This window comes from Diabrotica undecimpunctata, chromosome 1 (assembly GCF_040954645.1).
Source record: "Diabrotica undecimpunctata isolate CICGRU chromosome 1, icDiaUnde3, whole genome shotgun sequence".
NCBI lineage: Eukaryota > Metazoa > Arthropoda > Insecta > Coleoptera > Chrysomelidae > Diabrotica > Diabrotica undecimpunctata.
This window is the reverse complement of record NC_092803.1, coordinates 142,905,818-143,049,996: the sequence shown is the minus strand read 5'-3', so window position 1 is coordinate 143,049,996 and position 144,179 is coordinate 142,905,818. Positions and strand designations below refer to the sequence as shown.

The following is a 144,179-nucleotide window of genomic DNA, read 5'->3' as shown; positions in this document are numbered from 1 at the left end:
TGTGTGAGGCGCTTCAACTCTATTTTCAATTTGGCTGTGTGAGATATAAGATTTTTAAAATTAATTTCTTTTTAAATGTATGTTTTCGAAATGATCAAGAGTTACCCATAACTTTAAATTGTAAATATAGGGACCATATAGCAATTCGGGAGTTTAAAACTCATCGACTTGTCTAATCATTTGCTATGCTTTGCTTTTTGATCTGTAAAATTTGTGTAGTGCCAAAGTACCAAAAAAATTAAACCGCAACTACCTCGGCACCCTAATAAATGAAAAATGGACCAACAACCAGGAGATAATGGCTTTTTTTAAGAACGTGAAACTTTTTCTTGACATCATCTGTGAAGCTTTTCCGCGCTGCTGCCGATAAGATAAAGATTGTCATGATGATCACCAACGTTTGTCAAGTTTTAAATACCATTGTATAATCCGCCACGAATCGATGTGACAAGAAACTTAATCTATCCTCAGCCATTAAGCCTGTATCATGTTGTAGCCGAAAAATTCACACTGAAGCTACCCATCGACGACGATTCCGAGAAATTTTTCAGGAAAAACGAATATGGGAGGCGAATTGCTACTATTGCAGTGTTAGATGGCTGTTCCAAAGGACTTTACTTGTGCACATAATAAGACATTTGATCATACCAAATTTAAGATTGAAGGGAAAAAAATAATTTTTCCAACCTAATCAAAAAAACACTCTTTTTTTATTCAAATTTTACTGAAAAAAAAACTTACTTATTTCAAATTTATAAAAGGATAAGGCATCAAATTAAATAATATTTCAAATACGAAAAGTTTAAAAAAATAATTTCTAGTCTTCAAAGCTCATTTAGTACGGGACTTCAGAATTTCTAGGAGGAAACAAATATTCAACTTTGTACAAATCCTTTTTCCATTTTACTTGAACATTTTGAAAATTGTAAGCCGGAATTACAAATTGAAATGATCAGTAATGATCAGAAAAATAGAGTAACAAAACTATCAGATCCTTCATTTCATACAAAAAACCTACAAATCCTACAGAAACTTTTTATTTCAAACGCTTATCCAACACCATTAGTTAATAAGATTTTGTTTAATACTATCCATGACGAAGATATTTCACCTTCCTTCGCGACTAACAATGCTGATCCTGATGTCTTAAGTGGGAACCCAGTCTCGGATACTCCTATAAACAAATATTTTTCATTACCATATTTCAGAGATATCACTCCGGGGTTAACAAGGATTCTGAAAAGTGTTGAAAATAGCTTTGGCAATAATAATAACAACATTAAACTTAATGTGGCTTGTAGATCAGCCCTAACAATTAATAATCTTTATTCTAAGATAAAAGATAAGACTCCCATAGATAGGCTTAGTAATATTGTCTACAACATTCCATGTCTCTCTTGCAACAATTCCTACATCGGTCAAACATCTCAATTATTGAAATCACGTATTACACTACACAAAAGTGATTCCCGACTTCACCCTGACCGTTGTGCATTAGCCAAACATGTCCATTCCACTGGTCATCTCATGGACTATACTAACACCACAATTCTCCACCGTGAGAACAATAAATCTAAAAGAGAGTTCATTGAAATGTCTTATATTTTCCTTAACGATTTCTCCATTAATGTTAAGAGTGACATCAAGAATCTAAGCGATATATACCACCTGTTACTTAAATCAGATACCAAGAACAATACTATATCACAGATAACTAACTTGACTGATATATCCATTAACAACTAACATACCTTTATAATTAATTTTCATTAACAAAAAATATATAACATTCCCTTGCTTTTTTTAGATACGTCTCAATAAGATTCAATAATACATGAACAATATAATATAATTAAATAAAGAAAATCAAAATAATATTTCCCTTTACTGGGATTTAAATTCATTCGTTTTTTACCAATGAACCTTAACGACATAAAGATTCATACGAACTAATGAAGTTGTCAGCGCTTGCGTTCTGGCTTAAACAGAACCTCACTTTTAACTATCTAAAAATCAAAAATTTAGTTATTGCCGACAATTCAAAGAATTACCTCCTTTTAAATGTAGTTGCATTGGGTTTTTCGATTAACCTTGGGTAAGCCTTTACGTGTCAAGTTCAAAGCTACCATACATTTCAATCCTTATAAAAAAACTTTTTTGCACATAGTAACAAAAAACACCACTATGTTACTAGCAAAGTTTTTTAATATTCTAACTCTACAATTCTAAGTTACGGTAAGATCAATAATGTTTTAATAGATAATATTATATGGTAGCTAATTATAATTTATTCTCTTTCAGCCCTGAAGAAGCCAAATTAATTCTCTTTGGCGAAAACGTTCGGCGAAACAATTGATACACATTAGAGTATTTCTTGCAGATTTCCCCAATATTTAAGAGTTTACTATTTAACTAATCTGCAAAGATTAAATTTCTTTTCTTTTCTATATATATATATATATATATATATATATATATATATATATATATATATATATATATATATATAGGGTAAATGATACAGTCGTTGGCCATGCTATAGTGATTGGCCATGTTAACATAAATTTATAAATATTAAGAATCTCTGCTGTTACTAAAATAAATCAAATCTACAGAATAATTTTGACAACGTCGCTTAATGTTCACCTAAAGTTTCATCTGGCTATAGTCACAATAAAGTGCTTAAAGGTTGTGATTACTTCTTGCTGTCGCCAGTTTAGTTGTTCACAGGTAAAATCTTACGAATTTCTTAAGGATTGTACACTTGATTTTGATCCATTATAAAGTTAATCGTTGTAGATATAGATATAATTTAGCATGATATATTAAACTAAGGTTCTAACTGATCAAATTTTAGGCCCCAAACATTTTTAGATAACAAAAAACGCGCGAATTTATTATGCCAATAACTATATCAATAATTTAGGTATATAAACAGTTATTGGCCGGCCGGCCAATTACTGTGATTAATTTCTAAAATAAACTTTCAGATATAATTTGTTTTCCATAAAAATGGGCACTCTAAATTACATTATTCTTTTTGTCACCTTTAAATATTCTAAGAGTAAACAGTCGTTGGCCGTAGGCTAATTACTATATTTCAATGTGGCCAATCACTATCGCAATCCTTTTTTTTTCAGTTATAACATGCCAAAGGTCTGTGAAGGTGTTTCTTACCGAAAAAAATATAAAGAAGAAGATATAATTAAGGCTTTAGAGTCTATTGAAAATGGTATGAGTCAAAGAGAAGCTTCCAAGTTATATCAGATTCCTCGAGCAACACTTCAGTTCCGGTCAAGTGTCAGATTTAATAATAAAGTTTCTCTTGGACCTCACCCAGTATTAACTTCAGAAGAAGAAGCATTTCTAGAAAGATGGATTTTGACCTTATACAAGAAAGGATTTCCTCGTAGAATGGAAGACATTCAAGCTTCTGTGAAATATTTCCTTAACGCAGCTCCTAGAGAAAATCCGTTTAAAGATAACCATCCAGGAAGAGGATGGTATCACTCTTTCCTAAAACGTCACCCAAATATAACTCTAAGAACCGCAGAAGAAATAACAGCAGCTAGCTCAGTTGTAGCCGAAGCAGACATAAGAAACTGGTTTACTAATGTAGAAGACTATTTAAAGGAAAAACAATTATTTGAGATTCTTGAATATCCCAGCAGAATCTACAATGAAGACGAAACCTGTTTTTGGCTTTGCCCAAAGAACAAAAAACTTGTTGTTTGAACCTGTTTTGACTTTCACCAAGAGGAGCGAAAAACGTTTATGAAATACAACATCATTCAAAAAACAATATCACAGTGATGTTTACATTTTCAGCTTGTGGTGTTGTGACCCTACCTATGATTATCTATGCATACAAAAGACTGCCAGCTGAAATTGTTAAATCTGTACCTGACACCTGAGGAATTGGATACGGTGATAACGGTTGGATGAAAAATAAGCTGTTCTACGAATATATAGGAAACATTCTGTATCCTTACGTAAGCAAAAATTACATCAAATTTCCAATAGCCTTGTTCGTCGATGGTCACAGCACACATTTAACCTATGAAATAAGCGAATTATGCACAAAGCTACAGATAATTCTAATTGCTCTGTACCCTAACTCGACTCGAATCGTGCAACCTGCAGATGTGTCCATTTTTAAGCCCTTAAAAGAAGGATGGAAAAGTGGTGTATTAAAGTTTCGGAGAGAGCACCCTACTGAAGTTGTAACAAAGGACAATTTTGCTGCAGTTTAAATAAAGTGGTTGATAATATAAAACCAGAAAATATTAGAAATGGTTTTCGTGCCTGTGGGCTTTTCCCTTGGAATGTATCCGCAATTGATTATTCCAAATGCACTGGCAAGACAAAAGAACAAGATAGAGACACGAAAGTCAGTAAAATTACATTCGAAACATTTAAAAAAATTGTTGGAGTGGAAAAAATGGAAAGGCTTAAAAACTTTGTTGAAAGTGATGCATATAATTCCGATTTTTTGACGATGTATTATATTTATAAAGAATTTTTGGAGACGAGTCCACCCGTGAATACTGATCAACTGGAAGATATGGATAAAGGCTAAGATACAGAGCAGCAAGGTGGAACGGACTAATTTCATGGGACGATCCAATCTGAAATCTGTGAGCCAGAATTAACTCTTGAAATAAGAAATTTACCGGATGAAAAAAATGAAGGTTTTATTAAGCATACTTTGGAAATTATCGTAAATGAGCAAATGTTTGACATTGAAAATATTCCTATTCTAATAGAAGAAAATACTAGCTTCGACAATCAAATGCCTAACACTTCATCGCTCACTTCTAAACAAGTCTTATTAAATAAGTCGTCTTCATCAATCAGCGATTATGTTATTTGGCCGAAAACTCCTGAAAGGAAAGGAAAAAGAGAGACGGAGAAACTACCATTTGTTCTGACTTCCTCCGTTATGAAAAAGGCAATTAAAGAAAAAATGGCTATAAAAAAAGAACTGGAGAAGAAAAAGGAGAAACGTAAGACTGAAAGGTTGAACAAAAAAGAACTAAAAGGAAAACAAATTAATAAAAAAAAGCAGGAACAAAAAGAAAGCCTAAACATAATTATACAGAAAGATCACCAAACAACACTAACGTTAAACTTCTTTTTAAAAATAATACAGATCCAGAAGCCGTAACAAGCACAGCAGGTGATATAGAAAACAATGATCCCAATATGAAATATTCTCCAAATGTAAGTGTTAATAGCTGTGCAACCAAGGAAGTATCTAAAGTAGCACACGCAGACGATGGTGATGCTTTACTCAACGTAATGAAAACCTTGCCAAAAATGGACTTCCAAGATAGCCTTGAAAACATCCAAAGTTGTCTTACTGTTGTGCCAGAAAAATAAAAAAGAAAACTGTTTAGTGACAACAGTCAAGATGGAATCATTAACACGAATATGGTTATTATTACACCATCAGCTCCTAATCCATTTAAGAACAAAACTATATACACTGGGCTGTGCTATACGTGTGTTAATAATATAACACGTAGTCAATATGGAGTAAAATTTTCAAATTGTTCTAAAACATACCATATAAAATGTATTTCCAAAAATAAGATATTATCCTCCGAAATGAAGAACTTTTTGTGTAACGTTTGTTTTGACAAGACGTACATTGTGAACATTGTAATTGGTTTGTAATTTCTGGCATTTATTAAAAATTTTTGAAACCAAATTCGTCTTTGATCACTAAAATTATATATAATTTTTAATGGTTTTTTAGTTTTTTAAACCAAATTAAAATAACGCAGGTAGGATAGATAAATAAGAAAAATATGTACCTAGGATAACTTAGCCCCTTACTGGTGGCCAATTACTATCTACTTACTATGCCAATCATTATCAAAATTAGGCCAATCACTATAAAATCTGCTTTTCCAAGAATAAAACTTTTTTTATAAATATTAAACATTTTTAAACAATAAATGACATACAGAGTCATAAAGAGGATACTTTAGTCTAATATTTAGTGTATTATTTAAATATATGGTTTTTAATACAAATTAATGCCTTACACATTTTTATCAAACTCCAATGCTTAAGTGGCCAATCACTGTAACCTTTACCCTATATATCGAAAATAGTTCCTATCTTTCTGGGTTTTAAAATGTTAGACAAAACAGAATTTAAGGGTCTGTTTATAATTGTTGAGTGCTGCTTTCAAGGACATTTTTTAGTGTCTCACTCTTCAATTTGTTTTTTCTTTCTTCCTCCTATAGAATTTTTAAAAATAGTGCATTTCTTAATAAGGATTGACAAATGATTGGCTATGCTTTTTAATACGCATTAAATACGTAACTCACTTAACAGTCGCCGCGCCGAGGCATTGTAAGAGGTATTTGAGATCGGCGTCATTTTTCGTTTAGGCAGCCGAGAGATAGGTCACTTTTTAGTTTGGGAACAGAGGAAGAAAAATTCGAAGATCGCGGCATTTGTATAATTGCTAGTACAAGCTGAAAACCGTGTTATCAGCATTTTGATAGTAACAGATATTTAAGTATGCAGTAAAGTAGTCTGTTTTATAGTAATTTATGTAACAGTAAAACAAAATCGAAATTAGAAGTGGTTAAAGTAGTACCCACTTGTTTAATCTTTAATGGTGGTAACATCACGATTCTTGTTAAGTTTTTTACCTTATTGTAACTTGCCAAAGCAGATTCAAACACAATGCTGAATATTTTCTGGTGTAGAATGAAGAAAATGTACTTAGTTTTATTTTTAACTTTTGATATGTATTTAGTACAGTGCATTGCTTCTTTATTTTTGTAGGGTATGTGCCTAATCTTTTCTTGAGTATTTTTGAATAACCTTTGTTTTTTATGTACAACATACAATTTGTATGTAGGTTATAAGAAGCGTAAATTCTCATTTCTGTATATCATGATATAAAAATGAAGAAAGAAATGTAAATAATAATGTTACTTTTTTTTATTGCGATTATCTTTAATACAAATTTACATTTTAATGCTACTTTTTTTAAATAGTTTTTAATTGAGATTATCTTTAATAGAAATATTTTTACCAGGTCATTTAGAGAAATTAATATTTAACATTAGATAAATATGTAAACAGGTAATAATTTGACATGGACACTTGTTTGTAAGATGTCACAAATTATGTCCATTTAAAATTATGTTACAGCAAGTAATACAACAGAAAGTTGCTAACAAATTAGAATTATTTAATTTCTCTCGCCATCTTTCTTTTGGAAAATAAAAAAAAAATATTTCTGACAGAAATGTACAGCGACCACATAACGTAATTGTGTTTGTTTCTCATTTTTTTTTTCAACTATCTATGCACTTTGGTTAAAGAGAGTTTTAGCATATTTTGGGCTTAGCATAATTCACAATGCAGTCATTGTTTGTTAGTCTTTTTTCTTTTCACCTTGTTAATAAATTGTCTTGGATCATGGAATGTCTAGCGGGCATCTTAAGATGTGTGTGTGTGTGTGTGTGTGTGTGTGTGTGTGTGTGTGTGTGTGTGTGTGTGTTTGTGTGTGTGTGTGTGTGTATGTGTGGCGCGTTTATTGTTCGTTGAAATTTTTCGTTTTGGCAAAAAAACTTACGAACGTTTAGTAATTGTAGATAACTATGTCTCTATTGCGCGATAAGATACTCAATTTCTGTGATGAGTGGTGCTTTCTCGGTAATGACAAGTTTATACTAAAAGAAACAAAGCAGCGACGTTGGTGGCACACTAACCTGTTTAAAACACGAAATAATTCCGATTTTATTATAAAATTGATGGCTCTTTATGCTGAGAATCCCACAATAGGGATTTCCCACGGTAAGCATCAATAAGTATATTTTTTTTTTCGACTACTTCATCACTACCAAATATTTAGATACTCAGACGTGCCAAAACCAACAAACCGTTCGCGATCCCGTCCAAATATGTATTGCGAACCATTAAAACGTTTGTTGAAAAACCGTCAGAAGGTCTATCGTGGTGCGCTGTATTCGACCCGTTTGTGCGCGACTTTAAAATACGTACTAATCTAAAGGCGCGTACAGACTAGCACACGCATGCGGTGAGAAGCCACGCATATACGTGCGTACTCAAACCATTCGCGCTCAGAGCATTCGTTGAAATTATAAATCACCGCATATGTATGCGTGCTCAAGGACTCCATCCATTCTTGAAAAAATGTCTGAGGAGCTGCTCATGGTTAGTGACGCGTTTGTGTATATTAGGTCATTAAAAAAGAAAAAACAAAAGAAAAATAGGCGATGGTGGACGACACATTTATTTAAAAGAAGAACCCTACAAATGAAGTCCGATTTCCTAGTAGATTTGGCGTTAGAATCTAATACTGGACAATTTCTGCTCATTTTCTTCTTCACAACTGCTGAATCTATACTAAGGTTTCTTGAAATTGACTCCCATGCATCTTCTTTTTTTGTTTTTGAATAATAAAACTTATTTTTCGGATCTCATAATATAGGGTTTTCTTCATACAAATCTATTAATTGCAAACATTGTTCATTTGGCCACTCCATTTTACACATAAATCAATAAAATGAATAAAACTCAATAAATCCGAACTTGTCTTGCAAATGCAACAAATTCCCACGCTATCCGTCTAAACTGAGCGCGAACGCACACGTAAGTTTCTTTGTTGTGTGCGAAAAAACCGACACCACTCTGCCTCGCAGCATGTGTTCTCAAATCACCTGCGAGAAGCAACGCATACGGCGAGAGGTTACGAAAGCGCCGTCCACATTTGCACACGTATGTGTATTCGTGGCTGCTCACCGCATGCGTTTGTAGGTCTGTACGCGCCTTAAGAACACGCTACAAATGCGCGGCATACGCGTCGAGTGGCGCTGATATGTATACGCACCTTTATAGAAATTTTCTTCCAGTTTCATTTGAACGATTTTGTTTAAAGGTGCGTACACAACACAGATCAGTCTGCATGTAATGTTAATTAAAGATAAATCGAACTTTTGACTTACTACGTTAAACAATGTTTTATTTTTACATTTATATTCCAATGTCTGCTTTAAATCTCTTCCTCTATTTTTTGTCAAAACCAAAAAAAGTATGTAATGTATTCTACTCCCACATAAAATGTATAAGTGTCTCCGACACCCGTTCTGACAAACTACTACTCCATAATACAAATATATTAGAGAGGAACCCTATATAAATTGAGTTTAGCAATATGTATATGCTATGCAATTCTTTGTTTTTGTACGTGTATTTATCTACTTGCTGCATTAAAATAAAGTGATATGTAAACAAACTTTATACCTGGAATGGAGTACGGTTCATATTGAAATGTTGCCATTCTTAAAGTTCTTCCCATTTGATTTTTAAGTTTATACTCGTACAAGTTACTGTTATAAACAAATGATCTATTAACAGAATACCATATATCCAGAAGTTCTTTCCGAGAATTGTTGTCCAATCCTACATACTTGTGGGTCCAAAGATTATACTTTCCAATATGTTTTGAAATAAAAGTAGTGTTGTTCCAATAATAGTCTGCTAATGTTATTGCAACTAAGTCAACTACGTATCGAATAGAACGTGATAAGAATATGTTTGTTATATTTTCATTCATATGTAGACCTAAAAAATAAAGTATTAAGATTATTAACTAAAAATAAAAACACTTATACATATTATATACCTACCTAGCAATATGACATTTACTAAATGTATATTCAAAATGTAACGGTACTACTTGAAGGGGTTTGTGTTATACCGGGGTATGATCAAATTCATCTATATCTGTATCATGGTAATGATAGTTAGTTGGAAACCTTTTTTATATGAGTAGTTGGTTTTAAGGAAATAATATTGTTCTTAAGCTATTTTCTTGTCACATTTTAATGTCATCTACTTTTTTTATTGAAAATTTGATATCAATGGTAAAAAGTCAAAAGTGTTGGCATAAGTGATGCTTCCGAGAGCTGTCGAACACTGGGAATATTCTAAAGACAGCTTAAATATTAAAGACAACGAGATGATAAGAGAGAAAAAAGAAGGATCAAAAATAAGTGACCGTTCTTAGTTCAAAAACAAAAATCTAATGGGAACGATTAGAAGAGCATCTGTGGTCGCGAATTATTAATTCGTCCAAAATGCTGACCTAGAAGCTATCCCGATAGAAACAGACTCTGAATCGATTAAAAACATCTAACTGATACTCCCAGAAGATGAAGATTTGAAAAGAAGAAAAATATCTGTAGGAATATGGATTATAGAAAAACCATACAAAATCAAAGCGACGAACATGGTAAAATTCTAGTATAAATTCCATAATCATCACACAACAAAGATCGCTAAAAAACCTAACAGCTCTAATAAGCAGATAGGCAGCCAGAGCAGACTGTAAGTAATACACCAAGCAGAGATCACATAACAATGTAACAGAAGTATTTAATATGGCGATACTACATAGACACCATCCTGTTACAACTAGATCAAGCTCAAGCGAACCTAATAGTCAATAAATTGAAACAACCAGTAAATGAGTTTCCTATCGGAAGTCAGAATCAATTTCTATAGTTTTATAAAACTGCCTTTAAAGCAGGGACCCTGTAGTTAAACCGTGTTAACGAATATACCAAAAACTGAACTATGGAGGGTTTGTGGAAGAGAGAAGACTAGACTGTAGTTGATCCCAATAATATGTTTAACTACTTCATGGTTCTCACCCGCGTTCTAGGGAAAGATATTGATAAAACAACTATCAGCACCCTCACAAGAAAACAAAATCAACACCTTAAGAGAGTAGACTGGTTACTGAACAATTGGAAGTTTGGAGAGGATATATAAATCCTGGCCTTTACGATCGACGAGGTCTCTTATTAAGTCTTGGAAGCTGCTCATATCAATGTGTATTATAGACTTAAAACGGTATTCTTTAAAAGCATTAGATTCTCGATGGCACCAATCAGAGTTCTGGTTTTACCAGAGCTAAACAAGAGGTCTATCAATCATTTTTGAAGAGCTCATATAAAGCCGATTCTTTAAAGTTTCCAGGACTTGTTTGTATAATAATACAGCATATTTATTTAACAATGTTATGAAGAACAATATTTAACAATAATATTTATTTAATATTAAAAAACATATTAAAATTACGCCGTTAATAAATTTTCACGAATTTAAAGATGGTAAATATAAAGATTTCAGAGAAAAGAAGCATGAAGGGGTAGTTCTCGAATCAGTATAACTTTTCTATAATAATCCCAAACAACCACTAAGCACAACATACTTAAGGCAGCATAAACACCAATGAAAGAGGTACGACATTACTACAGATAGTTATGGAATATGATGTAGACTAACTAATTGAAGAAAATAAACCAAATTTCGTAGCTTAAAACGAAAAGAGATATTTGATATAACGATGACCACGACTCGACTAACGTAGTTAGTACTGTTCAAAATGGCATGTGTCAGATGAGGTGCCTTATTCAGATGAATAATGGTAAATGGTAAAAAACTATGGTAATCCCCATAAAATAGACTGGAAAGCATATCAAGTAGACCTGGAATATTTTTTAAGCAGAGTTAAAGGGACGATAAAAAAAATATAATTAGGGAAGTCGACTCCCGCATAGGAATAAAAACAAAGAGAATGATATAGTTAGAATAAAATATAGCAATTTTTTCTTGTATCCCTTTTACCAGATCCAATTTATACAATCTTACATCTTATTTTAATAATATAATCTAGTTTCGTATCAATGATACTTAACTAATGTCAACCTGTGAGGTATACATATTAACCATTTTATTAAAAAAACTAGCTGACCCGGCAATTTTCGTACTGCCTTAAAATTAAATATTGTGTTTAAAAAATTAACAGAAAAATCCAAAGAACAAAAATATTAAACATATTATCTATAAAAAAAACTTCAATCAGTTTACTGATTTCTGATGTACCATATTTTTATTTTTTTAATATACAACGATGACGGTGTTCCGACCCGCGAATAATAATATTATCAATGCGTGAAACATGGAAACTCTAAATTATTTCCGCAAACTTCCAACGGTTGGCTTTGTGATTTGTTTGTTGTCATTGCAAAAGCCAAACTTGCGGGAAATTGTAAACGTTTAAAATCAAATGGTACTTTCGTTGGAATGATTGGTATACGCGGAATCAATATATCCTCTCCTTTGTAGTTTTCCTTTATGATTATTGCCTCAATACCATTATTTATTAGCCTTTCACAGTCCGTTTCGTTTCAGTTCATAGTCGAGGTTGATTAATGTTACGCAGCATAATGACAACTGATCCTACTTTTAATTGTAAATTAATTGTAAATTGTTAAGTGGGAGTCCAGGTAATTCTAATGAATTCAAAAATTCTGAAGGATCGTTGACTACGTCATAATAACTTATAACTGTGTAAACTGGTTTGAACGAAAACAACTTTCCTGGAAAATAATTTCATTAAGATTATCGACATCTGTATTTTTGGCCGCCAATATTTCTCGTCCAAATATGGTTTTTGAACTGGTGAGCTATGTTTAAAAAACACATTGAATAAGCTTGGCTTAGCAAAATAATAATAAATTTACTTGAGAATTACACTAAGAAATGATTGAATCAGTTTTAAACGTTACTACTACACTCGATGCATAAGGAATAATATGGGCCGAAAACTGTGTAAAGTTCTCGGAGTGAGAAAAGGCTTATTTTAAGAGAGATAGGAGACCGGCTTTGTTCCCAGCACTACTCCGTGCTGTTTACTGGGTAAAAAGTAATACTGGTGGATTTTTTTCATCATGTGCCGAGCTCGATTATCGAGCGTTGGCTATCAAATTGGCTATAGTAGTTTTGTTGACAATGCGACAATGGGAATTACTGGCACAGGACCGACAAACATGGAAGGCAATAGTAAACGCGGCAAAGACTCACGAAGAGTTGTAGCGCCATTGATGATGATGAATTTTGTTGACGGCAGCTGGGAAAAGAGATGCAGAGGATCTGTTAAACCAATCTCTCAGGTTTCTAAGCCACGACGTTCTTCTTCGACCTGGCTCTCTTCTTCCGTCTACCTTGCCTTGTATTATTATATCTCTCTGGGTGACGCATAACATAGCCAAAATATTCAAGTTTGCGATTTTTAACTGTTTTGACGACTTCCGTAACTTTTCCCATCCGATGAAAAACAACTTCGTTACGAACTCTATCCACCCAACTTATTCGTAGGATTCTCCGATACACACAGATTTCAAAGGCTTCCAGTTTCTTGAGAAGTGTATCTGTCAAAGTCCAACCTTCGACACCATACAAACGAGTAGAGAACACATAACATCTCACTAATCTAATTTTCAGACTTAAAGTAATATTGTTTTCACATAACAGTTATGTGGAAACTGGTGGATGCCTGATGGGAATAATTGATCTAGCGATAATTTAATCCAGTCCGTCCAGTAACGTTCCAAGCTCAAGTGTAAAAATTTCTCAGGAAGTGAAAAAAAAACATATTCAAATCGTCAGTCGTTTTGAAAGTGGTTGTAACTTTTTACGGCAATAACGGCAGTTAAAACGTTTTTGTATGAAATAATCAACACTTTTTCATATTAAAAAGTAACTTTATTTTACTGACAAAATCGTATAACTAATTTTAAAAAAACTTATAGAAATAACATATTTGAAAACCATTTATATAAGAGATTTATAAGAGATACCATTTTCCAGTTGTTATTTTGCCCTGTACACCGATCTGACGAAACGTGCCTCTGCCTTTGGTAAAAGACGTCTCCATGAGAGTTGGGCAATACAGAACCTGTTGCAGGTCGTCATTATGAAGTACAACGGTGCCTTTGCTAACTTTATCTACCTTTTTGTCATTTGCTAGAGTTTATCTATCTGTATTTGATTAAGCAAATTTGCGTCGTTAGTTGACTTTATTTTTATGCAAAAAGAGTCGCACTGTTTACAAATATCTGTTCGAGAAACACCAAATCTTAAATTAAATTTTGTTTTAAAAATGTCCTGATGGTAATGTAAATTAACTCTTGTATCAGGGTACTTTTCCTTAAAAAGGTTTCTTATTTTATCTACACATAAATCAGGCGACAAACACTGTTTACTACTTTGATTTATAGAATAATGGTTCTCTTGTAAAGGAAATGAAGCTATACGGCTCATAACAAGATATCTACTTTCATCGGGAATGTGGTTTGGTCGATTATCACAATTCTGCAAATTTTAAGTAACGAGCTATTAGTTTTAATGTAATATACACTGCACTGTCTCTTAGAAACATCTTCACTCACCCCTCGCCGCTTCACTTCACCAATCTTATTGCAAACCTCATTTAGATACGATAACTGGTCATTGTAGTCATATTTGTGAAATTCCTGGATCAAAGCTACTGTGTCTCCGTCCTAAATGTTCCCACACTGATTTTGGTAGCTGCAGACTCTACTCTGAAACCCAAACAAGTTATGAAACATTCGTCCCAAAAATGTATTGGTTAAAATTAAAAATATGTGTAACTGTTTTAGTATTTTGACTTGAGGTGTAAAGCTTAAAATAAATAACGCTGTTTTAAAAGCGAAAACTGAAAACTTAAAATAAATGCACAATATTATGAAAAATGGCGCTTATAATGTTACTACACTTACCTTATGTGGAGAAAGCTTTCCTGGCTTAGGCTTCTTCTTTTCAGTTAAATAAGGTTCCCTTACATTTCTAGAAACCTTACTCACGTTTTTAGAGCAGTTGGCGATGTTAAGTTTCCTGCTTTTACTTCGGTTTATCCGATTTATATCAGAGGGTGTCAAACTAACACGCGGCGATGTACACATTTTCAGGCGCATGGAACGTTACTGCGCGACAAGGTACGAAAAGTGGCGGGAAAGACCGACCGGGCAGCCAACTTCATTGACAATAACATGAAAATACCTCTCCTATGTCTGGGCTGGGATGTCGTATTGAACGTTTAAGCTAAATACGAAATTTTTATGTACGAATATATGTGATTGTCGTATCCGAAATTTTTTGACATATATGTCATATATATGTATCATGTGTCAGATTATTGGATGGATTGATATTAATTTTAATTAGCTGCCAATAAATGTTAGCTGTTTTGTTTGATATAATATATTATATTGAGCTACATTCTCGTCGTTTTTGCCTCACATAGTGTAGAAGACCCAAAAGCAACACTTATTCATTGCATTTAAATAATAATTGGGTTTTTGTTCCATTTTAAATATATTTCAAATAGTAAACATAAACACTCCACAAAAGTAAGGTTAAGGTTCAAGTTAAAATGTCAAAATTCATCCGATTTTCGTGCAAAAGTTAAAATATTTTTAACTTCTTCCGATGACTTTTAATTTCGTACGAAAATCCCACCTGTCATTTTTCAACCAATGAAATTTGCTGAAATTTATATCGTATCATCGTACCGCCGGATATCGGACCTGTGAAAATCCACCTTTATGCACAGAAAACCGGATTTTAAACAATATCGCTTACAACATTATTGGCGGGAACCATTCAATTGATAAGTTATCGACCATAGTTAAAATTATTAAATTTCTAATGTGGCTATTAAAACATAGGGTTAGTGTTGAAGGGATGAAAATGAAGAGTTGTATTGTTTAATGCCACATTAAAAAAATAAAAATGAACAATTTTTTAAACAAAATAAAAACAAAGTGTATTCGGTGGACAACCGTTATTGCTTAGGGGCATGAAAAATATATTATGACGGATTTTACGGTAAATTTACTTTAGAATCACACTGAAAAAGTAAAATGATAATTGTAACCGTCACTTTTGCTCCCGATGCATAAACAATAATAATGGCCGAAAACTCTGTAGAGTTTTCGGTGTGCGAGAAGGCTTATTGTTTAAGAAAGACAGGAGATCGGCTTTGTTCTTATGCCTACTACGTGCTGTTTACTGGGTGAGAAGTGACCAATAATTGATTAATTATCGACCAGCGTTAAAATGAGTAAATTACTTATATGGCTAATAAAAAATAGGGGTTGGTGATAAAAGGGAAATAATTAAGAGTTTGTATGTATTGTTTAATGCTACATCAGAAAAAAATAAAAATTTTAAATTTTACAAAAAAAATTTTAAAATGTTTCGTGAACTACCTTAGAGCTTAGAAAATATATTGCTACCGATTCTCAGACCTATCGAATATACATGTAAAATTTTATAAAAATCGGTGAAGCTGTTTCGTAGGAGACGAAAAATAGAGCTTAATGATAGAAGGGTGATAATTAAGAATTGTATGTATTTTTAAATGTCACATAATGAACACTAAAAATAAAAAGAAATATGGATCGAAAAATGTTTTTAAAAAATGTATGGGGTTTACCACACTTACCACTTAGAGTTATGAAAAATTGATTACGACTAATACTCAGTCCTAGCAAATACACATAATTTTTTTTATAAAAATCGGTTCAGTCGTTTCGGAGGAGTATGACGACTAACACTGTGATACGAGAATTTTATATATAGAGATAATAAACTAATTACCTGGAGCAATGAGGAACTTTCTTTCATTAAATCGTTCGAGACTAATTCTTATTTCGTTTTCAAATTGTTCAAAAACCGTAATGGGATTATTGGTTTTAATCAGTACTGCCTTACAACCAAAATAATGAAGAAATATATTTGGATTTATGGAATTTTTGCTGACCTTAATATTAATCATAGGAACGTCTCCATTATAGTCAAAATTATTATCCTGATCAGTAAAAACCAGCAGACATCGACTATCTACAAAATAAGTTTTAACGATAATGTTCAATAAGATATCCAAATATAAATTCATGCTGATATATGGAAAAAATATTCTTATATCTGATCGCATGCTCTTTTGTAGTCGTTCTATGCATGTTTAGGTAATTAGAGGGTTGTAAGAAAACAAAGTAATAGGCGGGTAGTGGAAAAACTACTCAAACATTTACCATTGACTTTAGGAATAAATTGAATATGTCACGCGAAAGACGTTTTTTGAAAACTGCACTCTCCGATTAAGAAAAGTGATATATATTAAAATATTTATTTAAAGCAAACTAATTTTTTGTCCTTTCATGACTTTGTGGTAAAACAGATCTGTTTTATTTCAAACATGCGAAAAATAAAAACATTTTATTTATTTTATTTTTTGCTAAGAAGAACAGTATTTTCACAAGTAATATATTATATGATTATGGTTAAACCCTTCCAAATGCATCGTCAGCAAAAATCTTAAATCTTAAGCATTTGCATAATTAACAAGAAAATTAACTATAATAAAAACTATGACCTCCATCCACATCGGTTTATATAACCCTGCTGCTATTGTTCATATTAAAAATAATATAGTTTTGTCCACTTGGGGCAGTGCGCAAATCTGAATTGATGCGGTTCATCGTTAAATAAAATTATACATAGTACAGACATTTTCACCCCAGTCTCGACATTATTCCAATTTCTGGAAAGAGGTATCTCGATATATTTTTACTTGATGTGCCCGGTGTAACATTAAATTTTTAAATAGGTAAAAAGAAATAAGAATAAGACTTACTCACAACCAATTTTTTTCTACCACCAACGACCGGTTTCGCATACTATAATGTGCTATGCATCTTCAGGTCAACGGTACATGGTAAGCTAAATGCTGAAAATATAATAACCTGTATTAGGGTACTGTCTGGTACATAATATAAAGCTATTATACCTATATTATATGTATGATTATTAAATATGACTTTAAAATTGATTAAATAAACAAAATAAAACTTAAGTAAAAAGTAATTAAGTAAAATTGAAATTAAGTAAATAAATAACTAATAAATATTACTTAAATGCCGATAAAAGGATTATTATTTAGTGTTTGAGAAAACATAGTTAAAAACTGTTTTGGTAAACTGGTGATAGATGATCAGCGGTTTTTACTGCAACTATTTAACGAATAAAGGGAAAGTTCTTGAGGGGAAAAGATATTAACAACTAGACTAGGAATGTAGGTACTGTGTAAATTGTTTGTTGAAATTAAATGGGATGTGTTATATTACTTAAAAGTTATTTATATTTATTCAAGAGGTTTATTTTGAAAATGTGTTAATTTATTGAAATTATTTATTTGGAACAGACAGCACTGTGATAATGTAGAAAAAAATAGATGTTCTATTTTTGATGTAAGTTTGAATGTGCTAAACTTATAATTATCAAATTATGATGAACCAGCTTTGGTCTGTATTTGAACAGAAAATAATTTATTGTGATGTCAATTAAATTAAAATAAACAACACTTAAAGACAAATAGAACACATTGAAAAAGACAACAGACATTTAATTTAAAAGGGTGCATACCAACAAAAATGTAATATATGATGGCAAGTATGAATTTAATGGTAATACGATCTGCACATATATCTTCGACGTAGTACATATTTCTTTGTAGATAATAGTTTTTAGATAACATGAATCATTTCTGGATGAAACCTTATTTTTTAATAATAATATGTTCTTGTTATGGCATAACTTTGATTATTTGGTAAACCTACATTACACATCACAAGAAATTATACAAAAAATTTTTAAAATAAACTTGTTGGGCAGCGCTGATTGACACAATAAAGCAGTAAAATATTATGCATAAAGATGTTGTAATAGATATCTTCGCTTACTTCGGCCACTAGTAATAAAGTTATCAGAATTAAATGAAAAACCGGTCTTCATACATGGTTCTTTAGTTTAGCGACGATCGTCTCGTATTGTGTAAAATAAGAATCGCGAATCATGAATTACTTTAGAGAAAGAATATCAGAAAATATTGCTGGGAATAAAATATTAGAAACCGATAACATCAGGGAAAGCTAGGAAAAACTGAAATATAATATATATTACCGCAGCAACAGAATCACTTGGAGAGAGGAAAGTAATGAACACTAACACATCGAAAACAAAAAAAGAAAACCCCATGGTTTAGAGAGGAAGTGTAGACAAAATTTAAAGAAAAGAAGAAAGCCTTTTTACAAAATTTACATTTTCAGCAAATACATTTTCACTAAATATTCTAATGCCTTTATTCAGACATTATTGCGTTCTATGAGACGATAGAACATATATAAAATTCTATGTTACACTTCAGCGTAAAAGTAATAAGTCATTTGGCAACTCTGCTCTGTCATGACGTGGATTTAATTTTTCGATCGTCTTTTGCCTATTTAAGCTGGATCCTCTACTAATAATTTATTTATACGTTAAATCGTTTCCTGTTTGTCTTTTTGTAATTTGACTTTTTTTTTATACATAAATAACCTCCTCCGCACATGTTTCTTTTAACATTTTAGTTCGTCTTATATGAAGTTAGTATCTTTAATATAATTTAACTAATTCATCTAATAATAATTATATTAATTTTATTCTTGCAATTTGCTATTTGTTATTTAATATTGTAATTATTTTCTTCATATGGCAAGGAAATATTTTAAAAACTATGCAGTTGCTAGCACATGGTTTGTTATTTTAGTTTTTTGACCTTAATAATTTTTCTTGTCCACCTTTTGGTGGAATGTATCGAAACCATACGGGTGGAACTTCTTGAGCCTCGTTAAAAAATTTTCAGAGCATTATGGTAGACCATCCAGTAACAACTGCAGCCACTTTTGAGAACTCAATGGCCACCTGAAGATTCAAACATGCAAGTATCTCGATTCGGCTACATCAGCAATTAACCACTACATTCTGCAATCCTGTGTAACTAATGGAAGACAACATCAGAAGCCATAAGTATCATTTAAAAATCTTTTTTTTGTACAGCTATAGGCAAGATTTGCTCTATTGATTTTAACTTAATAATAAAATTTTAACTTTTATATTTTTTTGTGTATAATAAAAAAATATGATTACTTAATATCTTGGTTTATTTGTCCCAGCCAAGCTCATTTTTTAGATATACTTCTAAGATAAGACTTTTCACACCTGAGAGTCTGAGCTAAACGAGGTCTAACAATTGGCTTGTAAAGAAAGTTGTGAGTTTTATTGTACTACATTAGCTCACAATTTACTGAGATACCTATTTACATTGTTACCCATTGGCATCCACTGCTTCTAATGTATCGTTCAATGGTTACAATGCATATAACCACTTTAAACAAATGGGAAATGAAACGAATACTATAGTTAGGCAAATAAAAAGGGAACACTGGCAGATCTTATCAACACAGATGGAACACGACTTCTACGAAACACAAAAAGAAATATGGAGAATGGTCCAAGGACAAAGAAAAGAGATGAACAAAATAATAAAAATGAAATACATTCAGAAGGAAACATGGCCAGACAGCTTTCGATCTCAATTTGCTAATGGCGACGATAATGAACCACCAACACCAGAGGTGATGACAAAGGAAGAAATAAATATTAAGGAGGAAAAGGTAAAGGAAACATTAGGAATATTAAAAAATAGAAAATTACCAGGAGAGGACAGACTATCGAACTCCTAGAGTACGGAGAACCAGATATGACCAAACAACTAATAAAACTAATAAAAAAAATAATAGAACAAAACAGAATACCACAAGAATGTCGATTAAGCATCCTAATACTTCTCTTCAAAAAGAAAGACAAGTCGGATCCGGAAAATTACAGAGGAATTATTTTATTAAACACAACACTAAAATTAACAATCAAAGTGATAACAAAGAAACTGAATAAAATTATAACACTAGAAGAACAACAACAAGGTTTTAGGTCGAGAAGATCATGCACTGACGCTATATTTATAATGAGGCAAGTGCAAGAGAAATTATTAGAATACAACAAATCGGCATATCTATGTTTTGTGGATAGTAAGAAGGAGTTTAAAAGACGTTATCCACTTATTGTGCGCAAGAGAGATACCTCTAGAAGTAATCAAAACGCTTGAAAATATCTACCAAAACAACACAATTATGCATTGTAACCATTGAACGATACATTAGAAGCAGTGGATGCCAATGGGTAACAATGTAAATAGGTATCTCAGTAAATTGTGAGCTAATTTAGTACCTCAGCAGCAGTTAAGTACCTCAGTCACTGACTTGGGTCCTTTTCTGTAGTAAACGAAAAGTGCGCCATACGATTTCTATATTATAATGGAATGAATCGGGCCCCTTTCAACAATAAACGATGTATCTACCATCATAGTGAATTAATGTACTCTTAACAAAAAATAACAAAAAACTGATTCAGGTCTCTTTCTGAAATAAGCTGTTCATAATTCGTTTTGATTTCAGTTTTTTCTGCGATTATAAAAGAGTAGAAATAAATAAGATTTTATTTATTTCTACTCTCCGTCAAATAATTGTTTTCTTTTATTCTTATTTAATAAAATAATGAAAAAATAACTTTATTTGTGATAAAAATAATATGCAGTTTAATAAATCAGTATAATATTATTATGCTAATTATTATTTTAAATTTCAGGCGGAAGCAGGTTATATAACAGTGTGCTGCGAATCAGCGTCTGATGCAAGTAGAAAAATTAGAATCATTTGTTATAAACTTCAGGAGTACGTTCGCATAGATTCATCTTCCAGAGAAGAATTTTTTAAGTTAGCCTACATCGCTGCTACTCTCAGTCCCAAATTGACAGCGGCAAATTTCTTCGTTATTAGTCGCGGTACTATTTTGGGTATAATAAATATAACGACCACTTATTTGTTGGTAATATTACAATTTTACGTAACGAATCATTCTGAAATCCGCAGACATCATCCAAAAAGTATAGACAAGAATTGAAGTAAATATATCTTTGACTTTATTTGTTTCTTCTTGTTAATATAAAAAAGGTCAAATAAATATTATTGAAGTCATTGTATTTTTAATATTTAATATTTAAAAATGCAGTATTATATATTAGTAGTGTAGTGTAGTGCCACGTTAACAACACACGTTCCCAAAAATTGCTACATAACAGAAGGAATAAGGCAAATATAATAAATTCGGACTACTGTAAGTTGATATATATTTACTACACTACTTGTTAATGATATAATAAATCTGATTGAACCAGTAACTAATGAGATAAAAGCTAAAAACAAGAATAATCCTAACCTACGATACAATAATAATTTATCAATTACTAACTTTTTTTATACCAAACAAGAATTCAAACTAAAGGTGGCCACGCACGAAAATTTGTAAATTATGCATCAACCTGAACCAGAAAATTTAAAACAACTGGAAGATGCTATAAAGGCAGGAAATAATGAAATTTTAAGTAAAATCGATGCTAGCGAGGTGAGACTCTCACTAAAAATCGAAGAATTTAAACGAAAAGTGAATGATATTGAAAGAGAAAATTCGCATCTAAGACAACAAATAGAACTACTTCAGAGACAAAATAGAAAAAACAATATTATCATATTTGGTTTGGATAGTACAGAAGAAATCTTCGACTTTCATGTGGTACTAGAGTTGATAAATAGTCTATTAAAAATAAAAATAAACGAGCGTGATATAAACAATATCTATAAACTGGAAAGAGGTAAATCTGCGCCAATTAAAATAGAGTTTCTGTCGTACCTCACAAAAAAATTAATTTTTCAAAATAAAAAAACCTACAAGGTTCAAAAATAAGCATTGTTAACGACCAAACAGAAATTCAAAGGCAAGAGCACAAACTTATAAAAAAATATCTACTCAAGTTCAAAGAAAGCAACGAACCAAACTGTTACGTTAAAAAAGATATTCTATTTGTAAATGATAGAAAGTATACAATAGAAGATTTAAAATATCTGGACCACACCGAAGAAGAGAAACGAAGCGAACATCGTACACAAAGTGAACCTAGCACCCCTATAACTACTTTAGTCGAACGAGAAGTTGAAAGTCCACAACTACAAACACCAGTTATCCATAAAACTGGCGTGAAACTCAAACAACCGGTAAACCCATCATCTCAGGAAAAACACGGATACAAGAAATCACAACCACAACAGACTGAAATAAAATTAACATCAAATCAAAAACTAACACATCAAGGAACACCAAAAACAGGTAATTCTAACAAAGACAATACGGATCTCAATATCGCCAATAGAACCAGAAAAAATTCGAAAAGTTCAATCGTTACATAAATTATTAATTTCAGCTTAGTATTTTTGTACAGAAAAAATCAATAAATTAGGCTCAAATAAGATTTATATTTCTTTTTTTTAAGTGTTCTCTATTTTTGTATTTGCATGTACTTTTATTGTATATGTTATATTATTTTTATCTAATTATTGTCTTTTAACTGTATATTGTTATATAATTAACTGGTACTAATAACATTCTCATTGGTACAATAGATTTGGCGTTTAGTTATCATTTATTGCTGTATTACATTCTTTATAAATTATATATTCTTATTCGATATATTTAACTTAATTATAGTTTTGTCCATTTTTGTTTTTCTATTTTTTGTCTTTCTTTTAATTTAACTAAAAATTTTTATAACTATTTTATATACATTTTGATGACATTTTTGTTAAAATATCTTTACTAGAAATATTGAGAGAGAACTTGTGCAATTAATTGTATAATGGATGCTTATATAAGGGACATCAATTACATACCATTCGCAACTAAGGAGATCAATGATCTAAAAAACCTTAAACAATATTTACATGATGATCGCCTACATTTTAAGATACTGCATCAAAACATCAGGAGCCTATCTAAGAACATTGATGAATTTGAGGTAATAGTAAGGGAAGTAGACTGTGATTTTGACTGTATTGTACTTACGGAAGCATTTAAAAATGACGGCAACGAGTGTCATAAACTTGATAGGTATCATACAGTTTATAATCAAGGAAATATAAATAGAAATGATGGAACAGTTATATATTTAAACAATGATCTAGATTATTGCACAGAAATTGTAAACATAGGGGACCATAAAGTGATACAAACATGTATAATGTATAATAACGGAATAAGGATATTAATAACTTCGCTTTACCGTCCACCTTCAACAAATACTGAGTATTTCGTATCAAAACTAAATGAATACCTAGAGGAAACAAAAACGGCTTCAATATATTGTCATATTTTGTTAGGTGATATTAATATAAACATATTGGAAAATAATGAAATAACTAATGCTTACTTAAATAATTTTTCACAACATAACTTTGTTTCTATTATTAATAAACCAACGAGGCAAAAGAACTGCGTAGATCACATTTTTGTTAAATTTAAATCTGAACAGACAATAAATACTTGCAAAGCAGCTGTCCTAGATACTTGCATTACAGATCATAAAGCAACTTTAATCAGCATAAATGTAAACAGTAACAAATATTTAAAACAAAAAACTAGAGAAATAATTAATTATAAGACCCTAAAAATGGATATCAAAAATTTTTATTGGACTGAGTATTATAATATAAAAAATACGAATGACATAACAGAATATCTAATAAAGACATTAAATGACTATATAATTAAACATACTAAAACCATCAAAATAAAACACGCAAATGAAAAGCGAAAAAAATGGATTACAGCAGGACTAGTCAAATCAATTAATAAAAAAAATAAACTGTATAAAGATCACATAAATCATCCAACAAATGAAGAAAAAAGGAAAGCTTACCTAGAGTACCGCAAACAATTGAACACACTTATTAAGGTGACAAAGAAAAATTACTTTATAAAAGAAATTATGAAAAATAATAAGTCTTCAAAAAATATGTGGAAAATAGTAAATAACTATAATAGTGAAAATGTTAATACTCAAAATATCAAAGAAATATTTACTGCAAATAACCAAAGTATTACCGACACAAATGAGATCGCCGAGGAATTTAACAAATATTTTTCAAAAGTTGGAGAAACATATGCTCAGAAGATAATAAAACCTCCTTCTCGACCACCAAAGAGAAACGTTACAATAAATTCCTTCTTTTTATTACCTGTGGATGAAAATGACGTTGTTCAGATTATAGCCTCATTAAAATCGAACAAAGCTCCAGGAATAGATGGTATTAAATCTGAAGTACTTAAAGAACTATCGCCAATACTAACTGGTCCCATTATTTATTTATTAAATCATGTATTTTCTAGCGGCAAATGGCCCGAACAACTTAAGCAAACAGTGGTGATTCCCATTCATAATGTTACGTAAAAATATGAGTCATAGTTTTAACCTTTAAAACATGTTTTTAATCTAATATGTTGTATAGTCTCTTCTCCTCTATATAGTCGATTATGTCTGATTGCACTCCCATTCTCCGCTTAATCTCTGCGTTTTCAATTCTGTCTCTTTTTGTAAGTCTACAGCTTCTCCTCAGGAACTCCATTTCTACTGCTCTTATTCTACCTCTATTTCTCTTGTTTATTGTCCAGTTTTCGGACCCATATGTCAGGATATTTCTTGTCAGGGTGTTATATATTCTCTTTTTTGTCTTTATCGTAATGTTCTTATCCCACAACACTGAGTTTAGTTGTCTTATACAGTTTCTTGTTTGTCTCAGTCTGTTGTTTATATCTTCTTCTGTTGTTCCCTGGTTCGATATTATGGTTCCTAAATACTTGAATTTATCTGTTCCATTTATTTGTCTTCCCTCGTCTATCTCAACCGTTGTTGTGTGTGTGTCTACCATTTACAATTAAAAAATTGTAAAGATTATAAAATGAAAAAACGGATTTGTAAAGATTATATTGGGAAGAGAAGTAAGCTCTCTGATCAGGTAATTTCGGAAGAGCTAAGTTTTTTTGACAATCCATTGAAAAAACTTCTCCTTCGCTACTGTTAGTTTTAAGAATTTTGTAAAATGCTTTTGCTTTAAGTTTATGTAATTCCTGTAAAACATTAAGTTCTTTTTTTTTGTTCCTCATCTTTTTCTTTCCTTATCTCTTCCTTATATCTTAAGCAAAGAGAGCATACGTCTGTAATAGGTGTTCCAAAACCTATATTATAGTGCGTTGCAAAATATGAACGAAAATAATGTTCCTTAACCATAAGAGAGCTATCCACTGATGTGACGTAAAGTTTAAAGAGATTTCTTATATTAAGATCACATAATAGATAAGATCTTTTCTTGATTTGACTCCTGCAGTAATGAGATTCCAGACTATTAAAACTCTCAATAAAATTACTCATAGCTAACTTTTTTGATCATTTTTTTCTAGAACGCGGTCGCCCCCTCGTTTTTCTAATGGAATTAATCCCTTAAAAAAACCTATTTACCACACCCTGAATTCTATCTTTTTTCACGCCCAAAATTTGCATAAAGGCTCTTCTGCATACACTAATCCATTCGCCACCTTGCTTTGGTAATCTATAATTTATGATACCAGTTTTTGAGAAATTGTGCTGCACACTTTTCTCTCTGCTCGTCTTCTTATTCTCTGCGGTGTCTTAGCCTCACAACATTTTAATATGAAAGCATCTTGTTTAAGTTTTGATGGAATTTCATAAAATCTTTCATTGCAGATCCCTCACAGTTAATAAATTGCAGTTCAGAACTTATTTTTATGAACACATTTTGGTTTTTCAGGCAAACTTTTAGCCGAATATCTAAAAACAAAAAAATTTATTAGTTCGATGCACTGAAACATTATCTAGCTCTCTATGCTTACCTATTTTTCATAGCGACTGCCCATTTGTGTTTATCACGCTGTACGATTCTTTTCCGGCTACATTCTGGAGTCGTTTTTTCTATAGAGATACAAATATTATCGTTATCCATTACAACAAAACAAAAGGAAATTTACGTAAACCTACCTTGAATAATATCCAAACAACACTAAAAACATTACATGGTTAGAAGCTGCCACATGCCATTTCGCGGGAATGGCTAAGTCACGTGTCAGCCCAAACGTTTCGCCATTAGCAAGGCCGGACTTGGCGGTCTTTGCAACTAATTTGTTTTGGACAAGGCGGGTTTTGCAGCTTAAGCGTTTTTTCTCGTTTAAATTACTTCGATTTAAGGTGGAATTTGCACCTAAATTAAGTTTGAACTTATGTATATACACATAAAGAACAAATTCCCGTATCAAACGCAGATTTCACAAAAATGTGACTTGGCGGGTTGTGCTTCTATACCCCTCATATACATATACCGTATTTTTAATATCCAAAGAATCTCCTTAAAGCTGGTGGCGTTAAGATGTCTGTTAAGTTAGTATTTCCATTTTATAAGGCCGAATTCAAACGAACACTATAATTTATTGCTAATCTATTACGGAAAGACAAAATGTATTACTGTAGCCATTTCCGAGAAAAAGTAGAGGCATATTTTATTGCCCATTAATTGCTGTTTTACACAGTTTTACGCCAAAAAACAATTTTAAAGCACAAGATTTATATCGATAATCTCGCAAAAAAGAACCTGCATCTACCTAAGCTCCAAAGAGGTAGCATGAAAACTAGTAATTAATAATACTTAACAGGTCGCCTGCCACAAAAAATGTTTAAAAAATCCATGGTGGCAAGTTGAAAAAAGTGCATCTGGCAACCAACTGAAATACTTTCATTACTAATATGTCACCAATTTCATTTATTAGTCCCAATTTTTGAAAACATATGTCAGCGGTCGAATACGACCGCCGGGGCGTAGGCGACATACTTATTCCCGTGGTGCCAACCGGTCGGTCGGGCGGTCGTTCTATTCATGATGAGACTTGTCGAGGACTTGTCGAGTATTATTCTGCTGAGTGGTTGTTTTGACCAATATTTTATCGGTAAGTTAAATACTGGCCAGAGAACTTTTATTTAAAGATCCCTTATTTTGACGTAACCTGTCAAATTACGAGTAGAAGGGAGAACCACGTGTAACAATTAGTAAATCTTCATGATTATTGTTTTACGTTATACCGATAACATTCATATTTATCAACTCTATTTTTCATCATTTGCGCCAGTAAAATCTAGCTATATCTAATTAGTCTTCCATATTGTAAGAGAAGAGGTATATTACGGATTATAGTATTATAATCGTTTCAATGATCTTAATTTAAGTTTTAATCTAAAACTAGTTTTAATCAAAGCTCACATTTTTTTTGAGTTACGTCCTTAATTGTCCAGGCTTCAACTCCATATAAAAGTACAGAGAATATGTAGCATCTCAATACTCTAGTACTAATTTCTATTCTCAGTTTTCCGTTGGATAATACGACTTTCATCTTATTGAAAGCGCTTCTGGCTATCTCAATGCGTCACTTTATTATAAGGCTGCGGTTACATTGTTCATTTAGCACACATCCCAAGTAATTGTATCTGCGTATTTTCTCCTAAATGTTTTCCTTTAACGTAGATTGTTTCGTCTTCAATCTTGTTCTTACTGACCATCATTATTTTTGTGTTCTGAGTTGTTCCATACCTCTTGTAGTACTGTGTAGTCAAATCAACCAAAATTTGTAACGTTTCTCTACCCTCCGCAAGGACTATTGTATCGTCTGCATATCTGAAAAACGTAATATTCATAATTATTGCTGAAACGTGTCTAAATTACACCCAATCGTTGATTGATAAAGTCGACAAGGTTTGACAAGCGTTCCCGTGCTTATCATGATTGAAAAAATGTACATAAAAAATTGTCAGGATATGAAAACTCCAGTAACCACATTAACTCCATCACCAACTGTCCGAATAGCGTTATGATAATGCGTTAAATATGTCAGGTAAGTATTAGGGATTCCAATCCAGAATAAAACATATTTTTCTGCTCATCATTTCATATCATACGAAAATCATTCTTAAATTTAATTGCAAATGCTATTACTGATATTTTCAATTTTCATTTTTTTTTTCAAGTTCTACACCTAGGTAAAATGCATTATAAAAACTTTGTAAGGCAAACACTTGAGTATTAAACCTATCTGCTCGTTCCAATGCTGTGAAATCTTTAAAAGAAAATTATGAAGAAATTATACATTGTGTACATTTTTTTTCCTTAAACATTTTTCCTCAAACAAAGATGAAAAACCATTACAAATGTTATAAGCTGCCAAATCACATAAAAAACTTGATACATTTGAGTATGTACTATTACTTACTATGTGGGAAAAGATTTTAGAGAAAATAAATGCTTCAAACAAGACTTCAACAAAAAGAAGAATACCTAAATACAGCAGTTTTAATACATGATTCATTGAGTAAGATTCATTCAAAAGAAGCAGAAAAAGTAAGATATTGCATATTGTATACCATTATATTGTATTGTAATTTTTGGTCGATATCTGGATTTTCCCCTGGTGACGTTTGCGCTAGGGGATGATGGAGTAGCTTTTTGGGATTTGTCAATGTACAAATCAACAGCAATTAATTAGCAATAAAATATGCCACCAAGATAAGCCTTGTAACTGTTTTCATTGCCGAGATAGAGTTAAGGCTATGCCAGCTTTACCGCAAAGTTAGCATAATCATTGTATCTCGGACACGGTTGCAGCAAAAAATTGTTTCTTGGCGTAAATATTTGACAACAAATTAGCAATAAATTTCTTGCGGTTCGCTTTTTGCTCGATATCTTGGTTTTTCGGGGATGTTTTTTAAGCTAGAGGATAATGGGGTAGTTTTTGGGGATTGGTTAATCTAGTAATCAACAGCAATTAATTAGCAATAAAATATTCCTCCAAGATGGTCCCTGTTCCCATTTCCTCTGCCGAGATATAGCTATGGCTATGCTAGCTTTACCGTTTTTTCGTAATAATTAGCAAAAAATAGCAATAAATTATAGTGCTTTGTAGTTAGGCTGCTATTTATCTAGTCGGCCACGAAAAATATGCAAAATGTGTGTCACGGCTAATAGGTTTAAGGGCCTAGTGAGCACATTTGAAAAAGTTTCCCAATTAAAAAAAATAAAAAAAAAGTAGTGTTTATCTATTCACACTCCAAACGGGTTGAAAGGAAACAATGCTTTGTTTTGCACTAGTTTGGCTAATATACCATTCCGGAAGTCAATAGAGACATTTAAAAATATATTAGTAATATGTGCAATTAATTTTTTTAGTAAAAAAATATAATAAACATACAAATTTGGAATTTATATCGTTATAAGTATGAAAATATAGAAAAATATACAACTTTCTTACTTTAGGGAACACAAAAGACCCTGTTGCGTTGCACTAATTCTCACAGCATAACTTTTGTACTGTTATAACTATAGGATTAAAAAATTACATGTATAGGAACAAATAAAAAAGTTTTAACTTAAATCTAGACCTGCTGCGTTAATTCTCGCAACAGAATCTTCGCAAAAATAACAAATTGCATTAATTAAGATCATTTTGGTTGATGGGAAATTTAAGAATCTCTCTATTTGAACAGCTTGGCAGCTCGGAGTTATCAGATGGATGAATTTGACCAACAACTTGGTCAAAAGAGAAATAGCAAACGTCTGGTTTCGTAGGAAATCTATAAATAAACTGGTGATTGCTTGGTTTGGCGAGACCTCAAAAAAGTTCCGTAAATGTCATCGTTTTCATCAATGGTTTTTAACACTTTTAAAATATAATACTTTAATCTTTCGTTTTTCCGAAAACTGGTTTAAAACGCAACCAGCAGCCAATCTGATAGTTGAATAGATTCTCGTTTTGTAATTATTCGTCTGATAAATTCGTTTCATCGAAGTTTACAGTATTCGACGGCGGTATGCCTTCTAGTTCTGTACCCAGATGATCAAAATACACATTTAAAGTCTCGGGTGAAACCGCTGCTCGAGATCGTTTAATGTTTTAACAAAGCCGTGTTCTTAGTCGTGTCTTATGTCTCTTCAAAAACCCATAGTATTGTTGTTGAAACCCATTGTTTCAGTATAACTCCCTCTTCCATCTTTGTTAGTGTAGTTTGTCCTTCAGGTGTTTTTAAGTTAGGGGTTTTGTGGTGCCTCTAGAGCACTGAATAGTTAATTTCATGTACTTTGCTTTCCCCTCTATAGGACATTCTGGTTCTTATGTCGTTTAAGGCCCTTTCAAGAGCTTCAGGATTGTTATTTTTTTATATAAAGCTTGGATTTTGGATTATGTACCTACATAGTCTGTGGCATGGTTAATCTGAAAGCAAAATAAAAAATACTGGAGAAAAAAAGAAACCGGATGAGTGATAGAAACAGAATTGGGGTTAGTTTTTTACAAAACAACATTCAAATCAAATTACTGGTATGTTATGATAAATTTGTCAAGTATTTATGTTAAGTATACACCCTAAGCTATATTATGACTATATTTATTGAATTAATTTTTTCTTACCTTATTACAAAAAGTTAATCAGCTCTTTGAAACGTGGCAAAATCAACTGAAACTGCTGTTGTCTAGTGTTGTCATCTGTTAAAATGCAAAATCCACTAAATTAGCGTTTTTATCCTTTGGTGAGTTTATGTACCTCAAAAGTTATTTCCCGGATTAAATTTAAACAACTTTATACTTCTTTAGTAAAATAGTTACTGTCATTTAGTTTCTATTCACCTTCCAGTTTCTTTTCACCCTGTTTTACGGTATCTTTGTCTATCTATTAACACGTTCAGCCCCGGGTGGCATCAATATGATACCTCACTAAATAGTACTCTTGGGACAGTGAGGCATCACTCTAATGCCACACTACAGTTTTGTATTCGGGACACCGTAGCATCAACTGTGTCCCCACAGCTATAGTATTTTTCATATAAAAAATAAAAATGCGTGCACGTCACAATTTATATAAAGTGACGTCACTTATATTTAAAATTTCCAGAACGCCAACCTTAGAGTTTAAATTTTTCTTACACAGCTAATAATACGAAACTCATACGGAACTGCTCGATCTTTCATAGGCGTCAACATGGTATAATAATCAGAAAAATGTAATCATCATTATATTGGGAATTTTCAAATTATATTGATTAAATAACCAAAAACATTTGTTATTATTAATAATATAAATTTTATGAAATAACTCTTAAGTCTAATATTCCACAAAATAATAATTTTAATTAAATATATTAGACAATTGTACGCAACTGATACAAGAATACTTCAAATTTGATTCACAGTTCAGCGTATGGCAACATTGTTTGAAGTGTTGCCGCTTTTTTAGAGTAAGAATTTTGTTTATGTTTTGATTTCTTACACAATTTGATCATAATATAATATATATTAATGAATTGTATTTATAAATACATATTAAATTTAGAGTAATAGCTTTTAAAACTAATTATTCTTGTGTATTGTGATTGTGCTATGCCAAAACAAATAAATAGTCTGTAGAAAGCTGATAAGCTTTCATATAAGATAGATTATTTTAAACAAGAAATAATGGTGGGACGTTTTTACCATTAATGCTCTAAATAGAGGTAAGTTTAAGATTTAGAATATATAATTTTGTATTAAAATGTTTTCTTATGTATTTTAGTGTGTTGCAGTAGTCTTAAAATTAAGTGTATTTACTGTTATATAATAGTTTGACAAATAGTTGACATTTTAAAAGTCCTCACTTACTAACTATTCTGATGTTTTGGCAACGCTGTGGGGTTCTGACGTCGTAAATCTTGAATGACGTAGACGCATTTTTATATGAAAAATACTATATATAAATTACATTGTAAGTTGGACAGGGTGGTACAAGGAGCAAAATCTCTTACATATCTTGGAGCAAAATAATATTTCCTGGTTGAGTTTACCGAAACTACAAGCTGAATATAGCCGCAAATGTCAAAAATATTTCGGTTTGGCAGTGTTGGCATGTTTTATAATGCATATGTTGTATGCTTCAAATATAAAGAGATAAAGCTTTTAAAAAGTACATTTTGATTATACTATTTTATGAATAATGCAATTGTTAATTTATATGAAGCAATAACGAGTAAATATTTGTCTCTTTCGAGAATAATTGTAAACATCTGTTGTACTCTGGCAACTGCTGATTTGAAGATTGCCAAATCTATCCCCTAATCTATCAAAGGGTAATTGCTAAAAAAAATTCTAATAATTAACTGCAATTAATTACAAAGAAACAAATATTTACTCATTGTTGTTTTATATAAATCAAAAATTGCAGAATTCATAACATAATATAAACAAAATGTACTTTTCTAAAGCTTTATCTTTTTATATTTGAAGCATACAGCATCTACATTATAAAAACATGCCAACACTGCTATACCGAAATGTTTTGTTCCATGTTTGACATTTGCGGCTATAATCAGCTTGTACTTTCGGTAAACTCAACCTCCTGATCGGATGTGAGACGGTTTTTACGGAAATTATAAAACTTTATGAAAAAAAAAATAAAAGGTTTTGTTCAAAATGTGCAAAAATAATTATAATAATATATCACCTTATTATATTAAAACAGCATTATGTGTTGAGAAAAAACAAGAAATACAATGATGTTTTTTGCATTGGTTGCACAAAAACTTAGAACGAGAACACTTGTTTTGAGCTTCCTTCCTCCCCAATTCATTCTTAATTCTGACGTAGCAAACCACACATCTGTTTTTTCTTCCTTCTACAAGCTCATGACTGATATCGGTGTTATCGCTGATATTGGTTTCAATAGCGGATATTTCACCCAGTAGTTCTATAGCGACTTCTGTTTTGAACTCTGTTATAGTCAATTTAGTTTGTGTAACCTGTGTATATACAATATGAGCATTCACCAAGGCACTACCAAACAATAATTCTGTGGCTAATTTCCTGTACCATTTATTCCCTCGTCTCACGCAATGTGAATACGTTTTTTTCTGATCTGAGAGATCAATAAAGGATTTTTAATCCTTGTAATCAACAATCATTTTGGGCTTTTCAATTTCTTTGACTTTGTGTAGACGTTTCAACATTTCATTCCCATGCTTTGTACTAATCATCAAGACATCATTTTTGTCACACCATTATAACATTACAACTCCGGAATTACTTTGTAGGACAATTTTTTAATTTTTTTTTTTTTTTTTAGTTTTTTCTTGACAACCTCGGGACAATTCTTCTACAACGGCAAATGCAGAAATTACAGTTTCTATTGTCTGTTGTATCAGGTCATCCTAAACAGAAATTAGGTATGACTTTCCAGAATGAACATAAAAGTTTAGTAAAACTTACCTCATTTTCAACGGCTCGTAACGCTATTTTTGGTATACTACTAGGCCCTGGCACTGCAAGATTGCGTTCGTCCGGCACTTCACTGATGCCATGTAATTTTCTCAGTTACCTAGGATTTTCTTCGGAAGAATCGGATGTTTCTGTGTCACTGGGTATATAATCATCTGATGATCCAGCGGATCATCAGATGATACACGAAAATTCGTGTAATCTAATATTTTATAGTACACTATAACTCAGTGGTGCTTAGACTTATACTGCTTGGGATCTACCACATAAACTGCAAGCGTCCGGAGATCGACAGTAATACTCTGATTTTAAACCAGGAGAAGTAATTCAAATTTACCGCACCGCAATGTTTGTTTGTAATTGGTCCAACCTCAGACAAGTTTACTCCACTGTTATGAAATTTTGACACTAATGGCATTTCATAGCTTAATTAAATTATACCGGTGATTTTTTGTTTTCTGCATTATTTTTTTAATTTTTAGATTTTTAGTCTGCTTTTATATAAAAAAAGTTGTTTTTAGAACTCTTTAGCGAAGTATTAGTATAATATAATATTTTTGGATTACCGTCGAAGGCCGATATGATCAACTAAAAAGAAGATGTATTTGGTAACCTTTCTAGTGACTTTTTTGGGTGTGAATATGTCTCTTTAGTTTACTCCTCCTGGTTTAAAAACAAAGCATAGTAAAAAACAATTTTGAAAATAAAAAACTTTATTGCTCATTTCTAGTTAATAAAAAGTTGTAACTACAGTGGGTTGTAAATGTAAATAAAGTCATGTTTTTCATATTAATTCTATTTGGATGTTGATGCGTGGCACTGCATATCATCATGTCAGAAAATACCATCCGAATGAAAATACACAACTGGGCGGTATCAGTCATATCGGTTAACTCGTCAAATTGCAAAGAAAAGTACTTCTTCTTCTCCAGTGCCCTATCCGGTCCGGATGTTGGCGATCATAAAGGCTATCATGGTTTTGTTGACTGCTCTGCGAAACAGCTCCGCTGAGGTCATCCCAAACCATTGTCGGAGATTTTTCAACCACGAGATACGACGGCGTCCCGGTCCTCTTCTGCCAAATACTTTACCCTGCATAACAAGTTGAAGAATTCGATATTTTTCTTCGTTCCGCATCACGTGGCCGAGGTACTCAAGCTTACGTTGTTTAATTAAATTAAGCACTTCTTTTTCTTTTGTCATGCGCTGTAGGACCTCAACGTTGGTGACATGGTCCACATAAGATATTTTTAGTATCCTTCTGTATATCCACATCTCGAAGGCTTCGATTCGTTTTTCAGTGGCTTGCGTCAGTGTCCAAGCTTCAACTCTATATAGTAACACTGGAAGAATGTAGCACCTCACTATCCGCATCTTGGTTCCCAAACTGAGATCACTGCAGCACAGCAAGGATCTCAGAAAAGTACATACACAAAGAAAAGTACATACACTTGATAATATCACTTTTAACTTGGCTTTCCAAATATTTGCCCATGATTTCGATACGTCTAGTAACCGTTGGACGTGATAACTGGACTTCTTTGATGGCGAACATAATATTTGTTTTATTTTTGAAGTCCTGAAATAACACATTCGCAGCCTCAATGAATTCTTCCTTCACTACCTCTCCATATTCAAATGGATTTTATGTTGTGCCAATATATAAGAAATTTTGAACGACGCAATTGTTGCATCTACTGATTGTTTAAGAGGCCTAGTGAACATTGATTGTTCCGTCTTTAAACTACTTTTCAAGTCTTGTACTTTCCGTTTTCTAAAAACTATTTTGCGGAAAATCATTTTCATAGTTTTTATGCAAAGTTTTATAACGCCGTTCTAAATTTCCGCGTTTGGGCAGAGCAACGGAAGACCGACAAACAAGACAAACACACTTATCTTTCACCATAGTAAACAGGAATTCTTCTTCCCACGCATTATTAAAATGATATGTTTTACTCTTTTTCGCAGCACTCATATCGAGTTTCAAATATTAATGTAAAGAATAAATATATTACAAAAATGTTTTAATTAATGCTTGACTAACAGCAATACAATGCTGATACAGCACACTCCCAGTTTAAATTTATCTGTGTACCAACTTTCGGATGAAGAGATAGCATCATAATTATTTCGATCATGCACTTGTGGTGAGTCAGGATATTAGGCATTATTTTAGTTTCGTTTATGTGGACTATTATCTTCTTTTTATTCTTGGGATTTTCAATTTATATTTTCCCATTTTCTAATATTTGCGTCTAATACAGTTCTCCTATTTTCCCCGTGAATGGCGATCGACTTCAAAAACTTTGGCGATCGACCGGTCGATCGCGATCGACTCTTTGAGCACCGCTGCATAACTCATACAATAACCATACGTGAAGAGCACCGAACAAAGAATGACTCAGGTCAAATCCTTCCGTCGCTTCATACAAGAATGAACAAGTTTGAGGCATCACGTAAATGCCACGCTGTTCAGACAAACAAATTTATAGTTCTCGGGCAGCGAGGCATCAATGTGATGCTTCAAAAATGTTGTGCAATAACTCGATTGTCAAAAATATCTTTTTTTTGAAAATGAATCAGAAATGCGGAAAGGCCTTATTTACAAAAAAGAAAATGCTGACCAATGGACAAGAAAAAAATTATAACACCGGGGCTGAGCGTGTTAATAAAACTGATATCATGTAGATATATTAAAAAAAAGAAATATAGAAAAAAAATTTCTTATAAAAGAAATAAGAAAAAAATAATCTTCGGAATTCCTTGTGTTACCTACAGCGACATCTTATGGATAGTAGTGAAACGTTTATAATATTCTCTGAGTTAAAATGACTATTTTTTGTCAACAAAATACTGAAATTTGTCAATAATAATTGTCAATAAAAATAATTTAAATCCAATGAAAACTACAGCACCCTAATATTTGCAATTTCCATCATTATATTGAGATTCCTAACCACCAATTGTCAACATAAAATTGATAAAACATATAAGACATAAACATAATGCAGTGACAAAAGAGCCAAACCGTCAAATTTTAAAATTATAACCTCAATTCAATATAATCATTTTGAAATATTTACAAAACACATCTGGATCCTCAGAAAAATAAAAATGAAAAGATCTCCAAGGGTAAGTATATATTTTAATTCTTATTTATAAGGGAGAATGCAAGAGTCTTTTGTAAATTCTCTACAGTTCCTCAATTTTCGCCAAATAAATTCTTGCTGATATTTTTTTTGAACCTATTTAAATATATTAATTGTTTTACCAATTTTTCAGTAACTTCTGCTAGCTAGATGTTTTATCAATGGTAATTCCTCCACCCAAGGTACTTAAAAAGTATCAAATTTGTTGATACCAAGATATTTGAATACTAATTGTAGGTTCAGCAAAGTTTATTGATAACACCATTATTGTCAATCCCTTCATCACTTTTATAGTAGAGTTTCATAATATTTTATTTTATAAAATTAAGTTTCTTGAAGGCTTCAATGGTATCAAGGATTTTTAATTTACTTAAGTAAATTCAATTGTGTTTCCAATTTATTTATCTTCAGTCTTTAGGGTTTTTATAGATATAAATGATTTCATGAATTATGTGAGTTGTTTAACTTGGATTAGTTCACATTTTGTAAATATCAAATAAAATGGCACATATAAGATATCTTTCTTTGGGGGAGCTTAGGATTTTAGTACTATTATCACCAGTGTGGCTGTTTATAATCAAGAAACTTAGTGTATCTTAAACAAAATGAAAATTGGGTCTATTAATTTACATATTGCATCTATACACTTGTGGTCAGTTAGCCTTTCTTTATAACAAATCACATTGTACAAGATTTCATTCTGGCTTTACAACCTTGCGTGGTTCCTAGCCTCCTCAAGAATTTCTCTCCAGTCATCCCTATCCATCACCTTCCTCTGCCAAGCATGTATTCCCATATTTCTCATGTCTTCATCAATGTTATCAAGGAACCTTGCTCTGGGTCTTCCTCTTCTTCTCTGACTAATGGATCTATCAAGGAGCATTTTTCTAGCTGTGTCATTTTGTTCCATCTGCATTAAATGTCCTATCCACCTCATATGTCCTATCTTAATATGTTTTACAATATCTGGTTCCTGGTATATTCTATAAAGTTCAAAGTTGTATTGTCTTCTCCAAACTCCATTGTCATTCACTGCTCCATAGTACTAAGTACTTTTGAAACATCCTAACATGTTTTCATTACTTTTTATTAGAGTCCATGTCTCTGAACCATGTGTTAGGACTGGGCGTATTATTGTTTTGTAGAGTTTTATTTTTGTATTTCTCAATATAATTGTGGATTTAGATTAAGCCCAAAATAGCATCTGTTGGCTGTGTAAATTCTGCGGTTTATCTCTGCAGTAGTATTATTTTATTTTATCAGTGTTAAGGAGTGTTAAATACATAAGTTACATATACCATATGTTAAGGCATATTAAATAAAATATATACCAGATGATAAATGATAATAATTTGTTTATTTTAAGTTACAACTACTTTTATTTTAAGTTAAAATTTATATTGGCTATGAGCTATAATTAATATAGGCTATGTATGTTTGGTTGTATGTCAGCCATTTTCCAGTCGATGTCACAATTTCACCAACATAACACAAAATTAATGACTAAATTGACTGAACAATTTGGACTGAGTTCAGCGAATAGAGTATAGATTTTTTTTCAATTTTATATTTAATTTCATATCTTTGTATTTGTTATCAATGTGTCTTGTGTGTTATTGTCAGATATTTTCCTAACATAACAAGTTTTTTTATTTACCTTATGTAATCTGTCTTAGAGTTTTAGATTTGTGATTGTATAACTAGAATCAGCAGTTAAAGTACAAGTGCCTAAAGACAGTCATTATTATTCTTCTTCATAAGGGTGGTGAAAAATCGAATGTCTGAAACTATAGACCTATTGCCTTACTACCGGTCCTATCCAAAATTATTGAGAGACTTATACTTAAAAGCCTGACTTATGTCCTTTCTCATTGAAAACAACATTTTATCACAAAGTCAGTTAGGCTTTTTATCTAATAAATGTACCAGTGATGCTATGTTTTCTGTACCACATGAGGTCTATCAAGCACTAAACAATAATCTTTACACTGCCACTGTTTTTTGTGACTATGCCAAAGCTTTTGATTGTGTAAATCACGACATTTTGATAAAAAAACTAAATTTCTATGGAATTTGAGCTATATCTTTGAATTGGTTCCAATCTTACTTGAGGAATAGGAAACAACTAGTTAGAGCAAATGGTACTAACTCTAGTCACAAAAGCATTGTATGTGGAGTACCAGAAGGTTCAGTATTGGGTCCTATACTTTTCCTTATCGTTATAAATGGCATCACTAATTTATCGATGGAATTTTTTTCCTTTTTGCTGATGATACCAGTATCGCCTAGAGGAACTCTAATATTGCAACTCTTCATGCAACTATAACTTCTAATCTACCTAAAATAAAAACCTCCTCTGACTCTAATTTTCTTTTATTTAACGTGGATAAGACAGTAGCATTATCCTATAAAGGAGCTCTTCAACCCTTGTTTCTCAATAACAGATAGATCAGTATTGTTGATTCTATAAAATTTGGTATTTTTATAGACAGCAACCTTAAATGGTCCCTTCATATCGATTTGTTAAGTAAGACACTAGCCTCAGCCTGCTATGCAATAAGATCTGTTTTGATGGAAATAAATTTAGCATCTTCCAAAATAACATGTTTTTCATTGTTTGAGTCTCATCTTCGATATGGTCTTCCTTTTTGGATTTCTAGTACAGCTGCCCAATCTGATGTTATTTTTAAATTACAAAAAAGGCCTTGTTTCCTCAGCAGAATAACACATTGCAGAAGCTACTTCAAAAATCACGGGATTTTAACTCTTTCCTCTGTATATATTTTAGAAACTGTTTGCTTAATTCGTAAACACTTACATGTTTTTCCAACAAGACCTAATCATGACTACTCCACCAGAAATTCAACCTTTGATGTGTATTTACTGATCCCGTCCACTAAGTTAGTAAAGAAATCTATGTTCTATGCGAATCTATGGCAAAAAAATTATACAACCATCTCCCTTTGCAACTTAAGTTCCGTAAAATGACAAAAGCCTGTCTGTAGACCATATTATTCAGTGGAAGAGTTTTTTAACGAATAACTAAGAAATTACAGTACGTTTATGTACAAGTAATTAAAGTATATATATGTATATATATATATATATATATATATATATATATATATATATATATGTATATATATATATATATATATATATATATATATATATATATATATATGTATATATATATATATATATATATATATGTGTATATGTATATATATATATATATATATATATATATATGTATATATATATATGTATATATATATATATATATGTATATATATATATATATGTATATATATATATATATATATGTATATATATATATATATATATATATATATATATATATATATATATATATATATATATCATCGAGTTAGAATCTATGGAGAGGGCATCACGTGACTAAAAACGACCTCATTTCGGCCATATTGTTAAGATTGTTTTGACACTTTTGACAGATCGTATAAGTTTTGTTTACGTTTGTTGTTTTTCGAATATATTTAGTTTTATAATACTTTTATAGAAACTGTAATAATATATTGTGATAGTGCATAATAATGGTTTCTTGTTCTCAACGTAGTTGCAGTAGCAGAAGCAATGTTAATAAAAAATCTTCAGGAATAACGTTCTACAGGTTAGTATACAAATATGTAAACAAAGTAATGGCCCGTACTTCAGAGAATAAATTAATAGTATTTGACTGTATTAATTTATCTTTATGTATAATACAGGGTGTTTCAAAAAAAGGTAACCCCGTCTCTAGGGTAGGTAAAAAACTGAAAAATAATTGGGGTTTGCTTAGTAAAAAATTTTTGTAACGCCATCCGTTTTCAAGATACAGGGCGTTGAAGAAAAAAAAATTTTACGCATTTTTTACGATTTAGCCGAAAGTACTGGCAACAATCTAATAAAATTTTATACGAATATGTTTTGGAAGCTGATACATCCCATGAATTTGTTTCTATATCTAATTCTCATAGAGGGCGCTAGTTACACGGATCGTACTAAGCCTTAGTCAATATAACTGTTTTAAGAGTATAATTATTAATCAAAATTTCAAGTAAACTTAAACATCATTCAATTTTACACGAAAAAGATACACTTGGTAAAACTCGATACTGTGTACCGTTTTCGGAATATTTTGATTTGAAAATTATGAAGTAATAATTGATGCTGGTAGTAATGATAAAGTTCTAATAGGTATACCTCTATTTTCTCCAAGTGTGCCATGGAAATCTGACATTTATTGATTGTTATGACGATAAGTCAACAATAATTAGAGTTTTGAAACCTTGTTATTTGTAAAATCAAATCAGAATGTACTCAAATGTTGAATAATACACTGACATGTTATTAACCTTAGGCGAATGTTTAGGATGTTCTAGTGCAGCTGTGACACGTTAGAAAAGTTTCCTAGAAGAAACTTACCAAGTAAAAAAACATTTAGAGCCGTTGAACGACGTTGTCGAGAAACTGGGAATGTGAGACCAAATAAAATAAATTCTGGAAGACCAAGAACAACAAAAACAATTAATAAAGAAAATAATATTTTAAATTTACTTGATCAAGATCCAACAGTTAGCGTAAGGAATATAGCAAGACAAACAAATACTTCTTCAAGTACTTGGCGGATACTGAAAGAACAGCAATTACATCATTATCATTACAGACAAGTCTTTACTTGACTACTTTACGCGACAAGGTATGTTTAACTCCCATAATGCACACTACTGGTGTGATGAGAATCCACGAGTCAAAAGGGTATCACATTACCAACACTCATTTAAAGTTAATGTTTGGGCAGCAACTTTAGGTAACAAATTAATAGGTTATCATATTCTACCTGGAAATTTAAATGGTGATATGTATCTTGATTTTTTAAACAATTCCTTATTCGAGATATTAGAAGATTTAACGCTAAACGAGCGAAGATCTTTATTTTTTATGCACGATGAAGCTCCACCACACTTTGATAGAAGGTGTCGTAATTGGTTGAGTAATCATTTTCCGAATCGATGGATTGGTAGAGGTGCAGAAGCTCCGATTCATTGGCCTCCTCGGTCATGCGATTTTAACCCTTTGGACTACGTAGTTTTTTCGTATATTAAGGAAAAAGTCTATGCTACAGAGGTAAATTCACGCCAAGAATTGGAAGAAAGAATTCAACGTCAATTTAATGACATCATAGCTGATCTCCTACCGTTTAGAAGGTTAATGGAATCTTTAGAAAAAAGAATAGACTTGTGTATTCGCGAAAACGGAGGGCATTTTGAACACTTACTGTAATTGAATTTTATTTTATGTTCTTAGTCATTAATTTAATTTTCTTCTTGTGAGTTTTGTTTAATTACTAACTATTTTATACCAGCATCAATTATTACTTCATAATTTTCAAATCAGAATATTCCGAAAACTGTACACAGTATCGAGTTTTACCAAGAGTACCTTTTTCGTGTAAAATTGAATGATTTTTAAGTTTACTTGAAATTTTGATTAATAATTATACTCTTAAAAAAGTTATATTGACTAATACTTAGTACGATCCGTGTAACTAGCGCCCTCTATGAGAATCAGATATAAAAACAAATTCATGGGATGTATCAGCTTCCAAAATATATTCGTATAAAATTTCATTACAATGTTGCCAGTACTTTCGGCAAAATCGTAAAAAATGCGTAAAATTTTTCTTTCTTCAACGCCCTGTATCTTGAAAACGGATGGCGTTACAAAAATTTTTTACTAAGCAAATCCCAATTATTTTTCAGTTTTTTACCTACCCTAGAGACGGGGTTACCTTTTTTTGAAACACCCTGTATATCGTGTTTTTAGTGTTTACCGCGGGATAAATAAATCATAGTTTATTAAAAATGTATTGCACTTTTTTAGATTATGATTAAATCTTCTGAATAACTAGTCATATTTTTATAGTAGTTTTAATATTATTGAGTCCGGCCATGATCCCACCGCCATATTGGTATCATCGTTAGCCACGCCTACCTACGCCGTTTTTAATACACACGTTAATATGCACATAGCTTCTCCATAGATTATAACTCGATGATATTTATATATATATATATATATATATATATATATATATATATATATATAAATATATATATATAAATATATATATAAATATATATATACGACCTAATAAGTTTAAGTTGCTGAATGCCATAGTCAAATATATATATATATTTATATATATATATATATATATATATATATATATATATATATATATATATATATATATATATATATATTTGACTATGGCATTCAGCAACTTAAACTTATTAGGTCGTAAGGTTTTCTTATGCAATTTGCAATTTATTTAAATTTTGCAATGGATTGTGTATTTTATTATCTTTTATTTTGTGATATTGAAGATTTATGTAATTTCAGTAAATTTTAAATTGTTATTGTTATTTTTCTGACTTCTGTACATAAAATTGTACAATTTTCAGTGACAGTTAAACATTCTTCTATTCTAGTCTGTTCTAAAACGCGTATAATTATATTTTATCTTCTAGCATAAACTATTTTTATTAAAAGTTTTTATATAGGTTTTGATATATTCTTGACATTTTTAGGTAAATACTAGAGTGGAACCTAACATGAGTAGTGTTATGATTTCCGATGATGAAGATTTAACTGTGGTAATGGAACATTCTCCACCAGTAAGTTTATGTTATTTATCTCATTTTACCATTTTAGATATGATTTCTTTATTTTTTGTTTCAACATAACACATATTAAGAAAAAAATTTTTCTTTCACTCAGGGGACTGCTGACAAATGTGAAAACTTTTAGAGCCAGGTCTGAAAAATGTCTTTTATATTGGGAAAAGATTTAATTGTATTGAATATCAAATTAGATTCTAAAGAGTTTTACTTATTTGAGTTTTATTCAGTTTCCTTTTGTATTTGCATCAATTTTTTTAAAATAATCTTGTAATATGTAAATCTAACTATGTATTTTATTTATTTACATTTACATCCTCTGCAACTATGGCGACTCGCATGGGGGCGATTATAAACAACATCATAAGGGGTATAATAGGATTAATAGGTTATGTCATAATAAAATATTTTAGAGTTTGTGATATAATAATATTTTTCTAAAAAACTAAAGAACTCAGTCTATCTGGTTGGGATAACTGAAAATGTCGTCTAGCTTCGGTTTGAGATTTAATTGTCGTCTTACTTCACTGTATTGATAACATTCAGTAAGAATGTGTTTCACTTTTAATTGGTACTGGCATGTTTGACAGATAGGCCGAACATCTGATGTCTTTAGAAAGCTGTGTGTTAGTTTGGTGTGGCCTAAACAGATTCTTCATATAATTGTAAGGTATTGTCTAGATAGTCCCGTGGGGAAAGTGTATAATGGCCTATACAATGAGGACTGGATTGCACGTAAGGATGTATTTAAGAAGCTCCAGTGTATTTGCCATAATCTCCTAGTGAATCTGTATGCTTCTGTTTTTAAATATTTGCAAATTTGGATGTGAGTTGATGTGGTATCTGTTGAAGTCGTTTTAGCATGCTGTTCTGCGAGTTCATTGAAAGATATACCAATGTGAGACAGAATCCATATAAAGGTAATCTTAGTGTTTAATGTAGCAAGGTAATGGTAAGAATGATGGATATTTTGGACAAGGGTAATTTGCATCTGAATGCATAAAATGGAAGCTAGAGAGTCTGTACAAATGGCAACGTTTTTGTTTGGGAGGTTAATTTGCTTTACAGTTTGTAGGACACTAATTAACAATTCTCCGCTATGTATGCTGCACAAAAGAGGAATAAAAGAAGTGCAAATGAGATTGTTTTTAAAGGTGACTGAACAGCTAAAATATTTTTAAAATAAAAAAAAAATTAAAAACTAAACTAAAACTATTAACAATTTAATTAGTTTATGTTAATACCCTGATACAATGGAGGATGAAGAACTTGATATAATTCTTATGATGCTATATACCTACATCTATAACTTATATTTATAAGTTATTGATAAAAGAAATTAAAGAAATGGGTAACAGAGCTGTGCATCAAGGATATGCAACTTACATTACAATACTAACCTATTTAATGCTGGCGCTAAGTTGAGATTTTTTTTCATCTAAAACTGTATATGTTTCTCAAACCTGCCTTTAGAAGTTTTCACTTTGAGAGGTATGAATGGATTATTGTTTCATTGTAACTATGTTGTCGTATATTCTGGTTCTTATGAGTAAGATTGAAATTATTTAAGAAAATTTTAAATATATGATTGGACAAAAGTGCTTCAATCACACCATCCATAATATACATATAGTGCCTTTTACTACAGCTCCAAATCAGTAATTTATTTTTTAGTGATTGATTTCTACTTTTCTTCTTGTTCAGCCTGTTTGCATCCACTCCTGGACCAAGGCCTCCCTATGAGTTCTTCACTCTTCTCTGTTTTGTGCTAGTTGGTGCCAATTTCTCCCCATTTTTGCTTTGATGTCTTCTAGCCACCGTTTTTGTGGTCTACTACGACTGTGCTCGCGTGGTCTTCAATGTATAATATTTCTCGTTCATCTTTCGTTGTTTTGTCGTACCACGTGTCCTACCCAGCTCCATTTCATTTGCGCAATTCTTCCACTTTCGTCCTGCTTCGCACGTCCTCATTTCATATATATGTTCTCTCAGAGAAACTCCTAACATCAACTTGTTAGATTCATTTATATGTAAGGAACAGACAATCCTCTTGTGAATTTCTGTAGTATAATATAGCTTTCAAGTAAATTTTTAATCTTTATGAAAGCATATCATGTATTTTTAAATATACCTATTTTAATCTTCATTTTTATATCTATTATGACTAAATACATGAACCAAAACCATTAAATTTGTTTTTAATTGTTACTAAAATTTTATTGACGTCGACTGTATTCTTATAATCTTATTCTGATTAAAAAATAACACACTTGGCCATCAATGAACCTAGAATTCAAGTAAAGGGGGGCTGTATGCGTTAGTTGTGAAAAGGAATATCATGCGCAACTTTAGAATGGACTCTCTTCTGAGGAAGAAAAAGACCTGGTACTTTTCTTATGTAAAACTGGTTTCAGTTAAAGAGGTAGCTTTGATCAAGCTGATCAAAAGTTCTAATTGTCCCAAGATTCAGAATTCAATTGTTTCTGAGCTACAGGGATTCAAAGTATTAGTTTTTAGTCCATTTGAATAATATAATATACAGTGTGTTAGCAAATAAGTGCAACAAACATCAGGGGGTGATTCTGCATGAAAAAATAATGACAGTTTACTATATAAACGTATGTCCGAAAATGCTTCGTTTTCCAACATACGGGGTGTTGGAAATTTTTTCTTACAAACTGAGGTAGTTATTGCGCATTTTTTGCCATCCAATTAAGAATTTTATATTGATCATTATCGTGCATACAGGTTATCCGCTCAATTTTTCTAAGACAAAAATGGTACGCCACTGATATATTTCAAATTAAAAATCATTTTTGAATTTTTCGTTTAATTTGTGAGAAAAAATTTTTCTTTCTTTTTTGTATAAGGCGCCGTTTTTATGCAAAAAATAAAACATCCTAACTTGTGTTTTTCATTTCTTTAACCCTTAAACGCCCAACAATATGTAGGTTCCATGTATGCCCAATGGTGGGTAAAAAATGTCCACCTCGAACATGGCTAATATATTTATTGAGAGTTGTTACAAATATTAGAAATGGATTAAACTTAAAAATCTATGCTTAGTAAACACAACATTTTCTGAAATATTAATATAAGCCATGCACAAACCTAACGAAACTAATGAACTATTAAAAAACCGTCTGAAATATGAATTCTAATCTGACTCCCAACGATACCCTCCATTGCAACTACAATGTGAAGATGTAACCCCTTCAGATTCTCAGCCCCTTGTTGGACAAGAGCCTTTATTAGTTCGATGTCTGGCTCCTGAACGAAAAGAACCCTTCTATTACGTTTTTTTTTATATTCTATTGTGATTGGTTAAGTGTAAATAAGGAAAATGCATTCAAGGAACCAATGTCTAATAATGTCAAGAATGTTGACAATGGTTACCTTCGTGTAGATCTCTTAGAACTGTATTTCCTCGCCATTTGTTCTATTATGTTGACTCCATCCTTGGTCGTATTATAAAATAGATTTATATCAGAGTTATTCTTGGCATCGTTGCTCATCACGTCATCACCTTGTTGGGGAGCTAAGAAAATTAGTATTTTGTAGGCTTTATCCTACGGACATAGGAGAGAAGGGTAACTGGTAGAGTACCGGACTGGGATCCGTAAAGGAAAAACATATTTGAAGACAGTTTTCTATCTTGAGTTCTTTTGATAACGTCTGGTATATGTTTGCGGTTTTGTTGCATTATAATTACCAACCATAGTGAGTCCGAAATTATCATATAGTTCTTCTGCTAACTCTACGGAAGTATAATAGCGATCTGTTAGTAACGTTGCAACCTGGATTCTTTATTGATTGAACTAGACGCTTTACAATACTTTTTGGTCCTCTAGACTCTGGTGTCATTCTTTGGGCCTTTCCAGAATAAATCTCCATTTTCAGAACGTAACGAGATTTACAATCTGCTAACATCCGAATGAGAATCCCATAATTTTCTGGTTTATCTTTATGAAATCTTTAAAAGGACACCTTATGAAAACTTTAAAAGGACACCTTCCTCTAAACAAGGACGGCATCTCATCAATAACGACATTGACTTCTGAAGTAAAGTGTCTTAGGAATGTTTCGTTCAATAATTCAAAGATATTTCTAAGTGGTGCAAATTTATCTTGCTTTCGCAGTTTTTTTTCCGTAGAATTCTGTCTTTTCGATAAAAGAAAAATTAATAATTAATTACTAACAGTAATCTTATAAAACAAACTAAAAGCTTAATAACGAAGAAACATTAATTTGACATCTCGTATTTAACATTAGATTAATGTTGACACTAGCCACTAGACAATGTATTAAAGAAATTAAAAATACGCGTTAAGCTGTTTTATCTTTTGCAAACGAGAGATTTTTTGTCACAAATTAAATAAGGAATTAAAAAAATATTTTTAATTTAAAGTGTCTCTCATGGCGTACCTACCATTTTTGGTACGCCATTGGGGCCATCATTTCACCAATTGATGAATATAAAATTGCGTATTTTATGTAAAAAATGCGCAATAACTATTAAAACCCAAGAAATTTTATTTGAATATCTCAACCGGTTTCAAAGCAATAACTAAATCGTCAGATTATAAGAAAAATTTTAACACCCTGAATCTCGGAAAACGAAGCATTTGTGGGCATACATTTATATAGTAAACTGTCATTATGTTTTGATGCAGAATAACCACTTACAGTTTTTTGCACTTATTTAATAACACCCCGTATATTAATAAAATATATATTATTTAAAGGACTAAAAACTAACTAACTAAAAAAAAATTATTTTTGGTTATTGGGGTAATGAGAACTTTTGATCAGCACGACCAAAGATACTTCTCTATCATTTAAATTGAAACCACTTTTATATAAAAAAGTGCCGGGGTTCTTTTCAATATTGACAATTTGAAGTAAGAAAAAAACTACAAAAAATCATTTCTACATATTCAAAATTACAGTCCATTAAATTCACGTTCAATTCTTCTTCCTTAAGTTTAATCTTTTTTTTTTAACGTTCTCCTCTTTGACTCCTACTTTTTGTATGTTTCTTTAAGTTTTGTAGTAGCAAATATCTCGCCACAATATGTCCAAAAACTTTTTTAAAAATTTTCTTTCTTCATCCTCCTAAATTCTACTATGCAGATATTTATTGGTAACTCTGAATACATAGTAATCGTACTATATTCTAATCACAGCCCCTTTCAAAATCCTTAGTTCTATCTATTTTTTTTTAATATATAAGCTTTAATATTTTATAGTTAGTGGATAAATGTGTGCAGCTGACAATTTTTGGTACTCATGTATTATAAATAAATATATAATAAAATCTTATATTTACAGAAAAGAATAACTAGAGAGCGTCGTGCTAAATATGACAAAAAATTTTATACACTAGAATTAACTTCAGATGAGGATGAAATTAGTGACAAAGAGGATAAGGATGAAACATTTGTCTTAGTAGATAGTGAGGTAAGTTTATTTGTGTGTTTTGTTAAATTTTGTAGAAAGACAGAAGCACTACGACTTTTCCAAAAATCACAGGAAAATGTTTCTTTAAGAATTACTGATATTATTTCTGATTGTTTTTCGGGAATCTTCTTCTTGCACGCCTTATGCGTCCTTATGCGTAAGATTAAATCTTTTAGCAAAAGCTGCTATCGCTTTGGTGAATTAAATGGCCAAATGTACACATTTCGTATAGCACAGAGGACAGAAAACGATAATATTAAATCGTTTTCGTTCATGGCCACCAAAGCAGGTGGTACCTCTATACGGTAACCACTGCAGTGGTCAAGTTTTAGGAGACAGTCGTTGGACTTTCCGAGTTTGAATTTGTATCAGCCCAAGTATTTGATAAAGTAAAAAATAGCAACCAGTTGCTACTTTTAATACATTTAAAGAAACATCCATACAATACAATGAACGTATTTTTTGTAAAATTGTTGTAAAGCAAGTTGGCTTAAATCGTAATATTTTAAAGTGCAGAATCTACGGTTTCTGTTTGCACAATTACTTAAGGACCACCCTATATATAACATAAAAATCATCAATTATGTTATATATATATATATATATATATATATATATATATATATATATATATATATATATATATATATATATATATATATATATATATTGTTATGATGTGTTTTTTGTTTGAATGATGAGCAATGAGTATTTTTAATAATATATAGGGTTTTTATCGCGGTTCTCAAAGAATTAGCTTGTAAGTACTTTTTTAAATTATCTTTATTATAACTATTATGAAACACACATATATATCTAACCTAGTCAATGTAAATTTAAAATAAACTATCTTTAAACTGATATTCTTATAAAACTAATTAAATTCTATAGACAATCTAAAATTTAAACAAACTATCTTCAAAATTGAAATTGTTATGACACTAACTAAATTATATTAACAAAATTTTGTACCTTTCTTTCACTGAATGCCTAAATGAACTGTTTTCCACTATATAGATTCTAATCACCACTGAATGTCTTCGTACTTCAGTTATCCTTGTTTTTTGTGAAATTACTTTTTCCAATTATCAGCTTCTACCAATTTAAGATATAGTTTTCTTCACCAGCATTTATACACCACCAACCAAACCAGCAAACAGCATTTATATTTATTCTTCTTTTCAATATACCAATATCCAATTATTATAAGTTGATTTATACTAATCTCCAACCATAATATAATTTAATTTCTTCCAATATACTTTTATAATCTTCAATAATTATTTGTGTATAATTATAAATGTGCATTAATTATATGCATAATTTTTAATCTTCATTTAACTCACTATATTAAACAATTCGACTATTTGTACCTGATTCACTGACTCCAACTAACTTTCATATTTCTTACTAAACTTTTCTGACTGACTTCTTGAAAATTATGAACAATTTACTTCACTATTCACTAACTAAATGTGTCTATTAACTTTCATAATGAACTGGCCTGACTTCTGACTAAAAACTTCCAAAACTGCCCTCTTGAATCCAAATCACGGGTATTTATATCTTTTTGATATTCCAGAACCATCTGGTAAGAAATCATGTTCCATTCGTTCTATTAACTTCTATATAGATGTTCTCGAAAAAAAATATCTGTTCGATCCACCGCCATAATCATTATTTCGAGAATGTTCGACCGTAAACAATGGTCAAATTCTGCACTCTGGAGAATTCGTTAATGTTCCATTGATAATTTTGTTGACATTTAGGCTTTTCAGATCAGAATAAACATTCAAATTAGTAACTAACACTCTAATTTAATAAAATACACAATTCAAACAATATAACCCCACTTATATTCGTAAAATTCTTAAAATGACACTGAGGAATGGAGGGTATAGTGTGTTGCCTAGTCACATGGCTCACTTAAAAATATCTATTTACAAAATCATAACTACTAAAATACAACTTTTTACAATTATTATATGCTATTTTCTTAAAATGCCCTCACATAAATATATTTTTATTAAATTCTCTAGTATATAACTTATCTAAAATAATCAAATACTTTTTTATATCTAATATTATGTAGTATATAACTTATAAATTATTTTCTATAAACCCCAATCGTCACAATACCCCAAAAAATAATATTTAAAATAAATAATTTACTTATTATTTTTTTAAATATTAATTTTCTCATGCCTTATTAAATTTAATAAATCAAAATTTTTTTTTTTATTTAAAATGTGTTAAATACTTCCCTGTTCGCTGTCTATGTCAAAGCAGAGAACAACGGATCACAGTTCGGCTATTCTATGGTCAAACTGTCATGTCAAATGGAGAGAATAAAATATAACCTTAATTAAAAATGTAATGGATATTGTGTTCTGTTTATTTATAGACAAAATCTAGGAATTATTTCCATTCAAAATAACTTTCATCAATATAAATTGGTAAGTTTTACACTTTTTATAAAGACATTTACACAATCAATTCTGTATCTAACCCCAAATTATGATTTTTAGGGTACCAAACAATTTCCATATGTACAAAATTCAACAAGTATGATGTCAAATTTATTCACAACAAATAAATCTACCATCTATCTATGAAATGGATCTATCAGTAAGTTTTTTTTAAATTCTTTTCTTTGTTTAGTTGACATATTGGGCATTGGGTAGTAATTTCTTTTGCTATACTTATGTCATTCTTTGCAAAATAATTGTCCCTAAATAGCATCCATAGCTTTCTTGAACCAATATGCATATAATTGTTATGTAAATTTTTCAATATTTTCTTTGCTAAAGTTCTAGTTATTACATATACTTCTATGCCATTTATTATTTTATAATATACCCCATCTTTCCTAAGGACTTTTTGTTTTTCACTCAAATTGATCTGATCTCTTATAATTTCTTCTTTAGAATATAATCCAGTACTTTCTACTAATTGATTTAATCCAATTTTTATTGTTCGCTGCCCTTTTTGTGGTGTATTTTCTAACCTTGATAAAGCATCTGCCACTATATTGGATTTTCCAGAAATGTATTTGATTTCAAAGCAGTATTCACTAAGTATTAGACTCCACCGATGTATTCTACTGTTTCCATATTTGTTATTTAATATAGACGTTAAAGCTTGGTGATCTGTTTCTATTGTAAATTCATTACCCAACAAATAAAATCTTAATTTTGTGACACAGTGTATTATACTTGCTAGTTCTAATTCTGAAACTGAGTAACCCTTTTCATGTGGCTTTGTAATTCTTGAAATGAATTGTATTGGGTATTCGACCCCATCATGTATTTGTAATAATACCCCTGATAATCTCTCTATTGATGCATCTGTTCTTAATATGAATGGCTGTGTGTAGTCAGGATAGTATATTTTCAAATTTGACAGAAAAATGTTTTTAATCTCTTGGAATGCTAGTTCTCTTCTCTGATCCCATCTCCATTTTACACCTTTTCTCAGTAGTTCAAGTAATGGAATTTCTTTTATACTTAGATCTGGTATCATCCTTTTATAATAATTAATTATTCCAATAAATCCTCTTAAAGTTCTTAAATTGTGTGGTGTTTTATATTCCTGAATGACTTGTGTCCGTTCTGGATCCATTTCGATTCCCTTAGTGTTAAGTTTATAACCTAGATATATGACTTCTTTTTGAAAAAATGTACATTTTTCTTGATTTATTTTTAGTCCAACTTTGTCTAATCTATTTATTATAATTTTTAGGTGTTTCTCATGATCTTCAGCCGTTTTAGAAAAAATTAATATATCATCAATGTAGTGAATTACAAAATGTTCATATTGATCCAAAATATCATGAAGACATCTACATAGAGCACTGCAAGATGATTGAAGTCCAAATGGTACTACTTTGAATTTATATACTACTCCATCTATCTGAAATCCTGTATACTGTCTACTTTTTCTTTCTAGAGGTATTAACCAGAAACTATGCTGTAAATGGATTTTAGTGAAAAATGACATTCCTGTAATTCTTCCTAATATTCCATCTATACTCATTGGTGCTTCAAATTGCTTTTCAGTAATCTTGTTAATATTCCTTGCATCCAAACATAACCTGATTTCACCTGATCTTTTTCGTACTACTACTATGGGGTTAATAAAACGTGTGTCTGCCTTCTCAATGATCCCATCCTCTAACATATTATTAATTGTTTTGTTTACTTCTTCTCTGTATTTATATGGTATTGGGTATGATTTTGTTTTAAAATCTTTTTCTTCTTTAACTTTTATACTATGGATATAATTTTGTGCAATTCTATTTTCTTTATTGACAAGTCCCTTGTGTTGCTGCAATATGGAAATGACTATTGATTTATATTCTTCAGGGCAATTTAAAACTTTCATCATATCTTCTTCTTTACAAATCACATTATTCTTCAATATGTACTCATTATTCCTTGCTTCCAATTTTACGCACTCCGCCTCGTAGGCATCCATCTGCTTAAAATTTCCATTCCTTAAATATTCACTACAATAATTATTCTTTACATTCTTCTGGGACATTTCCCTATCATCAAAATACATTTCTTCTTCATAAACATCATTATTTTCTTTTAATAATATCCTATCAACTCTTATTCCTTCTTCTACCTCATCTTTCTGCATAAATTTAATTATTTGCCCTTCCAAAGTTACCATTTTTTCTTCAAAAACTATCTTTACTTTCTTCTTTTCCAATTCATCATTTCCCATTAATATATCAACACATAAATCCTTGACAATAAATCCTTGCATATTAATTTCTTTATTAAGAATATTAATTTTAAAATTGGCTAGTTTATCAATTTCACCCAACTTCTTATTATTTGCACCAATAATTTTAATTTTTGGAATCTTTATTATATCTGATAGTTTTAATGTATTAAAAATAAAATTCTCTGAGACTAATGTACTTTCTGAACCAGTATCTATCATAATTTTAATCATTTTATTTTTGGCCAAAGCATTTATATAAATTAAATTAATAGATTCAATAATTTTCTCTTCATCTAAAGAAATAAATTCAGAAGGTTTTTCATAATAGCAATGGCCTAACTTGTAATTCAGAAAGTTTACTGCACAAAATTTTGATTATTAGAATTGTCAGATTGTATCTGACCACTTGGATCTGATGTACTATGTCTTTCCCTACTATGACTTCTACTCACATTTTCTTGCCTTGTACTATTTCGTTCCCTGTCCTCGCAGCTTCTATTCCTTCGAACACAATTTACCTGTCTGTTATAGTTAGGTCGCTCTGTATTTCTTCTATTGTTAAAATCTTGTCTATTATTATTAGTACTGTTATTAAAATGTTGTCTATTATAACTAGTATTGTTATTACAATTTTGTCTAATTTGATTACTGTTATTATTATTAAAATTTTGTAAATTATTACCATACCTAGTATTATTGTTATATGATTGTCTATATTGTTGATTATCATTTTTATTATATTGAAAGTTATTATTGTTTTTTCTGTTGTTATTATTACTTGTCATATTGCCTCTTTGTATTCTTTGAATAAAATTAATAAAACTATCTATTGTTTGAATATTTTGTACAGTTACTGTTTGGACAACATCAGCATCAAAATGTCTAGATACATTTAAGACTGTTTCATCCTCTCTAAGTGGTGGTTCCAAATATTTTGCAACTGTTATCAGTTTCAATGCATAATCTACCATATTTGATTTTAAATTTTGATTATACTTTCCAAAATATAGAATTTCTCTAAACTTGGCTTGCTCTAATTCACCCCAATAATAATTTAAAAATTTATTTTCAAATGTTTGAAAATTATCTAAATCATTTTCAATACTAGCAAACCAAGTTGCTGCATTGTCATTTAATGTCACTCTAATATAATCTTTAATATCATTAATATTATTCACAAATCTTAATTTATGTTTTAAACTATTTATGTATACTCTAGGATGCAAATTTTTTATATTACCAGAGAATTTAATCCCAGTCTCATTTGTTAAATTTAAGTAAGGTCTCCCTATGTCTCTCATTTGTGAAATATCATCTATTCTCTGTTCCACATTTCTTATTTGATTACAATTTATTTGGATATTTTGTTGTATATCGTCTAATTTTTCTTCTGTGTTTCTCCTGTCTTCGTTAATTTTTACTTCTAAGTTACATTTCTGTAACTCTATTTTCTGTTCTATATCTATCTTATTATCTTGAATAATCCTCTTTACTTCTGTCCTCTCATTGTCTATCCTTTTCTTGTAGTCATTCCGTATACTTTTTATTTCATTTGCTACTTTTTTCTCTGCAGCTTCAAGTTTTTTATCCATTTGTTTTACAATTTTATTATTATTATCTTCTATTTTCTTTTCTAATTTTCTATAATTCTCTTCCAATTTCTGTTCCATTTTTTTCATGTCTTCTTTGACTTCTTTTGAATTCTCTTCCAATTTTTTTATGTCTTCTTTGATTTCTTTTGAATTCTCTTCCATTTTCTGTTCCATTTTTTTCATGTCTTCTTTGATTTCTTTTGAATTCTCTTCCATCGTCTTGTTCATCTGCATCATTAATGACATCAAAGCTGCCATATTGACATTTTCCTCTCTTTCTGGATTCATTTCTGCAGTATCTTGTGGAACTTGAACTAAACTCTCCTCTTGTATAGGTTGTGTTTCTACTTCCACATCTTCTTCATTCTTTTTGCTTCTTGTACCTTTCTTTCCTTGAGACATTTTGAGACTTTACTTGTTCAAATATAATTAAAAATAAAATCTATAATTTTTTCTTTCTACTGATAATTAATTTAATTATATGAGAGCACTTATCTTCCCAAACTAATTCTTTTAAATAGAGAGCCACCGCGTTGGGTGCCAAATTGTTATGATGTGTTTTTTGTTTGAATGATGAGCAATGAGTATTTTTAATAATATATAGGGTTTTTATCGCGGTTCTCAAAGAATTAGCTTGTAAGTACTTTTTTAAATTATCTTTATTATAACTATTATGAAACACACATATATATCTAACCTAGTCAATGTAAATTTAAAATAAACTATCTTTAAACTGATATTCTTATAAAACTAATTAAATTCTATAGACAATCTAAAATTTAAACAAACTATCTTCAAAATTGAAATTGTTATGACACTAACTAAATTATATTAACAAAATTTTGTACCTTTCTTTCACTGAATGCCTAAATGAACTGTTTTCCACTATATAGATTCTAATCACCACTGAATGTCTTCGTACTTCAGTTATCCTTGTTTTTTGTGAAATTACTTTTTCCAATTATCAGCTTCTACCAATTTAAGATATAGTTTTCTTCACCAGCATTTATACACCACCAACCAAACCAGCAAACAGCATTTATATTTATTCTTCTTTTCAATATACCAATATCCAATTATTATAAGTTGATTTATACTAATCTCCAACCATAATATAATTTAATTTCTTCCAATATACTTTTATAATCTTCAATAATTATTTGTGTATAATTATAAATGTGCATTAATTATATGCATAATTTTTAATCTTCATTTAACTCACTATATTAAACAATTCGACTATTTGTACCTGATTCACTGACTCCAACTAACTTTCATATTTCTTACTAAACTTTTCTGACTGACTTCTTGAAAATTATGAACAATTTACTTCACTATTCACTAACTAAATGTGTCTATTAACTTTCATAATGAACTGGCCTGACTTCTGACTAAAAACTTCCAAAACTGCCCTCTTGAATCCAAATCACGGGTATTTATATCTTTTTGATATTCCAGAACCATCTGGTAAGAAATCATGTTCCATTCGTTCTATTAACTTCTATATAGATGTTCTCGAAAAAAAATATCTGTTCGATCCACCGCCATAATCATTATTTCGAGAATGTTCGACCGTAAACAATGGTCAAATTCTGCACTCTGGAGAATTCGTTAATGTTCCATTGATAATTTTGTTGACATTTAGGCTTTTCAGATCAGAATAAACATTCAAATTAGTAACTAACACTCTAATTTAATAAAATACACAATTTAAACAATATAACCCCACTTATATTCGTAAAATTCTTAAAATGACACTTAGGAATGGAGGGTATAGTGTGTTGCCTAGTCACATGGCTCACTTAAAAATATCTATTTACAAAATCATAACTACTAAAATACAACTTTTTACAATTATTATATGCTATTTTCTTAAAATGCCCTCACATAAATATATTTTTATTAAATTCTGTAGTATATAACTTATAAATTATTTTCTATAAACCCCAATCGTCACAATATATATATATATGTATATATATATATATATATATATATATATATATATATATATATATATATATATATATATATATAACATAAAAATCACACAAACAACAGTTTAAAAATTTAAAAATAAAAATCGACCTCTTTCGCGATTTGAAAGTGAATATTGCAATTTAATGCCACATTTACATAAATAAATGTCAACATATTACATTTCTATGAAAAAATATTTAAAAATAATTATGAAATTATTGGTGTGCTTGGTGGTTGCAAATAAAAAACATCTGTTAATTATTGTTTGAGTTTTATTTTAGCTTGATGGCAAAAAAGAAGGGTCTACTAAATCAAAGCCAAAGAGAAATGAGAATAACAATTCTCTTATTGAAATCACAGATGACGAAAGTGATATAGAAACCCCAGTAGTAAGTGTGTTTTGTTTATATCTTTAAGTATTTAGAGTTTATATGCCTATATATTTATAGAAGATCTATATAGTATCTCTGCGGCGTTGTAGTCCCTTAGCTTCGTTCAATCTTTTTTCAATTATTCTTTATTTACTATCTTATACTTAAATCTTCTAATTTTCGGTTTATTCACATCTTTTTCACACCTCACCTAATTTTTGAGTTTTCGTTCTTCCTTCAATTAATGTGTTAATTTCATTTTCGTTGGTAATCTCCCAATCAGTATCCTCTAGACCTAGACCCATCTAAACCCATTTGTTCTCAGATGAATGCTAGAATATTTGGACTTTCATACATATTGTCCATTTCCACATATTTTTCTCAGTACTTCTATTTCCCCTACCATGATCATGTCTAGTGGTTTATTCATATTAAGACTAGGCCATGTTACTTTTTATGAATGTTTTTTATCTATGCATATTCTATTTAGCACTTTCTAGCACTTAGCACTTCGTTTTCCTTTTTCTCTGTCAAAATTTAGCTTGAAATCCACAAAAATAGCTACCGTAGGTTTTTCATAGTTAAAGCCTTTTGCTTGTATCTCACGCAGTTGGAATATTTGGTCTATTATGACACGTCTTTGCCTGAAGCTGCGGCGATGGTCACCTATTTCATTTTCTACTGTTTTGTGATCTTGTCGTTTATACGCTCTGTCAGTATTTTATATACTATATTGACCAGAGTATACTTCTTTCTTCAGTCTCCTTTCAGTATGTTTTTTGGTATATGCTCACAATGTTGCACCTTTCCATTCTTTTGGTGCTCGTTCTTCTTTCCATAGTTTCTATATTCGGAAAACGTGTAAGTTTAAAATAACCTTATCTTCTATAATTACATATATAATTGTTGTACATATGAGTTTGTTTATTTTAGAAAAATACTAGAAAGAGGGCACCAGTTAAAACAAAGCAACCAATAGTAAAGGTACCGATTGTAAAAACCACAATAAAGAAGCCCCAAGTGAAGAAAGAACGAGTTGTAAAAAAACCACAAGTGAAAAAAGAACCAACTGTGAGAAAGACACGAGTAAAGAAAGAACCGACAACACCAAGGATCAATAATGAATCCAGTTCATTAGATGAAACTGTTAAGGCTACTACGGTGCAGATCAAAAATGAAAAATTCATACAAGATGGCGATGAAACATTAAAGGTATACGTATAATTATTTTTTGTTTATTTCGATGGTTTGGAAAAAATTGATTGATTTTTGCCATTTTCCCAATTAATAACTTTTTCTTTACACTTATATCTATCAAGAGAATGTGTGTATTACTCTTAGTATTTTCGCCCAATTAATTGGAAACATCCAGAAATGTTTTTTACACAAATGAAATGGTTAACCGTATACAAAGAAATTATGCTTTATTTTCCGTGGACTGGATGACTGAATTGACTGGCGAACTCACTTCAGTTTCACTAGGTTTATGGTTCGTACTATGCTTTAGTAAGAAAACTGGGGATTACAAGTGGAATTCGCAGGTGGCGGGAGTCGGCTGATGAATTAGTAGTACGGTTAGAGATGGGTTCTCGTTGTTCGGTTTTGCTCACTTTTGATTCCTACCAGAAGGTGACAAGACGCTAGAAAGCCAAAACAAGTCCCGCTCTTTCTAACAGTATATAATGTCACGGAGAGACAAGTATCTCTTCTTCTTCAAGTTCCATCTTCTGTCTAAGGTTGGAAATCATCATGGCTATGCGGACTCTGTTGACCGCCGCTCTAAATAGTTCTACACATGTTCTTAAGCCAGGATATTCTTTGTCTTACCAAATTTCGTTTTCTTGTATTTGGTCTTGCATAATAAGTTGTAATAATGAGTATTTTTGCCCTCTCATTATATGTCCTAAGTACTTATGTCACAAGTTTCTCGTGTCGAGAGCAGAAACCTTCGTTCATAACTTCTCAGTGCTTCAATCTGCTTCATCTAGCGGCATTCTTCATTCGACATAACACGTACCCTATGCTTTAAGTTACAAAAACAATTCTGTTATCCGGTTTTTTAATTACTTCCAGTGCCATTATCTCATTATTTTAAATCGTCTCTACGTCGCCGAAACTGTACCTTTCAAGCGACAGTTTTAGTTTTGGAAACTCAGAAAACAATGTTATGAAACCTTTAGTTTAGCAAAAAACTCGGGCACAAGGTTACATGGCTACGCTTATATATTATTGTAATAAAGAAAACAGTCGTCTACAAACGATTCACTTTTATGCATACTACACCACGCAATATTGAATCCAAAATTCTCTATGGATTCTCTAACTGTGTTTTAGAGCTTATTTACCTTTAAATTCACCTTTATATTTCTTTCGAATAAAAAAAACTATCAACATGAAGCATGAAAGCTTCTATTTAAGTTATACTTAAAAGCCTGTTTGGAATACGGACATGCTTTAAGCTGAAGCTAAAAAGAACCAAGCCGCAGTAAAATCGCAAAAAATTGAAGATTTCAAATCCAGAACCATTTAGAGTCGAATTAAAGAAACTTAGCATTTTAGAGACACAAGACAGTCTAGGAAAAATGTGGAAAGCATTCAGAAATGTCGTATTAACCTCTATAGAAATAATCTGAATAGGAAAGAAACCAAAAAAATTGAATTGTGCATGAACGCATGCAATACGTTATGAATCTCATGAACAAAGTCCGATATCTAGCTAGAGAATTAAAACAAATACCATAAACAATAATGGATGAAAACCAACACATTATAAATGACGAGAAAGGGATTGCGGAGGTACTGAGAAAATTCTGTCAAAGAATGTTCGCATTATCTATGGCCAATACTAGTGAAGATGGGGACACCCCACCCCTTAATTTAGCTGATAAGACTTACAGAAGCCAGTATCAGAGAGGGCTACATAATCTCTCCATTTATGCCAAAGGTACTAGACGGATGGATGGGTGAAATATCAGTTAGAGGAAAGAAAATCAGTAAACTGAGAGATCTGATGACACAATAATATTCAAAACAAAAAGAAATGGAAAATATGATGGGACGTCTGGAGGAGAAAAGCAAAGAGTACGGGCTACATCTAAATAAGAGTAAGACAAAAATTATGATAGTAGATAGTTTCATATGCCAGGAGTCTCACATAATAAAGAAAGATACGACAGATACTTAAGGATTTCTATTGCAAGAACAGCTACGATGAAACTGGTAACAATTTGGAAGATCTTAAAACCGTGCACCGTGCACATAAAATTACGGCTGGTAAGAGGACTAATTTTTCAAATAGCCACATATGCATTCGAAACTTAGACCATGTAAAAAACAGATAAAAATAAAATAAAGTTTTTTGTTAATGATGATATTTTTGATGAAATAAAAAAAACAACTTAAATTAAAAGATAGACGGCTTAAACCAATACAACAGAGGTTGCAGTATTTTGGACACATTTTCAGAAGAACAGGTACGATGGAAATTAATAATCGAGGGGAGAATTGAAGGACAAAGATCTACGGAAGGTCTCCAAGCCATTGGGTGGGTTAAAAAAAATACTGAATAACCGAGGTTACACGAAGCCGAAAAACTAGCCCAAAACAGAGAAGAATGGTAGAGAATTGAAAAAAATTATAAAAATTTTACGGCTTTACAATATTCCTATTAGGGATTAGAAATAAGCAGGAGAATTTGGGTGAATTTTGGGTGATCATTGAGTTTATATTTTTGATATTTTTAGTTCGGTTATTATACTGATAAGGTCGATATTTACAACATAATATGTTATAAAATATATATGATATATTATATGATATATTATATCTTCTTCATTGTATTGGATCTGTGTTTTGCTCACATTTATGTACAAAGTACTTTTTGAATCATTTTACACATATTTTTTTAGTTTAAAATAAAAATTAATGCAGATTCGTTGTTCGCGTCTACCCATAAAAATAAAAACTTATTCTGGACTTCTGGATATCTTTATTTTTGACACCGTACTTACTTCCCTGTTCTCTTTCACCTGGCTAGACCCTAATTAGATGGTCAATCAGTCTATGTTTTCTCGGTGTATCCTCGATTGTTGCGATTCTTTTTGTGGCCTGGTAGAAGAATTTTCTTGTTCTTTTCTTCCAGTTGGTCTCTGCCGTTGAACTCCATACTGAGACTAGATATAACGTCACAGCTCTAACGAAGGCCTGGTATAATTGAATCTTCTTGGTCTGCGATGGAGGACTAGTTCTGAAAATGTAAGGATGAATTCATCTCCTCGCCGCTGATGGCTCTCTTGACTTCTTGGTTGTTCTTGGCGAAATTTAATTTTCTGGGACTATGAAGTAGTTCCAGGTGAACTCCGAAATACTTGAAGACTTCATCTGATTAAATTCTCATTTTTAGTTCTACTTCTGGTACATTTTGTTGCAGCGTAAAGATGGTAAAATGAATCTTTCCATTTTTCTTGTAGTCTGATATTCTTCCTAAGTGGTCTTCTAATATCTCAACTATTTTGTCTTGTTTGACTGCGGTGTAGCTTGCCGTATCATCCGCGGGGAGGGCTGCATTTGTTCTGGCATCGGTGGGCAAATCTGAAACAAAAATATTGTATAATATCGGTAATGCTGCCCTGAGGTATCCATTCTTAACTGGCATCCTGGACATCTTTTAGTCAACTGAAACCTGACAAGTATTGTTAGTCAAATATGCGTCACATATATTGAATAAGTAATGAGGCAGCCTAGCTCTGCCTATCTTCTAGATTAGGGTTTTTTTCCAAACTATGTCATATGATTTTTCCGTATCTAGAATGGCCATTCCTGTTCTTCGGTTCCTGTGATAGTGAATTTTTGTGTCACTGACCACTCTTGCTAATTGCAATTCGCAATTTCTTCCTTTTCTCAATCCGAATTGGCCTTGTATGATTCTTCTCCTTTCTGGATGTTTGTTTCGCTTTTTGTATATGATTTTTTCCAATGCTTTTCCCTAGTGACTGCAGTAGTAATATTGACCTATTGCTTTCTGATCTTCTTCCATCCTTTTTTGGTTTTAGTAAAGGCATAATTTTCGGATGTTTCCAGTTATTCGGAAAAGATGCATGTTCTAGGCAGAATCTGTAAATGTAAAATAGTTGCACTATAATTTTCTACGAGAGTTCCTTTAGTGCAATAGACGCGTATATAAGAAGAGTTTTGTTATATTCTAAATCATATTTACTAAATAGGATACGTGGATCACATTGTTTATGCTCGCTGTTAATTTGAAATACAAAGACAGGAACTTATTAATAGTTTATTATTGCAAAAATTATACCCTCCTTTCAATCTACTTCATTTGATATCATTAAATATGTATAAGGTATATAAAATTATTCTTAGGTTTATTAAAATGCGTAACTTAAAACTTTAGTGTAGGTGTTAAGCTCGTTACCTCTGTTGAATCATCAACTATTTTACCTTTTTACCTATACTTTCCGTGGTCTTCACTTTCTGTCTTTGAGTCACCTTGAATGTCCCCTAGGTGCGAAAAGTAATCCTAGTTCTTCTCCCATCGTAGTTCTTTTTTTAATTTCCAGAATAGTAATCCGATTGCCAAGAAAAATAAATAAATACACAAATCGTTTCAATTTACTATATGAAATATAAGTAAAATTTAAACGAAGACACTATTTCTACGACTTTATAAGAAAATAGGGATAATAACCTTTTTTGTTACCCTCAGTGACTAAAAATGTTTACTTTGATAAACAATAAGTGCACAAAACTGACTTTTGTCTTTTTATATTTGCTTAATAAACCAATTTTTTACATGAAAAACATTTAACATTAAGTTTTTTACCTGACATTTTGAAAAGCTCTAGTTATCTTATCATCTAATTGACTAAACACTAATAGTTCTTCAAATATGTTTCTTGGCAAAGTAGTTTTAAAAAAGGAGCGTCGAATAGAAGTACTAGAAGACCACATTTCTTTGGTGGACTCTTTTCTGCATCTAAGTGTTTCTGCTTTGAAAATTATTGTCATAAAATTATCTACATAGTTTATCATTGTCAAGTGTTTTCCATTTTTTTTTTGTTGTCTGGATATTATTTGTTCCAATTTTTGATAATGTATAGAAGCTTCTTCATTACTATGAAGACTAATATCTTTAGATTATCTGAGATTATCTCTGAGATACCCCGCATGGGGGTTTTAAGATTATGGTTGTTGTATTTTAAATTGATTAAAATTAATTTTAATTAAATACGAAATTAGATTTTAATATTTACTGTTTAAATTTTTTTAGACTGCAAGTGCTAAGCCCAATCTAAAAAGGAAAAATTCCAAAGATAACACTAAAGTAAAATCAGAAGCGAAAAGTGAATTAAATCCACCAAAAGTGAGTATACTAACAAATTGGTCATCCAAAAAAGGGGTTTCATTCTTCACTCCTTGATCTTAAATAATGATTATATGAAATTATTTTTATTTTTCTACTAGTGTAGTATACACAGTATATATTATGTAGTTTTTTTTTTGTATATTTTAATAATATCAATTTTTAGGCTAAAAAATTAAAAACGGAAATTAATCTGCCAAGTACAAGTTTGAAAACTAAACATGTTAATTTAAATTGTGAAACAACATGGAAAGATCATGAATTATTAGCAGAGAATATGAGTTTAAGTAAACATATTGCTTATAACGTAATTAATCTTTTTAACGATGGTAGTACAATCCCGTTTATTGCTAGGTATAGAAGAACTCAAACAGGTGAGTTATATATGGGTTTTAGTTAAATCGATCTACTATCATTCAGTAGATAAAAATTTTATTGTGAGGTTTCTCCGTGCAAGTTTTAAACGCCACAATTTAACATCATTGGTAGGAAATAATTTGTGCTAATGAAACATTGGCGGGTGGAAGTTCGTCCAAATAGAGATCATTTTAATTTTCGCACTTGATATGTACTAAAGTTAGCCTGTTCTTGGAAATAATGATAGTGTAATAAAACTAAATAATTTGATAAAGTATATTTTAATAAACCTATGCAATTGCTTTATATGCTGTCTTCAGCAGTATTATGTACAATAATAATCATACGTAGTCTGTGACTTGTGTACTTCTTCTTATTAGTGTGCCTCATCTTTTAAGGGCATTGGCGATTATTACGGCTCATTTGTCTCTGTCTGCAGCAATTCTGCAGAGTTCTATTGTTGTTTTTCTACTCCACTTCTTTAAATTTTTTAATCAGGAAGTGCGTCGTCTCCCGGGCCTTTTTCCTTCCACCTTAAGTAGATGATTTTTATTTCCTACATACTACATACTTTTAAGGATTTCTTTTTCATGAAAAAGACAGTAAAGATTCCATTTCACGTAAAAATCGTCTATGTATCTGTTTATACGTATTTCGCTTTAATAAAGCTCATCAGAACAGTTATTCATAGGCGTTCTCAACGTGAAAAATAGATCTTTTCTGTCTTTGGGAAGCAACGATAAAATGGCTTCGAAACGGACGCAATAGCGACATCTGATATTAAATCCGTAAAATAGTTTCGAAACACAATTCAGATTTCTGCTTTAATCTGAACCTTCTATAAATGCAAGGTATAACAGACGTTGATAAAGATGTTAATAGAGACATGGGGAATCTAAAATTTGCATTCCACGACATGTCTCCTCAACTAAGCAGAAATCGTTAGCGAATTGGTTTCTTGTACTCATACAGAGTAGATCCGAATAAAATGAAAAAGACAGTAAAGATTCCATTTCACGTACAAATCGTCTATGTATCTGTTTATACGTATTTCGCTTTAATAAAGCTCATCAGAACAGTTATTCATAGGCGTTCTCAACGTGAAAAATAGATCTTTTCTGTCTTTGGGAAGCAACGATAAAATGGCTTCGAAACGGACGCAATAGCGACATCTGATATTAAATCCGTAAAATAGTTTCGAAACACAATTCAGATTTCTGCTTTAATCTGAACCTTCTATAAATGCAAGGTATAACAGACGTTGATAAAGATGTTAATAGATTTCTTTTTCATCTTTCTTGAGGTTTCCGTATTTATTACGTTTTTATGATATTTTTTACATTCTTTGATAACACCACATCTCAAAGCTGGCCAGTCTTTCTTCAGGAGCATCGTTGCCACCTTTTTGTGTTAGAGGTTGCATTGAATAATATTAACCTTATTTTTCCGACGTCCTTGCTCATGGCTTAGGTATTGTTGCGGTTTTTTAGGTGTCCATTTCCTCCTCGATTGAGGAGGAGACTGCCTTAGTCGTTTCTAGTTGGTAAAAAATAAACCTTTTTTGTCACAACTGTTATAATTTCTCATAATATACTATTATATATACGATTTTTTGTTTTAAAAATAATTCCTAAAACTGATTTGTTCAAATTTAATAAGAGCAGCGCCGGTTTAACCAGGGGTCTTTTCGGGGCTGTAGCACCGGGCGGTTGAAGGTTCCCGGGCGGTACGCGCGAACCGCGTTCTGTTCCGAAATTATGTGGTTATGGTAAAATAAAATTTGCATACAAATCCACATGATATAATCATAATACATTTTGTTTTTGTTTTATCATTAACTTTGAAACTTATCAATTTATAAATAAATTATTATTATTAATTAACGTCGACGTATACGGTTTATGCACGGTGTAGCTGTAGAAATAACTAAAAACGTATAACTAAACAAACTTCGGTAAGAGGTTAGTCTTTGAAACTGTATAGGTAATTATAATCTGTAAGTAAAACATTAATACAATAAATATTCAATAGAAAATATGCAAGGGCGGAAACAACGTGGATCTTTCTGGCGAAAAAGGAAACAAGAAAAGCAGGAAAGGTAAAATAAAATTTTGAAAGGCATACCCAAAATGACAGCATTTTGGCTACAAATATTTCCCAAACCGGTCGTAGTTCTAGTGCTACTAGTGATAAATATATTCATATTCGACCACATGAACCTATTTTGGAGACTTCAGAATCAGTGCCAGAGCACGTAGTATCACCTGTTTCAAAAGTATTAGAAGATGAAGAAGCAACCACCAGTAACCCGGGTAAGGCATATTTAAATTTTTTGTAACGAGGCTAAAATGCAAAATGATGTGCCTTTACAAATGGTAACCAAAATAGGACAATGACAAATAATTTTTTTTATTTCTTTTCAGATCCAAAACAGGATCTACTTAATTTTAAAGATCGCTTTGGCAAGATTGCCATAATTGTACAGAAATGATTCTAGAAAAATCGGTTGAGCAGAATCTTACAGATATGGAATTTTTAATGTCAAAAAGAAATTTCGGCAAACAAAACAGGCATGCCAATAAGCAAATATTTTATATAAAACTGGTTAATGGAGAAGTGGTTCGCCGCCATTGGGCAATTTACTCCAAGAGCACTGGCAATATATTTTGTCTTTATTGTGTCTTATTTGAAAAAAAAAGAACCAATTTAAAACAGAATTTTCATTATGGAATAAAAGTAAGGAAATATTTGACGAACATGAAAGATTCAATAATCATTTAGATAATCTGAAAATTTATACGACTTGCTTATTAAAGTAAGGAAGGGTTGATGTAGAAATCGAAAAAGAAATAGCACTGCGAAAGAATATTGAGTTAAAGTAATAGAAAGAATCATAAGTGTAATAAAGTTTCTGGTTACCAAGGAATTGGCATTTAGAGGTACTCATGTAAGAATTGGCGAAAAACGGAATGGAAACTTCTTAGGTTTACTGGAACTATTATTGTCAGAATATGATATATTTTTAAAAGATCACATGAATAAAAGAGCAAACTTAGGTAAGGGCAAAACGTCATATCTATCAAAAGGTACTTGTAACGAATTAATGAGCATTTTGTCCAATCGCATGTAACAATAAAATTATTAAGCAAATTAAGGCAAACAAATACTATTCTATAAGTGTAGATTTAACACATGAGATACCAAACCGTGACCAACTTACAGTGATTTTAAGATAGTGTAACAATAAGGGGAATCCCGTGGAACTATTCGTGGGATTTTATAAAAACACTGGGCATAGCTCACAAGAACTTGAGGAAATAGTTATTGGGATGTTAGAGTCTTTGGAATGAGATATTAAGAACTGTAAAGGCCAGTCTTACGACAATGCCAGTATTATGAGTGACACATATTCTGGTTTGCAAGCACGTATTAAAGTTTACAATGATTTAGCTCTCTTTATGCCGTGTGCTGCTCACTCTTTAAATTTGGTTGATCAAAATGTAGCAGATTGTCATTTGGAAGCAACATCTTTTTTTATGTTTTTACAAGCTATCTACAATTTTTTCTCTGTGTCTACACACAGGTGAGAGTTATTTACTCGTGCAATAAAGGATTCGCCTGAGTCGGGGCAGATACTGTTACCTGTGAATACAACCCGTTGGTCTTCTCGTTTTGATGCCGTAAAAGCGTTAAAAAGCAATTACGGTTTGATTAAAACATGTTTGATTGAAAATGTAGTAAGAGTTGAAGCAGCTTCTCTATCGGAAAAACTTGATTTGTTGGAAAACGGAATAATTTTATGGTTCTGCCTTGACGTTTTACAAAAGGTTATTGAGATGAATAAGTAGTATAAAATATGGATTTAGGCATAACCGCTCATTTGTTATCGTCTTTAGCAGATTACTTTGATTTCTTACGTGATCGTTTTGATCACCACGAGGCCTTAGGAATGTTGTCAACAAGGAATGAAAATTATGCTGAGAAGAGGATTATCAGGATAATAAAAAAAATTGCAATTATGATAAAAGAATTCGGAGGCAAGTTTAAGCCAAAAAGCAAAAATGCGAACACAATGTTATGTTTTATAATAGACAATCTTAAGTCGGAGATTATTCGCCGATCTGATAGTTATAAATCTTGTTCAAGAGCATTTGAATTTTTGTTTAAACTAAAAACTACGGAAGATGAAGATATTTTCAGATCGGCAACCGAATAACAACAAAAATACAAGTAAGATTTAGACGAGCATTTTCCCCAAGAATGTGTTCATTTAATGCATTTGTTAACGTCTCTTCCATAATTAAAAACAGGCATTCGTTTACAATTGTACAGGTTCTATACGAAAATAAATCAATATCTTCATTTTCAAACGTTCATATTTGCCAGCGAATTTTTTTCTCCATAATGGTCGCAAATGCAAATAACCAACGCTCTTTTTCGACACTAAAAAGGGTAAATACATGCAATTTCCCAATAAAACTCCTTAGCAGTTTTATCCGTTAACGAGGACCTGCTAAATGAATTAAATATAAATGATATCATCGAAAACTTCGCTTCAGTAAAAACAAGAAAACAAGCTTTCCAATAGTAAAGATATTTGATTACCTACCTCATGTTACCTGTTTGAATGTTATTAGGTTCATTTTTATTTTACTTTTTGAAGTTCGCCCTTAATCTTTTTCTTGTATTTTGTTAGTATTCATTTAAGTTTGAAACCAAAAAAAATTGTAATTGTTTTCCTTATTTTAATAAACTTGTATTCAAAATATGTTTTGTTGAATTGAAATTTTGTTGAGTTAAGAAATATTTATGAACCTGGTGTCGGTAACTTAAAGGACTCTCATCTCCCTCAGGAGTAAGAGCAGGCTCGTTAACCGCTCTATCCATCGCTTTCTGGGACCTAAGAGGGTAGGGATCTCGGTCAGTGGCCATAGACACGGGCTATGGACACTTAGCTAGGATTAATGCCTTTTTAAAGAGAAAACACAATAAATAATGTTTATTGAGATAAAAATAACGGTAATTAAATTGTTAGAAACAGATATGTTAGAACTTATGCTAAGAATCTGAAAGAAAATAATAATTATCTCCTGATCCAGGAATCGGGAAGATAATTATGTTAATTATTCTTAAATTAAGAATCTGAAAGGGAAAGTATTATTATTTATAACTAAAAGTCAAAATATAAGCAAATTTAAATTAGTAAGTAGGGAAAATGTCACTTGTCAAAACTACCTGAAGTGTGAAGGAGTTGAGCTAGGGACTCGGGATAAAGACAGGGATGTTGGTTATAGTGCCATTCGGGTGAATCAACAATAAAAAGTAAAAGAAGTACACAGTAAAAATAGTTATCAACAAAATTCGAAATATTTTTAGTCGCTGAGACCTGTGGGAAAAATTATAAGTTATTTTTTATATCGAAGAATAGGCACAATTGTTGCAAGTTTATTTAATGCATATAAATGAAATAAATAGCAAATGTTAAAGTCAAAATTAAATGTCAAATTTTAACAGTGTACCTGAAAAATAATGTAAATACCCAAAATCAAAGAATGAAATATTTTACAAATTTTACAGTGTACCTGAAAGAAAGGAATAAAACACAATTTGCAAGTTTTATTAAAAATGTTAAAGTTTGAAATATGTTAAACAGTGTACCTGAAAAATAATGTAAATACCAAACCAAAGGTGAATTAACTTACAAGTTATTTTGCAGTGTACCTGGAAGAGAAGAATAAAACACAATATAGGAGTCTTTATTAAATCTCAATTTCTTTAAGGATACGAGCACGTCCGGTGGCGGTCCCGTGAAGTAGAGACTTAGCAGAATCCTGAAAGAGAAAATTCTTACACTACTTGTAAGACTACCGAGATAATCAGATTTTGGACTAAGTCCAAAAGCACAGATTAAATCGATGACACTTGCGACGCTTTTGAGGAAAATATTAGCAAATTCGACTAAGTCGAAAAGCAGAGATAAATTCCTTAAAAATGGCCGCCGTTTGGTTTGAAGACAAACCGTCGTTAGAGATGAGAACGTTAGGTTCTGGGTTCAAAGGTGATGCTGTGGAATTAAAACAGAAGCTCTGAGAACTGAATCAATCAGAGGATCTTAACTTGCCTAGAAGGCTGGACCAGCGGACATATCCTGACCCGGTCTAATGTCCTGACCGTCGTGCACTTCTTTTATGCCAAAAGAAGTAGGTCAATCTGTAACGGTCGTTTTGGACTTTTTACGATTGGACCTGCACGACGACCAATGTCCAATTTTCAGTATTATCATTGGCTGCAGCTCAGGTGCCTTTCGACCAATGATAATACAGAAAATGAGCAACAGACTCCTGAATTATGATTGGCTGCAATTACTGTTGCCATTTGACCAATCACAATTCAGCAGGCTGGGCGACACTGGGCGCGGCATCCGTATCAGCACCGGACGGCAGACTGTGTTAAACCGGCACTGAATAAGAGTCTATAGAAAAATTATTTATAAATATCGATTTTATAATGTTAAATAAATAACATTTATTTAATATAAATGTATAATAATATAATTATATAATAATATAATTATATACATTTATTTAATATAATTATTTTCTCCATTTTATATTCAGCTGAAGCTGAATTGATTCACCTGCTACAACGGATAGAAGACGTAAGCTTAACGATGGGACTTAAAATAAACAGAGATAAAACGAGAATCATGATAATTGACAGAGCTAACAACAAACAAAATCATCTGGTCATGATAAGCAATATCGCTGTTGTAGATAAATATCTGTATCTGGGATCATTAATAACCAACAAAGGAGGCTGTACTGAAGAAATAAAGCGGCGGTCAGCAATCGCAAAAAGCGCTATGGCAAAATTAACAAAAATTTGGAAAAGCCATGAAATAACTACCGATACAAAAATGAGACTAGTAAGAAGTCTAGTTTTTCCAGTTTTTACTTATGCATCGGAATGCTGGACCCTTACTGAGAAAGACAAAAAGAACATAGATGTATTTGAGATGTACTGCTGGAGACGAATGCTGAGAATACCATGGGTGGCCCGAAGAACAAATGAATCCATACTGTACCAGCTAAACATAAAGAAAAGACTAAGAACACAAATATCAGAACAAATAATAAGCTATTTTGGACATGTGCTTCGAAGAAATGGTCTTGAAAAACTTACCATCCAGGGAAAAGTAGAAGGCAAAAGAAATAGAGGTAGATCTCCCACACGATACACGGACCATATTGTTGCTACCATTGGCGCTCCATTGTCAGAATGTGCTAGAATGGCAGAAGATAGAAAAACGTGGAGGAACATTGGGAAATTTAGCTAATAGCTTCATGATATCACGATACCTGCATCAGGTCAACGACTAAGAAGAAGAAGAATATAATTATTTTAAATAAATGTAGGGCCTGCGTAGCGCAAGCGGTAGGATGCTTGCCTCGCATGCCGGTGGTCCGGAGTTCGAATCCTACCGCCGGCAAGAACAACTAGACATTTTTAAAAATGTCTATAGGCCCCAGGTCGACTCAGCCTGAATAAAATGAGTACCTTGGGTAAAACCAGGGGTAATAATAGGCGGTTAAAGCATAGCACTGGCCATGTTATCTTCCTTGTATACCGTAGGCCCTAGATATAGCAGACTACCCTGCTATACTCCCAAAGCAGCGAGCGGTAAAAAACGGGAGACTATTATATTATTTTAAATAAATAACTAAATAAAAAAATAACAATAAAAAGGTGACTTAGGAATAGATTTGTACATCACGTAGTTATTAACTGCTTTGTTTTGGATAATTTTTCATTGAAAATATGATAAATGTTATTATTTTAACTTTTTACCGCAGTTTAAAAAAAGAAATAGCAATTTTGGTCCAGTGTAACCCGAGATATGTCATTTCTTCCGAGCATTCTGTTTTGAAACTGTGTTGGATTTTTTGAAGAGTGCGGGTGACACTTTAGTCTGTTTCCCTCACTCATTTTACTCTCGTCGGAGCGCAAAGTACTCTTTGTTTACAACACTCATGTTTAAACAATTTTTAATAATTTTGTTTGCTAAAAATTTTGTTAAAAACTTTTCTTATAAAAGATTTCAACCATTGATATTGTTAATTAACGTAACAGTATTAGATTTAAAGGGGCTGTCTTGGCTCCTAAAGGTCCTAGAACATTTTTTTTGTGTTAAAAGTTGTGCTTTTACCAGCTTTTCAAATATTTTTTAACCATTTAACTTGAATTAAATTTTACGGAGTTACCTATTGTAAATGTTTATAAGCCTAAAAAGTGCTATTTATTATTAAATCATTTTGTGTAAATAAATGTGATTTTTTTTAACTTTTTTTTCCTTATATAAAATAAGCCCCGGATTATTGAGATCCATTCAGTCAAATTATCTTGACCAGCCCTAGAAATTAGCTCAATTTTCAAAAAATCTTATCAACAAATTAAATTTCGCAAAAACTATTCAACCAATTTGACCCATCTTTTGTACACAATTCAAACACGACAAGACCCTCAAGTTCAGATGCATTTAAACAAATTTTAATAAATAATAATAAAAAAGTTATTAACAATATTCGAAAACAGCGATTTTGTTGTTAATTTTTGCTATAACTTTTTTTTTATTATCCGATTTTAATTTAGCATATCTCATTTTGTGTATCTTTTTTTCTGATTAAGTTGTCTGTTGACCTCAAATCACTAAATGAGATTTGAAAGATTTGATTTCAAGTTTTTAAGTTATGAGCAAAATAATGAGTTTGATGTTTTGACTGTTTATTTAAAAATATTGCCACAAAAAAATTGATGAATCCCTAGATGAGTCTTTTTGTAATATCTTATACTACACATTTCAACTGTCAAACCCGTCTATTTAGTTATGTGGAGTAAAAAACTAAAACTTAATTGGCATACTAGAATTTCTCCTGAAATTCAGCTTTTCCTTACTTGTCTTCTTTTGTACCCTAGAATATTTTGCGAAGCCTCATCTAAGCTAGTTTTGATGTTTTTTTATTGCTCTTCCACTTCTTTATTTTTAGTTGCTCTTAATAATTCCTATGCCAATTTCGTTTGTAACTTTTTTCTTAGTTTCATTATTTTTTAAGCAGCAGTATTATATATAATAAATCTAGTCGGGACTCTTTATTTTAGGTAACATGACTCCTGAAGATTTACGAGATGTTAAAAGTGCTTATGACGATATCTGCGTCCTTAAACAAAAAATTAAGACTGTGGTAAACACTTTAGAAAAGACTGGACAAAAAAATAAGCAAATAGAATTAATCGTCAAATCTTCCAAAAGTTTAGAGGAATTAGAAATAATTGTAAGTATTGGGCGTACATTTTCAATTTTTAGAAGTAATATATTCATCCAGATATAATGTACTATTATGCATAATACTTTGTTTTTAAAATTAATCTTAAAATTCTAAAGGAAAGCGTTAATTAAAAACTATCTAAATGTTTTTATTGATTTTTTTTTTCCAGAACTGTTATACACTTGTCATACTGCAGCTAATTGAATTTTCCATTTATTCATGATATCCTCCCTAGAATTCTGAAACCATGTATAGGTCTAGTGGATGGGTACAATATGTGGTCAATCTTTGGGTCGTTTTGATTCCCAGGGTCGCCATCGCAGCACTTGTTTGTTCTATCTATCGTCCTGCTTTATGTTATAATGTGTAAATTTCCACTTCATATCTGTTGCTTGTTCTATGACACATTTCACCTTCGTAACATTCCGTATCCACTTAAAGACATTTTCTGTCGTTTAAGCCCATTATCAACATTCTGCATCCTTTCCATCCTATCAATATCATGGCAATGCGAACCTTATTTGCTACGCCGCGGAATAGCTCGGTTCATGTTCGTCAACCACTTGCAAAGGTTTGCAAATCAAGAAATTCTTGTTTTTCTTGGACCTCTGTTACTCTCAATATGTCCGTAGAGTATAACCTGGAGTTATACTCTAACTAAAGAGAAACTAAAACACAATTAGGGACAAACAGAACACAATTAAAATGACAAAACAGACATAAAACTTTAAAAAAGGGGGCTTATTGGCACTACATTACTTGGTAGGAGAGGAACTGGTAAAAATTTTTACCATACGGCTTTAGCTTTTTCAGTTAGGCCAGTGGTTCCCAAACTTTTAATCTCGCGTACCACACACGAAATTATAAATTAGTAGCGTACCACTGAACTGTGGTAATCTTTAAAAAAACTTGAAAATGGTAAAGTACTAAAAACTGCAACAACTGTTTATAACAACATTATTATTTATTAATTATAGGAAAAAATACAATATACTCAGTGCGAAAAATGATGCTGCATGTTCGAGACAAGAGAGGAAATATCTGGCTCAGTTGTACTTAATTTCAGGCGCAAATTAGTGTCTATGTTAAGCTTGTTACGATATTTATTTTTTATTATCAACATAGCAGAAAATCCGCTCTCACAGAGATATGTGGTTGTAAATGGAATTAGAAACAGTAATGCTTTTCTGGACAGCGATGGATATTCATTTTTAACTTTTAGCCAAAATTTACACAGCTCTTCTTTGTTGAATTCCACTTGCAAAGCTCCATCGCAAGATAACTCTATCAGAGATTCCTTTTCATTTAGAGTTAAATTTTCACGAACACTATCCAGATCCTAAACGAATGGGTTCCGTATCCAATTGAACTCCGAATAATCTTCTTTAAAATATTCTTCAAATATTTCAACGATCATTTGGCTGTGATTTTTGATGTTATTGATCACAATTTCACTCACTGTAAGTTCATTTTCAGTTATAAAATTTTCTAAATTAGGAAAAGATGCTAGGTTCTCATTCGACACGCTCTTTTCAATCATTTGAAATTTTTTGATAAATGCTTTTATTTTGTCATTTACTGAAAATCTATTTGTAGATCTACCTTGCAAACTTAGATTTAAGTAGTTGATGCGATTAAAAATGTCTGATAAGTAAGCCAATGATATAAGCCAGTGTTCGTCTGTCAGTCGATTGCGTAATTCAAAATCAGTCCCCATCAGGAACAGCTGCACCTCAGAACGTAACTGGAATAATCTGTTCAGCATTTTGCCTCGCGCAAGCCATCTAACCTCTGTATGTAGCAGCAACTGAATATGGTTACTGCCCATTTCGGAACACAAGTTTGAAAATAAACGAGAGTTAAGTGCCCGAGATTTAATAAAATTTACCACCTTGATTGCATCTTGGAGAACATTTTTAAATTGTTCGGGCATTCGTTTTACTGCTAACGCTTGTCTATGTATACTGCAGTGCATAAAAGTACAATTCTTAGCAACAGATTTTACTTTTGTGGCTACACCTCCGAATCTACCTGTCATAGCTCGAGCGCCATCAGAGCAGAAGCCAGCGCAATTCATCCAGTCAAATCCATTTTCAGCAAAGAATTCATCCAGTTTGTTAAAAATTTCATCCGCTGTAGTTCGTGTTGATAACGGCTCACAGAATAAATAATCTTCCTTAATTGTTTTATTTTCATATATATACCGCACGTAAACCATAAGTTGAGCATAGTTCGTTACATCTGTACTCTCATCAAGTTGTATCGAAAAGAAATCGCTACTTTTTACATGATTGATGACTTTATTTTTAACATTTGATGTTATACTGTCGATCCTACGTTGAACGGTATTATTGGACAGTGATATCAGTTCTAGCTTTTTAGCTCACGCCTCACCCAACATACAGGTAACCATATCTTTTGCTGCAGGTAACAACAACTCTTCGCCAATTGTGTGAGCTTTTCCTGACTTTGCAATTCTTAGGCTAACTAAGAATGATGCCTCTACTGATTTTTCGGTACTACCAGTAAATGAAGACATGACTTTCTTAGTGCTTTTCATTTCTGTTAATTTTCGGGTGAAAAAATCCTTCGGTTTGCTTACTAATGTAGAATGTTTTGTGTTAAAATGACGATTCAGTAATGAGGCTTTCATACTTTGATTTGATAAAATTTCAAAGCAGATGACACACTGAGGGCGTGGCTTATTATTTACATCCGTCACCGTAAATCCAATATTTATGTATTCTGGGTCATATTTTTAGTAATTTTTCGAATTTTAGTAGGTATTTTATCTTCTTGAATTACCGCACAATTTGGCTCCGAAGTGGAACTCGATGGTAAAGAATTTTTAACATCATCTTGAATCACTGCACAATTTAATTCTTGAGATGAACTTGGTGGTACATTATTTTGAGCACAAGGTCTTTTTACACTACTAAGCCACTTATCCATGTTAATTCAAATATATTAAACTTGACTTAAAACAAATTAGATAGGTAATTTGACGAATGCTAGCTGGTTGGACTGTTGGACGTGCCTGCGGACGCTCGATAGCTTTGTCACTGTTTGAATCGCGTCGCGGTCGCCGAAAGACGCGCTGGCCAGCAGAATAGACGAAGCTTAATGCAAACTAGACGCGACGGCGCCCCCACGCGCCGTGGGGTTATTAACTCAGTAAATTTTACTGTGTATGTCCTATGGCTGCTTGCGTACCACCTTAATAATCGTCGCGTACCACTGGTGGTACGCGTACCACAGTTAGGGAATCGCTGAGTTAGGCATTTTATTTCCTGATAGTAATCCTATTCTTCGGTCAGTGTACATCCCAGATATGTGAAGTTTGACACTCGTTGTATTACCTGATTATTTGCCCATAGTATCGTGCATTAGGTCTTCGACTTACTTTGTCATAATCATCACGGTGCTACAGCCATTAAAGGGTCTCGACCTTCTCAAGATTTCTGCGCCATTCTGCTCTGTCCCTTGCTTTTCCAGTTGGCAACACCGATCTTCTCAGAATCCTGTGTTTACCTCAGCTTTGGTCTGTCTTATCTTCTTGTTCCCACTAGGTTGCGCTATTAGAATCTTTGTTATCATGCTCGATTCCGGGGCTCGGGCTACTTGTCCTGTCCACTGCAGACGGTTTCGCTTAATTATAGTGGTAATATATTTTCCAGCAACCTAATGGTTGTAGATATTCTGCAGTTCAAAGTTATATCTACGCCTCCACATTTCGTTTTCACATATCGCTTCGCATATCTTGTCGCATATCAAGGCATTGTAAACCTTGCACGCTATCTCCTAGTAGTATAGTGTCATCTGCCTATTGGATATTGTTAATGGCTTCATCGCTCTCTGGATCTTCATTTATTCATGTTCGACCTTGTCAATATGTGTGGCATTCGTATGTTATGACTGGTCAGATACATTGGTCGAAGAGTTTTGTTTTAAGGTATTGCGGATATATTTATGATTCGTTAAAATAGAAACTAGCTTTTCAAAGATTATTTTAAAAGTAAGGAGGTTATTTAAAATATGCGTGTATTAATTTGCGCTTTTTTATACACCAATTTGACTGATGTCTTACTTGGCTTTTCTTGGCTGAACAGAATGTAGCAAGCTCTGGTTACTAATACTAAAAGAAGAAGTCAGCAACAACAACATACCAACATTAATTAAAATCAGAATTTTGATTACTAATGGTAAACTTACACGAATACAAGTAAGGCACCTGTCAAATTGGTATAAAAAGCGCCAATTAATAATCTTTTTTGAAAACGATTTCTGGAGTGGAAATCAAAATTCGTTTCTGTACTTCCCATGATCTTGTAATCATTCTTCCCTGAAGTAATGTTAGCATTGAGAACAAAGCTTCCTCTGTTCCCAATCCTTCTCTGAAACCGAATCGTTTGTTTCCCATTGTTTCTTCACATTTCTGCTTGATTCTATTAAGAAGTATCTTGAGAAGCAGTTTTAAAGAGTGACTTGTAGAGCCATGCAAAATATTGTTGACTATTTTAGTTGACTTATTTTAATGTCACAGACTCTGTAGCTTAAGTCTCTATGAAACAGCCTTATTATATGAAAGTATCCTTTGACTGGTATATAATATTCAGTAAGGAAGCCTTTTGTGATTTCTGCTTGATTTCTTCGGTACTTCAGCCCTATTGGCACATATCTGTCCCATATACATTTTGCAATGCGCGGTTTTCATTGGTGTATTGTCTTCCAGTCTTGACATGTATTTACTTATACAAACACTTTTTTCAGTATGCTCCTTACAAGCCAGAAGCGAAACGCACTTTGGCAGAAAGAGCCAAATCATTAGGTCTAGAGGAGCCTGCTACTGCTTTGTTTAATAATACTTGCGCTGTCGATTTAAGTCAGTGGGTAGATGTATCCAAAGAAGAACTAAAATCGCTTGAGGATGTTCAAAACGGTGTGATCCATATTATCGCACACAAAATTTCAACAGATTCTGACATGCTGTCCTTTTTAAGAGATTTGTAAGTTGTTAGAAGGTAATTGTAAGTTTATTGTGTTAAGGTATTAAAACGTTTATTTTAGACGGCAGAATGTCAATTTCACTTTAGAAACCAAAAAACTTCATGCTAAACAACCAAAAGCCAAAACGAAGAAGAGTGTTATACAAGAAAAACCGATCGATGAATTAAAGTTTCAGGTATATTTCGATTATAGTATTCCAGTGAAGTTTATTAAACCACATCAGGTATGTAGAACTTACATTTTACTGAACTAAAAATATATAAAATTATATTCATTTATGCCTATGCACTGCAGTGCATTTACAAGCACTGCTTATAGCAGTAGGTAGTAATTTTTAAAAGAAACTGCTTGCTAGCCGTTTAACCAACTATTTTATAATTAAAAGTTACACTTGTTAACGTTTCACGTTTACCTCTTAAACAGATGGCAAATGAAGCATTCAAACGTAGTTTATTTGTCTTTTAAATGACAATTAGAAGTAAATTGAGAACAGCAATATTCAGTTCCAGAATGTTTTTACTGTTTTTAGGGTGTATCAGCGAAATCTACGTAACTATTTCTGGTAGCCTTGAAGGGCAAACTCGAATACCGATAAGTAAACATACACCTGAAATTATTGAAGTAAGTTAACATGAAAATGTGTTAGAAATCGAAAAGCATTTCAGCACTGGATTGTTTGAATCCCTAATTTTAAATAAAGTTTTGCTGGTTACCGGATTCAGTCTTCCATGGATACACGTGTTTAGCTATTTTTGGCTGGTCAGATAGACCTGCTGACCTGCTAGGTGAGACGGGATAACAAATATTCCCCTTATTAGAGGCAGTTTGTATTTCGCAAACTGCTGCTCTTACATGATTTGTGGTTGTTGTGTTGAACCACGTACGTAGATTTTTCAGCCAGGAAATCTTTCGCCTTTCGCTGTTCTCAGGATGTGATCGAGGTATTCGATTTTGGCTGTTTTTATTGTGATTAACAACTCTTTTTCTTTTTGTATTCTTAACGTATTATAAAACGTCTTGGTCCGGAACGTGGTCGGTATAGAATATCTTCAGGATTCGACGTTAAAGCCACATTTCGAAAGCCTCAATTTTCTTGCAGGTAGCGTCTGTGACAGTAGTTACAGTACAATGACCGCTACCATCCAGTAAGTTCCACCACGTGGATTCCAACACGAGGCTACCGCTTGAACATTCTGGACTAAATTCCGACGTATTGAACAGCAAGATCAGCAATTAATAAATTATAAAAACACCATGTAAAAATCAATATTTTTCAGTCTGATTTAAATTATTATTGTTGTTACCAAAATCTTTGTAAGTCGAAATAAAAGTTTTAATTGTGAAGTTCAGTTTTTAAAAAAGTGTTTTTCCCAAGAACATTCATAATTGGCGCAGAGTCAGTACGGAAGTGGAAGAGTCTTTATAGATCCTCGTCACTTTTAAGTGTTTGTCCACTGTTCCAAGAACCAGCCCCAGGGAAACCGTCTGCAGAGTTCACCCGAGGGAATTAGAGAATTAGAAGTTAGAAGAAGCCTTCAGGAGCAAAGGAATGCATATCGGCATCGTCTTTATCCTGTAAGCGATTTTATTATTACTTAGAATTAAGAAGATTAGATTTTGAAAGAATTTTTAATAAATCAGACTCCTCTGAGTCCTTAGATTGAATCAGAGCTAAATTAGAAGATAAATAAAACAAAGATTGAATAGATTAACAAAGATTAAAGTAATTTAAAAATATCTCCTCTAAGTCCTTAGATTGACTTTAGAGTCAGATTTAGACAAAATTGAATAGCTTAATAAATACTATATATTAATAAACATAGAGATTAATAGATAGAAATAAGTAGATTAAGATTTATATATTTATATATTGATTATTGAAAATTACTATACCGATTTGACTATTGACTATATATTATATTGAAAATTTTTAAAATATGGCAGTTCCACAATTTGACGTTAAAAATTTATGCATTCTTCCAAATTTTGACGGAAATCCAAATGAATTACATGAATTTATTAAAGTTTCTACAATACTTCTAAACCATTATTATGACAGACTTAATGCAGCTAATATACAAAACAAATTTTTGCTTCATGGTATTATCAGTAAATTAACAGGTAGAGCCAAGGAAGTTATATCTGTATATGGATGCGAAAGTTGGGACGAAATAAAAAACGCATTAATTCAAAATTTTGGAGACCAGAGAGACGAAAATTCGCTTACAAGGGATCTAGTAAATTTAAGACAAGGCTCAACAGAATCTATTATGCATTTTTACGAAAAAATCATGGGACTTTTAAGCTGTATTAATAATTACCTAGAATTACATACCATAAATGCCGATATTAAAAGGAGCAAACAAGAATTTTTCCGTCAACAAGCTCTTACAACATTCTTAGCAGGCCTACGAGAACCAATGGGCTCTGTTATCAGAGCAATGAGACCAGGAAGTTTAGCCACGGCAATACAGTACGTACAGGAAGAAAATAATGTTCGATATCTTCAAAAAAATCAAATAAGTCAACCTTCAACATCAGGAAGAAGTGAAAATTATCAAGAACGCCGACCTCAGAGACAGCAGATGCCTGTACAGATCCAAAAACCATTGTACCAACAGACAAATTTTGCACCTCCACGATGGCAGCAATCAATGAGACAATTCTATCCGCAGAATCAATTTCAGCAACCACATCGGCAACAAAACTTCGATCAATTTAGACAAAATTCAAACCCTCCAGCATTCAGGACCCAGAACCAGTCAAATGTATGGGCACCCAAACCTGGACAGTCAAAACAGTCTAGACCAACACCTATGAGTGGAATATCAGAAACCACAACCAGAGGCCGTCCAAATTTTACACCAAATTACCGAGCACAGCCAAAATTCACCGTAGAAGAACTTTACAATATACAATGCCACGGAGATGAGCAAGAAGAGAATGCCAACTACAATGATTATTACGAACCTGAATACGACAATTTTCTACAAGATACATACGAAAATCAACCAACCGAATACGAAGAAAACGTAAATTTTCGAGAGGACCCACCAGAAGCAATCGGAACGTAATTGAACTTCATTCATTTCCCGACAAGAAGGAGCTACCCTACATCGAAATCTCTAAGCCTTCTTTACGACTTTTAATCGATACAGGATCCACAAAGTCATTTCTTAACCCAGAAATAGCTTCTTCATATTTTCCAAGTTACATAAAACATGAACCCTTTGTCGTCACATCAATTTTTCAAAACTATTCCCAAAAATATTGTGCCGAAATTCCTTCATTTTCAGAATTTAATTCTGACAGCAAAATGAAATTTTATCTCTTTAAGTTTCACAAAACTTTCGATGGTCTTATTGGCCTCGACAATCTAAAACTCTTCGAAGCCCAATTAAACTTCCCTAAATCGCTTCTAGTTACAAAAGATTCTACAATCCCCATTAAATATTACGAAACAAATAAAACACAATTTTATTCCATTCATTTGGAAGCAAATTCTATTAGCCAAGTGAAAATTCCTGTCAAAGAAGAAAAAGGAACCATCATTATTCCTACCCAAAAAGTACAAGGCGTCGTAGTACGAGAAGCCCTTACTAACGCCGAGAACCACCTCGCCTGGACCGAAATTGCCAACTTCACGTCAGAACCCATTCATCTTTCTCTTATGGAACCACTCGAAAGCAATAAAATAGACATTCAAGATTTCCATATATATTCCATGGAAACAACCTCCGGACCAGACTACAGACAAGATATCGACGACTTAATTAAAACCGAACATCTTAACGAAGAAGAAGAGGAACAAGTTCGCCACCTATGCCGAAAATTCTCCGATATATTTCACCAACCAGACACTCCTCTCAGCTTTACTAACGAAGTTAAACACCACATCAGAACCAAGGATGAAGAGCCTGTATATACGAAATCATACCGGTATCCGTATGTACACAAGGAAGAAGTAAAGAAACAAATCTCTTCAATGTTAGAGCAAGGGATCATTCGACCAAGTCAATCGCCATGGTCCTCGCCCATTTGGGTCGTGGCAAAGAAACCCGATTCATCCGGTAAAATAAAGTGGAGGATAGTAGTAGATTATAGAAAGGTCAACGAGAAAACAATTGACGACCGATACAGAATCCCTCACATTAGCGATATTTTGGACAAATTGGGAAGATGTCAATATTTTACGACCCTCGACTTAGCAAGCGGATTTCACCAAATCGAGATGGCTGAAGAAGACATTCCCAAAACAGCATTTAATGTGGAAAATGGACACTATGAATATTTAAGAATGCCTTTTGGACTTAAGAACGCTCCGTCCACGTTCCAACGTATGATGGACAATGTATTGAAGGGACTTCAAGGAGAAATATGCCTCGTCTATATGGACGACGTAATAGTATATTCAACATCACTACAGGAACACATAGTAAATCTCACAAAAGTATTTCAACGACTAAGAGAAGCCCGACTAAAAATCCAAGTCGACAAATGCGAATTCTTAAAAAAACAAGTTAATTTTCTAGGACACGTAGTCACACAAGAAGGCATAAAACCGAATCCAGCGAAAATTGAAGCAATAGAAAAATACCCAATACCGAAAACAGCAAAAGAAATAAGAGGATTTCTTGGACTACTGGGATATTACAGAAAGTTTATTCGAGACTTCGCAAAAATCACGAAACCTCTAACAAGATGCCTGAAAAAAGATACAAAGATCGAACATACACCCGAATTCGTAGAATGCTTTGAAACGTGCAGGAAATTATTAATGAATGAGCCATTATTGCAATATCCAGATTTTTCCAAACCGTTTAACCTCACAACATATGCCAGTAACTTCGCTATCGGTGCAGTACTTTCTCAAGGACCAGTTGGCAGTGATAAACCAATTGCCTTTGCTTCCAGGACACTAAATGAAACCGAAACCAAGTACTCCACAATAGAAAAGGAAATGTTAGCAATGGTGTGGGCAACTAAGTATTTTCGACCTTACCTATTTGGAAGAAAATTTAAAATACTTTCAGACCACCGTCCTTTGCAATATCTATTCTCCCTAAAGGAACCCAACTCCAAACTAGTACGTTGGAGATTAAAATTAGAAGAATTTGACTACGAAGTAATTTACAAAAAAGGCAAAGCTAATACAAATGCGGACGCACTCTCTCGAATCGAAATACACACAAAGGAAACTATGGACATCGATTCACAAATTAAGGAAGTCTTTGATGATTTAGTAGACATGGAAGACGATGGATGGTCAACGACTAATAATCCAGATGCAGATCGAATAATCGACGAGATTGTAGAAGAAAAAGCAACAGAATTAATTCCAGAAAACATCCCAGAAGATACTGTTGAAAACGAAGATCAAAACATGGACGAAGACGGAAATGAAACAATACATACAGCAGTAGAAAACCCAATTCTTGGTATACCTATTTCGGAAAAACGACTTAACTTCTACAATAACCAAATTATAGTCAAAATCGTCAACTACAATCCACGACCTCCAGCAATTATACAAACCTTTCCGAATAAAAGACGTTATCATATCCAGCTGTCGAAAGATCAGTTAAAAGCTGATACCATAAAAATTTTTAAGGAACACCTCAACCCGAAAAAGAAATATGCAATTTTATTTGAAGCAGAAGAAGAAATTTTTGCAGAAATTTGCGAAATTATCAGGAAAACTTTTAAAAACAACGCATATGACTTAGTAAAGTGCAATCTTTTATTAGAAGATGTTAACCTAGAAGAACAACAAAAAGAGATTATAAAAAACTATCACGAAGGAAAAACGAACCATAGAGGAATAGCTGAAACAGAAAGTCAAATAAGGAAACGATATTACTGGCCTAATACGAAGAAGGACATAGAGGATATCATAAACTTTTGCGATATATGTCAAGAAAATAAATACGACAGACTTCCTCCCAAACCAAAATTTATGGTTACACCAACTCCCACTAAACCACTGGAAATAGTTCACATTGATTTATTCCAGGCTGATGGACAGAAGTTTCTAACCATAATAGACGCATTTTCGAAGTATGGGCAAGCCTACCCAATAAATGGAGGAAATGCAATCAATGTACTCAACGCCCTATTGACTTTTATAACACATCATGGACTCCCAACAATGATAGTAGCCGATAATGGTACGGAATTTAAAAATGGAGTAATACAAGAATTTGTAGACTCTCATAAAATCTCAATCCACTATACAACACCAGAGAATCCGCAATCCAACGGGATGATTGAGAGATTTCATTCTACGTTAATCGAACATCTTCGAATCCTAAGGAACACCAAAGCAAAGCTCTCGATTAAAGAACAAATGCTATACGCTATAATTGGGTACAATAATTCCATACATTCAGCAACGAAGTTAAGACCCATCGACATATTAAACGGACATATCGACGCAAAAGATCCCTTTGACGTTGACATACAGAAAGTAATACTGAACAATTATATCCAAAATCATAGAGAGATAACAAAGGAATTATACAAGGAAGTAAACCAACAAATACAAGAGAATAAAAATAAAGTCATTGAAAATAGAAATAAATCGAGACAAGACCCTATTACATATAAACCAAGTACAAAAATCTACACACGGAAAACAGTTACCAGAAATAAATTACTTCCGCGATATTCCGCAAAACATATAAAAAGAAATAACGAAGTGACTGTAAAAACATCAAAAACTACAGTTCACAAGAAAAACATAAAACACCAACCTAAATCAAAAACTAATTCTGAACCTTCCCCACAGGATCACCCTGACGACGGGAGAGGAAGTGAAGATCAAGGACCTGAAAGACAACCCAGGAATAATTCCCCTCAACCTGGGACAAGCAAAGATTCATACTAGTACACACGATTTTATACACCTTTTCAAACTACTACCAATAAAGGAAGAATTAGACAGAATTGAAACCCAGTACGTTGCAGTGACCACAGCAATTCAAAATGGACTTAGCCATCCGTATTTTAGCAGTTTACAAAATTTCGACCAAGCTCTTAGATATCAATTAAAATCAGCTCAAGAAAAATTCTCAACAATTTACCCCTATAGCAGAACAGAAAGAGGGTTAATTAATGGAATAGGAAGCATTATCAAAGCAATTTCTGGAAATCTAGATCAAGATGACGCAGAAAAATACAACAAGGCTATAGAAACCTTACAGACGAATCAGGAAAATCTTATAAATCATCTTAATCGTCACATTAGCTTGAACAAGAAGATTATAAAAGAGTTCTACGAAACTATCACATTACTAACACATAACCAAGAAATAATAGCAGAAGAAGTAAATAATATCAGCACGAATCTCAATACATTCATTTTTGACTTCAATCATTATTTGCAAGCAAGGAATGTTCTGGACCAATTAAATTTGACCCTTCAAATTATACTTCAGTTACTTAATGACTTAGAAGAAGCCATTACCTTTTCTCGTGTAAACACTCTCCATAACAGTGTGATCAAGAAAGACGAAATAAAATGGATCATCAATAAAATGCTGGAACACCACAAGGCAGACCAACTTGTGTACATCGAAGAAGAGGACATCCTAAAGTACTACGACATCATCAAGGTAGATGCCTATTATTCAAACCGTACTATTATATTTATCCTTCATTTTCCTGTCCTACACCCTGATTCCTTTACTTATTATCATTTATTTCCTATACCTACCGCAAATTCTACTACAATCATTCCTCCGGAACCATATCTCCTCATAAACGAAAAATCCTTTCAATATTTGGAAGAACCATGTGCCCGAATCGACACAAGATATCTTTGCCAAGAGGAAACAATACTAGAAGCAACGAAAACTGATGATTGTATCAAACAAATCCTGCAGTTGAGCACCCAAGAAGCTTCTTGCCAATACACCCCCGTCCAAACTCGAGATGTCATCATTCAAAGATTATCAGACGCCCACTATATAGGAATATTCCCCGAATCAACCAAAATTACAACTCGATGTTCTACAACAAAAATTTTGGGCCTAAAAGGAACTTATCTCATCAATCTTCCGCCAAGATGCGAATTCAAAACCCCAATCCAGAGTTACATAAATTCAAGGACAACCATCCCAGAGCAACCGCTAATGCTTCCCAAAATAAGGACCATAGATATTCAAACAGCGATTAAATTCAAACCATTAAGGATAGATCACATCCCCTTAGACAAACTGCATGAACTCTCTAAGGAAGAGGAACATCTAGAGACAATTAACCCGAAATTATGGAACCATAGCCATAACCATTTTTGGATGACTCCTTTATATATCTTTATTACAATAATCTGCCTCTATATATGTTACAGGTATAAAACAAACAACAAAAAACCCAACTCTAACGACGAAACTCCAGAAGAGGCCAACTCAACAGTTCTGTTCGTCCCTCACAAAACTTCTTCAGGGGATGGAGTAGTTACAGTACAATGACCGCTACCATCCAGTAAGTTCCACCACGTGGATTCCAACACGAGGCTACCGCTTGAACATTCTGGACTAAATTGCGACGTATTGAACAGCAAGATCAGCAATTAATAAATTATAAAAACACCATGTAAAAATCAATATTTTTCAGTCTGATTTAAATTATTATTGTTGTTACCAAAATCTTTGTAAGTCGAAATAAAAGTTTTAATTGTGAAGTTCAGTTTTTAAAAAAGTGTTTTTCCCAAGAACATTCATAATTCAGTCTACGATTCAACTCCGTACAACAGTATAGGAAAGATATAACATAGTAGTAACCTCATTTTTATGGGTATAAATCATGGCATTTGAATAGCTTAGCCATTTTTTGAAATGTAGATCTTGCTTTCTTGTTCCTACATTTTATTTCTAGGGAATGGTCCCAATTTTCACTGACGTTCGTACCAAGGTACGTTGGTATACATTCACACTGATTCTTTCAATTTGCTGTTCCTTCTTAGAGATCGTCATACATTTTGTTTTCTTAATGTTCAGTGAAAGTTCACATCTCTGACTCACTTCTGTGATTCTATTCATTAACTCCTGGAAGGCTTTATAACTGTCAGCGAATACCACCGTGTCATCCTCCTATCTGATGTTATTCATACATGCTCCGTTAATTAGAATTCCGGCTTCAACATCCTCTTTTACTTCTTGAAAGATTTCCTCAGAGTATATTTTGAACACCAAGGGTTGACATCCATGTTGGATCCCACGTTTGATTTTGATATCATCGGATTCTCCTGCTTCTGTAAGGGTAGACGATGTTTGATTCCAGTAAAGATTGCTAATCATTCTTAGATCACGTGTGTTTATTCCAATATGTGTTAATATCTATCAGCTTGTCATGTTTTACTGTATCGGACGCTTTATGGTAATCAATGAAGCATACATAAATATAGCAATTAACATCTCTACATCGTTGAAATAGCACTTGTGTGCTAAAGAGAGCCTCTCTCGTACCCACTGCGTTCCGAAAACCGAACTGTGTACCGCTGATTTTTTCTTCGCATCGTCTATACAGATTTGGAATTTATTTTGCGGAACATAGGAATTTTATACAATGATTAGCTGATTTGCAATTAACCAGTGTAAATTTCAATATAACGTCGCGATGTGTTATAATTAATTCATTTGTTCGACTGGACTCCCTCTCCAGTCGATATGTTTGGACTCCTGCGCACGTTACCAAATGCAAACGATCATCGTATAATAAAATCTTGCATCAGGCCAAGTCGCCAGAATAAAAACGGAACACAGGTATACTCCATTCCACGAATATACGACTGTTTTAAATTCGCTTTAAGGTATCGATTCAAATGGTCCAATGTGCTGAATTGTACAATAGTAAATTCTCCCCATTTTTAAAATACTGTTATGACAAATATAAACCTTACATTTAAATATGAAGTTATGATATAAATATAGAGTTAATAGTTTATAGAACAGTAATTCAGATTTTGAAGTATAGAATTACTATCATTGAGTTTAGTATTGTAAACAAGTTGGTTTTTGAATTAAGTTATTTAAACGAAGTGTAACAATACTTAAGTGATCAAATAGTGTAATTTATTTAGTCAAATATTCAATTAGTAGATATTAAAAAAAAAACAAAAAAACTTACTTATTCTCTTATTCTCCTAATCTCCTAAAACTATCATCAACGATCAGATTCACAGCCATAATCAGTCGGCGATATATGAAACTGTATATAAATTTTCGTTACTTTTTAATATCTGTAACGACTTGTTACTTTAACTATTAACAGCCGGTATGTTATACCCGATACTTTCGGAACTTTTAAGAGTACATCCACTCAAAGCAAACAAATATTTAAAACTAACAAAGTGAAATATTAAATCCTTTTTCTCGTTTCTGAACCATCGTTCTGCCAATTTCTTTTCATTTATATTAAAAATAGTATATTTCTTTTTATCACAGTTGTAGTACCTAATAAAGTAATAAAATAGTGTAATATCAAAGAAACCCGGCACGCCTCTTTGGTGTTTACATTTCACGGAAAGCTTACCCAAATGTCTGTCATTATATTTATTTATAGTAGCGTTTGTGTAAAAATTTTTGTGATTTTCGGATTAAATTTCACAATAAATTTTGCATCTATCTGAACATCTATTAACTGAAATAATTTTAGTTTAGATGTCATACTAGTAGATCCTTTTTATTGGAATAGTGATTAGACCAATTTACCTTCATACTTCTACTTGCACAGTAAAATATTCGTTGTCGAAGTAATCCAAAACAGTCGTATATTCGTGGAATAACCTATAGGGTACCTACATGTCAATTCGCCAAAAAGTTACAATTTTACGTAGATATGGAATTAAAATATTATTTTACTAAAAAAATTGTTATATTTTATTGCCAAAATGACATGAAAAAAAAGTAGATTTCTAAAAATTAAAATAAAAACGAATTCCAAAAATAACATAATAATAATATAAAAAAAAATTCAACGTAATAGAGGTTCAAATATTCCACCTCTTTCTGCAGAACAAAAACCAAATCTGTTGTACAAAGATACTCTCATATCTGAGCAGTTCCGGTCTAATGCTTCCACAAAGATGATTTGTCCCTCAATTCCGCTAAATTTCGGGCTCTTTTAGAACCGTGTCGATAAACACTTGCTTTTAAATATCCCCAAAGAAAAAAATAATTTGGGGTTAAGTCTGGTGGTCTGGGAGACCACTTAATCGTACCACGAGAAGAAATTAATTTATTTCCAAAAATGGTTTCTAAATAATTTTGAACTACTCGTGTATTGTGAGCAGGATAGCCGTCTTGTTGAAACCAAATATCTTCAAAGTTGACAGGAAGTAATTGAAGTGCTGGAATAATTTGATTTTGCAACAATTCTAAATATTTATTTCCTGTTAAATTACCATCAATAAAAAATGGACCGACGATATAGTCCCCCAAAATACCTGTCCAAACATTAAGTTTTTGGGGATATTGTGTTCGTACTGGAATACTCAAGTGCTTATTATGCCGAGACCAATATCGTACGATAGAAGGATTATGTTTCCGATGTAACGAAAATGTCGATTCATCGGTAAACAAAATGTTTTTTAAAAAATGTTCATTATCATTTTGTTTATTCATCATCAGTTCACAAAATTCCCTGCGTTTGAAATTGTCCTCGGCTAATAACTCTTGAGTTGTTGAAACTTTAAAACAACGGTAACCATTCCGTTTCAAAATATTCCTGACAGTCCTATCATTCATGTCAACTTCTTCAGCAATAGTTTTGCTTGAACAAGGATTACTAGTTTCAGCAACTTTACAAACATCAATTTCCCTATTTTGCCGAACTTCGTTGATTATTTTCTCTCGTGTTAGATCCGTACACTTTCAACAGTTTTGTACACAACCAAACGATTCAATTTTTTTAATAATACGACTAATAGTTGATTGTGTCGGTATTGGCCTATCTTCATAGGCACAAGTAAATAAATTTATAATGTCACGGTATGAGTTTCCCCCAAAATACCATTTTAAAATTTGTACTTTTTCTTCGTTTTTATACATGGTTTATGGTTAGAAACACTACTTTAATTTCAGCTTATGGCGTTATAATGAGAAGCAAAGGGCAAAGGTATTTGATTTGCTCGGTCAGTGATGTTCCTTGGGACTGTTGCCAAATCGGTAGATACCTTCGGCAAAAATCTGTAGATTTCGATATATCATATACATCCTTTTAAATTTTCAATTATCGGCAAAATTTGGAATAATAAATATATTAAACTATACATTAACCAATTCAAATAATACCTAATGAACACAAACAAAATTGTTATTAATAAAACATTATTATTATCTGCACAAAAACACAAAATCGGTAGACGATGATACAACACTGTCGGTCGACGTACGCCTGCCGAATACGCTACTACAAATCGCGAAAGAGCAGCAATCAAGTGGAACAAACATATTATTTATAAAACATCGCGACGTTTTATTGAAATTTACACTGGGTAATTGCACATCAGGAGATCCCAGTAATTGTATTAAAAATCCCTATGTTCCGTTGAACTTTCCAAATGTGTATATCCTTTGATGTATGATTTTTAGAAATAACTTTAAAATGTGGCTCATTAAGCTGATGGTCCGGAAATCATTGTGGGAGACGGATTTTGTTTTCTTTGGTAAATCAATAAACGTAGATTTCACCGTAGAAACGTAGATATAACAGTGGTTAATGCAAAACCTTTTTGTCATTCACTGACTAGTGTAATTTTATATAATTTTTTATTACGTAATAAAAAACCACATTGAAAGCTTGCATATAAAGTGACCAAAATATCCACCTAAGTACACTAAGTCACATTGAAATCCAGTACATTATATAATAATACTTCGTTAGCTGCGGACTCATTATTCTTGCATTATTCCTTTATACGGTTATTCACTGTAGTCGTTTATACACGTTTATCACTTTCGTTTTACAAACAACATTCTTTAAATGACCCCACATAAAATAATTAAAAGGATTGAGGTCTGGCGACCTCGCTGGCCATTCAATATATCCACGTCTTCCAATCCACCTGTTCGGGAAAATTTCTCTTAGGTACCTTTGAACATCTAAAGCATAATGCGGAGGCGCACCATCCTGTTGAAACCATAAACTTTTATCAAAACCTCCAAGATTAATTGAACTGGGGAATAAATTAATGAAAGTAGGTACGAGATACCCACTTAAAAACTGAAGGTATGCTGGCCCGTTTAAATTACCTTCGAAATACCGTCCAATGATTTTATTTCTTACAATGCCAGCCCATACGTTTACCTTTTACGGGTATTGTGTATGATGTTCCCGCATCCAGTTGGAGTTTTCTTTTACCCACTATCTACAATTCTGACAGTTGACCTCGTCATTTAATTTGAATGTAGTCTCATCAGAAAAAATAATATTTTTATTTTTTATTTCGCAAAATTGTATTCTTTTATCTGGATCATCCTCGTTTAATTCCTGTACAACTGTGCATTTTACTTACTTTTATGTATTTTGTGTACCGTTGTTTTGCAAACATCGAGATCACTACTAACCTTACGAACAGAAGTGTGCGTATCTTCTTCAAAAGCAAGTAGAACATCTAATATTGTAACATGATTTACAGAGGGACGACCTTGAGCCTTGAAAATCGTAATTTTGTGTTTAAAATTATTTATAACTCGAAAAGGATCTCAGAAAGTTTACAGAAAACCTACAGGAGATCTATTTTGTTTAGAATGGTCAAAAAAATAAAAAAATTCTGGGCCGAAAAAATTGATTTTTATAATTTGTTTAAAAAATTTGAAAATATTTTTCTGAACGAACCCGAGCTTTTCGCCTTGTTTACTTGTTTATTCTGTTTTCTGATGAATTTTATGGTTAAGTAATATTTGTGTTCATTTATTTTAATAAACATATACTGCGCGGCATCAGTTAGGAATCTTGCCAATATAATTGTAATGGTACTTCATTCTGCATTAATAATAAAATTATTTGTAAGTAAACAATTAAAAAACTAATATGCTTTTTTAAAAACATGAAAATGTGAGACCTTATAAAGGGAATCAGACCAAAAAAAACCAATCCAAGTAGTGACAAAGCACCTGTACAGCCACTGTGACCTTTTTTTCTCTCAAATGGGATAAACCAATATAATTGTTTAAAAATTACTTGTCCGATCGGGTACATCTTTCTCTACTATAACTACATAAAAACTCACATTGTTAAATGTGTTTTAAATGTTTTTATTGTATATTTTAGTAATTATAAATAATTGAAAAAAAAGGTTACTTTTGGGTTTAAACTTTTTTGTTTATAAACATGTTTTAATTTATAAAATCTTATTTTAAAGAGCAAGTATTTTCAAGACAGTTGTTTATTGAATATGTTTTTCTAGAATGCGTAGTTTTTTCACAATATTGAAATGAGCGCCATTAAGATATGGAGTTAGAGAATTTCTGAAGAAAAAAAATGGTTTTGGACTTGGTTTAATGCAGGTCATACTCGACCAAAAGTATGGAGTGACTCTTCAGTTACTTTATCGTCAGTTTACTTTTAAACGTCTTATTGTGCGAACAACATCAATGTTTGTATTTTACGAACGATTACCGAAGTTAAAATTGAAACGTCAATAAACTTATTTTAAACTTTAATTGTGGCTTATTCCCATTAAAACAGTAATTACTATGGAATCTTGTTTTTCTGTAACCGTGTTTCTAGTGCTAATGCCTAACGAGGACATTGTTTGTAGATTCGAAAAATTTTACTATCACAGTCGAAGAAAAAACTATAATTTAGACGTCTGCTATTTTCGCCTTTCGGTTATCTATATTATGGCTTAGTAGTAAGCATTCGGCCTGTTATACCTCCACGTTGTGCCAGGATATCTCATAATTGCCAATAATCTTCAAAGATTTTTTTGGCTTTGATCTTGTGATATTTTGCTGGAGAATTTTAGGCGGCATTTTTCGCAACAAGGCACGGATATTTTCTCTTCTTTCTTTAGTTTCATAACTTTTCCCTGTGTTTCTAAGACGTGGGACATATTTTGAAAAGCGATAAAGTACTTTTAAGTCTACATATTTTTTGTCTTTATGGCTATATGCAAAACTAAAAATACAACCCTCGTATTAGCTGCTAATTAATTCTTATTGGTTTCATCTGAACTCTCGTCACAGATGAAATAAATAATGTTTGTCATTTGGGAGATTACGGTTTTGCTTGAAAGGTCGATCTGATTTACAAACTCTATAATATTATCATCTTCCGTGGCATTTTTTGACTTCTTTTAAACTATTACAAATAGTATTACTTTCAATAATGTTTAGGGACTCTAAAATTAGGCGAATATTTATTTGTGCGCATTTTGATTAACAATAGAAAAACAAACCTTTATTGACTGTGACTCTATTAAGAGCTTCGTCAGTACTTGTTACTGTGCAGTAACTATGTAAATTTTAAAAAACTGCACAAACAACTTTGAAAAATTAAAATGATTTTAACAAATTTTGTTCCAAGTCAAAAATAACAATAAATCATTAGTAAATTTTATGTATAAAACTGATACATATCAAAATAGAACTCGAACCAAACTAATAAAATAACTTTTGACATGTCATGATTATTTTAAAGAATATCGTCCTAGTCAAAAATGACGATATTGCACATAATAATGCTTTATAAACGCGTATATCCTATGAGGAATACTGGCATAAGTCTAAATGTGACTTTATTGTACATAATAATTCTTTATAAACGCGCATATCCTATAAGGAATACTTACCTAACTCGAAATGTGACTTCTTGCATTAAATATTAAATACAAAATATCGAATAATACGTTCCTTTTTAACTTGTGACACAATTTTCCAAAAAAAAACACGTGGTAACTGCCACAAGAACTTGGACACAAATAATACTGTGCCGCTATTCCATAAAATGTAATACCTGTATTTGGCAAATGTAAACTGTCATAAGTCGCCATCTAGCGGTAATTACACGAGAGTAACTTGTGACAATTTTTTCCACAATAAAGTTTAACATTTAAAGTTGGTTAGAGGGTAAACCTCAAAAATGATAATTGTCCCCTTCTTCTTGCAAACAAACGATATTGTCGTAGGGCGAAAGGTCAGTAACGGAAAATTTCTTCTAAGATAATGGCGTTTTTGCTGTTGATATTAAATTTCTGTTGCGAACGATTGGGAATTGGAATAATAATAATTGCTATTCTAGTTTGTCTCTCTATAGCTTGCAACTCATTATATGTCATGCTATTTATTTTTTTAGGTACTAGCCATTAATAGAGGGGAACATCACAAGGTGTTATCGGTAAAAATTAATCCGCCACCATATTTGGTCGATACCTACAAAAAATTTTGTTTACAAAAATATATTAATCGAGGTGTTTACAACGAAGAAAGACGTACTTTAGTAGGAGATGCATGCATCGATGCCTTTAGTAGATTACGTAAGATTTTTATATATGTTACGTATATAAAGTAGAATATATTTTAATACTTGACTTCGATGTGTAGTACTTTACAATCTGTATATTGCAAAATATGACGATCCTTCGATGAAGTTCCTTCGTTCAGCTTGGGGATAATTTGAAATATTAATGATTGTCGGAAACGTACAACATAAAAATTCCTACCTTTTATTATGAATAGCTAAAAAAACTTACTATTGTAGCCTTATTTCATTGAAAAAAAAAATCATAAATAATGGGAATGTATATTCATTAATTTTCATGAAAAATACTAAATTTTTTATGTGTCAATACTAATTGATGAACGACTGTAAAATGTTTTATTCTCTTAATAAACTGCATGTGATATTTTTTAAGTTACGAGTAATATTGGCTATGAGCGTGTATATGTGATTGTATAGTAATTTCCAACTACTTCCACTTGTTCAAAATTTAACCAGCAACGTAGCCAAAAATGATTACTAAATTAAATAGACAGTTGGGATGGAGATCGGTAAACGGCTATAACTACGTAACCGAACACAAGTTGCTATGAGGAATATTTTTTACCATTTTCTAGAATTTATTTTAATAGTTTAAACATCAGAGCATAGAGCGATTTGTTAATTATTCAGTTGTTGAGAGAGCACAAAGTGATAAGGTACTTGCTTTAAAATGCTTAACATAGTCGGCACCACGGTACTATATTTTAATTCAACTTTTCTACTCTGATCTGAGAAGTCTGTCATCTCTTAAGTTTTTTTTCGTCTCAGAAGTCTATCATCTCTCAATCAAGTTTTTTTTTTCGTTGTCATCTGTCAAGTAGGGATAATGGGCGCCCTCTACTTCACCGTTTTCTCGCGTTATAAGTCTGTCATGTCATTTGTTGTGTTATTTTTTCAAGTCTTTTTCACCTCTCTATTTTCTCTCTATTTTCTCAATTTTGTCAATTTTGGTCTTAAGGAAAGAAAGCATATTTCAATACAATGGAAATTGCAGAATGTTTAATATCCATATAAATGTTCTTTTAGGTTGGAGGTCATTTGCACTATCTTCATGTGTAAACTTTTAGACAACATTATAAAAATAAGGTCAGATTGGTATGTAGATGTCAGATTGGTATTACTTATCTCCCATCTGGAATCTCAGTCTAGAGCCGCCGTCCGGTCCCGCTACCACGATGCAGCCACATGATTGGCCAGCGCGCGCTTCTTGACGTTCGCGCCACGGAGTGTGCCGATACGTCCCGACACGACAGGTCACCGCGACTATAAATAGAGCGGTAGCGGAGTAATCGTCGGATTCACTCCTCGCCTCTCGACGCGTTAGTGTTCTGAGCTGTTGGACGTGAATCCCTGTCCTGGCATTTGGTTTTCACCTCTGGCTGCGTTAAGTAGTTGAGTTACTGTGACCAACTGCCCATCTTGGTAGTTAGTATTCGCCTCTGGTTGCGTTGAGTAACTGAGTTACCGTTGCTAACTACCCATCTTCCTGTCTTTTGTTTTCTTTTTCTTTTTTGTTCTCCTGAAGAAGCTACATACAATTGTAGCGAAACGTCGAGATGAACCCACTTTTGGGTCACTCACAAATGACACGGTCCAAACCCGGAAGACGAATAAACTATAATTATGCTCTTTATGTTGCTGTCTATTGTTCGGGCAGCAGCTGGGTGGATGTGGTGGAAAAATTAAATGACAGTGAGTAGTATATCTAGTAAACTTCACGGCATAGGATTGTGCGTGTCATCTAGTAAAAGTATAATGATATTCATGATATAAATATGCAAATAGAATATTAGGAATATGCAAATTTCAGTGACTGTAACTAACTAGTTTTTAGAATGGAAACAAAAACTCTTCCATTTAAGAGTTATCTTAGATAGTTTTCTCTCTCGAAAAACTCAAATAGACAAGATGGTGCAGAAAGCCACGAATTGAGTTAATATTCTTCGATTCCGGTGTCGTACAAGGTAGGAAGCATGTCCTGTTACTTTACTCGTCTTATACAAAGGTCATATTAAATCACACCTTGATTATATAAATCGGTTTTCGTTGGAGGTTGTTCTCATTCTCTATTATCAAAAGTGGAGAAAGTTTAGTATAGAGTTGTCACAGTGGTAGGAAGTTTTATGAGTTCCTCTCCAGGGCATACAATTTTGTCTGGAGAAATACTGTTAGATTTTAAAAGGATATGATTAGCATCTAAATGGATATTGTAAGCTATAGCTTATGATACATATTCCTCAATTGAGCAATTTCACAAAATCTTTTTGATGTGAATACTTCTTATCGCTCTATATGATGTTGTTGCTCGGGTCCCAAAGATTTAGTGTGACTCGAAAAATCGAGAGCGTGGGAAGAAAGTCGAAAAGAACTTGCTTGATCTTCATTAGGCTCTGTAATTATATCGAACACTTTTATTACACAAATATTTTGAAAATACTATTCCCATTACGTCTTCTCATGAGTCATGACTCCTTTGGTTCTTTTGTATCGCTTTTATTTATGTCTTCGTTTAGTTGGTACTTTTACTTTGGCCTCTACGGTATTCAAAAGTGTGGAGGAAAGAAATAAAGTTTTACTCATAGACTTTTTTAACTTTCTCTTGGTCGGTATATTTATACGTTTTATGTGCTTTCTTATCACTTTTTTGACAGATTTCGACTTTTAGTCAGTGGCTAGTCGTTTGATAAGGGTAGGGTTAATTTCAATTAAGTTTCTTCTGTCTTTTTTTTTTTTTTTCATGACCTAAAGTTTGCTGATCTTGGCAACGACGATATACCTTTGTTCCAACGATTGATTCAGTAGGAACGACAGCCTTTAAATATTTTTTAAGATTTTTTTTTGTATCTACTTTGTAATTAATTACGATATACCTATTTATAGCCTAAAAATAAGATATCATTATAGGTTTGTATCGTCTATCTCGTCGAAGATTTAACAAATATAGTACATCAGTATGGATTATATAGCTATTCATTAGTGAAAACTAAGGTCACATTTTTTTAAAAGAAATTTGACGATTTTTTCTGAGAAAAGAAGTTAATAAAATCAAAATATTTTTTTATCTATTTTAGACTATTTTTTTAGTTTTGCCTTCTATGGTAAGAGAGGTCCGATCGGAACTAAAAACAATAGCCGAAAAAGCATCGTACGAAGTGTTCAGCAAAAATTTAAAACAGATTTTATTGGCGGCTCCAATAAAAGGAGAAAGAATTTTGGGAATAGATCCAGGCTATCATCACGGATGTAAACTTGCACTTATATCTTCAACGGGGAAAGTTTTGGACCAAGGCGTTATTTTTCCGCATTCCGTGTCTGAAGACAATAGGGATAAGAGTAAGACTATTTTAAAAGATTTGCTGGATCGACACGAGTAAGTTTTCTTGTTTCTTTAATATAATAATTTTATTGTTTATTAGTTCAGTAGCATGATGTGTGTTTAGATGTTACAGTTCCTAGTTTTTGTTTTTGTTCTTTTATTCCTTTTGCCTTTAATTCTCCCTGTCCTCGCACTTCAATTTTTACATAGGATTTTACATAGGAGGATACAAGATTCCTTTTAAGGATTTGAGGACTTCAACAAATAGTCCATCAATCAAAAAATACAGGTTCGATAAAAATAACATCGAAATCGAAGTGAGGAACCAGAAGAGTTGTTCTAAAAAGAAGGCTTTAGCTCATAACGAGCTGAAACACGACTGACAAGAATTATGCAATGATTATATGTAACGATCAGTACGTCAATTTGGACAGCTGAAGCTTTTGCTATATTTTTTGTCTATATCCCATACTTCTGGTCTACACCTTAATACTGGCTAAATCATAGCCTGATTTTTTTTCTTTTCTTTTTGAAGTTTTTAAAAGTTTTTAAAAATTCCTTTAGTGTGAATCCAAGTCACTCTTGTTGTTTAACGCTTGTTTCATATACTTATTTTATATCGTATTTTCTATTTTTATCTCTAAGCCTAGTTTCTTGTCTTTGTAGTTGCTCATTAATAGCCCTTGGTGATGGTAAAGCCAGTAAACAGACGGAAGAATGGTTGTCCCATTTAATAAGGGATAAATATTTCCATCCTAAAGATATTAAGTACACCATTGTCACTGAAGATGGCGCCTCAGTTTATTCATGCAGCGCAGAAGCCAAAAAGGAATTTCCAGACATGGATACTAATATTATTAGTGCAGGTATGTTCGCAAGATTATAGAAGTTAACATATTAGTATTATTATAGAGTAAGATATTGTACTTTTTCTTCTTCGTGTTCAAGTGTCACGTCTTCCTGGAACGTTAACAATCGATTGCATGAACTGTCTGCTGCTACTCTGAATAGTGATCTGTTGGCACCTAGATCTGATCATTTACACATAATTAACGATTCAAAAAGTCAGAATTATTGCCCTACCTACCTATTTATTTACTCTAAAACTTAACATCCTTTAGACGGTCTAAGGTTATAATTTATATTCATAGTTCACTTTTTGAATGATATAAATTGTATTGTATTATAAATAATTATACATATTACAAAATATATGCAATTTATTGACAACGTATGCATACAACTATTACAGAAACATGGTAAACTTCGTGGATTTTGACATGAGCTATGACGTTGTAAACATTTGCGCGGAACTAACTGGCAACAGTGCACTGGGACACTGAAATGAAAACTGAAAACGTCGTGCTTGCTCCTTTGTCGTTCCGTAGAATAAAATTATTCTTATAGCCTAGGAAAAGTAGGTTGAAAATGATATTATTATAATTGTATTGCAAAATATAATTATTGTCCAAATATATGTAGGCAAACTTTGTATTTTAAAATCGCATGTATATAAGCATAAGTAAAAACTTTTTTATTCAGTATGACAAATAAAATTTTATTTAATATTTTATTATTAAAGTAAATCTAGATATAATTATGGCTATCCGGAGATAAGCTAATTTTATTTATTTATTTTTTTTTATTTACAAAAAAAACACGCTTCAACCTAATAAGGTTATTAGCGGAAAGGTAACAATTAATTACACTTTGCTTAGTAAATAAAAGTCTTTTAAAAACAAAAGTAGGTTATATATAGTGTTATAGTTTATTCGTCTTCCGGGTTTGGACCGTGTCATTTGTGAGTGACCCAAAAGTGGGTTCATCTCGACGTTTCGCTACAATTGTATGTAGCTTCTTCAGGAGAACAAAAAAGAAAAAGAAAACAAAAGACAGGAAGATGGGTAGTTAGCAACGGTAACTCAGTTACTCAACGCAACCAGAGGCGAATACTAACTACCAAGATGGGCATTTGGTCACAGTAACTCAACCACTTAACGCAGCCAGAGGTGAAAACCAAATGCCAGGTCAGGGATTCACGTCCAAGGGACAGGGATTCACTCCCCGCCTCTCGACGCGTTAGTGTTCTGAGCTTGGACGTGAATCCCTGTCCTGGCATTTGGTTTTCACCTCTGGCTGCGTTAAGTAGTTGAGTTACTGTGATCAAATGCCCATCTTGGTAGTTAGTATTCGCCTCTGGTTGCGTTGAGTAACTGAGTTACCGTTGCTAACTACCCATCTTCCTGTCTTTTGGTTTCTTTTTCTTTTTTGTTCTCCTGAAGAAGCTACATACAATTGTAGCGAAACGTCGAGATGAACCCACTTTTGGGTCACTCACAAATGACACGGTCCAAACCCGGAAGACGAATAAACTATAATTCTGACTCTGGCCGTGGAAGCCTACGATTTCATTATATATAGTGTTTTTTAAATTTAAAATGTCTTAAACATTTTTGGTAAATGGTATTTAATTCTGTGACGATTGAACTTTTGGCACTTTTCTCTGCTCTTTCATTATTAAAGTTTACAAAATTGCGTAAATCAAACTATAATTTATTGGAGATATTGAACAAATAAATCCAGACTTACCTTACGATCAAGTAAATTAATCCACTGGATACAAAAAATATTTCCACAAGGTATTGTCTATAAAAGTCTTAACTAAACTAAATTAAAAATTAAATATGATCAATAACTACAAACTACGATAAACCTAACTAAAAAGGAAAAAAAAATTACCGCACTATTACAAAATTCGGAGTCGAATCTATCACCATGGAGGACAGTCTAAGAATGAACTTAAAGATCCGTAATTATTAGGGTAGTTAGTAGAACGTTTGTAACATGTAAACTTGTGCACTGCGTCCGTATGACGCATAGCTCTTCTTAAAATCCATTACTTCTAATAGATACATTTTGTTAAATATACAAGCCAGTATAATGAGTTACTATTTCGTGATTAATGTGTTTAAATAACTATTTTAATAAATTCAAATAATTATTATTTTACCATATTTCGTTACATCCCAAGAACATCTAAAAAACTAAAAAGAATTGTTCATATATTTAGCATTGTCATCTTCGAATCGAAGTTCCCATGTGCGTTAAAGGTGACGGCTCCAAGAGCTTACAGTTATTTCTTATATCGTGAAATATGAGATAGTGGTAAAACATAATGTAATGTATTTTAGTATCATTGGCAAGAAGGATTCAAGACCCTTTAGCTGAATTAGTAAAAGTCGAACCCAAACACTTAGGAGTTGGAATGTATCAACATGATCTAAAGAAAAAGACTCTTGAAGAAGCTCTAGACGAAGTCGTGTCTGAGTGCGTTAGTTTTGTTGGAGTTGATTTAAATACTGCATCCCAATGTTTACTCAGGTAAATAATTTAGATTTGTAAATATAATCAACAAGATACTATTTTAAGAATATTATTTCTACAGTTACTTTTCTCAATTATTCGTGTTTAAACTGTGCTAGGAAGCTCCCTAGACGGTCAATGTATTGCACAATAATTTTGATAATCAGCTAATATCGTACACTTTTATTATGTAACTTATTTAGCTCACCATGAAGTTATCTGTTCATTTTAGTGGTTTTAAAAGTTTTTGGTCTGATACCGAAAATAATTTATGGTTTTAAAGAAGTTTTATTTTTCACCATTATCTCCTATTAATACATTTTATCCAGCGGTGTTTTCAACCTTAATTAAAGAGTGGGAATATTGTAAGAGGGTCGTAAAATTTACTTCTTTAAAAGTATGAATGTTAAGCTACGGTTTGTTCGAACAGTGCGCAGCACACAGCATACGGCCTTTTTTTGTTGAGTCGGTTTGTCAGATTCATTCGCATAAATATTCTGTCGCTCTGAAAACAAGTTTAGAAATTAGTTTCACGTTTATCCTCTCAAAGCTTTACGTTTAAAAAAATTAATTCTCGCAAACTTAACGCAATCATTTTATTACTCCAAGACGAGGAGGAAGAAGAGGAGTTGATAACGTTAAATTTAAATAAAATAAATAAAAATGTAAACGAAATTTTTTCATGTCTTAATACAGAAGGTGCTTTTAAATTAATAGTCGAAGAAAGATTGTTTTAAAACGAGGAAAAATTTTGATAATATTTTAGACTTTCCAGGGATTTATTTGGAACTGTCTTACAATTTGTACTAGATCCACTAGTCTTTTATTTTCTACATAGAGAAAATTTAGTAGGCATCACTTAATTATTACAATAATAATAAATATATAAAAATACAATTATAATTTCGGTATAGATGTGTACGCTTTGAGCTCAGCTGAACGTTTGCGTCCAAATCAAATCGCAGTTGATTCCAGCGCACACCGTCGACGTACACGGCTATCGCTCAGCAGTGCGCGCAGCTCAGCAGAACCTAACAAACCGTTATCATAGAAAACCATTTCTTTGATTTTGACGAACGTACGCGGCGTTCGACTGACTGTGAGATATGCGTCGCTCACTGTTCTAACAAACCATAGCTTTAACTGGTCTGCATTAGTTCGAGAACTTATTGTAGGATTTTCAACTACTGCTGTGAATACATTGACTTCGTTTTGATCTTCTAAATTTCAGCAATATTGTTTGTACATGTACTATTAGAAGTCACGGTCCCAGTATTTTCAAACTTTTTTAAAATTCTTTGAATCGTTGTATAACTTGGAATTGGTCTATTGGATATCTTACACTAAATAAAGAACTGCCAGTGGGCGCACTATTGCCTTAATAAGACATATTTAGTACCTATTGTTACTTTCTCCTCAACTGAATACATTTATCCAATTTATTGTTTATTAATGAATAATGTATCTTCAAGATTACAACGTTCATAACGTAGTTAATCAAACTCACATTTAAGAATATCAGAATAAAAATTTTATTTCGTTCATTTATTTTTTAAATAAAATAAGCTGCTCATGACGAATATACACTTTTTTATATCAAATTAAAGCTATATTTTTATACAACATTGTTCTGAAGCTTTTTTCTTGTGGCTTTTTAATGCAATTACTATTTTTATTGGGAATAAGCTACAATTTAAGTTTAAAATAAGTTTGTTTTTCAGTTATTTGATTTTCAGTTCGGAAATTGTTTTCAAAATACAAAACATTCATAAATTATCAAAAAACAAATTTTGTTTTTTGATACTAGTAAAAAATTATTCTAATAATTTAATTTTATTTGACTTATTCATATTGACAATTCAGACATATATTATACATTTTAAAGTAGACGACTAGTTCATTCGATTACATAAAATCAACTTTAACTTGAGAATACCCGCCAGGAAGATCATAGCATGTGACTCGTCTTTAAAAGATGCGATGATGGCAGTAAAATTCAAAAAAAACCTCATAATACTATCCCGACATTAAGTATTGGGTCTTAAATTTAGTTTACTCTCAATAAACACCAAACTCTGATTTTATATTTATTTTATTTAAAAATATAAATGAGGTATTCTCGATATGTTGTATAATGTAATTGACTTACTAATAGTGCTATTTTATTTTTATTGATTTCATTCTTTAATATGAGTAACCAGATCCTACTGAATTCTGCCAATGAATTTGCGACGCAATTGATCTCATTTAGCATTATTATAGTCGCTTCTGTGATTTTTCTCTTTTTATCATGTTTTTTTAGGACTATGCTTAAATCGTCCCGTTGAACCCCATGTTCATTTTTTCAAGCGTGTTTACATATTTGAGATCTATCAAATTCTCTATTTTTAATATAAGATTGATGTTCACTTATTCTGACCTTTAATGGTCTTGATGTTTCACCTAAATAAAAATGTTCGCATTCACAAATATTCTATAAATACAATTCTTTGTTCTTTCTTGTTCATTATTAGATTTAGTTTTAGATAAAATAGATATCAATTTGTTTGTTGTTTTGAACGTTGTTGAAATGTTGAAATTATTTCTTACCCTTACTCTAAAAATCGTTTTATGTATGGTATTGATATTTTCCTCGAATTCTTCCTTGTGGATGTTGTAGGATCCCGTTCTAAGTTGTTCTGTTCCATTCTGTCGATCCTTGAAAATTCCGTAAATTTATAAATGAAAAAGGATAATCGTTTTTTAATAAAACAAACATTAACAAATATTTCTCCTCTAAAAACGAATTTTATAAATATATTTTTAAATAAAGAATATTAATATTTTAAATGTGTAATTAATTTTATATTTGATAAGGAAAGGTTTTATGAAAGGAATAAACACTTATTTAAAAGGAGGGAGACAACTTGAACTCAATAAAGATATACTTGCTTAAGTTGTCTGAGTATAGTACCTATAACTCTCATTTATTTTAAATTAAAATATAAAAAATAAGTATTCAATAATATATTCACATTCTGATGCATAACATTGTTGAATAAAACGTCTCCTAAAATTTAAACCTTGTTCCACATCATTAACATTTCTATTTACGGGCACATCAATATTTTCTAGAAAATCATCATCACTATCATTATTTTCCTGTAAACATATATTGCAGAGTACTGCTGTAGCACTTATTATTGCAAGATATGTATTTAATTTTATTTGTAGACTTCATTGCAGACAGGGAAACCATATTTTCCAGGTTCTAAATAGCCTTTTGGCAACATTTCTTACATGTGCACTATTATATTTATTTTGTTGATCATTACCTAAAAATATATATCAATCAAATAACCTATTTTTTTGTTTAGTCCATTGTCAATAAATACCTTGCTTTAATACTGGAGTAAGTAGATAGTGCCTGCGCTGCATGCATATTCGCTATTCATAATAATTCACCTATTAATAATTCTGGAATTTGTCCTCTTTCCATTCTAACTCTTAATCAATTCTGATCAAATATTAAGCTGCCATGAGTTAATCCTGGATGTTGAACAACAATATCCATAAATAATCGCAAAAAACAAAAAAAAATATTGTATTGGAACCGAATTGGAAAAAAATATAAATATAAACAAACAAGTTAGGTTAGGATCCCGTGCTCAAGGCAGGTCGATCCGATGCTTGAGCACGAGTTGTCATTTTTGTGTACTCAAGCTCGATTTCGTGCTTGAGATCCGTTTATAAAACACAAAAACGACTCAAATTCGACCTCAAGCATCGACCGATACTTGAGTACCGACTATAAATATGGGCATTAGACTAGAAACAATAAATCATAAAATAAAAATATTGACAATTTTAATATTGTTAATATCTAACTTTATTGCGAACCAAACGCAACCCGTTATACACATTCTGCACTACATGCAGCCTAACTTTTACACTAATATTCTGGCAAATTATTGTATTTTTACAAAATGTTGGACTGTGTTTAGTTCGTAGAACAATTTAAACATTTGATTTAACAGCTTTTATTTCTTTACAAATAGTTCTTATGACTTCTGATATAAAATAATTAGGAAAGCATGAATTCAGTAGTTAAGAATTTCCCATTGAGTTTACTATGACCCGTTTTACGATTCTTCACCCGGTATACATATACATATATACGTATACTCATCCACACGTGCATATACAGCATAAGGGTAGTACTATGATATGTATTAGATGAAATATTGTATTTATGATCTGTGATCTGTATTAGATGAAATATTGTATTTAAGATCTGTGTTAATTAATTGACTTCCTCCCGATTTTAGGCGTATAGCAGGAATAACAGACAAAAGAGCAACAGAAATCATCAAGTTTAGAGAGAAAAACGGCGCATTTATTTGTCGCGATCAGCTTCTGAAAGTACCTGGGATCGGTCCAAAGGCATTTGAACAATGTGCGGGTTTTTTGAGGATTGTACCAACTAACGCAGCATCTCCTTCCAAACTTAGTAAAAGCTACAAAACTACAAAATTGGACCAAACCATTATTCATCCGGAATCCTATGATCTTACCAAAAAACTTCTGAAGTCTCTAAAATTAACTGAAGATCACATCGGCGAGGAAACATTAATACAAGGGGTCCAGACTATCAAGAGTGAGTTACCTGAAGTGTGTCAGAAGTTGGATACGAATGTGGAAACTCTTAACCTTATAATTGATGCCTTGGAAAAACCGTTGAACTACGACTTTAGAACAGAAAGTTCTCAGAATACATTCTTCGCTGTCGAACTCAAAGATTTTGACGATGTTTCTATGGGTGACAAGATGGTGGGAAGGGTGAAAAATGTTACGCACTTCGGTTGCTTTGTCGATATAGGTATGTATTTATAAATTTGTAGTAAATTGTACATTTAAATAGGATTTAAAATATATACATACACACACACACACACACACACCAATTTGGTTTGCAGAAGTTTTTGTCGTATATTTTCTATATAACCTACACTTCTGGGTCTACACGCTAATACTAGCTAAAGCATAGCCTGCTTTTTCCTTTTTTTTTTGTGAATTTTCTACTTTTCAAAGTTGAATGTACGCTGATTATATTTCTTCGTTTTTAATTTAGAGCTGTTTCATCTGCTTAGAGCAGAATACTTTTACCTAGTATGTTTAAATTTTAAAGATACTACTACTATATGTCGGTTTATAACGTTCTCCGCCGTTTTCCGACTTTCAAGCGCCACTGCGCCCGGTTGTTCCATAGGTCTCTGTCTATGTTTCTTTCTCTCACCATCTTCTGTATGCCTTCTCTCGAACTTGTTCGCGATCGGTGTACCTCGTTTTCTCTGGTCTTCTGGTATTTTAGTATTTCTTTTGGTATTCGTTGTTCATCCATCTCTATAGTCAATTCTACGCTCAAGCTTTGCTACTTTCCTACTCTTTGTAAAATATCCCTCAATCGTGGTTCTCAAAAATGAGAAACCTGATCAACGTTGAATTCTATATACCGATTTCTCTTCTGAGCCGTCTAGACAAGACCTATAAAAGCTGAAATCATTTTCCTTGTGGAATCTATAAAAAGCCTCCTTAAACAAAAAACAGAATCCTAATTTATGATAATACGTTACTACACGGACCGCTAATTACACGGTCCTCTCGAAATAGCGTTCGATCGAGTACAGTATCAAATCAACAGAGTTGAAGAATAGGGCTTAAAATAAAGTTTCACTCAGTGAGATAAAATCCCAACCTATAACATTCAGTAGCACACGTAAAAGGATATCAGCCAGTCCTCGCCTAACCCTTTACGGAAAATGACAATATTTCATCCTAACTCCTCTGAACAAAATGGTCAGCGAGATAAGAACACAAATGGATTTCTCAGAAGAATATCTCAAAGGAGTGACGCTTATGACCTTTAAATAAAAAATAACGGAAACAATCAGAGAGACGGGAACTTCGGTTGCACACGCTGTCTCCGCTCTAAATATTGAGCCAGATTATATCCCGAGGAGAAGAGACTCTGAATCAATTATTAAAAAACGCCTATTTGCAGCTCAGAATATGAAGATCAGGAAAGAAGCAAATTAGTTGCTAAGTCGTGGACCAAAGAAAACAATACAAAACTGCAGAAACTGGTGAAAATTTTAGTACGGTAAAGGGCAGAGGCGTAGTTATGAGTCGAATGGCTTAATGTTTAATAAATTATAACATACTCCTCCTCGGTGGACAATCCCGGATTTCGACGACAATTTTGATGTAAAGAAAACTAATACAAAAAGGTAAAAGACATATCTTAGTAATTGTTTTAATAATAATACCTTCTTTGGTACCTTATCTTACCTTCAAAGGTAAGTTGAGCGTTGTCCATCAAACGGTACAGATAGTTATTTGATGCTTTTAACGGCTGCTTCCCAAATACCACCCCAGTGAGGACTATGCGGGGAATTAGTTTCCATAGGAACTTAATTTCAGAAGCAAATATCCTTATTATTTGGTCAAGGATATTACCATATTTCTATATGGAAAAGACCAGAGTTGACACGAGTCTCTTTTTGTTGGTCATAGTAATGTGACGATTGACGATCACGCCATACCCCGTTTAGATCAGTCATTGCCGCTTTTGCTGGTTTTATGCGTCTTCGAACTGTGGGTTCACAACTACCTGTGTTATTACCTACAGTTCCAAGATATTTCATAGAGGAGACTACGGGGTGCGACCGCAATAATTGTGGTTTCAGGAAAGTGTTATTGGCGATCAATAATCATGATTCTGATTCTGTAGTAGTTAAACCTAAGTCCCAACTGAGCAATATCTACCTGGAGTTTTTTTAATTTGTTAGTAATTTCTTCTGCAGTAGAGACTAGAAGTGTAGTGTTGTCTGCGAAACGCAAGTTAGATCTCTTGATACCGCCTAGGTTTACTCCTCAACCCTCTGAACTATCCAAAACTTTGCGTATTTTGAACTCTGTATAGATGTATACAGAATCTCTGACTGAAGCATTTCGGTCGTTAAGAGCATCTGCACACAGAATGGGACTAAATATAAATGTTCAAAAGACCAAATATATGTGTTGCACTAGGTCAAGCAACCCGACACCTACACGAATAATAATTGATGACCTAGAACTGGAAGGTGTTGACACCTTCATATACTTAGGGTCGCTGCCAACCAAAGATAACAACGTCAGTGAAGAAGTCAAAAGAAGAATAGTGCTCAGAAGAAGACAGATGGCCTCAAAAATGCCTAGAAAAATTAAACTGACTGTATACAAAACACTTATAAGACCAGTGCTAATATATGGTTCAGAAACTTGGACACTAACACAGAATGACCAAGAATTGCTCAAACGTTTTGAGCAAAAAATACTAAGACGAATATATGGAGGCATAAAAGAACAAGGTTGTGGCGCAGGTGTTACAATTTTGAGTTGTATAGAAGATTTGGAGAACCTGACATTGTAAACTTCATTAAGGTAGCACGCCTCAGATGGATAGGTCATGTAATCAGACGAGAGGAAGATGCCATAGTCAGAAAAGTTTTTGACCGAAGGGGGCCGATCGGAAAACGAAGAAGAGGAAGACGGAGACTTAGGTACCAAGACAACCTAGAAAATGATTTGAAGTCTATCGGAATTAGAGCATGGAGAAGAGTTGCCAGAGACAGGGGCGAATGGAGGATTGTTCTGAAGACGGCTTTGGCTCATAAAGAGCTGTAACGCCACTGATGATGATGATAGATGTACACATATATTTTTTATTAAAAATAGCCACAATCAATATGCATCAATTGCATCACTCCACTAAAACATTTCCTGCTAACTGCTCTTACTCCAGGAAAGGAATAAGTTTCAGTAAAATCACAGCTGAACTCAAAACCATCTTGAACTTGATATTTCAATAATGTTAAATTATTTAAAAGATATAAAATTTGAAAAAACTATTTAATGTAATAAAACTCCAAGCCTTGTGTATGCAATCACATGAATAACTCTGCATGATTCATGTGGAATAACTATATAAATAAAAAAAGTGGGTGTATACTAGTTCGCTCCCGCGGTCAGATTTTAATACCCCACAGAAAAGGGGCATAGGTAAATTCGCTCCGGCCATATATTTCTTAGAAAAGATATTTGAATAATGTCTTCTCAAACTTTGTATTTACCTATTAATACAACACTACCATCATTGTTTAAAAAAGAATGAGTCTTCTTTAAACAATGCTTCTTTCGTGATTGAACAATGATTCGAAACTATATAACACTTCTTCTTCAAGTGCCATCTTCGTTCCGAAGGTTGGCGATCATCGGGGCTATACGTATTTTCGAAACTGCTGACCGAAACAATTCGTTGTTGCTACAGCTATACAGCTCCCGTAGATTTTTTAGCCAGGAGTTTCGTCTTCTTCCTATATAACACTACTTCTTACTTAAAAAAATATTAAAATTATAACGATAATATCACTAAAGTATTATGATGTTAGACCTCATATTCCCCTGTTCAATATTTGATTGGGTTTTTCCGTATCAGAAGTTGCAATTGATATATTTCTTTGTAAAGATTGGTAGGTAATTAGTAGTCTACCTGCAATTTTATGATAAGAAATAGAAGTGGGCAAAATAACGCAAAAGATGGAAAACATATTAAGTTGTGAGATAAATAGAAATGAAACTAGTGAGATGGAAAATTTAGCGATAGAACCTATAAATTTACATTTCATTTATTGTTTCCCACCTTTAGACGTAAGAGTTTGGAAACTACCGCTGTGACAGTGACAGTTTTAGTTGACATCCTCATCTGATACGTCTAAAGATGGGAAACAGTGAATAGAATGTAAATTTATAGGTTTCTATCGCTAAATTTCTCATCTCTACTAGTTTCATCTCTTCTATCTTACAACTTCATATGTTTTCGATCGTTTGCGTTATTTTGCCGGTTATTAGCGCGCTTATCACTGTATTTATGTAAATATGTAACTACCAATATTTGATATAATTTCTAATATAAAATACAAAGGCCGCAGTACCTATTTTCCTGGTGTTAATTTTCCTAGAACTTAACAGATAAATACTTAATCAGCTTGACCACGGGAGCGAACTAGGTTATGGTTTTCGGAGCAAACTAGTATGTAATTAAGAGGATTTTTTGACCTTGGGAGCGAACTAGTGTGCTCCGAAAAAAGTTGTTTCCACAAAATACATATACTAAAGTTTATTATCTTTTTTAGGAATTTCACGGGATGGCTTAATTCATTCTAGTAAAATGAATGGCTTGGATTTGCAAATAGGGGACCGTGTCAATTGCGTAGTCATTTTAGTCGACAAATTGAGACAGAGAATTGGATTAAAAGCTATATCCAAGCAGTGATATTTTTAAATCGTATTTGTTTTGTATTTTGTAGGTTCAATTATATGTTTATAATTTTTTTTCTAATATACAAAAGTTTCAATCGGTATTAATGGATGTGAGGATTTGATCATGGTTGTTTGTCGCTTATGGCTTTTCTTATTTATTTTATGCATAAATATTTTCTTTGTCAAATAGTTCATGAATGTTCTGAAAAACTGAAGGTATAGTAGGTGTATAAAGGATGCCAACGTTAGATCAACAAGTTGGCAAACATTTTAGAAAGATTCGGAGAGATTAATAAAAAACCATAGGATGTAGGATCTTAAATAGACGCATCTCTTCGTTCTATTAAGAGATCAATATTATTCTTGAATATAAAAATAAAAAAACATATTATCATGTAGTGCTACAACAATGGGTGGGTCTTAAAGTATGTAACATGTATTAGAACATCTTCCAAAACACAACTCGTCGATGAAGGGCACAGATTTTCATTCAAACTCGAAAGACAGTCTTTCGAGTTTGTGCACATTCGTGAGTGGCCTCTTAAAAAAATGCTGTGACCTCAAATTGAGCTTATAAGGTCTTCGACGTGAAGTTTTTACTGAAATCACAGTTTTTATTGCATTAAATACTTGTCTTTCGTGATTTTAGAGCTATTTGATGTCCTGAGTAGGTACTGGACAGTTAATGACAGTTAATGAATATCGTTTTGTGAATTCTCTTCACGATATTTGTCATCGTGAGGTTAATGAGAGTTTTGAGTATGTTTTGTAAATATCATGTAAGCAATTTTGTTTGTTTATCCCGAGTGTGTGTTTTACGTAATGTTCTACGTATTTGAAACAGTTTAAGAGCGTTGATATTATGTATAGTTTGTTTTCACATCTGTAGCTTTATGTTCCATAAAAAAATAGATTATTAAATAGGCAATACAAATCTTTAAGTAATGTTGTCGAATATTTAAGTTTTTTTAATATCTAATAAATGTTTTGGACCTATGGATATTTAGATTCTACAAATAAAACATAATAATTAAAAGCTATTTTTGAAACAGTATTCTTGAATTTTGAAAATTGGATATGTATTTTGTCACAAATGTTATGTATGTAATATATTTGATGAATAATATTTTTTCAGTAAACAGTTTTGTTTTATTTTCTAAGATATTCTAGTATTTAAGAGGAGAATAACTTTCTTCGATGTAAACTTGTTAAATGGTATGTATAATAAAGGACGGCAAGGAACAAGGAGGGACCATGATAGCGTGTTCTCTCGTGAAGTATATATTGCATATTTTTAGGAATAAGAAAAATATTACTTATCTCATTGGAAGATCAGTGAATGCCGCATGTTTCCAAGCGTTTTTAATATATATATATATATATATATATATATATATATATATATATATATATATATATATATATATATATATATATATATATTAAAAACGCTTGGAGTACACATCAAAACACATATGAAAATACAAGAGTATCAGCTAGTAGAACTCACCGGTATACATTAATTAATACATAAACTTGACTGCTCATTGCTATATTTTATCTAATGGATTTGATAAAAAACCAAACAAATCTGAAAAAAATCGAAAGATAGTATCCAAATATTTTTTTGGGAAATATTTACTGGTGTAATAAACATTTTTGCTTATAAAACTATAAATAAATCTAAAAAAAATAAGTTCAATTATTTAAATTAGTTTTCTTGGAAATTCATCATTGTCACGATTGGGTTTTCCAGTCGATAGCACCGTTTCCAGTCTTAGCATCATGTGTTACACCGTCTATCCACCTTAACTTTGGTCTGTTCCGTCTTCTTACTCCCACCGGCTGCGCTGTTAAAATCATTTTTATCATGTTCGGCTCTGGGGCCCGGACTACATTTTTGCTTGATTATAGTGGTCTTTTTTTTTCTACCAAACTTATGTTTGTAGATTAAAGTTATATCTACGTCTGCATATTCTGTTTTCATAGATCGCTTTGAATATTTTTCGGAATGCCTTTCTTTCAAAAATCGATAGAGATGGGGCTCGTCGGTTTTGGTTAGAGTCCATGCCTCTGATATTTATGTAAGATCGGGTACTTTTAATGTTCTATATAGTCTTATTATACGTTTATTAGCTAAGTACTTTGATAGACCATGATAACACCAATTTCCAATTATGATCCTTCTTTTTATTTTCCCTGATGTGTTTTTAAGGTTCTATTTTTATCTTTGCTTGTTGAAAACCTATATTTGCTCTTATAGTGCGGTTGGCTTATCCGGAGGCACCAGATAATATTTTTGAATTGCTGTAGATACCTGCGTCAATTGGCTGAGAGACAGTGAACTGCAGAAAGCTTTACAACAAGCAAGACACAAAGTTTTAGATGAAGCACTCGCTATTAATTAATAGTTCGTAACACGATATCGAAAAGATGCGATGGCGACGTAGTACACATTCAGCGTAATTGCAAGAAAATAATACAACAGTCGGAAAAACTAGAACGAATACAAGAATATGATTACGAGATTTTATCACGGTAACATAAGTGCAGGAATATATCTACCTAGACCAAATTCTGAAACTTGACAAAGATAACCAAAGTGCGGAAATCACCAGAAGAGCAAGACTGGCATGAGCAGGATTCGGAAAACTCAGATGTTTAAGAACAGCAAAATATCTCGATAATTAAGGAGCAAAGTGTTCAACCAGTGCATCCTTCGTATCATGACATATGAATGTCAAACCTTGACCCTAACCAAGGCAAATATGAATAAACCAGCCACAACAGAAAGAGCAATGTTGGTTACACGACTGTCAGAAAAAGAGGAACGTTTGCAGGTTACATTGCTAGGCAAAAAGACCAACGTTGGAACGGTACAATACAACATTAGAGACTTTACAAAGGTAGACGACCAAGAGGAAGACCTCAAACGAGATGAGTGGATGACATCAAAAGAATAGCCGGAACAAATTGGAAGTATATTACTCAGGACAGAGATCGATGAAAGGAGTTCCAGCCATAGTGAGAGGTTTATGTCCAAAAAATGAATGATAGAAGGCTAAGAAAAAGATTACGAGATTGAACACAGGACTGGAAGTGTTAATTCAAATGCTGATGCTCTTTAGACACGGCCATGTAGTGCAAATTGTAATCATTATCTTAAATTATGGCAGTCTCAACAGCTACAAAAAGCAGGTGATCCATGTATATAAAGAGTATTGGATTGGATGCGTCGAGGTGAGATACCTTCTTGGTAAGACATTAGTAAATGTAGTCCGGAAGTCAGATCGTACTAGAGCCAATGGAATTGTCTGGTACTAAAAGATGATCTGTACAGACCTTTGAGAACTATAATGGTACAGAATCTAAGCTTCAGTTGATTGTACCTAAAATTAAAGAATCAGAAGTGTTGCGTCAGTTGTCTGGCGGTGGATGCATTGGTATTACGCATACTCTGCAAGAGGTTCCAGGACGGTTCTATTGAGTGAACTATATATCCTGGTAGCATGGGTTATTTTACGAAATGGACTGAGGCCTATACGATACGAAATCAAGAAGATCGACTGCGATCAAGGGCGAAACTTTCGAGTCAGTTCTATTCCAAAACATTTGTAAACTGATTAATGCCAATAAAACCAGAACGACACCCTTATATCCTCAATCAGATGGAATGGTCGAGAAGATAAACCAAACAATTCAAAGCATATTAATTTATTCCTAATGGCCTACCGCTCGGCCGTGAATGGATTTACAGGCCAGACTCCAACCTGCTTGATGTTGGGTTGTGAAGTTCGTTTCCCCTGCGACCTAGAGTTTAGCTGCAGACCTTCCAAAGAACATGTTGCAAGCGAAGAATATGTCGGCCGCCTGACGTTAAGAATGCACAACATTCATGAATTTGCCCGACAATACATCCAGCTAGCCAGTGACCGAATGAAAGATCAATATGATTATCGATGCAAGAATGAAAACTTTGAAGTAGGTGATCTCGCCTGGCTTTACAATACATAACGTCTTCGAGGCTTGTATTCTAAACTACAAAGCAAGTGGGAAGTTCTGTATAAAATTAAAAAGAGAATAAATAACGTAATATGCCGAATTAAGAAGTTGCCACCACGTGAAACAAAATATGTTCATATAAATCGCCTTCCCCCTTATGCAGGCTCAAGTAAAATTGAGAAGCATGAACCTTTCAGTATGAAATCAAAGATGACTGATGACTAAATTTAAATTGCTTTATGTCAAATTACGCATAAAGAAAGAGTGCTAGATTCGGCATGACCACTTAAGTTCAACAGAATCTTTTTAATGTTCCGAAAACGTTTCCATAGCACACTGTGATGCTTAAGACCTCGAGATGACTAAATGAATCTCGTCCATGGTCAATAAGAGGTTCGGTCCCATAGATGAGTTAATTAGTAGCCTTAAGTTAGAAGAGTACTGTTATTAGAAGATGGTCCTCGATCTTTGCTGTTTATGGTGACCAGGTGCTCTAACTAATTTGAAGAAAATCGTGTCTAATTATGGTATCAAGAATTTGACTTTACTAAAGCACTTAGTCGAAAAGCATGATTAAAATGATCTTCCGAGGAACCGGCAGTATGTTTACTTAAGACTCTTATATCTTCTTGAGGACTATATACATAGCTGGAGAGTTCTGTAGTTAGACGTATTCCAGAAAATACGACGATGCAGGCTTTCGGAAAAGTGACCTTGGCATTCTATAATATACAGCGTATTAACGAATAGAGATGGACAATCAAGATGATTCTAGAATAAGTATTTTTGTATATAAGTGTAACGAGCACTGTAGTTTTTTAGTTTTAAAGATAATATCGTGTTGTAAATAGTTTATATAAATTAGATTCGCTTGTTTTATTAAAAATTATTAACACCACAAAAAACTTGGAGCACACGTTTTACAAATGTTCCTCATTATTTCTTATTTGCTACACAAAAAGTACACGAATTCTAAGATGTCACCACATGACGTTAGATTTCAATAATTGATGATTAGTTCTAGCGATACCAGCACCAACGATCACTCCAAGAATGAAATCATGTTCCAACGAAAAACGATATAGGTTCCAAAAAACAGGCACTACCTAAAACATGCACTTGGTGTCACAACCATCATAACAAAAGATGGGTAACGAGCTGCCATTGCGCTGCTTGCGATAGCAAAGCTAACATGTGCCTAAATGATTGTTGTGCATCATATCACAACAATTTATAAGTATATGGTAATTAAAAAATATATGTATTTTGATAAAAAATTCTGAGTAAAGTGCCTTAACTCTATTTAATGTATAAATTGTAATATGAAAAATTCCAGTTTTAAAATAATGTCGTCCTTAGTCGACATCCGCATTACCAATCAAATTGAAAAGTGGGCGTGACGGCTTTGGCCCACATTTACGTTTTTAATTTCTGTGCATAATTCAATCAACGTGTTACTACATATACAGAGTCTGCAACTGCACGTCCCACTGGTCGTCTCCCTGCTCGTCCCAGGGGAGGATACATGGGAACGATCAGGGAGACGACCAGTGGGACGGGGGGAAATAAGGAAATCCCTCCAAGAAGGTTCAAACTTAAAGAAAACCCATTATTTATATCTTTTACATTTACGTTTTTAATTTCTGTGCATAATTCAGTCAACAGATTACGACATATACAGAGTCTACGACGGCACGTCCCATTGGTCGTCTCCCTGCTCGTCCCAGGGTAGGATATACGGGGGAAATAAAGAAATCTCCCCCAAGAAGTTTCAAAATTAAAGAAAACCTATTATTTAAATCTTTTGTGTAGTTTGGGTTTATCTTTTTTATGTCTTTTGGTTGGTGTTTCATTGGAAGTTTCCCTCCCAAGGCAATTGTCTAGATCTAGATCCTTCACTGGCTCATCCCGTCTGCATTCTTATTAAATAAGGACGGATCTAGACATTTATCTTGGGAGGGAAACTTCCAATGAAACACCAACCAAAAGACATTGAAAACGAGAAGGGTTTCTCTACCACCGTCCAAGTGTAGCCGAATACATTTTGGTATATTTCCGTTAAGCGGTAGTTCTTTTTGTTGTGTGTATTTAAATAAAGTACTTCTTACTCAGTAGAAATGTATTTCAATTATAAATAGTATACCTTTAAATTGTTTGATAGATAATACAATTACTATTTATTTGCTGTCTGCTTGTATAAGAAACATATAACTTACAATAGTTAATCCGTGATCACCGGGTGGCTGCTTTGTCGGCAGTTGAAACGCAAAGAGCAGTGTGTCTGCTTTGGACAACAGTTAAATTGCAATAGAAAGAAATTCTCTGTGCAATCTTTCGCAGAGTAAAATTTTGGACCGTGCGATGCTGCAGCAAGGGGTAAGACGTGGTAGCGCTGTTGCCAGTTGGGATTAAATCCGAACATACATAAAAAAGATAAATCCAAACTACACATTTTCCTTATTTTCCCCCGTGTATCCTTCCCTGGGACGAGCAGGGAGACGACCAGTGGGATTTATTCAGAAAAGTCATTAATTTCTCCTACCCCTGTTGTATGTTGCCCACACCATGATCCTGCTTTATTTGAGTTTGTCAGCTCCCTGGGGCATCGCTTAGCAACACATTTCCTTGTGCCATAATTCCTCTAGGTAGTATGGTACTTGGTGGGATTGGGGAGCGACGATCAGCACAGATCTTACGATATGATGAGTTAGTTGTTGTGATTTGCCGATTCAGCATGACATAGATGTGCACCTGTAATATGGTTCTGAAGAAACATTAGGACCTTCCCTATTAGCTATTGGGGCATGCTGTGTCGGGGATGAGAACTTATTCACCCAGTCTATCTACGTTGAATGGAGGCAAACTCAGATTGGCACAGAAATTTGTTCCATGTTCCTTTTGTTCATCTCTTCAACATTTTTCGCCATCTTTTTCTGTCCTTTTTGCTGTTGTTTTCGGATGTAAGATTGCATTTTTAAATAAACTGTTTAGTTTCATTCTTATGTATTTGTGCCGAATTCATCTTGTCAATTTAAATAGGAGTAAAGATTTACATACGAAATTAGAATAATGAATCCACTCTTAACGTGCAAAAATCTTTATTTGGAAAGAAGACTACGTACTACGTACCATTCGATGTTATATATTTTTTATTATATGGAGCTGAGACTTAGACATTAAAAATTGCAAATTAAAAGAAATTGAGGCTTTCGAACTCTGGTTATACCTACCGCAGAGTATTAAAAATAGAGTTGGTAAAGAACTAATCACTACTATACAAACAAGAAAACTTGAATACCTAGGCCACGTGATGAGACGATCAAAATATGAAATTCTGAGACTTGTATATAATACAAATAAAGTTTTGTTAGGTCTATTTGGTCGTCGATTAGTGCAGTCGAAACTGCAATAGTGAAACACTACACGTATTATATCGTCATTAACGGGGTATAAATAAATTATATAAACTTAATAATTTTTTTAGTAAAGAGCGACAAATATAAACATCGATAGCGATGTCTTTTGAAGCGTTAACTACTGTTTTTAAGAGTAAGAAAAATATGATTTATCTCACTAAAAGATCAATAAATACGGTGTGTTTACATATTATGTCAACAAGTGTTTGTAAGGTAAATTTGTATGTACATCTTCGATAATTATACGAAGGTCGATGAAAGGAGCCAAAATAATCTAATTGAACATACCGGCAAACATCAAATGGTATATAAAGTTGAATGCTAACATATTAGCAGTCAAGTATCTTATCTATTATCCAGCTATCAAAAATAACATTTTATCAAGAACAAACATACACAGGTTAATCGAAATTTAATTACTAAAATATATTTTTAAAACAAATTATATGAATAGAAGTTAGTATCTAAGAATTGAAAGTAGATAAAAAAGCAAATTTTACTCTTGACATACAATTCGTGGAAAGAATAATATTATTAACGCATACAATTTCTGATATAGAAAACGTATACACATATAGAAAAAAATTAAAAAAATATGCAAACGATGCCAAGATCAAAATCATGTGCACAATAATAATTAGAAAAATGTGTAGGTATACACAAACTATAGAAAATATTTTAAATAAAATTAAAAAACTCGATTTTTTATTTATTTTTATGCACTCGACAAACGCATGGTCACCCCAATGCCAAAACCACCAATGTGTCATTTAATAGTTTTGAGAAAATGGCGTTTAAAGTATTTTGTGCAACTGGTAAAAAATATTTCGATTTTGACTCATTTTTTGAAAAATAGCACATTCGTTGTTTTGGCTCGGCGGTATAAATCATCTTCTTTAATACTACAACTAGGTCACTCAAAATTTGCTATTTTTTAGGAGAGCAGTTTTAAATTTGAAAAGAAATAAACCGTGCTGTATTCAGCAAATGAATTTTTTCTGACTATTTATAGCAATAAGTTGAAATAAATCTAATTTCAGATTAATTGCAAGTCTTCTAAAGCCTTGTTTTAGTTTTTTTTGTTATTGAAAAACGAGATATCTAGTTAATGCAATTAAACTTAAAAAAAAAATTAAATATACCTAGTTGTCGACTTAGCCATAAGTATAACTTTTTAATTTCAAAAAAAAATTATTAATACATATATTCTAGACTCGGTCCCACTTATGTCAGATTCAGTTGACACTTCTCTTCCTGTTGGCAGGTTTTCAAAATAATCCTTATTTTCCAGAGGAATTGCGAGAGATTTGGTGGTAAACAATGTCAAAAGATCCTTGTATTTTTCCAGAGTAATAGTGATTCTCTTCTTATACAAAGGATTTGGCATTATTGTAGTGTATTGTATGCAATTTAAAGTTCTAAATTCTTTGTTAAAGTGTCCTTTAAATTTCATGATGGATAGTTCGCATTTAGAAAAGAACATGCAACACATTTTCTGCCATACTACTTGCAATCCAATTTCGTCCTTTCCTCTGAAAATTAAATTTTTATCCGCATGATTTTTCCAATCCAGTATTTGTTCGTTAGTGATGTGATGAATGATGTACGGTTTGCCCTTTTCTCCTGGTACATCTAGCAATTGTTTTCCAGTCTTGTGGTAAATGTGTTTTGCCTACTGTTTTGAACTCTGTTGAAATGGCTAAATGCATAGACATTTTCAAATGTGGATTATTTTGAACAGCTGCTTAACACATACTAGCGATGTTTTTATTTAAATTTTGTCCACCACATCTGTCACTGAAACACTAAACCTGAGTTATTCGTTCTGGCAAAGATTCAAAATATTGGTATGAACAAGTGTCAATCTGACAGCTGCCTCGTTTTCCTTCAACCTCGGTCCACATGAAGCAATCACCCTGTTTAGAGACTGTATTATAAATGGTAAAGTTAAATACTGTTAATCTTTGCTTGTAAAATATAGCGTTATTCGTTGGGTCATTTTGTCACTTGTTGAAGATCAAAATTGTAACTTATGAGTGTACCGTTAGAATTTTCCGCCAACTGTCTACTTAATCATTTCTTATCACGGGCTTTGTTCTTGGCATGCCCGGGTATCTCTTATGGGAGTGACAGTCCTCTGAAATTTGTATTTCCTAAGGACACCAGAGGGCGTAGCATTCATAGCAAAGCTTCGTGACTGCGCAATACCGCAACCAACAAAACAAGTACGCCATTTTTATTGTGGTTTCGACACAGTGTTTCGAGTTGTATTATTTGCGATTAAATAATTGTTTGCTTTTTTGCCATCATATTTAAATAATTACGGTTTTTAACTGTTGCGTTAATGGTTGTAATAATTACAATAAGGATGCTCAAATGCATATTTTTCCAAAAGATAGGGCGGTAAGTAGAAAATGCTGATTTTTTAATAATTGCCTTAAAATGTCCGATGTTGTCCCAAACTTCTTTCTTTCACGTTATGATGTGTATTAGAATTGTTGCCGATATAGAATTAGGTAAAAGTTTTTTAGGAATTAAAATTATCGCCATTAAAAATGTGGCAATTCTTCAATGTTTCAAGAACTTTTTCTACAAAACTTTTGTTTATTTGTCCTTTTGTAAAGCACCTCTAGAAATATACTATGTTACATTATTTCACAGAAAATATTTAAAACAAACTATTTATTTTTTAGCTTTATATTTGGATTAACAAAATTGGCAGAGAAGACTTGCACAATTCGTTTTGGACCAGAAGCCCGCTATGTTGGATTGAGATATAAGTCCACCTTGAAATGTGATGCTATTCCTTCTCTGTTTCTGTGTTGTAATTTATAGAAACTACAGAATAGCCACTGTTTAACAAACTACATTTAAATACATGTAATTAATGTTTATATAAAAACGTAAAAAAGAAAATAAAGTAGAAAAAGAACCAACGTTTGGTTTATTTTTGTAATCAAACCCTCAATATTAATCTTTATATTTGAAGAATTACGAGAAGATTTTTTAAAAAGATGTTGCTTTCCTAAGGCCGCCAGATGGCGCATTGTCCAGAAATTACCTACACAGTTTCCTATCTATTCAGTAATATATATTCTTTATCTATGGTTCTTGGCTGCTATGTGAGCGAGATGTTCGGTTTCCATAGATGCTTTACCGCTTAAGGGGGAGTTGTAGGCCATACAAACCCGGCACTGGTCTTTACGAGGTCGGTAGAAGCCAAGGTTATATTCCTCTGAAATTACCTTTCTATATGGCAGGGTTAGCTTTTGTTTGATTGTTCTTACTGCGTTCTTTCTTGTATAACGAATACATAAGAGTGATGTTAAGGTCTGAGGATAAATATTTCCGTTGTGTTTTTGAACGGCAATAATGTGAATATGAAGTTTAGTTCAATGTTTTTCAAATGTGGAATATTTTGAACAGCTGCTAAGCACATATTAGCGACGTTTTTATTTAAATTTTGTCCACACAATAGTACCAAGTTAGGTTGCTTTTATAGTTTTTGTTTCGGCGACTGGATTTAATCCTTGCAAATCCCTTTTTCAAAGGCCTAGAGGGGACAAAATACTTGATTGGAGACAACTTGTCGTCTCACTGATCAATAGATTTAATTCAATTGAAGAAAAACATTCTCCAAGAAGAAAACATCATGCTTTTACCAAGCATTTCCACTTAGCTTACTCAGCCCCTCGATGTGGCCTTCTTCAGACCCGTGAAGATTATGTGACGCAAAATAGTTGACGAATGGAAAACAGGACCAGGCAGGAATGAATCCACAGTAGTTAAAGACAAGTTTCCTAGACTATTAAAGAAACTGGGTGATGGTCTCTCAGAAGAAAATGCCAAATCAGGGTTTAAAAAAATGTTGCATCGTGCTTTTGGATCGCACCAAAGTCCTAAGGATGCTGCCCATAGTATATACCCCCCCTAGTAAGGTAAGTGCCGGAGAAAAAGTGGGGAGAGAGTTTCTAGCGCCAAATAAGTTCGGAATCGGGAACTAAAAATTTAGCGGCAAATTCAAAATGTAGGTTCTGAATTTAAGGCGGGAAATTCAAAAAAGATATACTGAATTTTAGGCGGGAAATTTAAAAAATAAATTTCTGAATTTTAGGCGGGAAATTCAAAATGTTCCGAATATTATATAGAAAACAAATATAGTCATAAAATAATAAATAAAAACTTATTCTATGCCAAAATATATTCTCTGTCCAAAAATGTAGTATACACTTATGCAATTTTGTATACCATAAATGTATAACATATCAGATAGAGACATATGTTTTGGCACAGGAAAAGTTTTTATTTATTATTTTGTGACTATATCTGTTTTCCATTACATTAAAACATCAACATAAAAAACAGATATTCTTAAAAATTTATTTATTTCTGTAATTTATAAAATTTGAGGAATCACAGAGATATAATAAATTATAAAGATCGTCATCACTGCCATTGTGGTGGTCTTCACCTGTATCCACGAAACTAGGCTCCATTCTGAACTTAAGTAAGCCCTACCTGCGGAGACTTGCATACCCATATGGACATTCAGGCATACAATTCATTGAGGTGAGAAAGATTGGTCCTAGTAAATTAGGGACCACTCCTTCGAGCCCCAATGCTCCCCAGGCTTTCCTCACCCTCCCCCCCATACCACGCTGATGTGCTATGGGAGGCTAGTTTCATCTATATATTTACTGAATAGTGCAGAGCAGCATGAGGCTCTTTAGTCTTGCTATGCTATTTGTATGTTTGTGTATATATATATATATATATATATATATATATATATATATATATATATATATATATATATATATATATGTGTGTGTGTGTATGTATATGTTAGAGATTTATTATGTATCTAATGTATTTTACACACAAACATATATAAATAAAAAATAAACTATGTTTATGAGTAAAATATCAAAGGAGAATTTTTAAATACACAGTGTTCACAAATTATATGCAATTTCTTTGAATTTCATGAATTTGTAACTAAGTATAATTAAAGTAAAATATGTAACTATGTATAATAAAAGGAAAATATGTGATTATGTATAATTAAAGTAAAATATGTAACTATGTACTACAATAGGGAGCGAGACAAGGACATAGCATTTCTCCCAAACTGTTCACCCTTGTTCTATAAGACAAGGTAGATACAGATGAAAGCAATTGTGAAAGACCTAGATTCAGGAGCAGATGGAAAATGTTTGATGATGAAGATATATGTAAAACAATAAAAAGAATTTTAAAGATTCCATATGAGTCCAGTAAATAGAAAACACAATTTTATTTGTTTACAACAAAATGGAAATATGAAACTGTAAACAAGAATGAATAACATACAAATTGTACAGTTTTATACTGGAAATAATTTAATTACACTTATGACCTGTACTTACAAAATTGTTTTCTCCTACTTTCATATTTTCTGTGAGCTACTAATTTCATAGGATCTATCATAGTGTAGTCTGGTTTATTTTTAAGTAAGTTAATAAACTTCTGGTCTCTGCCATTTACAATTGCATTTACACTTTTACACCACATATACAGAGAAAGTCTAACAATAAATTTACATATATTTATACCTGTATTTGAATGGATTTTACAGTTGAATGGGGAAAAATTTAAACAATTCAATTTCAATGAAATCTGTATCCTCTTTCTTTACTCTAAATAACATATTATATTTACATTGCTCACAGGAAACCTTCAATACTTTCTTTGCTACATATCCTGCAACATAGGTTACAGTACACCTTCCCACCTGAGTTCTCATAACATTTGAAACTGAAAGAGGAAGTGAAACATTCACTTCAGGTGCCAAAGGTTTACAACCTGGTAATACCTCACCTGTTAAAAAAAACCTAATGCATCTAATGCTCCCTCACTAACATCATTTTCACAATTGCTTTCAGGTGAATGAAAAGATATAAAATTATTTACAAGCAAAGCTTTAAAAGTGGTTATAGCATCTGGCACACTTACTGAATGAAAAATGTAAAGACATATTTTTATAATATATTACCAAAGAATATAGAATATTTGATATTACCATGTACGTCAATAAACCTTATAGTTTGAGTTTCTTCTTCTTCAATATCTGCTGCATTCTGAGAGCCTGAAATTTAAATACAATATTTTAACAGAACATAACCAATAAATAAATCTGTTGGACTAATAAATAAACAAGTACTAGATATCTTGATCTTTATCATCATCAGAAATGAACCCAAATAATATGTTGCCCAGAAGGCCCATCAAAATTTATAATAATTAACTACAATTAATATTCATAATACTTATATTAAAAATCAAAGTCATATTTGCGGAATACAATTAAGTACAATTAGATTTATAAGTTTTGATGATTTTAAAATATGTAAGTAAGATTCATATGATAGGATTAACATTAATTTAAACAATAACAGTTTAAACATACAAAATATTATTTAATTTAAGTTTGCTAACAAACATTTGCTATGAGGTACAGTGCTTACCTATTGCTGGTAAAAATCCACTTTATCTTCGTCTGTAAAATGTCTAGAGCAAACACGAAATTTATTGTAAACAGTAAGAGGTAATTGTTTAATACTCCTCTCTTAATTACTTTCAACCATTCCAACGTGTCCATTTCATTTTTCGGATTTGGAAAACGAAATCTACTGCTTGTGTGGTCCTTACAACCAGGAACACAACATGGTTGGCTTTTTCTTTTCTTTTATTTTGTTCCATTTTAACGATCAACAATCATCAACAATCAATAAGATGATTACAACAAAGACAAAACAAAACAAAATTCAACTTGCAATATTTCAATGGCGTACAATACAAATAATACAATACCAACAAACCAACACAACACCAACCTTCATTCTTCAACTTCAATTCTTCCACGGCACATGCGTCTCATACCCCCACCTAGAGTAACTGTAGCGCCGCCGCCATTACGTACGACTGGAATCGTCCAAACAAACTTCCCCGCTGCCCTATCTCTCTTGCACTACTATTTCTTTTTATGTACTATGGATGCTGCCAAACTCAAACAACGATAATACCAACCAATCAGGAATACCAACACCTTTGTCCGATTATTTTCGCATGGAAGGGATTGATGACACTTTCAAAGAACTTTTGAAGACATTAAGTCTGATACTCAGAGACAAAAGAAAAAAATACAAAAATGAATGTTGAACCGCGAAAAAGTGTTGTGGCAACAGATTTAGAAAAAGAAAAGTTTAAAACTTAAGCAGAACCATCAGGAGTTCAAAATAAATGTCCAGTCGCACTTAACAGCGAGAACGAGAATCTAGTACTTCAGAAAACTCTCTCCAAACAAATGACAAGGAGTTAGTGTTGGCATCTGATAAAACAACAAAAACTTACGTTAACTCTGGAGACTTCTTAGTGGTCAAAGACCAAACACACCGTTGTCTGTTTGCACAAACGTGAATACTTCGTCTCGGTTTAAAAACATGATTAGTTTGAATAATGATCTTAGTGATTTGTGTATATATTGGCCGATCTTAAACATGTATTTTCCATTTCAGTAATGTATTTTTCCAATAATTCAAAGTTTATATTTATACGTATTTATATACACCTTACACAGTTTTTACCTCTTTCTATTGACCCTACAAAGGAATGAATAGGAACACAATTGTTTTATTCACCCCGCTTGGTGGGGTGAATGGAACACTAGGTTTTGATTCTTTTGTGATTAGAGGATTGAATTTCTAATTTTTTAACACCTAAATATGAAAAGAGAAAGGTAAGTTTGCAACATGTGTTAGTAACTTTTGTTTTAGTTGAAAATTGGAATCCGTTCCTATTCACTCTATTTTACGGTAGTTATGAAACTTGTCAGTGATTTTGCTTCAGTTACCAACAAGCCATTTATTTAAAATTAATTATTAATAAACCATTTAAACGTGTAATTCTTATATGCACACAATCACTTATTTATATCAACAATATTTCCTTGATGATTTATTCCGAGACTCGTGACCCACATTTAAAAAAAACAACAGGATTTTCCTGTAGATATTTGGATTTCTGGGTCAATATCATTATTAGTCGAAAAGCAATTATATATAGAATATTTTAAAAAACATTCAAGCCTCCGTAGTAAATGTTTATTCAAAGTTGATTTGTAGTAGAGATTTTAGATTTTGATACATTATTGTTTTCAACACTAACTCTTCGTCTAAGAATAAAACACTCAAAACTTTTGTTTTCTATACTTCCACAAAATTTATTACAATTTATTATCACTACAGCTGTTTAGACCAATAGCCTTTCTCAAGTTATCCTTGGTCGAATCTATAACTTACTAACTCTTCGAGTTTCGATTGAATAATAAAATCACTTTTAGTTTTTTTAAACTAGGCTTAACAACTGGAAAATGATTTCAAAAGGATTTATGCGCTATGTATTATAAATTCTCTAATTAAAATTTATTTACATTAGTTCGTCTTTTTCCGAGCTTACAAATAACATTTTTATGGACTATTTTTTATTTTGAACATGGTACACATGTACATCTCTGTTTTATTACTTTCTCATTAGTTCTTCGTAGTCCTTCAATTTTTATTAACAGAGCTAACATTTATTGGCAACAAAAATTGAGAAAAAGTTGCTTACATAAGTAAAAATTTTTATTAAAAAGTCCTCTAGAATTTTGGAATTGGTATCATGAATAAATAACGAAATATGTTCAATAAATCAACTGGCTACACTACGACCTGTAGTCTATAGCTGTAGTTAATAGCGGAAGTCTTCCGAAAAACTTTATCTTTTCTGGTATAATTTCATCCAGTTTAAGCAATTTGTATTTTTCGTGCATCTAGCTCTTTTTTGAGCTCTTCAATGTTCATTGAAAAATTTCCCAACAAGTTTCTTGCCTATTCCCGCATTTCTTTAATTGCTAATTGAAGCGCCAAGTATCTGCTATAATATCTCAATTATCTTCTCTGTGATTTCGCTAAATTAGTTTTTCTTTTATTATTTGGTGTGTAGTGTAGTTATGTTTTTTGCATCATCGTTTAAACCGAATATGTAGTAATGTTAATCTCCTCTGTATTTGTGTTTACGGGAGTTGCCCTTTACCAATTTAAATAAGGCATAATCATTAGTGGCTTTTGGAGTACTGTATATATTTTTTATTTCTTTTTTGTTTAAAAAGACAAGCTGAGATCGTTTAATCTCGCCAAGATATTTGACAAATAACAAAGTTTGAATAGTTATGTCATTTAAAAAAAAAAAAAACAGCAAGTTCACATTTTCGTTCGGTTAAAAATATTTCGATTTCGTCCTTTAATAACAATAATCTTCTTAAGCTTTGACCTCTTGACAACCATCTTACTATCTATGTAATAATAAAGTTGTGTAGTTGGAATAAGTATCCTTACAGAGATTAGAAAATAAGCCGCTATTAAGGGCATGGCTCTTAATAAAACTTATAATTTTAACAGCATCCTGAAGCATATCGTTCAGTTCTAGTGCTAATTTTTTTGCTGCAGCGGACTCTCGGTGAATAGGCAATGAGTAAAAGTTATATGATCATAATGAGCAGTTTCAAAAATTATTTAAAACCAATATTTTTGCCCGCCATCGCTCTTGCACGATCAGTACATACTCTACAGCAATTTTTCCATTCTAAACCTTTATTTTTTAAAAATTCGTCCACTTCACAATAGGTATATGTCTTTCCCTGTAGTATGTTCTTTCATAGGATGACAAAATAACACTTCTTCCTATACGCTTTCTTTATAAACGTACCTGACATATACTTACAACTAAGCCAATTTAGTAATATCAGTTGTTTCGTCTATAATTGGTTTCAAATGAGTGTAGAGTAATAAATCATGAAGTGTCATAAAATTTGCCTGAATTTCGGTGTCGTCATGGGCGTAGGCAAATGGACGGATGTCAACTTCGTCGTCAAAAATTGATGTACCTCAAAATATCATATTTTGGATATTTTGTGATAACCAATTTTATTTAATTTTTCGATTAACTTATTCTTCAAACTCGTATTCCATTATATGGTCATTAAAGCTAATTACATTTTTATTTATAAAAACAAATTCACTTCCTTACTGAACGAATAAAAGCATTAGAAGAAACTGATAAGGGTATGACGCACCTCCTAATATTACTAAGAACTAAAATAAATCAACATGAAGACTAATAACGCGTAATGAGGTTTTACTTACACTTTCATTATAATCCCTCTTTTATTTTATTATTATCATTCGACATTCGACATTCGAGTTAGTAATTGTTGCTACACCAATTAAACGTACAGTAATATTGTGATATAGAAATAGTGAAAAAGTTATAAAATGGCGACATTTACTCCAAAGAAAAGAGGTGTAAAAAATTCTCCGCTATCTGTTAGTGAAAAAGTTATAATTTTAAATGTATATGATTGCATAAAACACGATCACCCTAGTTTGTCTGTGCAAGAAAGTGTTGAGCGATGTGCCCGAATGACTGGAATTGGACAGTCCACGATTTTTAAATTATTGCGAGAAAGAAAGATATCAGGCCAGTTAAGTCCATGCAAGAGAAAATCAGGAAGACCAATAAAAATCTTAGGTGAAGACACCAAACGTGACATTCGAAGAAAAGTTCATTCGTTTTATTTTAAAAGGGAAATACCCACCCTTGACAAAATACTAATGGAGATAAGCCAAGATAACGATATTCCTTTGATATCCAGAAAACTTTTATGGAAAACTTTAAAAAGTATGAATTTTTCCTGGGAAAAGCACAATCGAAAGGCACTATTACTGGAAAGTGATGAAATCATTTGCTGGAGACGAAAATATTTGAGAACTATAAAACAGTACCGCAGAGAGCACAAGAAAATTTTTTATCTTGATGAGACGTGGATAAACGAAGGTTATATAGTCCAAAAAATGTGGCAAGATAAAAATGTAACAAGTGCTCGCCAAGCTTTCATAGAAGGCCTTTCGACGGGTATTAAAGTGTCTTCGGGAAAAGGGAAGAGGCTTATAATTGCTCACATTCGAAGCGAAGAAGGATTTTTAAAAGAAGGTTTGTTAAGCTTTGAGTCGTGTCGGACGGGAGATTATCATGAGGACATGAATTCGGATGTCTTCGAAGACTACTTCGGGGAAATGTTAAAATTTCTTCCAGCTGATTCGGTCGTGGTTATGGATAATGCAAGCTACCATTCAAGGCGCATAGAGAAGGTACCAACTTCAGCTTGGAGAAAGCAAGAAATTATTAACTGGCTGTCAAATAAAGGTATTCAGTTTGAGACGAATTCAATAAAGAAGGAACTACTAGCCGTAGTAAAACAACATAAATCTCGCTTCATAAAATATGCCGTAGAAGATGTAGCAGAAAAGTATAAAGTAACTGTGCTACGCCTACCGCCATATCATTGCGAATTAAATCCCATAGAACTTATATGGGCACAAGTTAAAGGATATGTTGCAAGGCACAATACCACATTTAAAATGAAAGATGTCAAGGTATTGTTTGATCAAGCCATTATGGAAATCACATCAGAAAACTGGCAAAAAGCAATCCAGCATGTTTTAAAAGAGGAAGATAAAATGTGGGAACTGGACAACTTGGTCGATCAGGTGGTTGACCCTATAATTATAACACCAGGGGATGATGACAGTTCTTCGGATGAAGACTATAGTGATGTAGAATTGTAATAACGTATCCAGTAAAGTTTTTGTGAATAAATTGATTTAAACTCCCCACAAGTGTTTCAATATGTAAAGTTCATTCGTGTGTGTTTGTGAGTATTTCCCGATTTCGGTTCGTATATATTTTATTGTTACATTTTATATTTTTTTAATAACACTGTTCTGCTGTATTACATTTTTATTTCCTTTAATATGATTTTTAAGAATGCATATTCTTTTGTCAATTAACCCACTAGCGCGCCTCTGGCTCAGTGTTTATCTGTCGATAACAATGGACTAATCCCTTAAAACAGGGTGATACCTACCTGCTCTTTATGAAACGACAGAATTTTGCAATGCGGACGAAATTTATTGACGGATTATTGACGGATTACCCTGTAGCGCTTTTGAATACTTCATGAGATTTTATTACTCTACACTCATTAGAAATAGATTATAACTGAATTGAAAATTTTGGGCTTTCTTTAATTTTTGTAATAACTTGCACTAATTGGCCGTTGTTAATATCAGAAATGTTAGTCGAGCGAGTGTTGTTTGACAAAGGAACGTCTCGAATATTATCGCCATATTTATTTCCATGTAGTATTTCTACCATTTTAATAGCAACAGGTAATACAAGATCTTCTCCAATGGTGAACAGCTTTTTATTTTTAGCAACACAATATGAAACTTCATATGACTAGTAAATATTTTTCATTAACGGATTTAAGTTCATTAACATTTTTTAAAGGATTTCTTTTCTTTATTTAAAGATTTTAACAAAATTCTTTCAAAATATTCTTTTGATTTATTGACAGAAGAAACACGCTTTGATTCAAGATGTCTCTTTCATTTTAATGGTTTCGTACTCTCCGGGGGCAATATTTCATTACAGATCAAACAAAGAGGTTGTTCATTACTCTTAGAATTTTGAAATGTAAAGCCAAATTGAAGAAATGACATATTTTTTCGCACATTAGATGCCTGTTTTTCAATACTTTGTCCTACCCGAGGAAAGTTTGTAGCATTATCATCTGCGTCATTACCATTCTTATTAAGTTCGGCCATTTATCCATGGCCAAAAATTATTTTGATCCAAAAATCCAATAAATATATAAAAATACCATATTACGTTTTTTTATCCCGGTTATAACCAGTTTTTTATTTTTAAAGTAAAAACCGGTTATTAGGTTTTTACGGTGATTAGGATTAGGTTAGGTATTATTTTGGATCCCAATCATAATTATTATTCTCAAGTAATTATTCCAAACAAAACCATAATTCAAATTTTATTTTATTTTATAAATACAGAAGCAAACTGAAAGTGCAAACTCACATCAGCCAAAAACAATATTTTTATAATATTTCGTTGAAAAGGTATTTGTAATCATAATATTTACATAAGAAGTGATCTGGTACATCATCTATTTTTCACACTTGACTCTTGACATTGAAAGTGGGTGAATGGCTTTTTCTGATTACCAAAAGTAATGTTCTGACTATGAATATCGAATTAGATACCGACTAGCGGACCAACTCGACATCGAGTTTTTTAAATGAAATTTTTATTTTGCGAGAAAAATTAAGAGATCAATACAAACAATATAAGCAAGAATATACATAACATTCATTAATAATAATGCAAGTAAATAAAAGTGATTATGGAAGTCTACCTCAAAACCGGAATGCAATTTTTAGTTCATCAAATGTCGACATGGATATCATTTAGCAGTTAATTTTGCATGCTGATCACCAATCCGTTGAAAGATTTGCTCTATCTTGACGTTTTATGAGCGTTTCGGGCCACTTCCGGTGTCGGATCGCAACCGGAAGTACATATTTAGATTTGTCTCGACGAGACCTTTCGATCAATATATACATTGTGTGGTCTAAAACTTAAAGTAAATTTTAACTTCCGGTCATCTCAAAACCGGAAGTGAATTTTTGTACCAAAAGTATATCTTGACAATCTCATCTAATATGGTTTTTGAGTAAAGTGGTGGACAAGAAAAGGGCTTAGCGTTTTAGTATATAAGATTACGAGTACGAATCTCAAAGGATTTCCCTACATGTTCAAAACGATACACCCATACAGGAAGTATTAAATGAGTTAATATGTACCTATTATACAAATATACAAACGTGTTAAAAGTAATAAATGATGAATTTTTTTGATGGTAGTAAAAATAAAAGATGAATTGCATTATCCGATTTATTTTTAAGTAAAATATTTATGTTGATATTATTTGTTTTAAATCCCATTTGAAAGAATCTGGGAAATTTTTTGTAAGTTGAAATGGTTGGGGTAACAGGAAACAGGGAAACAGGAGAGAATCTCTCTCCTATTGCCGACTAGAATGCAGCTTCGACTATTTTTTAAATAATTTTAAACTGTTTGTCCTTGTTTAGTGTAGTGTTATGTACAATTTTATGTTTAATTTTATGTTTACGACATTCAGCGATTGTTGGATAGCCCAAATTTGATGAAATGCCATTGAAGATGCTCCAGGAGGCGAAAGTACTTGGGCAAAATTTAATTAATAAAACTGTGTTCGATATCTGCCTTTCATTTTATCAAAGTTCTTTTATTTGAGCATTCAACCTTATGTCACTTTACATCCAATTTAGGCTCGGAAGTTAGGACGTACCTTACCGAAATCGGAAAACTTTCTCCTTCCTGCTCCTTCGAGAATGAAGAAGCCAAAGTGAGTTTAAAATCAAACCCTCTTTGGTCTTCACACGATCTGGAGTTGGTGAACAGTGATTCCAGTTCAAGTTCTCAGGACACACGGATTCAAAGTTCTTTTCCAAATGAACTGACTCTATATCTGCAGCAGCCTTTGCTGCCGAGATTAAGTGATCCGTTTTCATTCTGGGAGCAGAACAGAACCTGCATGCCAGGCTTGGCTTTTATAGCTAAAAAATACATGTCGTTGGTCGGAAGTTCGGTGGCATTAAAGAGACTGGTGTCATCATTGAATGATATTGTGTCAGATGAATCAATTGTCTCGCTGCTTGTGTGGTGCAACCTTTATTTGTGTACAGGTGTGTGAGTGTTACTCACACACATATCTAGATGTTATAAAATCGTGATTTTAAATATTCGACAATCTCCCGCGACCTCAGATGTTTCGCGACCCATAATTTAAGAAGGCCTGGCGTAGACGATGGGATTCCAGAATTGTCTGACTTTTGGTTATTGTCTTAAACCCAAATCCTATACGCCGCGAACACTTCCACACATTTTTCTACCGCACTTAACTACAGTGTCACCTACATTCAGTTTATTAAGAAGATTCTCGGCACCAATTGAAGGGCTTAGAAAGAATTTTTCTTTTTAACATTTGTAATATAACCAAAAACTCTTTTCTAACTTTTCTAACAATATTATATGTTCACTTTGGTTTTTTTTTTTAAATTTACATTTAAGACTTCTGAGATTGGCTCCTCAATTTCTTTGTCCATATCGGTGTCGTAGTCCTGCATAATCAGTAAATCACTCCCAATTATAAATTACATAAATATTTTTTATTTACCCCAGAAATAAAATTTTTTAAAATTGAATCTTACCTGAATCTTACCCAATATAGCATCAGAACTAAATGCACTAGATAACTCTCACAACTGTACTGAATAGAGAATCCCCTCGCTTGAAGCTAGCAAGCACGCCACGACCGAAATCATAATTATTAATCGTCAGAAATCGACAAATAATTTGACCAGCACGTTAACTCTGAAAGGTTAATCTTTAAACACTAATTTCCTGAAAACCTCAAAATTAATCCTAATAATTATAAGTACAGATTATAAATTTTAAGTTGTTTACAAGTTCAAATTCCTAAAGTTAAAACCTTAAAAATTTACAGAAATATTTAATTAGGATTTAAGTCGGTCCTGATAACTTTACCATATTTTAAAAGACCGTTATTTAGGATAATGAAGAAGGGAAAATAGAAGGGAAAATAGAAGGCAGACGCGGCCCGGGTAGACGACAAATGACCTGGCTGCGCAACATCAAAGATTGGACAGGATTAGACTTTCAAAGTTTAATAAGGAGAGCCCAAAATAGGGAACACTTTGCAGAGGTCATCGCCAACCTTCGCTAAGAAGAAGGCACCTAAAGAAGAAGAGAAGAAGACATTATATTTGTGAACGTTTTTTACTTACACGCTTCGCTTCGGTGTAGCTAATGGCAACTAATATACATTTTAATTATGTCATCAATCCATTATTGATAAATGGTCATGATGGATTGACAGGCGAACAACCTTCAAATAGATATAATACAAGTAAACAAGACTAGAATAGAAATTAAACAAATTTATTTTCAATTCTAACACTGCATCGTTAAACTATTAATGAGAACTTTTCATAAAATCTAATGAAAAATAAAATATCGTGATGATTATCAGAAATAATTATTACTTTGTAATATTACAAAAAAAATAAAATATCATGATGATCTTCCAAAATATTTATCGCTATGTCATGTAACGGAAAATTAAATATCATGATGACCTTCAAATAAATTTATTGCTGTGTCATCTAACGAAAAAATAAATATCATGATGATTTGCAAAAATTTTTATTGCGATGTAATTTTCAAAAATAGAACTCTTGAACTAGTTAATTAGCACTTGTATTTGCATTGTATATTACAAGAGATCTATTTGATTAATTTTTTATGTAGAATCCAATAATTATATCTACAATGTACTAAGAACATTGTTAAATTTGGCATTGATTATATAATCAATCCGAATTGCGCGCTGTAAACTACTTATCAGCCTCGCTTGTATGTAATAGAAATATTACGTACAAGTAAATTGTCGTTCGTTAACATTTTGTTACCAATGTGAATTTAGCGCGCTTTTTAAAATAATAGCACCAGATACGGATTTTTTCTTATTAGGATACTAATGAAGGTTTATAATCAAAAAGATAAAAATATAATAATACAGTTTCTTGACATTTTGTTGAGAGAGTAGGGTGTCTTCCTCTACTTCTTTTGTCTAACCTCTGCCTCCACTCAAGCAATCTCTTCGTCCACCTTTCATCACTGATTCGGCGACGTGACCGGCCCAGTTCCATTTCAGTGTGGCAATTCGGGAAATTACATCGGTAACTCCTATTCTTCGTCTTAAGTCTTCATTTTTAACTCGGTCACGAAGCGATATACTCAGCATTGACCTTTCCATTTTCTTCTGAGCTATTTGCAGCGTTTTAGAAGTTGTAGCTGTCAATGTCAAAGTTTTGGCACCATAAGTCATCACAGCCAACAGATATTTGTCAAATGTTTTACGTTGAAATTAGTATATCGCTTATAAAGATGTATTTGAGTTTTCCATAGGCTCCCATGCTAGGTTTATTCTTCTTCGTAGTTTGGTTGCCTCTTGTGATCTTTATTTCGTGTCCCAGGTATATGTTTTTTATATATATATTTTTCGACCAGCTCTACTTCGTTGTCTCCAATATTGATGTTTCCGCTAGGTACTAGGTTTGTCATGAATTTTGTTTCGGAGATGTTTATTTTAAGACCCACACTGGCACACACCTCCTTGAGGTCGTCCGAGAATAAAACTATGTCGTCTGCGAATTTCAAATTTGTTATTTCTTCCGTCAATGTTCAGGCCTTTCTCTTCCCAGTTAAATTTTTTATGCCTTTCTCTTCCCAGTTAAATTTTTTACAAATATATTCTAGTACTGCGGTAAACAGTTTAGGCGATAATGTATCACCTTGTTGGACTACTCTGCCGATTGGGATATGATTCGTAATTTTAATGTAGTTTTACCGACATAGTTGCGTTCTTGTAGGTATTGTAAATTAATCTTAGTCGGTAGTCAATGCGGCATTAAATAAAGTAATTTTACTATTTATTTATTATTTTTTTATAGATTTTAATAAAAAATGAAAAAGTGTACATGTTGTATATAGGATTTCTCGCGTTGTGCAAATGGACTCTTTCAACAGTTTACAGCGCCTTACCAAGGCGCTTATGTAGTAGAAATAGAGCAACCAAATCCGCTATTTCCTGACGGTTCACTATTATCTTAGCTAAGCGTCACTAATATCGGAATAATGGTATGGATCACTTTCACCACAAAACTCAGTAAAGCTAGTCATTTTCGCGGAGCGAGATATACATTGCACTTTACAAACGAGGAAAATGTGAGGTTAGAACTTACTCAGCCTTGGGCACAAAAACCGGTCATGTGAATCACATGGCCGGATACCATCGATCCTAAGGACTATGCTATTAACATTTTTGGTGCCATGACCGTCCCTGTTATTCTACATTGAGTTTCTTACACAATACGTGTACGGGTTTTGCTCCAAACTGGGCGGAGGTATTTTTGAAGGCAAGAAATGCCATAAACTCAATTTCGACAAAAATGGTCTTTGACCGGTTTTTGCACCATATATATATACCCGGTATTTAGGCGGCACACGCCCTTCCGGTAGGGATCTATGGAGGAGTATCACCAAGCCGCAAGCCCTTCGATCAGATACCAGCATATTCTAGACTAAGCCGCAGATTCATTTAGAATTTTAAACTGCTGCGTTAGCCTTTTTGTTTTCTGTACACCGAGCTGGGGATTTGAACTGACATCTCTCGCAGTGAAGCGAAGGAGAAGCCAGCCGCCCAGCCCGCTTGGCTATCCGATCGATTGCACCAAACCCTTCGATTGTTCTTTACACATAGCGTGTACTTTACGGAAAATTATGTCTTTATCAGCACTATCAAACTTCCTAGAAAGACGGTTCAATTCGAATTAATTTTTCGAACGGTTGAAATTCAGAGTGAGAGTTTCTTCTATAGCACGTACACCACATTATAACAACATTTCACTAAATATCACAACTTAAGTTGTCCACTCAAACACTATTTTTCAACTGGTTGTTTTTATGTACGACGTACATTGCATTTGATGATCTACAATAGATGGACTTACAGATTAACCTTTCAGGGATAACGTGACATAATTCTTTGTCAACCATTTTCCATCCACTCCTGAATGTAGGTCTCTCCCAATTGCTTCCATCTTTCTCTATCTTGCGCCAATCTAATCCACTGTTTGCCTGCCATTGTTCTTATGTCATCTACCCATCTTTTTTGAGGTCTTCCCGTGCTTCTTGTTGTCGTCCTTGGTCTCCATTCTAGAATTCTCCGTGTCCACCTGTTGTCATTATATCGGGCTACGTGACCTGCCCAGCGCCATTTCATTTTTGCAATTTCTTCCACAATATCTCTAATCTTCGTTCTACGTCTTATCTCGGTGTTTCTAATCTTGTCTCTTAGTGATATTCCAAGCATGATTCGTGCCATTGCTCTTTGCGTTGTTTCTCATTTTTTAGCAGATTTTTTGGTAAGGGCTACTGTCTCCAAGCCGTAAGTACAAACTGGTAGTATGCATGTGTTATACACCTTTTTCTTTAAGTTTACAGGAATGGAGGTGTTTTTCAAGATATATGCTAATTTGCCGAAAGCGCCCCATGCCAGTTGTGTTCTTCTTTTAATTTCAGCATCTTGATTTGGTTTTCCTAGTTTGATACGTGACATACGTGACATAGTGGTATACAAAATGTATCGTCGGACTATCTACAAGTCGGACAGCAAATCTAGAAAAGGTACAAAACACAAATATATTCGGAAAAACGGTCTGAGAACTTGTCGATTCTTTAAATATATAATTAAAATAGACAAAAAAACATTTACACACAAATATATTATAACTTGTATTTAAATTCATGCTTTGAACATAAATCTTTTTCACATTTTGAGTACTATAAAGCACAAAAACCCAAATTAAACAAATACAGAATAACTATTTCTAAAAAAATTAAACAAAGTCTAAATAAAAAACAAATGTTTGAGATGCGCAGAGTAGATACATGAATGAACGGAAATAAGTCAATCTTCGCTGCTGCCTTCGGAAATACCATCTTGTAGGCAGTCGGAGCAAATGCATTTTGCATGTTCTAAGCATACAAATTTTTGGAATTTTTGACAGGTATATCTGGTTGTTCTATTTTTTGTCTACTACAGTATAAACAACGACCTAGACGATTAGGTTGTGGATTTGGGACTGGAACTTCAATCCGGCAAATTCCTTTTATTCTTGATCCAATTGATCTAGGAATACGTGTATTCAAAAACCGACGTTGCATATAATTGTTTACTAGTTCGATACCAAGAGCTTTTAGAAAATGTTAAAAATGGTTTTGTTTTTTCTGGGTATATACGACACAATCATACATTTTTCTCTAAAAGCAAACATACTTGTTTTTTCTGGTCTCCTAGGCAAATTGCAAAGTGGAAGTTCTCTTTTCTTTTTTCTCATAGTGCCTATCATATTCAGATGATGTTCGTTCAAAAGAAGATTGGCCAAGCTGAGGATCGTAAAAAATATTCCATTGTTACATTTCTGTAAGAACCAGATATAGGACTACAGAGGCGAGGAACGAGGGAAGTATTTCTCGTATCAACTTTATATGGGCCAGGTAGCTGTTGTCCAACCTACACCTCTAGATTTGAGGTATAAGGAAACTTGGCGTCTACTAATGCGTAGATTTTTATGCCGTATGTATTAGATTTGTTGGGCATATATACCCTAAAGCTACACTTGCCACGAAAAGCTTCCAGTTTTTCGTCTACCGTTGTATATGCTGAAAGTGAAAAATGTTTAGGTACATTTGAATGAAAAAAATCGAAGAATTCTCTCACAGCTGCTAACTTGTCATATTTTTGTCTCCCTAATCGTGTTCGTTTATCATCAAAACGGATGTTTCTGAACACAAACTTGAACCGTGCAAGGGACATTGCCAATCTAAAACTCTCTGGCGATAAGCTGTTTGTCCTAAAGAGATCTTCTGCATTTCTGTGGGTATTTTTGGTTACCCCAGCTATATATAAAAGACCCAATAGTGTCCTAAGTTCTAATATATCTGTCTTTTTGCAGAGTTATCATTGAGATTGTAAGAACACAGTTCAGTAAAGATATTCGTATTGTCTACAATGGTTTGCAAATCTCTTTAGTAAAAAAATGCGCTTTTTATATGTCGTAATTCCCTAATTACTTCAGAAATTTTTACCTTCATTAAATTGTCACTGCGAGCTCGTATCCGGCGATTTCCTACATGGTTCTTCCATTTAGTTGTTTCATCCTTACCAACGAAATGCGGCACTCTTTGTAGAATTTTCAAGATTTCTGAGATTGGCTCCTCAATTTCTTCTTCCATATCGGTGTCGTGGTCTTCGAAATCTTGCCTTCTTACCTAAAGATGTGTGACAACTTGTATAACATGCGGATTTACGTTCCGCAATTCAATATAATTAGCATCAGAACTAAATTCACTAGACAACTCTCACAACTGTAAGTCCCTCGCTTGAAGTTAAAGCACGCCACGACCGAAATCATAATTATTAATCGTCAGAAATCGACAAATAAATTGACCCGCACGCTAACTCTGAAAAGTTAATCTTTAAACACTAATTCCTTGAAAACCTCAAAAGTCAAAATTAATCCTAATAATTATAAATACAGATTTTAAATTTTAAGTTGTTTATTCATCAATCCATTATTGATAAATGGTCATGATCAATTGACAGGCGAGTAACGTTCAAATATAATAATACAAGTAAACAAGACTAGAAATTAAACACATTTATTTTCTTTCGTAACACTACACCGTTAAACTATTAATGAGAACTTTTCATGAAATATAATGAAAAATAAAATATCATAATGATTATCAGAAATTATTATTGCTTTGTAATATTACGAAAAAAATAAAATATAATGATGATCTTCAAAAATATTTATCGCTATGTCATGGAACGGAAAATGAAATATCATGATGACCCTCAAATAAATTTAGCTGTGTCATCTACCGAAAAAATAAATATCATGATGATTTGCAGAAATTTTTATTGCCATGTAATTTTCAAAAATAGAACTTTTGAACTAGTCAATTAGCACTTGTATTTGCATTGTATATTACAAGAGATCTACTTGATTATTTTTTATGTAGAATCGAATTTATAATATCTACAATTTACTAAGAACTATGTTAAATTTGGCATTGATTATATAATCAATCCGAATTGCGCGCTGTAAACTACTTATCAGACTAGCTTGTACAAGAAATATTACGTAATTTGTCGTTCGTTAACATTTTGCTACCAATGTGGATTTAGCGGGCTTTATAGCACCAGAGACGGATTTTTTTTTATTAGGATGCTAATGAAGGTTTATAATCAAAAAGATAAAAATATAATAATACAGTTTCATATACAATACCAAGGTAGAGAAAGAGGAGTGAACTGCATTCAGTTATTTCTATTATGGTTGTTTTTAATTTGATCGTCAGAATGTAGACTTTCTTTGTAAACAGATTTAAAAAAATTGTAAAAAAAGTAATACAATGCCAGTATAGAAGCTTCGTTTCAAAAAATGGTACAATAGGCGGTACTGTAAGCTAGCGCAAAGCTTTATACTATGGTTTGTGTATTTTTAAAATTTGAATAATATATTATAAATCATGACCTTCTTCAGCTGCAGATTTTTTCTCAAAATCATTGTTTAAAATGGAATACATCAAAAACTCAGGGTATCATTTTTGGGAGGAATCTCCATAGGAAAATATTTTTAGAGAATTATGCCAATCGAATTATCTTAGGAAATGACAATTTAATTTTTAGCAAAAAGATTAAAAGCCTTGGGGTTTGGTTCGACGAAGATTTAAGGTTTACATATCATGGAAATATTTGTTTACAACGAGCTTACGCCGTTTTAAAATTACTGTATCAAAGCCGCAATTTATTAAGTAGGGCCACAAAGTCATTATTATGTAATGCTCTGGTACAATCAAAATTAAATTATTGTGACGTGCTTTACAATGCGTGTCTCACTGAATTTGATTGATGGAGAATACAGAAATTGCAAAATTCTTGTTTACGTTTGATTTTTGGCATCAGGAAATTTCAAAGGATAAGTCATATTTTCACTGTAGTCAAGTGGCTAAATATAAAAAATCGTCGGAAACTCCATGCTTTATGTTTTTACCATAAAATCATTCAAGAGAGAGTTCCACCATATCTGTACAATCCAATAACTTATAGGACGGACGTTCATAATCTTAATCTTAGACACAAGAATACCCTCACTTTACCTAAACATACAACATCCTTTTTTAAACGTTCATTTTCATATTCAATTGCTTGCAATATTAACAGTTTGTCCTACAATATTAAAAATCTGTCTAGAGTCAAGTTCAAGAGATTAATTTATGAGCAGTTGTTAGCTGAACAGTAATTTAAAAATTTAAGAATTAAAAAAAATAAATAAATAGTTTATAATCTATAAATTTAATATGTACTTAATATTTTTATGTTTTATTGTAAATACAATTTCATTATTTAGATATAGTCTATCTATCCTATTTTCGGGGGGTTAGGTGGAAGAGCAGTTGTGTGCCGCTGTTGCACAGTGGTACACAAACTGAATCTCGCCCTACTGATATTATATTTCATTGTAAAGAAAATTTAATGTGTTGTTAATAAAGACTTATTATTAAAATTATTATTATTATTATATTTAATCATCATCCAGTCCTGTTCGTCCACTGCTGGACATAGGCCTCCCTCATTTTTGGTCCATTGTGCTCTATCTTGAGCACTTTTCATCCAATTTTTTGAGATTTTGTTGAGATCGTCAGTCCAACGAGTAGGGTGTCTTCCTCTATTTCTTTTGTCTAACCTCTGCCTCCACTTAAGCAATCTCTTCGTCCACCTTTCATCACTGATTCGGGCGATGTGACCGGCCCAGTTCCATTTCAGTGTGGCAATTCGGGAAATTACATCGGTAACTCCTATTCTTCGTCTTAAGTCTTCATTTTTAACTCTGCCACGAAGCGATATACTCAGCATTGACCTATCCATTTTCCTCTGAGCTATTTGCAGCGTTTTAGAAGTTGTAGCTGTCAATGTCAAAGTTTTGGCACCATAGGTCATCACAGCCAACAGATATTTGTCAAATGTTTTACGTTGAAATTAGTATATCGCTTATAAAGATGTATTTGAGTTTTCCATAGGCTCCCATGCTAGGTTTATTCTTCTTCGTAGTTTGGTTGTCTCATGTGATCTTTATTTCGTGTCCCAGGTATATGTTTTTTATATATGTATTCATGTTTGTCATGAATTTTGTTTTGTAGATGTTATTTTTAAGACCCACACTGGCACACACTAACTGAAGTTTATGTAGCATTGTACTACATATCTCATTGAGGTTGTCCGAGAACAAAACTATGTCGTCTGCGAATTTCAAACTTGTTAATCTTCTACACTCAATGTTCAGGCCTTTCTCTTCCCAGTTAAATTTTTTAGGCCTTTCTCTTCCCAGTTAAATTTTTTACAAACATATTCTAGTACTGCAGTAAACAGTTTAGGCGATAATGTATTACCCTGTCGGACTCCTCTGCCGATTGGGATATAACTCGTCATTTTATGTAGTTTTACCGACATAGTTGCGTTCTTGTAGGTATTGTAAATTAATCTTAGTTGGTAGTCAATGCGGCATGCTTATAGTCAATAGTAATTTTACTATTTATTACTTATTATTTTTTACAGGTTGTATATAGGATTCCTCCCCTATTACAAAAAGTGTACATGTTGTATATAGGATTCCTCGCGTTGTGCAAATGGAATTTTTCAACTGTTTACAGCGCCTTACTAAGGCGCTTCTGTAGTAGAAATATAGCAACCAAATACGCTATTTCGTGACGCTTCTTCCGTGACTCCCGCCCCAAGATTTTAATATAGAGAAAAAGTAATAAATAGAAGCTGTCTAGAAGTTTCCCTTCAAAAGTCAGAAACTAACAGGAGAGAAAAAAATAGTTATTCATTGTTATGTTTATGAAAATGGGCTTTGCAAATCTCTTTACAGTCCTGTCTAATATGCCCTCAAATCGGTATAGCTTTTAGGGCAATTTACCTAGACAAGTTTCAAACTTGGATACATAAAACTTTCACGAATCAACTAAAACGTAGCTTTTAATCTTGCATTTTGTAGGCTTATCTTGTATTTGTATGTACTGGCAAAATTTGCACCATACAGGAAATAATGGCAATGTTTCATCACAAATAGTGTGCTCGCCTACTCTTTACTAATTATTATTCCAACAAGTAGCCACAAAGTTATTATAATCGTTATGCGGTACTTTTCTCTGTTCTCTGCGGCTAGACATTGTAGAAAAACAATACCGTGGAGTCCGTCCTATGGCCAACTCTTCGATGTGAATATTTATAGCGCCTTTTCTGAAGATATCTGTTGGTGTAAATGGTAATATTGTAGCATTTCAATCTCCTTCATTTTAAAACTTTTAACGAAACTGTATTTTTACGTTAACCACCTGTCGATAATTGGCTAGAATTAAGTTAAAGTGTTAAGATTTTCCCATGTGAACGAAAATCACCACTTTTATCATGTA

At 32.4% G+C, this 144,179-nt stretch overlaps 2 protein-coding genes and 1 long non-coding RNA gene across 3 annotated transcripts in view; 1 reads left to right on the top strand and 2 right to left on the bottom strand.

The window, feature by feature from the left end:
- The window catches only part of LOC140435650 (glutamate receptor 1-like), a 53,230-nt gene extending 36,355 nt beyond the window's left edge, over positions 1–16,875 (bottom strand). Inside the window, exons 1-2 of the mRNA XM_072524375.1 lie at positions 16,528–16,875; positions 9,298–9,618 (exon numbers count right to left, since the gene is read on the bottom strand). Of these exons, the coding sequence (XP_072380476.1) occupies positions 9,298–9,618; positions 16,528–16,864 (658 nt within the window). The 5' untranslated portion in view covers positions 16,865–16,875. The remainder of the gene's footprint in view (positions 1–9,297; positions 9,619–16,527) is intronic.
- A 19,989-nt stretch (positions 16,876–36,864) lies between these two features.
- On the top strand, positions 36,865–112,733 carry LOC140432329 (uncharacterized protein YdcI). Its single transcript, XM_072520159.1, has 16 exons — positions 36,865–37,170; positions 43,802–43,888; positions 49,223–49,351; positions 57,939–58,046; positions 58,962–59,240; positions 64,312–64,404; positions 64,571–64,778; positions 73,918–74,090; positions 78,855–79,090; positions 79,152–79,314; positions 95,391–95,571; positions 98,661–98,946; positions 99,559–99,758; positions 102,084–102,273; positions 106,563–107,113; positions 111,468–112,733. The coding sequence occupies exons 1-16, from the start codon at positions 37,153–37,155 to the stop codon at positions 111,605–111,607; spliced, it is 3,042 nt and encodes a 1,013-aa protein (XP_072376260.1). The 5' UTR covers positions 36,865–37,152; the 3' UTR covers positions 111,608–112,733.
- A 10,645-nt stretch (positions 112,734–123,378) lies between these two features.
- Positions 123,379–126,022, bottom strand: LOC140432328 (uncharacterized). Its single transcript, XR_011949797.1, has 2 exons — positions 125,519–126,022; positions 123,379–125,139 (listed from the first exon to the last, which is right to left on the bottom strand). It is a non-coding gene; the product is annotated as an uncharacterized lncRNA (long non-coding RNA).
- Between the last annotated feature and the right edge of the window lie 18,157 nt (positions 126,023–144,179).

Excerpts from the sequence above, each read along its gene's own strand:
- LOC140432329 (XM_072520159.1), top strand. Across the intron at positions 58,047-58,961 it reads GTGATATAGAAACCCCAGTA|AAAAATACTAGAAAGAGGGC; the intron begins GTAAGTGTGTTT and ends TGTTTATTTTAG. Across the intron at positions 79,315-95,390 it reads AGTTTATTAAACCACATCAG|GTACTAGCCATTAATAGAGG; the intron begins GTATGTAGAACT and ends TTATTTTTTTAG.